Source organism: Hibiscus syriacus, unplaced genomic scaffold (genome assembly GCF_006381635.1).
Source record: "Hibiscus syriacus cultivar Baekdansim isolate YM2019G1 unplaced genomic scaffold, ASM638163v2 tig00110386_pilon, whole genome shotgun sequence".
Taxonomy (NCBI): domain Eukaryota; kingdom Viridiplantae; phylum Streptophyta; class Magnoliopsida; order Malvales; family Malvaceae; genus Hibiscus; species Hibiscus syriacus.
In genome coordinates this window covers 221970-366148 of record NW_024062716.1, presented here as the reverse complement: position 1 = coordinate 366148, position 144179 = coordinate 221970, and the positions used below count along the sequence as shown (strand labels likewise).

The window sequence follows — 144179 nt, the reverse complement described above, 5'->3', positions numbered from 1 at the left end:
GGTTAATTCCATATTCTTTGAAAGATCACGCCAGGGCAAGGCTCAATGGATTATCTTCCAGCTCGATAAGGTCTTGGGCTGACTTGTGCAAATTTTTTTTACTATGACATAATCAACCCAATATGAACAACCATATTAGAAATGCCATAGCATCTTTTCACCAAGGCGATGAAGAGTCTATGTATGAGTGCTGAGATTGATACAAAAGTTTGTTTCGCAAGTGCCCCAATCCATGATTGAGGCACTTGCCTCAAGTTGTGATGTTCTACAATGGAGTCAATGCACCCACGAGGATGATGCTAGATGCCTTGACAAATGGAACATTGCTCGATAAATAACCTGAAGAGGCTTTTAAAATTCTTGATTGAATTGCTAACCATGATTACCAATTTCCCTATTCAAGGTCAAGGATGATGCTAGATGCCTCGAAGAATGCATCCAACTCAACATGTCTATTATGTCATGGCAATCACCATGAGAGCGAGTGTCCAACTAATTAGGAGTCTATAAACTATGTAGAGAACTACAATCGAGGCAATAACAACCTCTATTCTAACAATCTTGGATTGTGTCAGTGTCCAAACTTCTCTTAGGGAAATCAAGGAACCAACAATGCTAGTCAGCCCGTTAGGCAGCAGAACTTCAATGACTCCCAGGGTTTTCAAACGAATATGCCATGGCATAATTCTAACGAGGGAGTGCCATCTTCATCCAACATAAGTTCTTTGGAGGCCACAATGTAAGATTTTATAACAACCATGAATACCATGCTGCATGACCATGCGACCTCTATAAAAAGCCAAGAAGCTTTGCTTCAAAGTCACAGCTCGTCTTTAAGGGCCTTGGAGGGTCAGGTTGGCCAAATTGTCACAGCATTACAGTCTCGCCCACATGGCAGTCTACCTAGTGATACTAAAGTCACTAAATCTCAAGACATAGAACATTATGGTACATTCACCTTAAGGAGTGGCACTAAAATCGACAAATATGCTAAGTTTGGGGGGGGAGACACTCAGAGAGCCCGGTATTGAGATTATGCACAAAGATCCGAAGGTGAAAAAAGCTTCACATTTTTCGAAAAACAATGATGAGGGTTTGAAGAGTGCAACCAATGAAGATAAGAAAAATTTTACCACGGCAAAAGAAAAGCCCCCATCAGTAGGAGTTGATGACCAAAGGAAAGCTGTAGAATTTTGCCGCAACAAATTTTTATGCACTGATAATCACTTGAAACTTGATGAAGAAGACGAAGAGGATCTCAAGGATATTCCAAAGGAGATGAGTCAGTCTAGCTCACCAATAGCTAGAACATATATGAAATTTGAACCTTTGGATTCTATTGAATTTACTCATCCCAAACCCCAAGTAACTGCCCATCTGTCTAGACTAGAAATTATAAAAGAATTAAGGAATGGAATGGAGATTAAGGAAAAATTCACTAATGAAAAATTATTATTTGTCTCGGTAATTTTGCGGTATGCTAACATTGTCAATTTTCTCGTTAGTGTTGTTTTGCTTCCTTTCTTAACTAGCCTAGGAAAGAACAAGGTCATACATGATGGTGGCTACTGGCATAGGGATGACCCCGACCTCTTCAACGAGTTTACTGCCCAAATGATTTCAAGTTGCCACAACAAAAAGGAACGAAAAGAGATCTTATTCTACTACCATTCAGCTTCATGCGGAGAGCACTTTGAAAAAGAGAGGACTACTGCAAAGGTCCTACAATTCAGATGTGAAAGACGTGAAATGCCATGACAAAATATTTTGAAGGCGGAACTATTATATGTGTGGGGCATTTTGGTCTATAATGGTGCTCTGATCGAACGCGACAAATTTGTACTCCTCTTGCACGATATTGAGACTTGCCAATCATCTTGAAGATGCCGTTACATTTTGGATTTACTCCTGTGCATAAATAAATGTTTATTTTGTTGCTGCTTTTATTCAGTTTCCTTTTAATTAAATATTTTATTTTTCTTTGCAAGGTTAGGGTCCATCCAAATTTCAACCGTACTAGCATCAGATTCTGAACACTCCAGCCCCGTATAATTTCAAAAGTGCACACGTTGCACGACCGCCGCACCACCACAAGCATTAAGTCAAAGTACCTTCATTGCATTGAATTTCATAGCATGTAGTTTAGATTTTCCTTAGTTTTTATTTAGCATTGAGGACAATGCTTCTCTCAAGTTTGGGGGAGGTAGGGTTCTTAAATCATTGCATGATAGTATTAGTAGAATGAATATGCCATGACATTAGTAAGTAGTTGAATTGGTTTTCTGGAATAAATTAAGGATTCCCGATGATGATGAATTCTTGATGGCTAGGATTGAATGTACATGACTGTTGAGGATGATAGAACCAACTCTAGACTTGTGTCTTTGAAACCTTTGAATACACGATTGTATGTTTTTCATGCTTAAGGAACTTAGAAATTTTTTATAAGAGAACTCTTGCATGTCTTGGCATAAACGATGAAAACCCCACTTTATAAAAAAAAGAAAAAATGAAGTTGTGAATAAATGCTTCGCATATCTGTAGAGGGACACTCCGCTATGCCATAGCATTTCCTGGAAACTACAAATAAATAAATGACAGCTATGGTATATGAGTGAATGAAAGTAGTCACGGGATGACTCTACCTTACTAGTTTGGGGGTGGAAGGTATGCTCCATTTCACCTAGAGTGTGATGGATGGTAGGTGTGATGGGCTAACTCCCCTCGTGGCAGTGTTAAAAAAAAGCAAAAAGGAAAAGAAAATAATGTGGGAGTAAAAATTGTAAATGTCGTGGCAAAACAAGAAAACATGCGTAGAAAATTTTTAGGTTTGTTAAGTATGGACTGGATACAAACAGGCACACACCCACATAAAGAATCTTTCCCTAGGGGAGAATACTTGATTTCTCAAACTAGTCTAGCATGTTGAAGCCAAATGTTCTGAGGGCTGAAATTCTATCCCATATAACTATTCTACTTCTGAACTTGCCATGGTATTTTTATTTTGCTTAATACTATCCATTGCTTGAGGACAAGCAATAGTTGAAGTTTAGGGGTATGATAACTCCGTAAAAAGGTCATATTTGGGACCTTTTAACTTAAGTTATTGACTGTCTAAAAGCTCATATAGGATCATATATATGCATTTAGGAGCATATAGTTGCATGCGGTGGAATTCTGTTTGCCAAGGCATTTTCATTTTGTAATCAGTGCTGCTTTATGGGGAAGGTGTTTTGTTTGATGATGTGCAAGATTTGGGAGCAATGATAAGCAAAAGGTAATTGCCATGACATGATGAGACTACTGAGCCAAATGTGATTGCCACGACAACGCGGACAACATTTCTGGGCAGAAAAAGTCAAAGAAAATATTTTTAGTAAGAGCCAGCTGTTATGGCATAAAACGTGATTTCTGCAATCAGCCATAAAGGAGGGGCCAGTTACCATCTTTGCACCGAATCTCACATAAAAGGAATGAACTTTAGGGTACTAATGTAATTTTGACACAAAACCCTAGGTTCATTCTCCCCTATAAATAGAAGATGAAGCCTGACTTTTTAAGGAGACTTAGAGACTTTTACACAGCCGCCAAGAGCCTAAAATTTCAGAGAAAAAGATCTCTCATTTTTCCGTCAATCGTTTTTGCCGTGGCATTCCTCTATTGAAAAGCTAGAGGGAGTGGCGTTCTAGGCGTCCGAGAGGAGCTAGTTTGATGGGACTGTCCGTGGTGGCCGAGGGAAGCTCCGGCAGTGCACGTCAAAGGCTTTTCCTCCTTCCCTTTGCTCTTTGCTTTCATATTTTATCGTTTGGGTTGTAAGGAATGGATTAACTTGCTTTGTCCTTGCTTATTTCGAACCCCCACCATGAACTAATCTTATTTGGCAGGAGTTTATTTTGGATATTTAAGTTTTGCTTTAATGAATGATTATTTTTCTATGTTATATTCTGTTTTGTTTATGAAGCTTAGTTCCTTAAGGTTGTAGGAGCTACGAGAGTAGTTGTTCCTTAGGAGATTACTTAGTGTTCGAGAGAATGTCTAGGTAGCACATCCTTAGTGTTCACGAGAAACAAAGGAGGAACTACATAAGCAAGGGGTTCTAGATAGTAACTAGGCCTAATCCACCTTAGAGATAAGGCTAGGATTTCATTCGACTAAAAGGAGTTGTGCATGAGCGATAGGTTAGATGTTAATGTTGCCACAAAAAGGTATTGCCGCGACATATCATGTTATCTGGACCAATAGGATCACTGCAGGGGTTTACGCCAACCGATTTTGCCAAGGCATATTCACTCTGTCGAGTCCCTTACTAGAGATAGCATAGGGCACCCTAGTAGACTCTGTCGGGCAGATTAGGCATAGAAGTAAGATCATTATGAGAAGCGACTTAGATTTTCCTTAGTGACTCCTATAACTCATTCCCATAGTAGCTTGTCATGTGAGGAAGTCTAAAGTCCTGAAAATCACATCCAGTATTTATATTTTATATTGCCTTTGCATTTTAATTTGCTTTAACTAAACACAATTTAATTTGTCACGACATCTCCATCCATTTTGCCATAATATTCTTATTTGTGAATATCATTAGCTATACTTAGTTACTTTAGAATAGTGCATAAACTTTACTCAAGATTTCTCCAATCCCTGTGGATACGATACTCACTCATCACTGTATTACTTGTTCGATTGTGTATACTTGCACATATTTCCGCACCCATATTTAGTACTCACAAATCTCGGACATGTTTATACTTCAAAAACTGAGTTTGTGTTCCCAATAATGACGAGCTGAAAAGGAAGATCTATCAAGATTTGAAAGAGCGTTTTTTGTGATCAAGCATGAAAAGAGACATTATGGAGTTTGTATCAAAGTGTCTTAATTGTCAACAAGTAAAAGTTGAACACCAAGTGCCTTCAGATTATTGCAACTAATTTTCATTCCTCAATGGAAATGGGAAAAATTACGATGGATTTCGTAACATGTTTGCCTTTATCACCAAACAAAAAGGATTCAATTTGGGTACCTGTGGACCGCCTCACAAAGACTGCACATTTCATTCATGTGCAAACGGATTTCTCAATGGAAAAACATGTTGAATTGTATATCAAATAGATAGTGTGAAACATGGTGTTCCAATTTCAATAATTTCTGATAGAGATTCCAGATTTACTTCGAGATTTTGGAAGTTTTTACAAAGAACTTTAGGTACCCGATTGAATTTTAGCACTGTTTCTCTTCCTCAAACCGATGGCCAATCAGAGCGAACCATTCATATTCTAGAAGATATGTTGAGAGCGTGCATGATCGATTTTTTGGATCATGGGAAAAGTATTTGTCACTTGCAAAATTTGCATATAATAATAGTTGCCAATCAAGCATCAAGATGGCACCGTATGAAGCATTGTATGAAAGGAAGTGCAAGATGCCACTTAATTAGTATGAATTAAAAGATCAGGAAGTTCATGACCCATACTTGATTAAAGAAGTTGAAAAAAGGTTCAGGTGATCCAAAACTACCTTAAAGTGGCATCAGATAGACAAATGTCATATGTGGATTTGAAGAGGAAATAAATTAAATTTCAAGTAGGCGACAAGGTTTTCCTAAAAATATCACCTTGTAAGAAAGTAATTCGATTTGGGCGTAAAGGAAAACTCAGTTCTAGGTTCATTGGACCCTATGAAGTTCTGAAAAGAGTTGGGCCAGTGGCATATCATTAGTGTTGCCACCATAAATGGAAAAGATCCACAATGTGTTCCATGTGTCTATGTTTTGGCGATATTGATCAGATTCCGCACACATCATTACTCTAGACGAAATAGAAGTTCAATCTGACTTGACTTACGATGAAGAACCAGCACATATTCTAGTGTATGAAATCAAGCAGTTAGGAACAAGATGATTCTACTAGTTAAGGATTTCTGGAGAAACCATAAAGTAGAAGAAGCTACGTGGGAGCGTGAAGAAGATATGAGGAAGCAATATCCCCACCTCTTTATGCAATGAAAATTCGAGGACGAATTTTCTTAAAAGAGAGATTTGTAACACCCTAAATCATCGAGTCAATGACTAAAAAATAATGTTGAGTTAATCAATCAATGAATCGGTCAAGAGGGGGTGAATTGGCAATAAAAATTTTGGTGGAAGCTTTTGCAGAAAATTGAAAATATTTGCACAACAATTTAGAGTGGTTCGACTTTCTCAACCAAAGTCTACGTCCACTACCTTAGCGATCCACACTAAGGATTTTCCAACAAATTCACTAATTTGTTCTTTCTTTTGAGGACAACGAATAACCTTACAACTCCCTCAAGTATTATACCCTAAATTCTTGAGAACACACTCTCCCAAAGAGAAAATTACAAATTTGCAAACTTTACAAAAAAACCTCACAAGGTAGATTGTTTGCACAATTCTAGAACAAGAAAAGAACACCCAAAGATGAATACAATTGAGCACAAAAGTGTTCTTGAAAGAAAATGAATATTGAAGGAAAATTGGCTTGAATTTCACAAACTTGGTGTTTAATGCTTTCTCTATTGATTCTTTTGTCAATTCTTGTTTCTTGTTGTTGATCAATGGCTCCTATGCTTGTTTAAATACACCTTGGATCACTTCTGAATGTTAGGGATCATTGGTGAAATCAATAGAGTCGTTATGGTGTAATTATCATTTAAAAAATCTATTGGTAGCGTAGGCATATCGGTACACTCTCAAGTGTATCGGTACACTTAGTGTAAAATTCAAATATTTCGACCGTTAGTTGACCTAGTGTATCGATACATCCCAGGTGTATTGGTACACTAATTACATTCGATATTTCTCGGAGCCAGTAGTGTATTGATACATTGATTGTGTATCTGTACACTAATTACATTCGATGTGGGGGTGTATCAGTACATACAAGAGTATATCGGTACATCCCTTTGTAAAAATTATTTTTGGCCTAATTAAGGTTCGAAATACTTTGTAAAAATTGTTTCAAAATATTTTAAGACTAAAACACAATTTTACACTTAAGTAAGGTTTAAAATTGACATTTGAAAACTTGGAGTAATATTTTTTATATTCCAATAATTTAATCGATTATATGATTTAAAATTGAATAAAATCTTAAAATTCAATAGTACTTAATTTGTTATATCGAAACATCAAAATTTTTCAACAATCTCCTCCTTTTTGATATAACAAAGCATTTGAGTAAGTTTAAGATTTTCTTTGAAAAATCATTTTTGAAATCAATTTTGAAAATTACTCCCCTTTACTTTATTCTCCCCTTTTTCTGAAATCAAAAAGACACTATAAAACGTTTTTAAACAAGTATTTAAAAAAATAGCTAATTGATTTATAATATAGATATAGCTTAAACTGGTAAGATCACAATCAAGAGAAAGATTAGCCATTAGTCCATAACAATATTCATATACAAATGTTTAATGGTAATTGGTCATATTCAACTAAGATGTAAATGATGCAAAATATAAACATGAAGTTCAAATTAAAAATTCAAACCATTCAAAAACATCTAAACATCCAAAACACACAAATCCAAAAATATTCAAAATGTTTTAACAATAAGTTCTAATTCAATCCAAGAAAACTAAGCAAGAAAAAGGTCTAATCATCCATAGGTGGATCGAGAGGAGGAAAGTGTGCTCGCATTGCAGCCATGTCAAGCGTAAGCACAATGAATCGTTGAGCCCCCATTGCAGTTAAATGGGACTCTATGGATGCAAACCTCAGATCAAATGTCTCCAAAAATGATTTAAAGCATGGAGGCATTTGATCCTCTTGTTGGGTCGGCTCATAATCGGGTACGTGATCATCGATATCTCGCATAAGTTCTTCAAGCTCGGGATCATCATCAGCTGCCGGTGCAGGTGGTGCTCGTGAAGAACTAGCACCCGGTGTTTTCTCGGTTGATCGAACCCATTGATCTTTTTCCCCGGACCATCCCAATTTCTTCAAGGTTGTGAAATTTATTGGGTTATTAAGAGGAATGGCTACATCAAGCTAGACCCTAAGATTGGATTTGATAAACAAATTACTAAGAAGACAATCTTAAACTAAGGTTTCTATATATTTAGAAGGGACATTTTTTACGGTTTCTACTAGTTCACAAAAAATGATTTGTGGCAAAATTATTTTCTTTTTATGTTGGGTACAATGTATCCACCATAAATCTAAAACTCTAAGGGTGGAGTACCTACCTCTGATGGTCTAAACCACCAAGAGATGATCAAATGAAGAAAGCGCTCGTGATGAGTTAACAAGGTACTTGCACTAGCCTTAGCTTTATAACGTGTAGCCACAATTTCTTTTTCGTTATCTAAACCCTCGTTATCTAAACTAAAGGTGTTAGTAATTGTGTCGGAGTCAATATAAATGAATTGACCTAAAAGATAAGATCGAATCCCTACGGTGGCAGTTCGAGACTCGTTTCGGACAAAAATCGCATTGGAATAGAAAATGCAGACTAGTTGGTGATACACGATAGGTTTGAGGTGAAAGAGTTTATCAAATTTCCAAGATTTAAGGGTAGAAAGATATTGAAATTTCCCGGATTTTATATGACTCGAATGAGTTAACAAACCTATAGTAGAAGATCTTCTCGACGACCAGTTAGTTAAAGCAAGAATTAAGGATAGTCATATCGGGAGCGTTTGGGTTTGGATTTTGAGGTGGAATAGGAGGTCGATTTTAAGGTTACCTTGACGATCGACTAGATGAAGTCCTAGGGCGTTTGGAATGAGACATGGTTTTTAATCAGAATGGGATAAAGGAATACCTGCAATTTGAAAATATATGTATGCAATAATACAATTCCTAAAACTCAATAAGAGTCTGTAATATTCAATGTTCGCTAAAACATATCCTAATGGGCAATTTTTGAAAACTATATTGAAAACAATGTTTGAAAAATCTTATTACGTATAATTTTCATGAAAGCAACATAATTAAATCAAAAACAACAATTTTAAAAGCAAAGCATTTTTTCGAAAATTTAAAAAAAATTGAAAAAATTTGTGTTTTTGATGAAATTAGTTGTAGAATCTAGTTTAGAATCATAATATAAACAATGCCCGATATCTAATTCAACCTAGAACTAATCAAAACTAGTCCTATGTTCAAAAATCAATAAATGTATTTTTAGAAAAATTACCTTGAAAATTTTAGATTGAGTGGAATGTAGTATATTTGCACGAATTTGATGATGCTAGCGGGATTCTACGTTGAAAACGAAGAGATTCAGACTTGAAACGTTGGATTTGAGCAAGATTTGAGAGTATGGTGAGAGAGAGAGAAAATGGTGAGTAAGAGTTTTTAGTTTGGGGTTTTTGGCAAAATGAAGTTTTTAGGGATTTTAAGCCTAAAACTCGACGGGTGTAGTACACTCCTGAGTGTATCAATACACATTCAAGGAATATATCGGTACACATTCATAGTGTATCGATACATATCGAGGATGTATCTATACATACGTATCGATATACTTTGCACAAAAATGTCAAAACTGTTTCTAAACACTTAGAGTGTTAAATTAATCAGCTCTAGTGGTATTGGTAACTCATATTTTGAAAATTAATAATGTTCAATCAATCAAATCTATCTTCAAATTTTATTTGAACATATAATTAATTTTCACAAAAGATCATAAACTCCCCCTAACTATTAGCAAAGAATGCAATCAAAAGTGTTATTTTTATAAGCATTTTTCAATTCTAATTAAAAGTGCTAAAATTATTTTAAACACTAAGTGAAGATAGGTCAGTTAAACCTAATTCTCTCCTAAGTGTCCAAAATCTTTCTTTATCTAAAGTTTTTGTAAAAATATCCGCTAATTGGTGCAAAGTATCAACAAATTCTAGAACTATATCTCCTTTAGAGACATGATCTCTAATGAAATGATGTCTAATTTCAATATGTTTAGTTCTAGAGTGTTGTATGGGATTTTTAGTGAGACAAATAGCACTAGTATTGTCACACTTGATAGGTATGGTACCAACTTCAATTCCATAATCAAAAAGTTGTTGTTTCATCCATAAAACTTGTGCGCAACAACTACCCGCTGAAATGTATTCCGCTTCAGAGGTAGATACGCAACACTATTTTGTTTCTTTGAAAACCATGAAATTAGCATATTTCCTAGGAATTGAAAAGTATCGGAGGTGCTTTTCCTATCTATTTTGCATCATCCATAATCCACATCATAGAAGGCATGCAAGCTAAAGTTAGATCTCTAGGATACCAAAGTCCTAAACTAGGAGTGTCTTTAAGATATCTAAAGATCCTCTTAATGGCTTTTAGATGTGATTCTTTAGGACATAATTGAAATCTAGCACATAAGCAAACACTAAACATTATGTCCGGTCTACTTGCGGTTAGATAAAGCAAAGGGCCAATCATAGACCTATATAATTTAGCATCTATACATTTACCTCCTTCATCTTTGTTAAGCTTTGTAGATGAGCTCATTGGAGTGGCTTGGGGTTTTCCATCTTCCAATCCAAACTTTTTGAGCATACCCTTGACGTATTTTGCTTGATTGATGAAGATGTCATCTTTTCTTTGCTTGATTTAGAGTCCTAAGAAAAATGAGAGCTCCCCCATCATGCTCATCTCGAATTCACTCTACATTAGCTTAGAAAATTCTTGGCAAACAACATCATTAGTAGAACCAAATATTATATCATCAACATAAATTTGAACTACTAATAAATCTTTACCTTTTCGCTTTAAAAACAATGTAGTGTCAACCTTCCCTTTTAAAAAACCTTTTTCGATTAAAAAGTTTGTCAATTTAAAAACATGATCTTTAAATTTTAAATCTTGAAAACCATGAGGTTGTTCCACTTACACTTCTTTTTTTATAAAACCATTTAAAAATGCACTTTTAACATCCATTTGATATAATTTAAATTCATTGAAACATGCAAATGCTAATAACATTATAATTGCTTCCATCCTAGCTACGGGAGCATATGTTTCATCATAGTCTATGCCATACGTTGAGTAACAACTCTAGCCTTGTTCCTCACTATATTACCACTTTCATTAAGCTTATTCCTAAATACCTATTTAGTACCTACAGTAGATTTATTACTAGGCCTTTCAACTAATGTCCACACTTTACTTCTCTCAAATTGATTTAACTCTTCTTGTATAGTCATAATCCAATTTTCATCTTTTAATGCTTCTTGGATATTCTTAGGCTCTATGCATGAGATAAATGCAAGATAATTACATTTATTTCTAAGAGAAATCGAGTTGTTACCCCTTTTGATGGATCACCTATAATTTCACCATCATTGACATAGTTGTATTCTCTTGGGTAAAAGACTTCCCTTTCTTCAATGGATGGATTCACGAGAGCATCGTCAGTTTCCTCATCATTCATTTCTTCCTTTTATGATGGTTCTCCAACGTCATGTATTTATAATATCTACATCATCATCAACACAATAATCCTTCCTCGGAAGGGGATTATCATCGAAAACAACATGTACAGACTCTTTTACCACTAAAGTTTTTTATTAAATACTCGATAAGCTTTAGAATTTAAGGATAAACGAAATAGATGCAATGTCAATTATTTTTCATTTAAAATAAGACATTGTATCTTTTGTCATTTTTCAAAAGATTAGGCTTTAACCCATTCACATATAAAACATTATGCAATGTCGATTATCGAGATTAAGAGCATATGCATAAAGTTTTAAAATTGTTATGCATTAAAAGTTGATATCAAATATTAGAAAGATATCATTAAAAATTTAAGTTTTATGCATAAACATTAAAAAATTTATGGTCAAAAATTTGTAAAACCAATTTATTTGAAAATTTGATATCAATTGTTAAGAGATATCATTTACATTAAAAACAATTTTGACCAAAAATTATTATGATGAACTAAAGTTATAAAGCATTACTGAAAAATTTAAATTGTTTATCATAAAGCATTTTTCAACATACATGAGATAATACATAATTATTTAACAATCAAAAGCTCATGTATGCATAGACTAAATGAGCAACCAAATAAAATAATAACATTAAGTTTAGAGGTTACCCATTCATTTTTCATGTGGGCTAGAGCATCTTGAATATTATCACTTTCATATCATTGCTCCCACACACCTACAAGAGACATTTAAGTAGATTTTGGTATCCAAATTGCTTTGGATCCTTAAACGTTAGTTTCAATGCCCTTGTTCCTTTTGGAACCCATACTTGTCTAATTTTAAATATTTTTCCTTTCTTTAAAGGACAAGTATGTTCCTTATGACCATGATAATGACAATGTGAGAATATTGTCATTATTGAACTAGATGAATTATTTAAAATGATCTCTTTTTCTTTTGTTAAGTGATAACTCCCTAAAAGGTCATATTTTAGGACATTTTCACTTAAGTTATTGAGTGTCTAATAGCTAATTTAAGACCATGTAGATGTATTTAGAAGCATTTAATTGCATGTGGTGGAATTCAGTTTGTCGCGGCATTTTATTTTTAAAGTTGTACTGCCTTATGGGAAATGTATTGTCTGATGATGTGATTGAAAGCAAGAGAAAAGAGGAAAGGAAATGTCGTGACATAAGGAGATGGTTGAGCAAAATGCAATTCCCAAGTTCTACCAGCATTTCGAAAATGCTTTAAGTGCGAGAAGATATTTTTGAAGCCAATTGTCTCTGACTTCCCGAGAGCTCTACCGGAGAAATCCACCTCAAAGATCTGCCTGGAGGGCTCGACACTGCAACCGCCGGTCCTGCTGATGACACCGCCTGACTCTACAGATCATGTCTGTCCTTGGGCGCCTACAATGGGATTATGCCGATCACTCAACCAGCTACCCATGTTGTATCATAGCCTGTCATACCCGACTCCCAAGCAAATTAACCATGGTTTTAGGGTTTCCTAGGAAAGTCAACACCAAGTCCTAGGATTAGTTTTCCCCAATAAATAAAGGATGAAGCCACATTGTTGAAGACTTTGGTTCCACCCAGATTTGAGCTTAAAAAGTTAGAGATAGAAGGTCTCATCTTTCTCTATCAATCCTACTTGTCGTGGCATTTCCCCTTGACAAGCCTGAGGGAGTGGCGTCCTGAGCATCCGAGAGGAGCCAATTAGCTGGGAGCAGTTCTTGGTGGTCGAGGGAAGCATTAGGCAGTGCACGTCGAAGGTTTTCTCTTATCCCCTTAGTTCTTTGCTTTCAGATTTTGTTATTAGGTTATAAGGAACGAATGAAACTTGTTTTTCTCTTGTTTATTTCGAACCCCACCATGAACTAATCCTATTTGGTGGGAGTTCGCTTGGATGTTTAAGTTTTTATTTTAATGAATGGTTGCTTTTATGTCTTTAACCTGTTTTGTTTTTGAAACTTAATGCCTTAAGGTTGTAGGAGCTACGAGAGTAGCCTTTTCTTAGGAGGTTTTTAGGGTTCGAGAGAACGCCTTAGCAAAATATCCTTAGTATTCAAGAAACTAGGGAGGAACTACATAAACAAGGGGTTCTAGGTAGTAACTACACCTAATCCACCTTAGAGATAAGGTTAGGATTTCATTCGACTAAAAGGAGTTGTGCAAGAATGATAAGTTAGATGTCAATGTTACCGTAAAAAGGTATTGCCGAGACATATCATGTTATTTGAACCAATAGGATCACTGCAGGGGTTTATGCTAATCGGTTTTGACAGGGCATCTTTAGTCTGTCGAGTCCCTTACTAGAGATAGCATAGGGCACCTTAGTAGACTCTGTCGGGTAGGCTAGGCATAGAAGAAATACCATTCAGAGAAATAAACTTAGATTTTCCCAGTGACTCCTATTACTCATTCCCATAGCAGCTTGTCGTGTGAGAAAGCTAAAGTTCTACATTTTAAATCCAGTATTTACATTTTATTTTGCCTTGACATTTTCATTTGTTTGCACTTATCACAATTGAATTTGCCACGACATTTCATCCAACTTGCCACAACATATTCAATTGCGACCACACTTCCATCATTCCATTTTCACATCAGTCATTCCATTTTACCACAACATTTTCATTTGTACATACCATCACTAACTTTACTTAGGTGACAGAGTAAAGTGCCTTAACAAACTTATTTGATTTCCCCAATTCCCTATGGAGACGATACTCAACTTATCATTGTATTACTTGTTCGATTATGTATACTTGCACATATATCTGTACCCATTTATAGTACTCATACCGAGCGGACAAGTTTTTAGTGCCGTTGCCGGGGAATTGGCAACTGGAAGTTAAATTGTTTTGTCATAGCATTTATATTTTACTTGTTTATATTTCTTTTATATAGTTTTACCCTTTATTTTTCTTATCTTCTTCAGGATTTCGTGGTGTATGACCATAAGTAACCCTGACGAGCCATTAGAACCAGTTGAACCTGAGATCGAGAGGCTCTTTAGGAGAAGAAGACGTGCTCAACGTGCAAATATGTACCAAATTGGAAATCCATGCATTGGTCATGAGGATAATCAGAATGTCGAGGCAAATCCATTTGCTGGGAATGCACCCAGGCCTCGTGCCATTCGTGATCACTTAAACCCGATTTTAGACGATTTAAATCCTGGAATTGTGGCACCAGAGATTCAGGGAGCCCACTTCGAGCTCAAACCTGTCATGTTCAATATGCTGAACTCAATAGGGCAATTTGGGGGCATGCCAAATGAAGATGCCATGCAGCATATTCGTAACTTCTTAGGTATGTGATTCTTTTCGCCAACAAGGAGTACACAAAGATATTCTGAAATTAAAGCTATTCTCATATTCTTAGTGTGACTGAGTAAGGGTTGGTTGAGTGGCGTTCCAGCGGGTTCAATAGAGTCGTGGACTGATCTGTGCAAAAAATTTGATGCGGTATAATCCTCCGAACATGAACACCCAACTGAGGAACGACATTGCTTTATTTCGTCAAGCTGATGACGAGTCGATGTATGAGTGTTGGGATCGATACAAGTCATTACTTCGCAAGTGCTCAAATCATGTTTTCAAGATTGGACACAAGTGGTGATGTTCTACAATGGAGTAAACGGGCCCACGAGGATAATGCTAGATGCCTCAGCAAATGGGACGTTGCTTGACAAATCACCAGCAGAGGCATTTGACATTCTGGATAAGATTGCCACCAACGATTATCAATTTTCATCCACAAGGCTTAGAGTTTGGCAAAAATCTCATAGAGCTTTCGAGCTAGATTCTAAAGATTCGATATCCGCCCAACTTGCTGCTATCACCAATATGTTGAAGAATTTACAAAGGACAAGTGAGGTAAGAGAAGTGAAGGCAGCTAATTCAGCATGTTTATTATGTCAGGGCAATCACAATGAGAGTGATTGCCCGACCAATCAAGAATCCATCAACTTTGTAGACAACTTCAATCGAGGCAACAACAACCCCTACTCCAACACATATAATCCTGGATGGCGTCAACATTCAAACTTTTCATGGGGAAATCAAGGAAACAACAATGCTCATCAACCAACTCAATAGCAGAATTTCAATGACTCCCAAGGATTTCAATCGAATATGCCATGGCATAATTCTAACAAGGGAGAACCATATTCATCAAACATCAGTTCTTTGCAGGCCACAATGTAAGAGTTCATAGCAACAACGAAGACAATGCTACAAGACCATGCAACCTTCATCAAAAATCAAAGGGCACTGCTTCAGAGCCATAATTCGTCGCTGAGGGCATTGGAGAGTCAGGTTGGACAAATTGTCACGACATTACAAGAACACAGACCAGGACATTTGTCGAGTGACACTGAAGTCATGAAACCTCATGGAAAAGAGCAATGCAATGTGCTAAATCTCCAAGTGGTACACAAATTAATGATGAAGACAAGTTTGGTGAAAGACCAAAAGATGATTAACCCCCTGTAATCGGGAAAGCTGGGCAAGAAGTACAAGAAGAAGCATCAGTTGAAGAGGATAAGGATAGGGTTCAACAAGTAAAGAAACTGAGGGGGCAAACAAAAATGCCAAGGCAACTTCTGTTAACACCCCATCAATACAGAAAGTTGGACCCCACCTCCTTTTCCTCAAGACTGAAAAAACATAACGAGGATATTCATTCAGAAAGTTTGTTGACATTCTGAGTTAACTTCAAATCAATATTCCTTTTCTGGAGGCTATGGAACAAATGCCTACATATGCTAAATTCATCAAGGAAATTGTTACCAAGAAGAGAAAGGTTGAGTAGTACGAGACAATTGCCACGGCAAAAGAATTTTGCTCCTCCTTAAGTAAGCTACCACCGAAGAGACATGATCCAGGCAGTTTTATCATCCCATGTTCGATAGGAGATAAGTTTGTTGGGAAGGCACTATGATGCCTAAGTCAATTTTCGTGAAGCTTGGGATAGGAAATGCGAGACCCACATCTGTCATCTTGCAATTAGCCGATCGTTCACATGGGCGTCCTGAAGGACGAATTGAAGATGTCATCATGCGGGTTGGCAAATTTGTTTTTCCTGTTATTTTTGATTTTGGACTGTGAGGTCGACGCCAAAGCACCCATCATCTTGGGGAGACCCTTCATAGCTACCGGTCGTATTCTCATCGACTGCGAGAGGGGCTAGCTGACTATGCGAGTGGCCGATCAACATGTCACTGTGAATGTCTTCTGATCTCTCAAGTACATGAATGATCTTGAAGAATGCCAGAGCATTTTAGAAGTGGATACAACAATCACGAAAGAAGCAGATCAATTTTTCCAAGATAATTTTATTCAGCTGGGACCTGATAAGGGGTTATTTGAAGACTAAGGGCTGAAGAGCCTAATAATTTTTCTACCGAGGAATAACAGGCTAGCTTCCTCAAAGCTAGCCCAGGTACTCGCTTTGAACCTTTGAATTTTGAAGAGTTTATTCCTCCCAAGCCCTCATTACAGCATGCTCCTACCCTAAACTTAAGAATTTGCCATAACATCTTAAATATGCTTCTATGGGTAGTAACGAAACTTTTCCTGCGATTATATCCTCTGCCCTTACTCCTAACCAAGAATCTAGTTTGTTAAGTGTTTTGTCACAGTATAAGAAAGCGTTAGGATGGATGATGGCATATCTAAAGGGAATAAGTCCAACTATCTACATACACAAGATCCTACTAGAAGAATGCCATGGCAAATCCATAGAGCCACGGCGAAGATTAAACCCAATCATGAAGAAAGTTGTGATGAAAGAGATTCTCAAATGGCTTGAAGCTGGAGTAATATACCCCATTTCGGATAGTTCTTGGGTGAGTCTCGTCCAATGTGTGTCGAAAAATGGAGGTACGACCGTGGTGACGAGTGAAAATAACGAGTTGTTACCTACACGCACAGTCACCTGGTGGTGAATCTGCATGGACTACTGCAAGCTTAACAAGGCCACCAAGAAGGACCATTTCCCCTTGCCGTTCATCAATCAAATGCTGGATCGACTTATTGGCAAGGCATTTTATTGTTTATTGGACGGATACTTAGGGTATAATTAAATTGCCATCGCACCAGAGGACCAGGAGAAGACAACATTCACGTGTCCCTATGGCACGTATGCTTTTCGAAGATTGCCTTTTGGACTCTGTAATGCCCCGGTAACTTTTCAGCGCTCCATTCAAGCCATATTCTCAGACATGGTTGAGGATTTTCTGGAAATTTTTATGGACAATTTTTCTGTTTCCAGAGATGACTTTCGAAAATGCCTCGCTAATTTGGAAAAGGTACTGAAGCGATGTGAGGAAGTTGATCTTGTGTTGAACTGGGAAAAAATGCCACTTCATGGTAACTGAAGGCATTGTTCTAGGCCACAAAATTTCTGCAAAGGGCATTGAGGTAGACAAGGCCAAGATCGATGTGATCGAGAAGTTATCCCCACCAACTTCTGTCAAGGGCATTCGGAGTTTCCTTGGATATGCTGGATTTTATAGACGATTCATCAAGGACTTCTCCACAATATCCAAGCCCTTGTGCACCCTACTGCAGCAGAACCAACCGTCGTGTTCGATCAGAAATGGCACGGCGTATTCAAAGAGCTGAAGAATAAACTTATCTCTTAACCGATCGTAGTTCCCTCAGACTGGACGGCACCGTTCGAATTAATGTGTGATGGAAGTGATTTTGCCGTGGGAGCTGTGCTTGGGCAGCGCAGAGGTAAAATCTTTCATGTTATATATTATACTAGTCATACCTTAAATGAGGCACAATTAAACTATACCACCACTGAGAAAGAATTACTTACCGTGGAATTTGCATTTGACAAGTTTAGGCCATACTTGATAGGCACCAAGGTCATAGTTCACCGATCATTCAGCTATAAAATACTTAGTGAACAAGAAGGATGCCAAGCCTAGACTCATTAGATAGATATTACTGCTGCAAGAGTTCGACTTAGAGGTCATTGATAGGAAAGGTACTAAGAACCAAGTTGCAGACATTTATCTAGGCTAGAAAACATTTATGAATGCCATGACATTTTTGATATTAAAGAAGAATTCCCTGACGAGAAGATTTTATATGCCACGGTAATTCCGTGGTACGCTGACCTTGATAATTTTCTTGTTAGTGGTGTTTTTCCTTATGAATGAACAGACAGAGTAAAAAGAAGTTTCTACATGATGCCAAGTTTTATTTTTGGGACGAACCGTACTTGTTCAAGCAATGTACCGATTAAATGATTCGACGGTGTGTCCCCAAAGAAAAGCAACATGATATCTTACACCAATGCCACACAACACCCCGTGGAGGGTATTTTGGAGGTGTGAGGACTGCTGCAAAAGTCTCCAATCAGGCTTCTATTGGCCATCACTATTGAAGGATGCCCACAAATTTTGCAAAGCGTGCGACAGATGCCAGCGCACTGGGAACATTTCCAGACGACACGAAATACCGCTGTAAAATATTTTGGAGAGAGAGCTCTTTGATGTTTGGGGCATTGATTTCATGAGACCATTCCCATCTTCCTTTGGAGATTTATACATCTTGCTCGTGATGGACTATGTGTCTAAGTTGGTTGAAGCGATTGCTACATCGAGGAATGACTCGAAGACGGTGCTCAAGTTTCTTCACAAGAACATCTTCACTCGATTTGGAGTACCACTGGCCATTATCAGCGACAAAGGCACCCACTTTGATAACAAGCTAATTGCCAAGACACTATAGAAATACGGAGTGCGACATAAAATTACCACAGCATATAACCCACAAACTAACGGGTAAGCTGAAGTGTCTAACCGTGAGATCAAGCAAATTTTAGAGAATGTGGTGAACCCTCGAAGGAAAGACTGGTCCCCAAAACTCGATGAAACACTATGGGCCTACAGGACGGCATTCAAAACACCTACGGAATGTCGCCCTTCAAGATGGTATATGGAAAAGCCTGCCACCTACCAGTTGAGCTAGAACACAAGGCATACTGGGCGATAAAGAAGCTGAACTTTGACACGTAACTCGCTGAGGAGAAATGATTGCTCAATCTGAATGAAATGGAAGAGTTTCAAGCGCAAACATATGAAATTGCCAAGCTCTACAAGGAAAAGGCCAAGAAGTGGCATGACAAAATGTGGTTGCCACGATATTTTCATGTGGGCCAGAAAGTATTATTGTTTAACTCTAGGCTCAAATTCTTCCCGGGCAAACTGAAGTCACGATGGTCAGACGATTCGAAGTCCACCATGTTTACCCGTACGACACTGTTGATATCAAGAACTTGGATGATGGTTCCATCTTTAAAGTCAATGGCCAGCGCCTGAAGACTTACCAGGGAGTCCCACCATTGCGTGACAAATCGGCGCTTCTCTTGCATGACGTCGATACTAGCCCAGCATTTTAAGGATGCCGAGACATTTTTAATTTACTCCTGTGCATAAATAATTTGTCTTTTGTCATTATCATAGTATTTCTTCTTTTTAATTAATTATTTTATATTATTTTTGTTGCAAGGATATAACAATTGGTGAGTACATGAGGCGTACGGTTAACACAAAGGAAATTTGGGCTGCAAACTTGAATAGTAAAAGGAGGAAACTTTTTCACTTTTCACTTTTACTTAGGATTAAAAATTTTAACTTTTTCTTTTTGTTTTCTTCTCGCCCAAACCCCACCATGTATTTAATATTTCCTCCACAAAATCTCACTTTTGTTTTTATCTTCTTTTCCTTTTAACTTTTCCTTTAACTTTATCTTATCTCATCTTCTTTGTTATCTCTCTTGCACCGACAACCTCCGTAGCCGACTCAAGCTTTAAGCTTTCTTACCCACCTTTTGTTTTCTATTTCCACCATGGTTCGATCCCGACCATCTTCTTCTGCACCACTACGGTTTATGGATGATGCCTCCCGAGACCTGCTTCAAGCCATCAAAAACCGACGGGTCTTTTTTGAGTTGAGGTTTATCTTCTCCGATGAGGAGGATGTTACCTTCAGAAGTGAGGTGCTCGATGTGGTTAAGAAGCACAAGTGGCATAAATTTGCCAAGCATCCAGCCACTGTCAACACATCCAACCACTGTCAATGCATCGATAGTGAAGGATTTTACTCAAACATCTCCAAGCCAAACCAGCATGCCGTCATGGTTCATGGCATTTCCATTCGATTTACTCCTACTGCTATTAATCGTTACTTTAAATTGCAGGTTCTGGAAGACCTCCATGCCACATTCGCGCAGGACACAGACAACGAAACATACTAAGGCATCTAGAAGACCTCTGTCTTCCCGACACCCAATGGAACGGCCAGCAACTGAGTCACAGGACCGTGGACCGGGAGAAGCTTCTCCCGCAAGTAAAGTTGTGGAACCATTTTATGAAGCACAAACTTTTGTCCACTTCCCACAATACCATGTGTCTTACCAGCATATGCTTTTACTACACTCAATCATATTCGGGAGCCCCATTGATGTAGGGAAAATCATTGTAGAACAAGCCCATTTATGACTAAAGCGATATGCAAGTGCCCTGGTATTTTCGAATCTCATCACTGCCTTATATCGTAAAAAGAAGGTTCCTAAAGAACAGTTTAATGAGATTTTACCGGGTATTAGTGGAATTACCACGGCAAAAATCCCTGTGTTGTTGAGTCTGAAGGACGCAAAAGAAAAAGAAAAGGAGGCGACCACATCTCGTGTTTCACCATCTCCACACGCCAGGGCAAACTCATATGCCCTGGACCAGGCAATCCAGCACACTCAAGAGCATGTCGGGAAGTTGTCCGACAAACTGATGACATATTTTGCCTATGCTAAGCACCGTGATGAGTTTTTCACCAACGTCTTCTAGAGTTTCTCCCGCATACAAACTTCATCGTCCCAGACTTCCCTGTAACACTAGTGCCACCAAATGAGGATGCCAAGGCATCTGCAGAAGTAACTCATCCTGCCACTACCGAAGCTAATCAATCACCCACTGTAGAAAGTCCCCAGCCTGATGAAGCAGAAGAGCCTGCTGACCCTGATCTCGTCCATACTATGTCGCTCGATGTAGATCGAGAAGCCAATCTCCAACTCGCTCATCGCCTAGAATCCCCACAATTTATTGAACCCTTGGCGGCAGAACATCATGATATGTTTCAACATGTTGCACCAATGGAAGAAGAGCACCCCGAAGTACCGCAGCCCACCAAGTTAACCGAGGAGTCCAAATCCGAGATGTCACGGTAAGCTCCTTTGAGTAGGAGCCGACGCCGCCTGAAGAAGGCATCTAAGCATGAGGATCCCCAGCTTTCCACTGTCCCAGAAGGTCTCAGTACTCTTACGGTCGCACCCGCTTCTGACTCCGAACACTCCAGCCCAGCCAAACTGAGAAAGTGCCCTCGGCGCGCGACCGCTGCACCACCACCTGCCTAGAGTCAAGGTACCTTGCATTGCATTACATTCATAGCATGTAGTTTCTTGAATTAGTTAAGGATGCCCAATGATAATGAATCTTGATGGCTAGGATAGAATGTACATGACTGGTTGAGGATGATAGAACCAACTCTAGGACTTGCTTCTTTGAAATCTTGAATACACGATTGTATGTTTTCCATGCTTGAGAAACTTAGGAATTTTTTATAAGACAATTCTTAAATGCCGTGGTATAAAACTTTAAATGATGAAAATTCTAACTTTTCTAAAAAAAATGAATGAAAAATGATGATAAAGTTGTAAATAAATGCCTCGGCATATCTGTAGAGGGATACTCCTCTATACCAGGGCATATGAGTGAATGAAAATAGTCACGGGATGACTCTACCTGACTAGCTCGGGGTGGAAGGTATGCTCCCTATCATCTAGAGTGTGGGAGGGTAGAGTGATAGGCTGACTCCCCTCATAGCAGAAGTAAAGAAAAGAAAGTTGAGAGTAAAGATTTTGTAAATGTCATGGAAAATAAAGAAAGCTTGCTTAGAAAATTTTTAAGTTTATGAAGCATGGACTGGATACAAGCACGCACACACCCACACAAAGAATCTTGCCCTAGGGGATAGTACTAGATTTCTCGACCTAGTCTAGCATGTCGAAGCCATGTGTGCTGAGGGATGAAATTTTATCCCATAAGACTATTCTGCTTCTGAACTTGTCATGGTATTTTTGTTTTCCTTATTACTATTCATTGCTTGAGGACAATCGATAGCTTAAGTTTGGGGTTTGATAACTCCATAAAATGTCACATTTTGGGACCTTTTCACTTAAGTTATTGAGTGTCTAATAGCTCATTTAGGACCATGTAGATGCATTTAGAGGCATTTATTTGCATGTGGTGGAATTCAGTTTGCCGCGGCATTTTATTTTTAAAGTTGTGTTGCCTTATGGGAAAGGTGCTTGTCTGATGATGTGCAGGAATTGAAAACAAGAGAAAATAGGAAAGGAAATGTCGTGACATAAGGAGATTGATGAGAAAAATGCAATTGCCAAGTTCTACTGGCATTTCGAAAATGCTTTAAGTGCGAGAAGATATTTTTGAAGCCAGCTGTCTCCGACTTCCCGAGAGCTCTGCCGAGAAATCCACCTTGAAGATCCACCTGGAGGATCAGCACTGTAATTCCCGGTCCTACTGATGATGCCGCTTGACCCTACAGATCATGTCTGTCCTTGGGCACCTGCAACGGGATTATGTCGTTACTTAGCCAGCTACCCAGGCTGTATCATAGCATGTCCTTCCTGACTCCTAAGCAAATTAACCATGGTTTTAGGGTTTCCTAGGAAAGTCAACACCAAGTCCTAGGATTAGTTTTCCCCTATAAATAGAGAATAAAGCCACATTGTTGAAGACTTTGGTTCCACCCAGATTTGAGCTTAAAAAGTTAGAGAGAGAAGGTCTCATCTTTCTCTGTCAATCCTACTTGTCGTGGCATTTCTCCTTCACAAGCCTGAAGGAGTGGCGTCCTGGGTGTCCGAGATGAGCCAGTTCGCTGGGAGCAGTTCTTGGTGGCCGAGGGAAGCATTGGGCAGTGCACGTAGAAGGCTTTCTCTCCTCCCCTTAGTTCTTTGCTTCCATCTTTTGTTATTGGGTTGTAAGGAACGAATGAAACTTGCTTTATGTTTGTTTATTTCGAACCCCACCATGAACTAATTCTATTTGGTGGGAGTTCGCTTGGATGTTTAAGTTTTTATTTTAATGATTGGTTGTTTTTCTATGCTTTAACCTGTTTTGTTTATGAAACTTAATGCCTTAAGGTTGTAGGAGCTATGATAGTAGCCTTTTCTTAAGAGGTTTTTAAGGTTCGAGAAAATGCCTTGGCAAAATATCCTTAGTATTCGAGAGAAACTAGGGAGGAACTACATAAACAAGGGGTTCTAGGTAGTAACTAGGCCTAATCCACCTTAGAGATAAGGTTAGGATTTCATTCGACTAAAAGAAGTTGTGCAAGAACGATAAGTTAGATGTCAATGTTTTCGCAAAAAGGTATTGCCGAGATATATCATATTATCTGAACCAATAGGATCACTACAGGGGTTTACGCCAATCGATTTTGCCAGGGTATCTTTAGTCTGTCGAGTCCCTTACTAGAGATAGCATAGGGCACCTTAGTAGACTCTGTCGGGCAGGCTAGGCATAGAAGAAATACCATTCGGAGAAATAGACTTAGATTTTCCCAGTGACTCCTATCACTCATTCCCATAGCAGCTTGTCGTGTGAGAAAGCTAAAGTCCTACATTTTAAATCCAGTATTTACATTTTATTTTGTCTTGACATTTCCATTTGTTTGCACTTATCACAATTGAATTTGCCACGACATTTCATCCAACTTGCCACAACATATTCAATTGCGACCATACTTTCACCATTCCATTTTCACATCAATCATTCCATTTTGCCACAACATTCTCATTTGTACATACCATCACTAAATTTACTTAGGTGACAAAGTAAAGTGCCTTGACAAACTTATTTGATTTCCCCAATTCCCTGTGGAGACTATACTCAACTTATCACTGTATTACTTGTTCGATTGTGTATACTTGCACATATATCCGCACCTATTTATAGTACTCATACCGAGCGGATATTAAAGCATTCAAGCTTAACTTTCAAATCAAAATTTTCTTTTTCAAAGATTTCAAATTTTATTTTTGAGAGCTCTAAATCCTTCTTCAATATCTCATTTTGATTTTCAAAATCCATTTTATTTTCTTGAAGAAGTTTGTTTAATTCAAAAATTTCTTTTTCAAAGTTTTTAGATTTCATTTTTGAAAGCTCTAAATCCTTTTTCGAAATTTTATTTTGATTTTCCAAGTCTATTTTAGCTTTCAAAATAAGATCATTTTTAGCTATAAATTTATAAATCAATTTCTTATATGCGGAGTTCATGGTCTCAAACTCCGAAAATAATTCATCATAGGCATCTTGTAACTTATTAAAAGAATATGAATCTAATTTATTTGAGTTTGAAGATACCTTTGGCTCTTCTAGAACTAATAGAGACATCACCGTTATTTGTTCTTCTTTCTCGTCTCTATAGATTTCCTCAAGCTTATCCCACAATTCCTTGGTGTTTGAACAAGAATAAACTCCTTTAAAGATATATGGATCAATTGCACAACATAACATGTGCATAACCTTTGAGTTTTGCTGAGCTTTCTTTCGTTCTTAATCACTCCACTTCTTTGCCTTCTTCGTAGGAGGAGATTATCCTTTCTTGATTATTATACATGCTTCAAGATCATGTGTTTGGATAAATACCATTATAAACCTCTTCCAACGACGATAGTTTGTTCCATTGAAGTAAGAAGGCACGCCAATTGGTCGTGAGTCTTCCATAGAGAATGAACCGGAAGTGGACGTCATCTTTATCGATTTAACTCTTCCCGAATCGACCCAAGAGGTGGTTAAACCTTCAAATGAGTGTACCTCTGATGCCAATTGTTGAGTTAATCGATCTATGAATCGGCCAAGAGGGGGTGAATTGGCAATAAAAATTTTGGTGGAAGCTTTTGCAGAAAGTTGAAAATATTTGCACAGTGATTTAGAGTGGTTCGACTTTCTCAACCAAAGTCTACGTCCACTACCTTAGCTATCCACACTAAGAATTTTCCAACAAATTCACTAATTTTTTCTTTCTTTTGAGGATAAATAGTAACCTTACAACTCCCTCAAGAATTATACCCCAAGTTCTTGAGAACACTCTCTCCCAAAGAGAAAATTACAAATTCGCAAACTTTACAAAAAAACCTCACAAGGTAGATTGTTTGCACAATTCTAGAACAAGAAAAGAACACTCAAAGATGAATACAATTGAGCACAAAATGTGTTTTTGAAAGCAAAATGAATATTGAAGGAAAATTGGCTTGAATTTCACAAACTTGGTGTTGATGCTTTCTCTCTTGATTCTTTCTCAATTCTTGTTTCTTGTTGTTGATCAATGGCTCCTAAGCTTGTTTAAATACACCTTGGATCACTTTTGAACTTTGGGGATCATTGGTGAAGTCAATAGAGTCGTTATGGTATAATTATCATTTAAAAAATCTGTTGGGAGCGTAGGTGTATCGGTACACTCTCAAGTGTATCGATATACTCAGTGTAAAATTCAAATATTTTGACCGTTAGTTGACCTAGTGTATCGGTACATCCCAGGTGTATCGGTACACTAATTACATTCGATGTTTCTCGGAGCCAGGAGTGTATCGATACATCGGTGTGTATCGGTACACTAATTACATTCGATGTAGGGGGTGTATCGGTACATCCCTTTGTAAAAATTATTTTTGGCCCGATTAAAGTTCGAAATACTTTGTAAAAATTGTTTCAAAAATATTTTAAGACTACAACACAATTTTACACTTAAGTAAGGTTTAAAATTGACATTTGAAAACTTGTAGTAATATTTTTTATATTGGAATAATTTAATCGAATATATGATTTAAAATAGAATAAATCGTAAAGTTCAATAGTATTTAATTTGTTATATCGAAACATCAAAATGTTTTCAACAAGTAAGAATTTAGAACTTAGAGGTTTAATTAGAATAGTTTGAAAAATTGAAGGATTTTTTGTGGATTTTTGTGTAGGGCTTGATAGCAAATTTGGATTAGTAGAAAGGGTATTATGGTCTTTCATTTTAAAGGATATTTTATCTCCTTTATTAAGGGATAAGCACGTGGTTGTTGGGGAAATAGTTTGGAAATCCTTTTCTTGTCTTGTTCCTCTGCCCGTGAGCTCCACTTCAAAGGTATGTTTTTGTAAATTATTGATTCCTTCAATTTCTGGTTTGGTATTGAAAGTTTGAGGGTTATAAAAGCTTAAGGAAAACTTGTAAATGATTAAAACAACAAGAGAAGTGAATTATAAATGAATTTGTAAAATGGGGTTTGAAATGAAATATTGATATGGGGTTGTTTTTGAGTTTTATTGATATATTTGACTTGTCAAGAATCTAACTAAAGAGTTAGGAGTATTAGAAATGATTAAGAACTTGTTTAAAATCATGGTATGATTGTTGAGATGTAAGAGTTTTAGTGAAATTTTGTATGTTTAAGATTAGTAAATGAAGACAAGTTGGTTTGGATGAATGAAGTTGAGTTTAAAGGTGAAGAAGGAGGTAAAAGTAGGAGATTAGATAAGTTTTTTGTTAAATTTCAAAATAAATTGGCAATTATGGGCATGGGGTATCGGTACTAGAAGAACAATACCGATACTTCAAGGCAAAATCAGTTGAATTCGAAGAGTAGTATCGGTACTGGTTGAAGAAGGTATCGATACTGAAATGGGAGTATCGATACCATTTCCAAGATAAATTTCCAGAATTTAAAATGGTATTGGTACCGTAGGGGGGTATCGATACCATTGAAGGGAAGTATAGGTACTGTAGTGGGAGTACTGATACTATTGAGCATAAAATGAGAAATTAACTGTTTCTTTCAACTTAAGTTATTATGATTGAATATAAGTGATTCAAATTCCGATATTTATTTTCGATTGTTTTGTGTAGACATTGAACAAAATCAACTTCCGGTCAACTCGACTTTATAAGTTTCGATCAAAAGTGTTAAGGACTTCATTTAGAACTTCAGTGAGGCAAAGGTGAGTGCAACTTTTCGATTTTGTATTAGAATTGAGGAAGGCTTGCGATAAGCCAACCTCAGTGTTTTCGATTGAAAACCTTTCAATTTCTTTTATGCTATATCTTTATAATAATTTATTCAATTTCTATTATGTAAGTTATGAATGATGATCATGTGTATATGATTATGGAAATGTGACATATGAACATGTGTATATGAAAATACTCAATGTGAAAGTGCCTATGTGAATAAGATATACTTCGAATAATGAATGACATATAATTATGTGGTTAAAATCCCAATGTATATGTATGATGATTAGAGGTATAGTTGGCATGCCAAGAGTCGAGGATTATATGTGGTCATTCGGGACAAACCTACGTGGTCATTCGGTACAAACCTATGTAGTCCTTCGGGACAAACTTATGTGATCCTTCGAGACAATTATGTGGCACTTCGGTGCAAATTACGAGTTGATGGTGACAACATTAGTGCACAACCTCAATGTACTCAAATACTTAAAATTCTCAGTAGTATACGTTGTACATTTGGATACAAAGTTATAAAACAAATAATGTATAACAACATACATTCTTGTTGTGGGAAAATCATTTGAAATCCTTATGAAATGTTTTTATGAAATAAATAAAGATTTTGCTTATATAACTTTAGTTGCTCGCAATTGCCTCACTAAGTCATCGACTTAACGTGTGATGGTTTCACACGTAGGTTTGAAGAAATTTGAAGAGTAAAGCTAGGCGAGGATAGTGTACTCCCTTGAAGATCAGATCAAGACAAATTGAATGTAGGTTTTCTGTAATTTTTGTAAACTGTTGGCATGTATTACAAGTTTAATTTGAAATGCTCTGATCTATTTTTGTAAACTCATACTTTTGTATTTATTTAAATTATTAAATATTTTTATTAAGTATGGATGTGAGATTTATATGTTGTTTTAAATTAAAGAGCTCACCTTGTTAAAATGAATAAAAGTTAAATTTTTCTTTATTTGTTATAAATCAATGTTTTGAGAAGTCAATGTGACACCTCGAATTTGTATCCGGGTCGGGTAAGAGTTAGGGGTGTTACAATCGACATGTCATTAAAATTTTAATATTTATTTAATAAAAATAATTTAATTAATATTATATATCGATATGAAACATTAATAATATGTTTCGATATACAATGTCGATTCTAGAAATTTTCAATGATAAATCATTATTATTAATTTAACTCAAATGATGCGTGGCATGGAGGATAAGCTATTATTAATTAAAAAATGGACAAAAAAAAGTAGGTGAGGCTGGAAGCGACAAGAGGAAGAAAAGTCAGCCCCAAATGCATTTGTTTTTATTTTTTTTTATTTTTATTTTTATAATTATTAGATTAATATGTAATGTAGGCTTCATTTGTAATTATTATTACAATTTTTTAAGGATAATTATTATTACAAGTTTACAACCAGGAGTATTACAAGGTGGTACTCGGTACTTTTATTTATATAAATAGATGGTATAATGTTTCTATTAGTCCCTCCATCATACATAGATTATACATTTGGTCCATGTATTTTAATTTGATCATTTTAATCTCTTTATTTTTAAAATTTTAAACTTTTGATCACAATTCAAGCAATAGCCATTAAACCTGACAACCTTTAATTTAATTATATTATTTCTATAATATTTAAGTCGTGATTAAATCTAATTAAAATTTATCAAATGAAAATATAAAAACTAAATATATAATCTCCACTATAAAAACTGATAATTGAAGTTAACCAAAGTTAGCATTGTAATTTTGTAATAATAATCATAAATTATTGCCCGGTGAATTTATTATTTACCCGTCTAATAATGTCTTAATTAACTTACACTACTTATCCTTCTCTTTCATTGTTCCTCACTCTCGTTTAACCCCGTCCCAAAAGATAAATAGATATATTGTTATTTTTTAAGATGAAGTTCTTAAAATATTTTGTAATAAAAAGTAATTTGTCAATTTAAAATTATGAAGGATTTACGAGGTTTTTTTTACCAAAATTCATCATGGAAAACTATGAAATATATTGTCAAAATCTCCATTTATAACTTTATCTGTCATTTTTCCACGAACCAAAAGAATTTTTTCCCTTCGAACAAAAAATATCGTTAAAGCATAAAGATTATACATAAACGGGCTTAAATAACTTACATATGTGGACCCTCCAAATTTTGAAGCCCTATAACATGTCACAAGTCACACATATAATGGACTGACCTGCTTCCATTTCTACACATTTCATTTCGTTCTCTCATTTCAAATCAATTTTCAAACTACAATATTTCGATCAAAATTGAAATTTGTAAAATTGAAAGGTATTTAGATCGAAATTGATTGAATCTTTATAATTTATACATAGTAAACGGGTAAAACATAATTTAACAAAAAATAATGATTTTAATTTTGTAATAATAATGGGAAATTATTGCCAATGAATCTATAGTTCGCCTGTTTGTAATGTCTTAGTAAACACGCACACTTTGTCCTTCCTTTCTCCCCGTTCCCCACTTCCACTTCTACTCATTTCATTGTTTTTTCCCCATTTCATATATATATTTTTAAAATTTTCAGATTATTAGGTTAGGGTCTTTTTGGGGATAAAATGTTTGCATCCATCGCCATCGGCATCATCGAGATTGGCTTTTGCGATTTTGATTATTAAGAATCGTTTAAACAGGGGTGGGTTGTAAGGTAGGGGCATGGAGAACGGTCACGATGGGAAATTAGCTGAGAACCTATCGGGGTTGGCCTTCAACAACAATAATAACAACGACGATAGCTTGTTCCAGGTCATGAAAGCTGTTGAGGTCGCCGAAGCCACCATTAAGCAACAGGTTTTCTTCTTCTTCTTCTTTAGTTGTAATGATAAAAGAAAAATATTTATTTTTTTGCATCTATTCTCAGGCGGAAGAGAACAGTCGATTGAGGTCTGAACTCCAGAAGAAACTAGAGCAGCTCAAAGAAATTGTAGGAAAATTAAGTTTTTTTTTCATTTTAGTTATTAGTGAAGTTCTATATTTTCGTTATGCTTTATTCATGCTCGATTTTACATGTATTTCATGGAAAGCAGAAAGGGGAAAGTGTTAGCAATCAAAATGTTTCTGCAAACGAAGCTACCGATACCATCCTAAATGGCACTTTGAATGCATTTTCTTCTGCTGCTGCTGCTTCTGATAATAACAGGGGTCCAGCTCTTTCTGGACTCTCCTCGCCCTCCACGGCTACCTCTTTTTCACAAACTAGGTTCTTCTTATATTGCATTACTCCTTACGTTGCATGAACATCAACCATGGAATTTTTCTTATTCATTTGTTTTTAAATGGTAGGTATCAGTTAAAAGGAGAATGCAGTTCACGATTGTCACAGGGTCTCATGCCAATGGCTCAACTAAATAATTCCAATTCCATTTGGAAACAGGTTCCTTCATGCCTTTTTGTACTATGCCGTTGGATTTTTCTTTTAGATTTTTTATGGACTGCTAGCTTCTATTTTTCTCCAGGATGCTTCTGTCAAAGCCTGGGAACATGAAGAAGAGATTTTGTTGCGTAAACAACTTGCTGAATTTTCTGTCAAGGTTGTGTCTTGCTTCTCCCCCCCCCCTTTATTCATGTTAATTCTGGATTTATAATTATTCATGGTTACACTTGCAGGTAGCACAAATTCGCAATGAAAAATATGTTCTTGAAAAGCGCATTGCCTATATGCGTCTGGTAGGCACTAGCCTAGTGTTTCCTTCCATTTGCACAATGGCTCTGTTTTTATTCTTCTTTGTTCAGCTCCTTGTTCATGAACTAAATATGATTAATACAATTTTTTGAGTTTCTGTCACCAGGCCTTTGATCAGCAACAACAGGACCTTGTTGATGCTGCCTCAAAAGCTCTCTCTTATAGGCAAGACATAATTGAGGAAAATATTCGTCTAACATATCAATTACAGGTATTTTTCATTTCTTAATGTTATTTAATTTTCACCTTCAGGGCTAATGTTTTCTTTTCCTTTTCACATTGCTATTTTCCCCTCAATTTCTGTAGGTTGGAATGTTCCTGGATTCTGTTTGGGTGTTAAACTTAATGCTCAAACTATTTCAGCTGTGAACTCATTTTTTCTTTCCTCACTCCAATTCATGTAACAAAGAACTTTTGTTGTGATGATGAATTTATGCATGCTTGCAATATATTGTAATATTTTATATGGTTATGATAATTACAGTCATAGTTGTTATTAAAGATGTACATTTCAGTGTTCTATATCTCATCCTTTTTTTCAGGCTGCACAGCAAGAAAGAACAACTTTTGTGTCATCTTTGCTTCCTCTATTGACAGAGTATTCCCTGCAGCCACCAGTTCCTGATGCTCAATCTATTGTAAGCAACGTCAAGGTCAGTTTCTAAATTCTGTATCTGTTTTTTATGCAAACCCTTTATCAAGTTGCAAGAAAATCAGGATGTTGTCTGTATTATGTGTCTATATTGATATGATTTTTTCCCCATAACTCAAATGAAACTATGAAAGTATACCGTTCAATCCTATCAACAATAATTTCATAGTGCAAGTTAGATACTTCAATGCTATTTATGGGTGTAGATATTCCTTGCCAGATATTGAAAATTATCATAATTGATATGAGCATCTTATCTATCTAAATAACTAATTCAGTAGTTTTTGGTTTGATACCTCTGTTCTATTAATTTTTTGAATATGATGCATGTAATTTGATTGAGTCATATTGGCAGTGGTTAGGCTAATTTCTGATGAATATGATAAAATAGAAAAAAAATAGGTAGGACTCTTAAAATGTTAAATTTAAAAACATGCATGTCTTATGAATTTCATTTCCATTGTAATCATGAGACAAACAGGATATCATTTTTGTTTGCCTACATTCTTTTTATCTCTCCTTTTTGGAACTGCCTTTTGTGTGTGTGTTCGTTACTTGTAGCACGGTATATAATGTATCCGTATCTATCCACTTTTATCCTAGATATATCTGAAGAGAGTTTATGTAGAAGAACACATATATTAGACAAGAACAAAAAATCTCAAAGTGAAGAATTGTTTTGAATGAGTCGAAACATATCTGCTTCTATTTAAATCAGAGGTATAAAGTTTCTACTGGATTCGTGCAGGTTCTATTTAAACATCTGCAAGAGAAGCTTCTTATCACTGAGGTATTTTACGTGGAACAAGTTGTTTATAATAACTGGAGGCATTTTTCTTTTCCAGTTCTGATGGAGTTAGCCTGTGCTAATTATGATGGTTTGAGATTTTAAGCATCATGTTGATCTTGTAAATACTTAATTCTGTTTATGTTTTCTTTTCCTGGCCTCAGTCAAAGCTAAAAGAATCACAGTATCAATTGGCACCTTGGCGGTCGGATGTCAATCATTCCAATTTTGCCCCCCAATCTCCATCTCATTCCCTTGGTGCAACACTGACAGCTTCAGTATGCTTATAATGTTTTTTTTTACCTGTAATTTTATACCAGTATGGTATTCTTATCTTATTCTTATACATTCTCACAGAGCAAAAATGGTCTTGAATTGGTGCCGAGGCCGGTTTATTCCCAAGGAAAGACAGAGATAATCTCTGATGCTCAAACAGACTCAAATTGGGATCTTCCTGGTCAGCACCATGGTGGCTTGGGTGGTGGTGTTGCTTCGACAAATTTGGAACCTGATGATTTGGGGAGGTATTCACACATAGCAAGCAGGTGAGCCTGGTCAAATGGAGAGTGCTATTGTGAACTGAATGTACAAATTACAACCATCTGCATTTGTTGGTGGGTTCTGTTTTCATTGAATTCCTTTTGGTGCCTTGTATGCATAAAACATTTCAAAAGCTAGATTTTCAGGATGAGCCCATATGAACCTTTTGTTGTGACATTATACTGCATCTGCATTTTGCAAAAATAGTCCAATGAGGATACTGTAGTTGATAGTCTATATGGATAGTTTTTTCGAGTGGCAAAAATTTCACTTATAATCTCGTCTATTTTGTTTTAAGAAATACACATAAATTCCTAATAAGGACAGATGCCGAGTGTTTTTGTTTGGCAAGGCATGACAACATTCATGTGTGTTAAACTAAAAACAAAAGTTTTATTTTAAATGGTTGCCAGGACTTCTACTGCTATTGAGGTACCGATGCAGCTAGAAGGAGCTCAGGGTGACACAAATACCATGCGATATGGTGAAGAGACTATTAATAAACAAGTTAAATTTCGTGACCCTGTCAGCAATAGTGAGATGGATTATCCTGATACTGAGGGACCTCAAATTGAAAGAGAACCTCCCTCCAATTGGGGTTCAGGAAACTCACCTTATACTGCACATGATGACCCCAGTTCCTCTTATCCTCCTTTTCCGCCACCAGTTCTTGAAGAGCCTTCATCTTCTTTTTCTGAGGGTAAGCTGTTACGTGTCCATTATTGACTGTAAGCATTAAGATGGGCTGCCATATATTGTGTATTGCATTGTGCAGCTGCAGAAGATGATCCACTTCCAGCTATAGAAAGTCTCCAAATTTCAGGCGAAGCTTATCCAGGAAGGGAACTTCAGGCGTGCGGATATTCTATTAATGGAACAACCAGCTGTAATTTCGAGGTTCTTTTTCAGGATTTTTTCTCCCCTCTATTTTTAACATTTAGGATTTTGGGTATTGTTATTTCTTGGATCTGTTTGAAGATGCGTTGTATTAGTTAGCATTTCTCTTGATTTGAAAATATGTATATTAAATGCTGTAATGTGCTTGCAATGACAGTGGGCGCGCCATATGGAAGATGGATCTGTTAATTACATTGAAGGTAGTTTCTTGTCTTTCATCTTCTTGAGGTTCTCTAACTTCTCTTTAAAATGTAATCCCATTATTTATTGATTATGTTTCTAAAAGGGTTCTGAATAACAGGAGCAAAGCAACCAAACTATCCTGTTACTGCTGATGATGTTGATACATACCTTGCTATTGAAGTTCAGCCTTTAGATAACAGGAAACGCAAGGTATTGACTTTACCATGCAATTTCCCATATTTGGAAGCTTGTGCGTTCACATGTAATTTATTGTCCTTTGCTTTTTTTTTTTTACTTTGTCTATGAATGGGAAAGAAAAAATGTTTCATGTTGTACTATTTAACAGTAGACAAACATGTTTGCATTTCAAACATGAACCTTCAAATGGAAAGAGTGAGCATATTACAATGGCAATTGAAGGCATGTATTTTGCGAATTGAGACTTGGTCGTATAATCACTTTGTGTCTATCTTGCAAGAAATCTTTGCAGATTTGCATGTTGTTAAGGTCACAAGTTATGGATTGAGGTCACCCGGCTATTCAGGGGAAAACTTGCTTCCATTGATAAAGCTTTAATCTTGTTCCAATTTCCTGTCTTGGGAAAACCCTATGATTAAAAATATATAGAACTCGTTGTAGGGAGCTCCCAACCTTAAAAGTCATTGGAAGGAGCTCCTAACCTTAGACTCTTTAGGTAGAGAGTCTCAGACCTCTGTAATTTGGAATAATTTGTCTTATTTTTGTACTAGGAAATGGGGTTTTATTCTTTTATTACAAGAAACTAAAATTAACTAGTAGAATAAGAAACTATAATTAAAGAAACTAAAATTAAGGACTTATATTCAATACGATACTTGCTAAAATATTTTTTCTAATCAAGAATATTAATAAGATAAAACATATTTGTTCTCTTTCTATTTTTGGTGCTTTGACTTCCTGTCTGTCCCTAAAAGGCAACCGTCAAATATGTGCTTTCTTTTATTCCTCGCCTCATAGGACTTCTTAGCCCACCATTTATCTTGGTCTAAATCTTCAAGTTCCCCATGCTCGTACAATATCAGGAGGTGCCAACTGTTGGAGAGTAATTGGTGTCCTAAAGATGAATATGATGATTATCTGCTGTAAACTTTGCAATTACTTTTTTGGGTAATACTGTACTCAGCAGTTTTCGAATATGCTCAAGGCACCACTTGCTTTGCACTAGGGAGACTATCTGCTTATTGTTGCCAATTTGAATAACTTGTTTTATGTTTCAATTCAGGGAGAGCTGGTGAAGGTCTTTGCCAATGATCACAAGAAGATCACATGTGGTAAGTGTATTTATACTTTATGTTTATGTAGCATTCCTTTTTATTTGTAATGAATGTAAATGAGTTTTTCTGAAATCAGAGAAAAAACTTAGTAAACCTCTAGCTGATTGTATCAACAATTATTGTTCTTGGGTTATGTGCTTTGAATGTGAAGAGTGCTAAATAAACAAAGATATTTGTCGACTCTTTTGTCAGATGGATGGTTGGTTTATAACAATATCCATAGTTTGCTATCCCTCCATTACTCTTTTTGTCCAATCTTTCTATGGGGTACATGACTATCCATATTGATAACAGAGTCTCACAGAAAAAAATGGTGATAATGGGTGTGTTGGAAATTAATGACAGAGGGGTCTCTACCTGTATCCCCATTATATTTACCAGATAGTTAGAATCTCTGTCCAATCCCTTGTTAACTGCTTTTCTCACCCCATTTTCCCTTTACTTTTAACAGATCCGGAGATGCAAGCCCACATAGAGAAGACTCTTCATAGTGGTCAAGCTTCATATAAAGTTTCATATGCGGTATGACTTCCGCACTTGTATAGTTGTTTATATTGCCCTATTGGGTGAAAATGCTTCCATTTAGTTTTCTAGTGCTTATTAATTTTATTTAATCACAATGTCATAACTCTGAAGTTTTTTTATGTTATAGACAGGATATCTTGATATATGGGAACTGGCTACATTGACTATCAAAAGAGATGGTTACAGTATCAAGTGTAGTGGACTCAATGGTCCTGTGGTTACCGAAAAGTTTTACCCAACCACTCAGGTATGGCTAATAACTTGATTATTCTTTTGAAATCTTGTAAGAGTGATATAAGACAGCTAGGACGTTAAGATTGATATCAATTTTTAGATCTAAATTGATTGTGGTCCTTGAGAAAAATAGGGATATTGATTGGTGAAATGAAAAGACAAAACCCCCTAAAGCTTCACACTTGTTTCTTTATTTAATAGCTAGCCTTCGTAATATTAAGTTTTACATCTAGATGCTCTGTTTCTGCACAAGACTTGTGCTCTGCTCATTTTCTTCTTGTGATCACATTCACTCCAGTCAATTTGGACAAGAAAAGTTCATGATCAGGGAACTTTCAGAGATTTCCTCTTTGGTGAGGAGTTGCTCAAGCAATTTTCAGATCTAAATTGATTGTGGTTCTTGAGAAAAATAGAGATTGATTGATGAAACGAGAAGACGAAAAACCCCTTTATAACACTAAGCTTTACATCTAGATGCTCTGTTTCTGCACAAGGCTTATGCTCTATAGTCCTTTTATTCCTATTATCACTCCAATCAATTCGGACAAGCAAAGTTCATGATCAGGGAACTTTCAAAGGCTTTCCACTTTGGTGAGAAGTTTCTCTAACCACTATGTGCAATAACATTTAAGTAAGGTTGTATAATGCAGATAAGCATAGACTAAATACCTCATTTTACAATGTTCTCCTTTGTTCACTTTATGAACCAAAGAAAAGTGCTGGCTTTCCCTGGTTTCTCTTCTTAATTACATTTTGAGAGGAGAGCTAACCTGAGTTAAACATGTTTTTAAGATGTTTGCAATAAATGGATCTAGCACTGTAAAGTTGTATCATTTCAGGAAATCAGATCTCACAACAGATCTTACTTTTATAATGATGGGGATCCAGGGTTATTCATACTATCTGTATTATAATTAATATTATATTTATGAAGTATAACATCATACTATCTGTCTTGTCCTTTAATTACAGTAATGCTTTCATGCAGTATCGAAATGTCTAAATATATTTGTGCCCATGTATTGATTTCTGATGGAAATAATTTAATATAGTTCCTATTTTGACTGCATTTGATATATTATTTCTCCTGAGGCATTAGACGGCTAGTGCTCGCATATTTTCATTCTTCTTTATTTATGTTGGTATCTATTTTGTGTATTTATTATTTCTCTAGATTAAAATTACATTTGAAGAGCCTTTGGAGTTTATGATTATTGGATCGAATGGTGTCCAGCGTGTGTTACGAGCAGATAGCAGCTCACAAGATTTTAGCTGGTAAGTTAAAAGTTTCTCGTGGATAAATAAAAATTTGTCGATTACGCATCCATAAGCATAGTACATTTGAGAATAACGTCTGGAAAGTTAACAAAATAAACACTATTCTAGTAAAAGCAGGAAAAAACTTTCATAGGGGACACCTTGATGTTTAGGACTTGATGTTTTATCCTGAGTCTTTATGCACTGGCTTTTGGGGTGGAGGGGATTACCACCCTTTTGCAACCCAAAGCCCAATGCGCCTCAATTTCTCATTGTACCTTTGATATTTTCACTTTATGTTGGAGATTTGCATCAGAGACTAACAACTTCAATAAATCTGGAAATATTTGTATATTGATGTCACGAATGAAGGAGAAGAACAAAACGAAGGGTTCATAAGTGAAGCGAAGGAATTGGAAAAATCAAAGAAATGGTTAGGGATTTTGAAAAAGAGAAAAGATGAATTAGGGATTTTGATTTTAGAAATTGGGGCAGAAAGGATTAACACGGGATTAGAATCACGTAAGGCACAGATGGACTCTGGAGAAAAAGAGAGCAAGCCCCAACGGTGAATCCTGTGGGGAGCCCACCAGAGATGTCTGCCTTATTTGTAACAGGAGAATGAAGTTGTTACAATTAATTATAGAATGTACATCTGTCGAGAATCTATTAGCCATAGTACATTGTAATTATATAAAACTATGTGCTGAATGAGAGAAATCTTATCTGATGAATGAATGAAGAAATCCTTCTGTATTCTCTATTCTTCTCTCCTAAATCCTCTCATTTTCTTCGATCTCAACTTCTCTATTTCTCGAGGTTCATAACAATTGACTGATACATTAGGGTAAACTTTGATATACACTATCAATAAAGGCTCAAATGGCACTGATAGGATCAATTTCAAGTGAACTGATCCCATGTCTGACTCTATCATCCTCAGCTGCTTTGAAATATGAACTGAAAATGTGTGTTATTACCCAGTTCTGGAAGGTTCTCTGATTCTCTTCTGGCATCACTTTTCTCTTTTGTGTCCGTTTGTGTGCATGCATGCAAATTCAAATCCCCTATTTAAGCTACTCCTGTTTACCATTTTTCTCTTTGGTATTTTGCATTCCAAGTTCACCGAGTATAACCCTCGACCTTTTCCTTCTGAACTGAATGATACCAAATAATCACTGCAGTTGATTACTTATTAAATTTATCTCCACGTGTCATCATTATGTTAATTGTTTCACAGGTAAGATCTGTCATTTATACCTAATTATAAAATAAAATAAAAAATTCTACTAAATTGATTATGGAATTGGCTTTATTAAGTAGCTATAGTGGACTAATCTTTGGCAGTCTGCTGCTCATATGTAGTTGAGTTAATATGAATAGATGAGGAGAGGGTTTTTAATGAGACCTCACATTCCTATAAAAAAAATGAATAGATGAGGAGAGAGTTAAAGGGGTAGAGGAGTAAGATCATAGTGGAAGAAAATGAAATTTAAATGGAGATCATGGTCTGGAAATTTGAAGTTAATATTGGTAGGACAGCACTGAATAGGTTATCTTGGAGGCTTTCAGAATGTGCCTAATTTCCATTGTAAAGATAGATTATCTATAGATAGGACTTATTTGTGCACTACCAACTACAATGATTCTTTAAATCAACCCGAAACTGAACCGAACCGTTTTACTCGGGTAATGTCGGTTTTTCGGTTTTCTTGGTTTCGTTGCTCAGCCCTACCAACTAGTGAAGCTCTTAACTACTTTACATTTTATAAATGTGCCTAATTAAATCCTTGGAGTAAGATCATAGTGGAAGAAAATGAAATTTAAATGGAGATCATGGTCTGGAAATTTGAAGTTAATATTGGTAGGACAGCACTGAATAGGTTATCTTGGAGGCTTTCAGAATGTGCCTAATTTCCATTGTAAAGATAGATTATCTATAGATAGGACTTATTTGTGCACTACCAACTACAATGATTCTTTAAATCAACCCGAAACCGAACCGAACCGTTTTACTCGGGTAATGTCGGTTTTTCGGTTTTCTTGGTTTCGTTGCTCAGCCCTACCAACTAGTGAAGCTCTTAACTACTTTACATTTTATAAATGTGCCTAATTAAATCCTTGGAGTAAGATCATAGTGGAAGAAAATGAAATTTAAATGGAGATCATGGTCTGGAAATTTGAAGTTAATATTGGTAGGACAGCACTGAATAGGTTATCTTGGAGGCTTTCAGAATGTGCCTAATTTCCATTGTAAAGATAGATTATCTATAGATAGGACTTATTTGTGCACTACCAACTACAATGATTCTTTAAATCAACCCGAAACCGAACCGAACCGTTTTACTCGGGTAATGTCGGTTTTTCGGTTTTCTTGGTTTCGTTGCTCAGCCCTACCAACTAGTGAAGCTCTTAACTACATTACATTTTATAAATGTGCCTAATTAAATCCTTGGACCAAGAGCAAGCTTTGGCAAACCTTTGAAAGGCCCTTGGAAACCTGCTTCTGCATACCTCTTCATATTTTATTTAAAGATTAAGGAGAGGGTTATATGTCCAAAAGTACTGTATGTATATCTGTTGTCACTGTCAAGAATAAAAATCTACAAAAGTGTTTTATGCGATTCTGGACATTGTTTCGGATGACTGAGCTTCAGTTCTAATATAATATACAATGCCAAATTTTGAAATTGGTGTATGCCAACTTGGTGTCCATCTTATTTTAATTTTCAAGATTGTTTTCATCTATAGATTTAAGACAAGTTATACTGTATAAAACTAATTTATATCTGCATTTCATATGTGCAGCTCAAGAGATACAATTGTTCTCACCTTGAGATTATTTATCATACGGGTATTGGTCTCCACTTTCTATACTTCTTTTCTTTACACGCTGAGGGGTGTGACTTTGTTATGCCACATGCACACACCTATTATAGAAACTCAATCCTGATTAGTAGCTTCAAACTATTTGTTTTTTGGCATGCTGGATCTGTGAATCTACTTTTAGACCTTCAAGTGTGAAAATCCTTTTCTTTTTGTTACTGAATTATAGTTTGATACTTCAATTTTTAAATAAAAGCTTCTGATATCTATTTCACATCATCAGAAAGAGTCATATTGATACCGACAGGTTCTTGGTGATCCAAGGATGATTTTCCTATTTTTTTTTTATAAAAAAATTAACATAGAATTTCTTAACTTCTGCTTTGCTTTCATACATATGTTCTTGAAAAGTGCTTTGTCCTTTATCTAATTTTTGTGGCTATTACCTTGGTTACATACTTTTTCATTCTGGACTGGTTGACCGTTATTCTTTTCTTAAATTGAAGATTGAAAGCATCTAAAGTCCGTTCCTGTAAAAAATGCACAGGTTTCAATCATGTATTATTGTTTTTCTGTTTCCCTGTGGAAGGACGATACTTCCCCTTTTTCTTTCTCCTTAATTTTTGGCTCAATTTTGACCGGTAATAGCTTCTATCATTGGTTTTAGCTCCGAAAGTAGTCATATGGAGCTCAGACCAAAAAACATCTTATTTTATTTATCGGTGCATTAATGTAACTTTTTTCAAAATGAAGGGAATCAATTTTGCAATCTTAGTATGGTTTTGTCATGCATGCATCTAACCAAGTTTACTTCGTCAACATCTTTACATTCGCTGCATTATTACAATCCAAGATTTGGGCATGTATAATCTTGAGAGTTTCACTCCATGTTACACAAAATCAATAGGAATGGGTGTTTTTTCCTTATGTTTTTTGCACTTGGGTCATAAATTCGGTTGTGGTTGAAGGTCGAGTTGTGGGCTCCCTTGCATGTTTGCTAGCTTTCAAAAGAATATAAAGATAGTGTTTTGATAGGTTTTGTTGGCTGAAATTTCTCTTATTAGCTTTTGCAGGCTGGTGAGAGAAGAAAAGGGAAGAAGAGAGGTTTATTCTTTAACAAATAAGGTATACATGGTTCATTCACTGTGCAGCTGAGTTAGAAACCTTGCTATTGAGATCGTGTAGAATATATATTTGAGAAATGCCCCTCTTGCTTTTAACTAGTTAACTTGTTGGGTAGTTAGCTTTGGTGGTCTAATATTCTTTACAGGCAGCAATGTTGAGTTGTAATTGCATTTTGTATCGAAAAATTCGGTCTCGTTGCTGTCTTAGCTCGCTTAATCACAAGACGGTGACAGGGATTCTGTTTGTACTACTTTCCGACCCGTTAGAGGTCATTGTATTTACAGGAATGGTTGGGTCATTTTTGTGACAAACGCCGTGAGGGATTTCTTTCTCATTCGTCCTCAGAGAACAGGTGACTTGGGTCAAATTTGCAGTTTGTCATGAAATCAACTGAAATTCACGATATGTTGGCGTTTTGTTGCTTCCTTTTGGGGCTAAAAATCAATGTAGAAAAATATATTTCTTTTTTAATCCAAACACAAACTAAAAGTTCAATTTTTTGTGTTTGAAGAGTTTAAGCTATCAGTTTTAACTTTTATTTGAGGGTATGTTCATAATTTATAAATTATAATTTTTATTAAGAAGTTCAATTTTTTGTGTTCGAAAATTTCAAGCTATCAGTTTTATCTTTCATTTGAGGGTATGGTCATAATATATAAATTATAATTTTTATTAAGACATGATTATATGGTTAGTAAATTATTTGAGTTTGAAAATTCTAGGTCTCGTTATATTAATTTTTAAAATAAACTTTAAATGATATTTATAAAAGTTCAATCACTCTTATATCTCCATTTTACTACTAAGATTGATGGATTCTACTACTAAAAATTTAGATGTATATTTTTAATTTATAATATCATGTTAAGATTAACTTTTTTAAAGTAATTTTTATTGTAATATTAAATGCTTCAATTTTAAATTATATAATTCAAAAGTATCTTTTAATGCATTTCAAAAACATTATTAATCTAGTCTTTATGAGTTGGTGGCCGTTGAGGTTAGAGTTGTAAATGAGTCGAATCAAGCTCAAGTGATTTTGAGTTTGTTTTGACTCGAAAAATATAAAACTGAATTTGATTCAATTGAAAAATCCATGAGTTTAAAATTATAAAGTTGGACTCAGACTCGAAATAAATAATTAAAGTTGGACTTGATTCAAAAGATTGTGAGCTTAAAATTTTCAAGTTGAACTCGAAATAAAAAATTGAAGTTTGACAAAAAAATTAGAACTTGAAAAATTCGTAGATTTAACAATTAAACTCAAACTTGATCTTTTAGTACATAAAAATCATATATTATATTTTAAAAAAGAATAACATATAAATATTAATATTATTAATAATTCAATTTAAAAATCTAAATTTTTAGTTCATTATTTTTATTGCGAGCTTCTCGAGTCATCCTCTTTTTCCTCTTATTCACTTGAATTATTTTCTTTTCGTGTAAAGGTTCTTAAAGCAACACCAACTTGCCTTTTATCTTCTTTATTTTCTTCTTGTTCATCATCTTTTACTATCAATTCATGAGTGAGGAAGGAACCAATAAACTCATCAAGAGTGAGAGACTTTAGGGTTTTTGCTTCGATGATTATTGTACTATTTTATTACCAAGACTTAATAGACAATAAACCATCTTCATCCATTGCTTTTCCAACAAGGATGAATTCTCTATAATATTTAAGACCATTGACGATTACAAAGAATCTATATGTCATGGTCTTGACATATTCATGCGATTTCATCTTGAAATTTTTATAATTATGATTAAGAATATCAATTTTTATTTGTTTTGCTTCATCGGTTCTTTTATGAGTGATTTGTACTCTCTTTCATCTTTCTTTTTTCATTTTTCAATTAAAATAATTCACTCAAAATCAATAGACCCAATGTTCTATAATAAAGATGGAAATCTTCATCAAATTCTAATGACTAATATAGGTTGCTTAGACAAGCTTTTATAATTTTTTTAGTAAAATATTAGTAAAGAATCCAATTTTTTTTTTCATGCATAATTCTTTTCTTTCAATTTAATCCTAAATCTTCCATACACTCAATTTCTAAGAATTAACCCCTTTATTCAAAAATCTAATTTAATTCAATAACTCATGAACATTTACTCAACTAGTCCTCAAGATAATCAAATTTATCGATTTAGTCTTCAAAGAAAATTTTAGGGTCGTACAACTTTATATCAAAAAATAATAATAAAAATGTTTATTTACAACCCTTTTCTTTATGATTCAAAAAATATTTCTATAATTGTTCGTAGAAATATTTAATTATATTTTCATGAATATATTGACAAACATATTCATTTAATATTTAATCATGATTGATTAGTATCTGCAAACATGTTAAACGAACATTTATGTGGTCACTAAACAAACAAAATACAAATATACACAATTTTGAACACACAAACACAACTTTAAAATTAAACACAAACAAAACATTAAAAAACACAAACATAAAATTCAAATTCAAATATACGAACGAATATGAATCAAACACAAACAAAATTAATAATAACAAACAAATATGAATACAAACTTTCCGTTCAAACCTGATTTATTTATAGTTCTATTTTTTTTTATAAATAATAAGTATCAATTTGAATAAAAACCAAAACTAAAATAACTAATTATATTAAAAAATTAGGTACCTAATTGAAAAAAAAACTATATTATAAAGAGAAACGATTGGCCTACAAGGCGAAACCATCTTACCCTTTGCTTCGCTACCGTCGAAGTTAAAGATCCCAATAAGCTCCAAGCTGCGGAGCTTAAACCCCCAAAACCCAAGAAAAACCCTTGGTTTTTGGACGGAGGAAGCTGGGATCAGAAAATGGAAGGTCCTATTCTCCTTCGTTCTCTCTTGTCCTCAACCTCTAGGAAATCCCTTTCCTCTCACTTGGCCCCACTCCCCCGCCTCTACCGCCGCTTCTCCTCCGGCCCTGCCGCCGCCGCCGCCTCAACAGACCCGAGTGCATATTTGGATCCTGGTAGACTTCGGAACGTGGCAGTGATTGCACACGTCGACCACGGGAAAACCACGCTCATGGACCGATTCCTGAGGCAGTGTGGAGCAGACATCCCCCACGAGCGAGCCATGGACTCCATCAGCCTCGAGCGTGAGCGTGGTATTACCATTGCGTCCAAGGTCTATCTCTTCTTCGTACTCTTTACATAATTCCAAATGCAGCTAACGTTGAGTAGCATTTTTTTTTGGTTCATTCAATGATAGAGTTGAACAATTGCAGGTCACTAGTATTTCATGGAAAGAAAACGAGTTAAACATGGTTGATACACCTGGACATGCTGATTTTGGTGGTGAGGTAAGCTGCAAGTTACATATTTAGGTACAAAAAGTTTGTAATTTGATTCGTTGTTATACTAATAACCTAGACAAGCAGTTTTTTCTGTTCTTTATATTATCATTCAATGGTGATTTACCGGAAGGCAACACAGTTTTGATTGAAAATGCAAATAGTGGGCATAATTTGCACTCTTTTGATACTTAAAGCATGCAACTTACTGGGTTTTGCTTGCTGAATCTTCAGGTTGAACGTGTTGTTGGCATGGTTGAAGGAGCAGTATTAGTTGTTGATGCTGGTGAGGGGCCACTTGCACAAACAAAATTTGTTCTTGCCAAAGCCTTGAAGTATGGGCTGCGCCCTCTTCTTCTATTGAACAAAGTAGATCGACCTTCTGGTATAAAATTAATTGTTATTTTTGCTTCATCTTTCAATTTACTGAAACTGAAATGTTATTTCATGATTCTTTATTTTTGTAAGAATGTTTACCTGTTGTTGTGGAATTACTTACTAGCTTGATATTTTTATCCCCTTTTCTTTCTTCTTTTTTGTTATGCAAATGGAAGAATCTTTAGACCTTACGTCATTTTGTTAATGATGCAGTATCAGAGGAGAGATGCAATGAAGTTGATAGTCTAGTATTCGATCTTTTTGCAAATCTCGGTGCTACAGGTGAAACAATGTAGAAATATTAAAAGTTCTATGATTAACCTGTTTCAGATTTGTTGCATTTGGCCCTATTCCTAACCTGGATAATTGTATAATATTAATAAATTTTCTCATATTTTCATTTCAGAGGAACAGCTTGACTTTCCAGTCCTCTATGCTTCTGCTAAAGAAGGTTGGGCATCTTCAACTTATACTAAAGATCCTCCTGCTGGTGCAAAGAATATGTCACAGTTGCTTGATGCCATTGTAAGGCATGTTCCTCCACCAAAAGCAAACCTTGATGGACCTTTCCAAATGCTGGTTGGTATTCGTTACCGATTGACCATTTTTTTTTTTGATAGAATATTAGACCTCATTACAAACCGTCATATTACCCTCCATAGTACTATAGTAACATGAAGGACAATGGAAGAGGGAAAAGAGTGCCTATTACTTTTATTAATCAGGAGAATAATACACTGCCATCCCTTACAACATACTTTAAAAGCCTTAACACTAATTACATAAGACTTAAACACCTCATACTGATTGACCACTTCACAATGTGTCTATGTTTTCAATAGGAGAAAAGGAGATTTTTTTTGGGGGGGGTTGTGCACCCACCTGGGTGTTCTACATTTGTACCTGGGGTCCTTTTTTTCCTTCCTCATTTCTTTCATTGCTGTAAACTTATTATTACATGATAACCATTTCAGGTTTCCATGATGGAAAAAGACTTTTATCTTGGGCGAATTTTGACTGGGCGTGTCTCATCTGGAATAGTTCGTGTTGGTGATAAAATACATGGTTTGCGAAGCAATGGGTCTGGAATTGAGAAAATTGAAAAAGGAAAGGTTTGTCTCTCTATGTAGCCTGGCTTTTGTTGGAAGTAGAGGAATTGTTTGACAATCATCATCTAAATAAAACTCTTGAATTTATGTTTTTGTGGTTAATGATGCAACCCAGTGCTCATTGTCTACCTGAATTCTGGTATGCGCATTATAGTTAGAATATGCCAATAATTTTTTACTTCTGTAATATGTTAAAATTTACTAGAAATAATTGTTGTGTTATATCAACACTTTTTTATACTTTTCTATCACTTTGCTATATTATTTTGATAGAAATAGGGCCTCATTAAAAAACCCCTCATAACCATTAAGCTCCTAGAAACTCAATGATCATAGGAAGGAGGAAAAGAGTGCCCAAAGATTTATTACTATAGCAATAGATACAACTAGTTCAGAACATAAAATACAACATAAAACCCCTTTAAACTAACCCCAAAGACAACCACCAAATACAAACAAAACACAAACCCTTGTGCTATCCTATGCCTGATTTAGCTAAACGATTAGCTTCCACATTTATATATCTGTTAACAAGCCTAGTAGTTACATTGAACTAACTAACTTGGCTATAACTCTGACCACTTGAACATAAAGATATGGACATGTCTCTGGATTGGAAATCCACTTTAGTGCATTGTAAGAATCACTCTCTAGAATTAGACTTCATTTATCCCTCCAAACCGATTTCAAAAACAAATCTAACCCAGCATGAATTGCTTTTAACTTAGCAAGGATCGGGGGGCCTGGTCCAGTCAATCTTGAGAAAAACTCCAACCTTTTACAATCAGCATCTCTTAGCACACCACCAACACCACTGCATCTCCAGTCAAAATTAACTGCCCCATCAACATTAAGTTTTAAGAAACCCGGGGGTGGGGGACACCACTTAGACTTGAACAAAACAAACCTCGAAGGAATATGATGCTGATCAGCCAAAGTTAAGTCTGCTACTAGGTAGTTCAGAGGGATAGAAATATAAGAATCTTAGCCAAGAACCATGAAGCCACCCTATACTTGACCAGAAAAAAGAGCTTAACTTTATCCAAACTATCCTTCTCGAACACAACGTCATTTCTACATTTCCACACAGTCCACAAAACAGCACCCGACACAAATTTCCAAATTTTCGATTGAGTAACTAAATCCAACCAGAAAAACAGGAAACTTTCGGGAGTATTAGGTAAAACAGAATATAAATTCCACATTTGAAGAAATCTCACCCAAATCCCCCAAACAACTTTACATTCAAAGAACAAATGGCTCACCAACTTAGTATCCTCGCCACAAACTGAACAGGAAGAATCCTCAATACCTCTAATTCCCCGCCTCAATAAACACCTCTATTTTTGGAGGCATTAAACTAGTCCAAACTATCTTAGTATCTTACAACTCCGGAGTTGACAAGGTAGAGATTAAATTAGTAAAAGATTTAACCGAATAAATACCTTCCCCGTTACCCTTCCAAGTGTAGCAATCATCCACCTCTGAGTCAATACGAACATTTTCCAGCAGAAGAAACAATTCATACCATAAAGAAAACTCACTCTCCATCAAATTTCTTCTCAATTGAATATCCTAAACCCACTTCTCATTGCTAAAACTTCCGTAGTTCGCAATTACCCCATCCTTTTTGACTGACAAAGCGAACAACCTTAGATATTTAGACTTCAACGGTGAATTACATAACCAACTATCATACCAAAACAAAAGTGATTCTCCCTTCCCCGCTTGTAAAATAAGATGATTACGAAAACACAAACCAAAAGCATCATTCAACCGATAGTTGTTAATGACTCCTTTCCAAAGCCAAGACGCAAGGGAGGATGTATAATTGTCCATCGCAATAGATCTTCTATCTAAATTATACTTACAACAAACCAACCTCTTCCACCAAGACTCCTCACTACTAAACTTACACACCCATTTTCCCAAAAGAGCCCTATTCCTCAAATTTAAATTGGTGATACCCAAACCCCCAAAATCTTTCTTTTTACAAAACTGTCGACCATTTTACCCAGTGTATCCGATTTTTCTAAGCAGTACAACCCCACAAAAAATTTTCCATTAGATCTTCCAACTTTCTCCGAACTCCAATCGGCATTTTAAATAAGGACATATAATAGTTTGGTAGCGAATTCAAGATTGATTTAACTAGAACAACCCTTTCCGTTAGGGATAAAGTTCTTGTTTTCCACCCAGCCAGCTTGTGAAAAAAGTTCTTGATAATTGGTTCCCAAAGGGTAACCGAATTTCTACTTGCACCCAAAGGAAGCCCCAGATACTCCGTCGGAAAGACGCCAAAACTACACCCAATAGAGCTTGCCCACTCTTTGACTATATGATCATCCACATTTATGCCATAAATCTTACTCTTCCAGTGCACAATTCAAAGATAACCAAAATTCTCTTTAATTCTTTAATTGAGCTTCTGAAGCTTTGCAAAAAATTATCAAATCATCAGCAAATTGCAAATGAGATAGTGAGAAAGAATTATTGTCACATCCAATCTGAAAACCATCAAACAACTCAACTGCTTTTGAAAGCAACAAATTAAGAAATTCAGCCCCTAAATTGAACAAAAGCGATGATAATGAACACCCTTGGCGTAAAACCCGTGAAACTTTAAAACTTTTTGTGGGAGAGCCATTCACTAAAACTGGAATGGAAGTTGAAGATAAACACTCTAGAACCCAAGACCACCATTTCTGACCAAACCCCATGTACTCCATAATTTTGAGTAAGATCTCCCAATCCAAAGTATCATAGGCTTTACTAAAATCCACTTTGAACACTAAACCTTTCCTCTTCCTATAGTCAATGCCTTCATTAGCAATGAAGGAACAATCACAAATTTGTCTACCAGGAATGAATACAAACTGTGAATGGCCAATCAATATGTCTATGTACAACCTTAATCTTTTTTAAAGAACTTTAGACAGAATCTTCTACAAACCCCTACCAAACTAATAGGCCTATAATCCTTTATTCCAACCGGGTTCGATTTCTTCAGAATTAACGTAATAAAAGAGTGATTCACACCTTTGCTAAGTTTCTTCCCCTTATAGAACCCTTTAAAAAACTTCATAATTTCATCTTTCAAAACCGGCCAAAATCTCTTAAAGAATCCCATATTCAACCCATCCGGCCCCGGAGCCTTATTACTATCCGAAGAGGCGATTGCCTCCCAAATTTCATCTTCCGAAAAATTCCTTACCAAACCATCTCTCTGCTCCTCGGAAAGTCTTATGAAATTAAGCTCCAAATATTCCACCTCCAAAGTAGGCTTACAATTATATGCTTTCTTGAAATAAAGAAAGATATGGGATTTTATTAAATTTGGATCCAAAGTCTGAGTACCATCCACTTCCAGCGACTTTAAAGCGTTAATTCTACCTCTGTTCGATGCACACTGGTGGAAATATATTTTGTGTTTCGATCACCAACCCGTATCCAAATCGCCCTCAATTTTTAAAACCAAATAAGTTCATCTTTTTTGTACAAAGACCAAAGTTCTCTCTTATCTCTTACAATGTCCTCCATCGAAACCATTGGATTCCCACTTTGAACTTCTGCTTACCGAACAGAAATTGACTTCTCTAAATTCTCAATGAATTTCGGTAATTGCAAATGGCTATTTTTTTACCAGCTTTTTATCACCTCATTTGATTCCGTTAATAATCTTTTGATACTCCTTTTCCCCACCTTCATCTCATTGATCTTTCCTTCTAACATTCTCTGAAATCCAACTTCATCCATAATATAATTAAAGAGTTTGAAATGTTTCGAACCCCAGTTAATCTTACTCGAATCCAATGCCACTGCATTATGATCCGAAAGAGATTTTGGCAGTAGAACCTGAACACTATCTGGGAACATCAATAAAAAATTGTCATTCACTAGAAACCGATCCAATCAATATGTCTATGTACAACCTTAATCATTCCTTTAATTGCTATTAATCTAAACAATATATGCTGTAATTGAGGATTGAAACAATTTTCATCCCATAGACTTAAGAGACCACCTGATGCTCCTTCTGATGAAGACTCTGCATACCCACCAAGATACTTGCCTTCTAACTTTCTTAACAAAGAAGGTCTCACCCTCTCTAATTTTGTTTCTTGCATAAAAAGAAATGAAAGCTTCCGATTGATAACCATCTTCCTAATTGCCTCACCTTTTCTTTCCTTCCTAATCCCTTGATATTCTAAGTAACACACGAGAATCCAACCATTTCAACTAAAAATTACACCTACCCCATGCTGAGGGATTAATTCCCACCCTCCTCCCCTTTGTTATGATTCAATTCTGAAAATTTCTTTGCAAAAGCACTCTTTCCTCCTCTAAAATTGACACCCAGCAAGTTTGTGTGATAAAAAGTTTCATCAACATGAGTGAGAAAGTTAGTGAGAGAGTGAGCGTGGCGAATGGTATTGGTTCTTCAGACAGAGGCGGAGCACTGCCTGGCGAAGGAGTATGGGTAGCGTTCATTGATAATCTTAGCAGGAGAGTTCATAGAAGTGTTTTATGGGAGCGTTTTAGTTATTTCGGCAAGGTGATTAAAGTATTCATTCCGTTTGTTAATAGAAGGCCAAAGTACAAGAACTACACATTCGCCTTTGTGCATTTTGCAAGTGAGGAGGATCTGTTCAATGCAAAGGATAGGATGAATAACGCTTTGGTAGACGGCAGGAGAATATCGGTGTCGATTGCAAAATATCAGAAGAGAGGCGTTCAGAGAGGCCGTGAGCAAGTTCCTAGAGTGGGGTCAGGAGTGGAAAGAGAAAAGGAGTCGAGTGGGAAGAGATCAATAAGCCTTGTTGAGACTAGGAAGAGGGAGCTGCTTAGTAAATTTCATGATGGAAGATCTTACAAGGAGGCGGTAGTGGGAAGGGATATTATGGAGAATCAGCAGAGGAATAGTGGTTGTGATGTGAAGGGGGGTAAGAGGACTTTGGATGTGCATATTCCATTGGAAGAAAGAACTTGGTTAAGATCATCTCTAACTGGTATATGTAAGCATATTTTCGAGGTGGAGCTTGTGCAAAGAAGTTTAAGGACTGAGGGCTTCAATGTTAAGGTGGTAAGGTGGGGTTTTGCGAAAAATGCCTGTCTGATTGTCTTTCAGTCGGTGGAAGAGAAAACCGCAGCGGTGAAGGATAAATGAGAGGCACTGTCTTTTTGGTTCGAAAGGCTCGAGCCTGTTATGGAGAAGGGTGTTCCTTTATCTTTTTGTGCAGTTTCATTGATGGGTGTCCCTCTGAACTGTTGGTCAGTTTCCTTTTTTTCTAGCTTGGCAGAGAGATGGGGCAAGTTAGTAAAGATTCAAGATCAAACTGCTCAAAGAATGGATTGCAGGGTGGCTCAATTGCTGTTAAGAGTGGAAAGTCCATTTGATATTCCGTCCCAGGTAGTCATAAATACATATGGCAGATCATTTATTATTAAAATCAAAGTGGAAGGATGCGATGAGTTTTTATGTGGAAGGACGAGTCGGCCCGGGGGAAGAAACTCAATCGGAAGGGAACAAAGGAGATGATAGAGAAGAGTTGCAAGGACAGTTGAATTTTCAGTCGATGTCAGGCGCCTTTCATGGGGTTGACAAGCTGTTTGAGGGCAATTTGAATTTAAACGTGGAAGTCAATGATATTATAGGGACTGTCCAGACTGAGCAGGGGACAGTACTAGGTGAGGCTAAAAGTATGAAGAACGTGTCAGAAACCCTTTCTGCTGAGAGAAATAGGTTGTGTAGTTTGGGAGGTGGATCCTCGGGGCAAGATAAAGGTGTTAAAGACTGGGGGATGAACCCTAAAACAGGCAGATATGTGGAGATTGGGCCTGAGCAGAATGGGTATATTTCTTCAGCCCAAGGTTGTCCTGTGGGTAATGAAAATATTTTCCAGGACCAAACTCTTTTCCAAACATATGTGGATAATAATAGTTTCATGGGGGAGGAGGTGAAGGAAAACAGCAAGGAATTGGAAGAGTGGGCTAAGGGTGGTAAAGAACGTAGATCTAAAAAGGCTGTTAGCAATCCAATGGGGGAGAAGTGTAAGAGATGGAGAGTGGGATATCAGGTTTCGAAAGGATTGTCAATTAGTAATAATTCTGAAGGTGTGAGGGGTTGTGGACGTATTGATAGGGTGTACAGAAGGTCGAAAACAAGAAGAGTATGGCTGTGTTCAGAAAATAGCCATAAGCACAGTCACAACAGGCTGGTTCTTCATAATTTTAAGCAATTTTCTTCAGTTTCAAAGGATAGCGGCCAAGTCAAGGAGTTAACAGGTTCTGGGCAAATTCAGAATACTTCTACGGGGCATGTGAAGAGCAGTTCTTCTCCAACCAGGGGGGGCAGACCCGTCTATTATTGCTAAGAGTCGAAGATTGTACAAAAAGAAGAGAAGAGGCTTAATTGCAGATGCTTTGGCAAGTGCAGAAATGTCTACAGTCTATTCTCGATCCTTCTCTAAAGTTTTGGAGGAAGCATTGACTACTTGGGAAGTTTGTCAGAGTTTAGGCATTTCTTTTAAGGAAGGGAAAGAGGCTTTCATGGATAGAATTAGAATGATGGAGGAAGGAGCAGGGGTGGTTAATGAAGCAGGTCAGTGAGCCAGTTTCTGTGTCCTGCAGGTTTCGGTAGGAAGTGCATATGATGGAGTGCAATCTTATTTTGTGGAATGTTAGAGGATTAGGTAGGAAGGAAAAAATTAGAGGGGTGTCGAGACTTGTTAATAAGATTAAGCCGGTTATATTGTTTTTACAGGAGACTAAATTAAATAAAAGTCAGAAGGGATTGCAGAGGAAGTTAGGAGGAAAGCTATTAAAGGGAGCAAGTTTCAGCCAGCGGATGGGTCCGCTGGTGGACTGATGTGTTTGTGGAATGATGAAGTTTTTGAGGTAAATGAGGTGGTCAACCATAGTAGATTCCAGATGTTAAAAGGAAGGTTTAAGGTGTCTAAGACGGAGTGTGTTTTTATCAATGTATATGGCCCATCGGTTGAGGAAGAAAAGGAGGAGTTTTTTAGTCAGCTGTTGAGTTTTGTGCAGTCGGTTGATCTGCCTCTCTGCATTGGGGAGATTTCAATGCTTATCTCGAAATAGAGGAGAAGATGGTGCCTATCAAAACTGGCATTCAATGGCCTGCTAAGGAATTTCCTACAAAATTCAAATCTAATTGACCTCCCTTGGTAGGTGGCACCTTTACATGGGTAGTAATAGAGAGGTTACCACATGGGTTAGGCTGGATCGTTTCTTGTTGACAGCAGCTTCTTAAGTTGCTTTCCCAAGGTGGTTCAGAAAACTTCTCCCTAGATCTCTTTCTGATCACAACCCGATTCTATTGGCGGAAGATGGGAAGAATGGGGACCGAAACCATTTCGGTTTTTCAACTATTTGATGGAGGAGGACGGCTTTGTAGATATGGTTCAAAATGTTGTGTCAGATCAGGCCAACGATAGAGGGGGAAGCAGAATGTTTAATTTATTAAAAGGAACCAAAAAACGTATCAAGGAATGGCCAACCAGAAGTAAGCAGGGGATATCGGAGGCTATTACTGGGTTAGAGAGTATAATTTATGATCTGGAAATTAAGGCACAAAGTAGTGGACTATCTTCTTTGGACTGGGAACAGCTTCTATCCTCCAGAAATGAGCTATGGAAATTGTACAGAATTGAGGAAAGTATTTGGTTCCAATTGTCGAGACAGAAATGGATTAAAGACGGAGACAGAAACACTAGGTTCTTCCACTTATGTGCTGTCAACAGAAACAGATTTAACTCTATTTCGGAATTGAAAGTGGATGGGGAGGTGTTGACAGACCCAGAGGCAATAAAAGGTGATGTCTCTCAGTTCTTCAAGAAAGCATATAATTCCAGAGATTTTCTAGAGGTAGACAACTTGAACCTGATTTTGACACATTGAGAGAAGAGCAAAGGAATGGCCTCGAGGTTATTTTTCAGAAGAGGAAGTAAAGGAGGCCATTTTTCTTCGGACAGCTCTAAAGCCCCAGGCCCTGATGGTTTTACAATGGGGTTTTATAAGAAAGTTGGCCAATTATAAAGGGGAATCTTATGAAGTTTATGGAGGATTTTTACTATGGAAGAAAATGGGATCATGGAGTCAATCATGCGTTCATTTCTCTGATTCCAAAGAAAGGCAATCCGGAATGTATTGAAGATTACAGACCTATAAGTCTAGTCGGCAGTCTCTATAAAATCGTCTCCAAGGTTTTAGCAAGGAGACTAGTTTCGGTGATCCAAGATATTGTGAGCCCTTCACAGTTTGCATTCATTCCGGGGAGACAATTACAAGATTGTGCTTTTATTGCAAACGAAAGTATAGATAGTTGGCGGAAGCGAGGGCTGAAAGGGGTGGTTTTCAAAGCTGATTTTCAGAGGGCTTATGACACGGTTGAATGGCCAATTATTTTTAGATTACTGAGAGCCATGGGTTTCGGGGAGAGATGGGTTTCCTGGATAAAATGTTGCCTCTCTACGGCGTCGATATCGGTATTAGTGAACGGTTCCCCTACAGAGAAGTTCTCGATGGCCAAAGGACTGAGACAAGGATGTAGTTTGTCTCCTCTATTGTTTAACTTAGTGGGGGAACTGTTAAATCGTATGTTGATGAAAGCGGCGGATGTGGATTTTTCAGGGATTTACTTTTGGAAGGTCGGGTGCCCTCAGTCTAACTCACCTATAGTTTGCGGATGACCTGATTGTGTTTTGCCGAGACTCAACTACCTACATCCTCAATATTAAAAGAGTCCTGAGAACTTTTAGCATAATGACTGGCCTCCATTTGAATATGTCGAAGAGTAGTCTGTATGGAATCAATGTGGAGGGCGAGGTATTAAATGAATGGGCTAAGGAGATTGGTTGTGCTGTTGGGGTTTTTCCAGTAGTGTATTTAGGGTTACCAGTAGGTGCAAAAAGGAACTCAGAGGCTCTTTGGGAGCCAGTCATACACAGTTTCAACAAGAAACTAGCCGGATGGAAAGCTTCCTCACTTTCTATGGCGGGGAGATTAGTGTTGATCAAATCAGTTTTATTCTCCCTGCCAATTTTTTTCCTTTCTATTTTCAGAATTCCGAGTAAGGTCTATAGGAAACTAAATTCTATTATGGCAAACTTTCTGTGGGGGGAGGGTTCTTCAAAAAGCAGAATTCACTGGGTGAACTGGAAAATGGTTTGTCTTTCCGTAGAGGAGGGAGGGCTGGGAGTCTTGGATTTGAATTTTGCTAACAGAGTACTACTAGGCAAATGGGTATGGAAATTCGCTAATGAGAAAGACTCACTATGGAAGAACATGATTTGCAGTATTCACAATGCGAGTACTATGTCTTTAGACCTTAACAAGGTAATCTCTCATTCGGATTCTTGGATATGGAAGGGGATTACAAGAAATTACTTGGCAGAGGACGCAATTGGAAATGGTTTAAGATCTCACTCGAAGATACAAGTAGGTAATGGAAAGTCGATTGTATTTTGGCATGATGTGTGGCTAAATGAGGACTCCTTAAAAAGTCAATTTCCGAGAATATATGCTCTATCCAACAATAAGTGGGAAAAGTTTCAGAGTTTGGAAGTACAATAGGCAATAAGTGGATTTGGAACATTCATATGAGAAGGAATATCTGTGACTGGGAGATGGAGCACTGGATTCGACTGATGACACTATTGGAGAATGTTGGGCTATCGGAATCGGTGGATGATTTTTTGGCATGGTCGGGAAAGGTCAGGATTGTTTACGGCTAAAGCCTGCAGGTTGACACTTTCTTCTAACTCAGGGGGCAGTCTCATTGGAAGAAATTCGTTTGGTCAGGTTTGGCCCCACCGAGAGTTGAAACATTCCTATGGCAGGTTTCCCATCGAAGACTGGCAGTCAGATCGGAGCTGATAAAAAGGGGTGTTACGTTGGAGGAGGTGTCTTGCCCGTTATGTGCTAAGCAAGAGGAAACAGTTCAGCATTTGTTTATCTCGTTCAGGTTGCTGGGATTTATGGAGCAGTTTCTGGAGGTTATGGGGAGTCTCGGCAGTTTTACCTAATGATCCAGCATCTTTGTTGTGTTCCTGGTCGGATTTAAGGCCAAAGTCATTAATATGGGCCTTTATACCGGGGGTAGTTCTTTGGTCACTATGGAAGGCTAGAAATTCGGTGGTTTTTGATGATGGGAAACTGGACAAACCTAATCTTTTCTTCATTTGTAGATTTAGGTTGGTTAAGTGGTTCCTTGCTAAATACCCAAATGATTCATTCAGGTTGATTCTCTTGTTGGAGACCGTCGCTTGCAGACAAGCACCAGACAAGGCACCATAAAAGGGTGAAGGTCCAGGAATGGCTTCCTCCTCCCCTACATTTTTTAAGGTTAATGTTGATGGGGCGGTTAGTGGGGATGGCCTGTTAGGGGGAATGAGGGGTATTTTAAGGGACTCGGAAAGCAAAATCCTTGGGTCTTTCTCACTTGTTGTTGGTCCAGGTCCTCCTCCACTAGCTGAGATGAAAGCAATAGAGAAAGGCATTGAATTTTTTCTATCGTCGGAATGAGCGACTCAAGGAAGGTTAATTATTGAGAGTGATTGTAAGACAGTGGTGGATTGGATCTTACAACCGATTTCTTCTCCTCCTTTCCTTAGGTTACTGGTTCTAAAAATTGCGTCCTTAATCTCGGAGAGGGCGTTCATTATTAGACATATTCCGAGGAATTGTAACTGTGAGGCTGATACCTTAGCGAAACAGGGGATTGGCTGATCACACTTCATAGTTTTAGAGGTCATTCAGTGGGGTTTTGGGTTATTGTGGTTGTAGGGGATGTGGTAGTTTCGCTATTGTATAGGGGCGGACTGGTTGTGATAATTGGTCTGTATTTTTTATGGTGATTAGTCAGTCTGTGGGGTGTTTCTTATGTACTATGTTCTCTTGAGAAATAAAATCCTAAGGCACTCTTTTCCTCCCTTCACTGATTAAGGAACTTTCTCAAAAGTTCCATTAGTCAAGAAGGGGGTTTTTAATGAGGCCTATAATTCTTATCAAAAAAAAAATTGACACCCAGCATTCTGCTCAACTGCCAAGTAGAGACAAGCTCCTTATCCTCTATAGGGAAATCAGCCGCAGAACAACCCCTCTCTGACTCCACTGAATTAAACTTATTTGATCTAATGGTCAATTTGGTGTTCTACATTTTTTTACAGTAATAGTGAATGGATCTAGTACCAAATTTTCATTGAAGTCTGTAATCCATTTTGCAAAGGACTCACTTCTAACCTAATATCCAACACCAATAGGGATCTTGAAAAACATGCTTTCTTAAAGTGTTTTTCATCAGATGCATGGAATGAATTAAACTGGATATTAAAAAATTTGTTTCCCAATTAATATTTCTAGTGCATATTTTTTATAGGAATTGAAGGTCTCGTTAAAAACCCCCTTCTTGATTAAAGGAGCTTGAAGAGAAGCTCCTTAATCAGAGGAAGGAAGAAAATAGTGCCTTAAGATTTCATTAAACATAAGAAATTACAAAAGATACAATCCTAGAGCCACCCCCAACTTAGACAAAACACCAAAACCAACCAAATACAACCTTCTGCCACAACACTAACAGCCTAATCATCTCAACTACAACATCAACTTTTTTTTTATAAGAATGCTAGGCCTCGTTAAAAATCCCCTTGATTAATGGATCTTGTATGAAAGCTCCTTAATCAGCGGAACGGGGAAAAGAGTGCCTATATATTATTTATCATAATAAATTACAACGAAAACAACAATAGTAATCCCCTTACAAAACACAGAAAATCAAGAAACAACCCTAAACAACCATCAACAACTTTACTAACTCAGCCTATGCCTTCTTTAGCTAAGGCATCAGCCTCTAAATTGGTTGTCCTATTAACCCATCTAACAACACCTTCAAAGGCATTAAGCCTATGAACAATATCTTTAATCAAGAAGGCATATACAACAACTTTCAAATGACTAACCAGACTAAAAGCTAAACTTGGCCCGAAATACAACATAACACAATACAACTATAATAAAGGCCAAATATACCATCTGACACAATCCATAGAAGCCTAATAAACTTCGAAGCTATGAGCTTCCACACGATAAGAGTTGAACAAAACAGACTTCGAAAAAACTCAATTCGCCCTTCTGCCACTAATTGCTCGACTTCACATCAATACCCTCCGAACCTCCAACTCCATAATCAAAAATCATAATCTAGTCCCCTAAAAACTATTCAGTACTTAATGATTCTGTCAATACTTCCACTGCTATAATGTTCCGAAATAAAAAAACACTTGTTTTGTTTAGCCAGTCCATCCCACTTAATTTTAACAGCAGGCCCAGCCGGAATTAGTTTAGAGACTGGTGAAGATGATTCCCCATCAGATTGGGTTGAATGTAACTGATCCACTTTCTTTCGCAACCCAAGCCCCGCATAATCTCTATAAGACTTAGCCTCAAATTCAAATTCAAAATTATCTGACAGCCCATTAATGATAGGTTTCGTGTGGGACTTATGTTTCAGAGATTGTTCCCCGCCACCTTCTAACCTCCCACTTTCTTGACCCTGTTGTAACCACGTGTCCACCTTTGACCCTACTTCCTCTACTGACTTCTCCCACTTGTCTTCTTCCTTCTCTGAGTTAACTCCTTCATCCTCCTTCGAAAAATCATCACTACTCCCATCATCAAAATACTTCTACAGCTCATCTCCGATTCCAGCTTGGAAATTGTTACACTTCGATCCCGTATTGATTATGACTTTAAAAGATCTTCCATATGATCCTACAGAAGTATATTCGGGTATATCAAAAGGACTTGCTACCCTTAACAGTAATTGCGCTGATGAAAGATCATCTCTATTCTTTGTCTCCTCCATGATACTCACAAGCTCTCCCCACATTCCTGCAAGTTTCTCCAGAAAAGGTGCAGACCAACTAAGAAATAGTAGCCCCACCAACTCTACCATGCAGTACGCCAATGAAACTCCTTCTTCGTTTAACAATGGAGATAACCATTTAAACCAGAGGAACAACTTCTCTCTAATGTTCGACCAAGCCTTTACGAAATCTTCATTAGAACTGAATATAACGATACAAGCATTCTTAACATAACCCCAGCTTACTATTTTGACCTCATAATCCTCCTTCGCCAGGGCCTTTTTCACCATATCAGACTGAAGGGGATATTTCAAAACCCCTGTTAAAGAATTCTTCACCCAGCTTGAATCTTCAAAAGGAATGTGCATTTCCCATACATTCCTTATCCCATTTACTTTCAAATTTTGTCCTCCCTTAATTCCCACTCTATCATTCTCCTCTCTTTCCTCCACATTCACCACCTCCTTATACGTTCTGCCGTCCCTCGGGCTGCTCGGCTTTCTCATTACCACCTGCTGCCTACCTTCCTCCCCTCGCACATGCTTATTTCCTTCCACCTGGAACTTTTTGTCATCAGTTGCTCTTCTCCTTTCCTTCTTATACTTTGCAACCCCCATTGAGACTCTCTTCCCATCTATCAACGTTCCATTGACGTTCTGAATCGCTCTTCTACAACCTTCCTCCATCGCATATTGCACAAAGGCAAACACTGATGACTTATAGTTTGGTTTCACCATAAAACTTGGAATATAGACCCTTAAAACACGACCATAAATATCGAAGATCTCTCTTAACTCTCTTCTAGTAACTCTCTTACTAAGATTGTCTACGAAAACAGTCCAATCCTTATCGGAAGATGAACGACATGTCACAAGCTCTCTATTTCTCTCTCTTCCTTTCTCACTCATGATGATACAATTTCTGCCTATTGTTGTTTCACCTAGTTGGTGTTTCCATGTCCATTGCATCTTGTTGTATCTGGAAGCTGAATCTTTTGGTTGTTTGGAAATAGAGATTATTTGTTCCCTGGTTTTGGTCCATTAATGATAACATAATGAATAAGCATGTCCTTTCTCTATTTAAGGGTTTGTATTGTAAAAAAAATAAAGAAAGAAAGAAAAGGCTTCATCTGTATGCCGTGGTTCAGATAATGTTAAATTTTTTAGACTGCTTATCTTAAGTTACGGCCTTTATTCCTCAATATAGAATGGTGGTGGATTTTAAAACTCACAAGTGGAAATTAGATGGTTTTCATATTGTAAAAAAGAATAAAGAAATAAAGAAAAGGCTTTAACCTACATGCCATGATTCACATAATGTTGTTAAATTTTTTTGAGACTGCTTATTTTAAGGTACGGGCTTTTTATTCTACAATATAGAATGGTGGTGGATTTTAAAACTCACAAGTGGAAATTAGATGAATTTCATATATCTATTTAATGTTTAATTAATTTATTAATTTTCATAAATGTATTCTAATGGGGCACATGTCAACCCTTTCAAGTTACTTGTCGAGTTTAACACACCATTGGCTATGAATATGGTAATTTTCTGAGTTGACTTCTATTGTATATATCGACGGTGGAATTTTCAAACATGAGATGGATTAGATGGGTTTTATACACCCATTTAGTGCTTTATTACTTATAAATATACCTAATGAGACAATTATCAATTATCAACTCGTTTAGGAGTTCGTAATCTAAACTTGATGAATAGAGCGCTTTTAGGGAAATGGACTTGGAGGTTTGCCAATGATAGGGATTCAATTTGGAGGGAAGTTGTTTGTGCCAAATATAGATTGGATTCTTCAGTTTTACTTCCTGACAGTAAGTTTCCACCTAAGGTATCATGGATTTGGAGATCAGTGCTACATAATTATTTTAAAGAAGACTTTTTTGGCAATAAATTTAGAAGTTTGTGTAGTTATCATGTTGGTGATGGTACAACTATTTGGTTTTCGCAAGATATTTGGGCTTTGGATCATCCACTTTATGTCATTTTCCCAATACTATTTTTTATTTCCACAAATAAGTATGGGAAATTATCTGATTTTGGGGAGTATATCTCTTTCGTATGGGTGTGGGATTGAGAAGTTTAGAAGAAATCTGAATGACTGGGAACTTGAACAGTGGTCTAACTTGTTGACAGTTATCACAATTTTCATTATCATCGGAACTTTCTAATCGTTTGATTTGGAAAGGTACTGGGGATGGGATTTTTACTATTAGATCAGTTGTTAATCTATGTTCATCAGAGACCTTGGGATCGGAGGTTTTTTTTCTGGAAGAAGTTTATTTGGAGAGATCTACTGCCCCCAAGAGTAGTGTTTTCTTTGGCAGATTGTTCATGGGAAGCTGGCTGTTAGGACAGAACTTGTCAAAAGAGGAGTTCAAGGAATAAAAGATGTGTTGTGTCCCCTATGCAAGATGTCGGAAGAGTCTCCCTCTCATTTGTTTTTCTCTTGTTCGGTGGTGTGGTTTCTTTGGAATAAATTTTTAAATTTTTGGAGGATTTGCTTTGTTTTACCAGCGGATGCTAAAAGCTTTTTTCTAGCTTAGGATGGTTTGAAGTCTAACTCTACGATATGGCCTTTTATTCTAGGGGTCGTTCTTTGGACCACTTGGAAAATAAGGAATTTTGTTGTGTTTGAAGGGAGAAAGTTTGACAAGGCAGAATACTTCTTTTTAGTAAGGTTTAGGCTTGCTTCTTGGTTCTTAGCAAAGCATAAAGAAATGACTATTCCTAAGGACTCACTCATTTCAGACCCTTCTTTAGGGGACTTTGTTTCTCTCCACTCTAATCAGATTGCAACTATTTTACCTTGGTCTCCTCCTCCTATGGGTTTTGTTAAGTTAAATGTTGATGCTGCCATTACAAGGGATTGGAAGAAAAGCGGGTTAGGAGGAGTTTTAAAAGATTCATCAGGTTCTACTTTAGGCTCTTTCAAGGAACCTGTTGGTCCGGGACCTCCTACTTTGATGGAATTAAAGGCTATTCTTAAGGGGTCGTCTTTCTATGCAAATTTTTGAGAGAGGATCAAGGACCGTTTGATTATTGAGAGTGAATAGTAAGGTGGTTGTGGATTGGATTAAGGGGGTTGAATTATGTCCTGTTGTGTATGCCTTCTTGATTAAAGATATTGTTTAATGCCTTTCAAGGTGTTGTTAGATGGGTTAATAGGACATCCAATTTAGAGGCTGATTCCTTAGCTAAAGAACGCATAGGCTGAGATAGTGGTGGTGTTTAGGGTTGTTTCTTCGTTTCCTGTGTTTTGTAAGGGGATTACTATTGTTGTTTCGTTGTAATTTATTATGATGAATAATATATTTAGGCACTCTTTTCCCCCTTCCACTGATTAAGGAGCTTTCTTACAAGATCCATTAATCAAGAAGGGGGTTTTTAACAAGGCTTAGCATTCTTATAAAAAAAAATCAACTCGTTTAGACTGCTAATGGAGCTTTTAACTCGGTATTAGTTTACGAGATAATTTACTCGGAAAGTGTCGATCCTCAAACACCGATTGTGAAGTTTAAAATCTCAGAGTCAGTTTACCAGATACTTTTCCTAGTATTGTTAACTCTTTTCGGTATCTGTTTCTCTTTGCAGCATATGAAAAATATCGAGGTCCTCTTGGAAATGTCAGGAAAGGAGTATTGGTATGTTTGCCTAATGCTTTCTTATGACTTAATTACCATGTTATTTTGTGTGTGTAATATAATTATTATCCTTTGCTTTTTGTTTATACACATTAACCAAGAGATTCTTTAAAAGATGTTACTTTTACTGACAATACTAGAAAAAGGGCGAGTAGTCATTGAAAATTTAATAGGCATATGAAATTGTTTGGCTTTCACTATACCCTATTAATGCTGTGAGAATATTAGTTTTTAAGATATTTAACAATTGTTATTGATCTTAATATTTATACACCAAAGCGTATATATTTTGGGCTGAATCTTTGCCAAGTTATGCTTATTGTTTACTCGAACAGGTATCAATGGGTTATGGTACAATCACAGCTTATGCATTGATGAGTTTGGAACCTCGTGGAACCCTTTTCGTGACCCCTGGGATGGAGGTTGTTTCCTTGTTAAAATTAATATATTTTTATTTTCTTATGCATGCTCCTATTTCATAAGTTATGGGCATTCCAGTGGGTTATTTGATCGTTATTATCATGTAAAAAATGATTTGGTAGGATTATGCAACTGATGATGTTAATTTTCAGTACCCTCCCCCTCTGTAACCACTCTCAAACCCATGACCATGGACTTATTTTGAGAAGGTGATAAATGTTGGGCTACATGCTATTTTATTCTGAAAGAAATCTAGCGGAGTTAAGAATCTTCAACTCCAAAAGTCCATAGCACACTTAAATTAGCTGTATGAGACAATTATAACCAAACAATAGTTACCTTGGTGGTGATGCCTCTAGGTAAAAATAGGACTTACCTTCGTTTGTGTTTAAGGATGCTGTGACAGGCTTTGTCTCTATTTCATAGCCAGCAATTCATGAAAAACTTCTAGGCTCGGTACTCATGCACCAAGGAAGTTCAGTCATATTTTTAACGAAAGACATCAGCGACAAAAGTATCTATTTTTTGGTTAATTAAATGGTTGATGCACACTTTATCAGCCAAACCATCTGGTATGGTTGCATCCGTATGGAGGAATTAGGCGTATTAGATTCGGTATGAATTTGATTTCATGTTTAGGGTCACTTCAGGTACGAGTCATTTTAGGTTATCAAATTTTAAAATTAATTCAAATGAATTTTAGCTCTTTTTAAAATAATAATTTATACAATTGCATTGTTTATTTATTATTTACATTGAAGTGTAAAATAAGCAAGTGTTGTATTTTTGGCTTAAGCTTAAGTTCTGGATTTGGGTTGTTAACTTTTAGATCGAAAACAGGTTGCATCGAGTTCTTGTTGTGCAAGTTGGCCGGTTTCTTTCAGGTTAAAGGCATCTCTACTTTAAAAATATAATTTTTTGTTTATTTTGTTGGCTCACAGGCATATGATGGCAATATAGTTGGTGAGCATTCACGTGATACAGATCTTGAAGTAAGAAAAGATCTAGTTCCCCTTCAGCAGGCCTTGTTCTCTTCATGGATGGCTGACACTTTTGCAATGGCTCACTTATTGCAGGTGAATCCAGTAAGGAGTAAAGAACTGTCAAATATACGTGCGGCTGGCAAGGATGGGAATGTGAAACTCTCTCCTCCAAGACTTGTACGTCTTCGTATTTCCCCCTTTTAAGTTTGTTATAACATGACCCTGTATTATATTTGCGAGGTAGATGTTATTTTATTTCCATGTGAAATATGGGTTGTTCTTTCTTACTTTAGTTGAAATTAATGAGGGTAGAGGGTAAAGAACACAAATGATCTCCCGACTATAGGATATTGCTTTTGTAACACCCCTAACCCGTACCCGACCCGGATACAAGTCCGAGGTGTCACATTGACTTTTCAAACTTTGATTCTTGACAAAATTCAAAGAAAATTTAAAACTTTCATTAAAGTAAAAGCAGTTTAGTTACATAATTTGACCACAATAATCAAAATCGATCAGAGCATATTTAACTCAATCAATTAGTACATGCCAACTATATTCAAAATAACAAAAATCATTTAACTCATCTATTTTTTGATCTGAAATCTTGTAAGGGAGATGCTGACCTGTATTGCCCCTCACAGCTTTTATATTCACTTTCTGTAACCTGCGTGTGAAACACTCACACGCTAAGTCGATGACTTAATGAGACATAAAGAAAAACACATCTAATGGAATTCATACCCACTAATCATGCATTACTGTTTTATGCTATCAAATTATACAACTCATTTACATATACATCAACATATATTCATGTATATTATGTAACAGATTTCATAACCTCTATCACACATATATCATATCATACAATTCATATCACACATCATATACATATATCACATACATTGTTCTCATATCACCAACCTGTTTATCCTTACTAATTTCCTTGTCATTACTTCAATTCCGTCATATGAGCATATAATGAATATAAACATATTATATATATTTTAATATGCCACAATACATTATGGATTTCTATAATCATATAATACATAAACGCATAGCATCTCATATCACCATGACATATATATACTTCTACCATGTCATGAGAAATATACATATCATTATATCAAATTATGTTCTCTTTTCAAAGCCCATGTACACATATGAGAACTATAGATATGTGAGTCTATAGAGGTTGTGCACTATGCTGTCACCACAGCTCGTATAATTGCACCGAAGTGCCACGTAGAATTGCACCGGAGTGCCACGTAGAATTACACCGGAGTGCCGCGTAGAATTGCACCGTAGTGCCATATAATAATGTCCATAAGGACCACATATCATTCCTTAAGAATCATATACATATATTAGGGATCAAGTATGTATCTTATCAGACTTCACACATATTCCAAAGAATACATATATGTCTCGAAGGACCACATATCATTCCTTGAGAATCATATACATATGCCAAAGATCAAGTATCTGTCTCACCAGACTTCACACATGTTCCAAAGAATACATATATGTCCCGAAGGACCGCGTAGACCCTCTACTCTTGGCATGCCAACTATACCCCTAGCTCTCATGACACATAACATGGGCATTAATATTTATGTTAACATACATTCACATATACACATAGTCATGTAATTCTTTCACATACCTCATCGTCATATAAATCACATATCTCATATACATATGAACCCATGGTTCACTTACGCGTAGAACATTTCCATATAATCGCATAGTCATATAATATTTCATATAACATATATTTTCTCTTTCATATATCTCATATCATGTATCATATCTTGTGATCATATAATCATGTTACTTATAATCACATAACTTCTACTCATAGAGTTCAACATCATTAAACTTAGTTCCCTTTTTCATATCATCATACATTTATATATTCTTATATGTCCTATCAATAACCTATAAACTTACTCATATTCTCATATGTCATATTTTAATATAATTTGTATAGTAATACTCTATGATTGTATCATATAATGATTTTACACAAGTACTCTTTTATAAAGTTTATATTACAGGTTCAATTAGTCTCATTCTATCTTATAAATAATTTCCACTTATTTAATATCCTTTTCCTTTTCCACTCACATAAACCATCTATTTATTTAATTAAATTTCTCATGACTTCCACAATACTTTTTAATAAAACTTTGTAGCTCTTCACTATAATACATAAACCATAGTTTCCTTTAATTTATCAATCTTCCCTATATAACTTATATATCTTTATTTATGCCCTCGAATTTATACTATTCTCTTAGAGTCTCTTAACATTTCTCGTATAATCACTTATATCATATCATATGACTTATACTTGATTATCTTATTCTCTCGTGTTCATTTCCTTTTTTATGACTCTATCATATAACTTATTCTATGTTTTTCCGTTATTACATAATAAAGTTTTACATAAATCATATAGCATATACAAAGCATATCATTATCTTTAGTCATGCATACATACAATCAATGTAATACAGATAATCACATATAATTATAACAACACATAATCATGTCCATGACTTCATGCATATTACTCTAGGAAATAGACTCATCGCAAGTCTTATTTCCATTAAACACTACATATCACTAGTATGCACTCACCTTGGCCTCACTAGTCAATTCCAATCTCTTATCTTTCCCTTGATCGATCTTACTTGCCAAATGTTCCGGAATTGCTTTACGTCAGAATCTACATAAATGTACATTTTGAGGCAATCATTAGATACATACACCTTGTAATTGGATACTAGCAACTTAAACGAACTTATTAAACCAATATTCACATTTTTCCTTTAGGGGGAATCGATTCCCTCCTGTGGGGGAATTGGTTCCCCTATGAGATTTTGGAATTTCTAGTTCGCTTGAGGGGTATCGATTCCCCATTGAATGGGTACCGATTCCCTTGAATGGGTACCGGTTCCCCTTACCCATAAATCATATTTTCAGCACGAAATTTTCTTCATTTTATCTTAAACACTTCATATTTCAACCTCTCCTATATACTAAACTCAAACACACATACTTAAGCCCATTTGTACTCATTTAATCCATCTTAATTCTCAAAATCCTCTCCTCTTAATGAAATTCAAGAATTATACTCAATTTTCAACATGTTCTAAATTCCTTTCTATCACTCCAAATCTCTTAATTCAACTATTGACAAGTCAAATTCAACTTATCAATTTTATTTCAAGATTTTATTCAAAAACTCAAAATCTTTAATCTCTCCTATACCTTTCATCTTGTTGTTTTATAACCAATTAAGCTTTCCTTAAGCTTAATTACTATCCAATGAATAACACCCAACCTTTAGTTGAACAAATAATCAACTAATGAAGAACTTACCTTTGCCCTTGAGCTCTTACGGGAGGAGAAAGAAGAAAGGAAGAAGAGATGAAATGTTTTCATCTTCCACGTTTCAATCTCCTATTAAAGGGGATAAAAAATATCTTTATTGTCAAATGACCATTTTGCCGTTTATTACTTTGGATAATTACTAAAAACTTCCAGGGATTATCTCCACATAAATCATTGAACTTTCCAACTTTTTCACTTTAATCATCAAATTCTGAAATTTTACAATTTAGTCACTAACCTATAATTTGGGATGTTACAAATCTCTCCTCCTTTAAAGAAAATTCGTCCTCGAATTTTCACTGCACACCTTGATAAGAACATGCCTGTTAATGTTCTCATGTTGTTTCCTTTACTTAATCTTTCTTTCCCTTAGTTCTTCAACTACCTTTTTTTTATACATCCTTATCATGTCACTTATCATATAACCAATAGCATCAGTTCTTATCACTCAAAATCATTAATCAATCAAATTCTTTATCAATCTTTAATTACCTTGCAGTAATAACCAACCTTTATTCCATCATCGCTTAATTACTTCTTAAAGTTCCTTAATACATATAAATTATTCTTTATTCCTCTGACTAAATCTGCTTGACCAAGAAACATAACCTTTATTTATTCAAAATCAAAATCTCCTTATACATAAATCATATATTTTCTTTCATGCTCACATACTCTTTTCCTCTCACTTGTGCTCATCTCGGATTACTAATCTTTATCATCTCTTCATCACTTTGATAATCAACGCTCCTTGCAAATACCTTATTCTTCGTAAAGTCCTTATTCAAATCATAATACACATATACTTGACTTTCTTCAAACATATTAATCCTTTACTCTTTCAAGTCGAAACTAACTCAACATTAATTTATTTGACTCATTCAACTCACATTCTTACTCATTCACAATGCAATTTTCCTGGGTTCAAACTCAGGCATTACAATTTCCTTTATCTTATAAATCAATCATCAATGCACCTATTCTTAAACCCTTGCAAAATAGTACCTATATCACTTGATCCTTTTAAAATAATTTTGCTTTACCTATTTTCTAGCAGAACTTTTAATCAAATCCATTACTTTCCCTTCTAACTTAACTTCATATTCATTCTTAATTCCTTATTTAATCTTCCAGTACCAGACTCTACTATTCAAGCGTATCTGTCTTTCATCAAGTTTTGATCATTTGCTATGGAATACAACTAATTCAAATCAAGTCTGTAATTGACAATCATAATCTATGTCTCTCTTCGATAATGTCGATTTTTATGAGATATGAATTCTCTTAATTCTTCTGAGATCTCTCTAGATCTTTAATACAATTCATCATCATTTCTTGAAAAGAACAATTTTTAACATCAATAATATTATTTTCGTCTAGGTACATACCCTCCATACCTCACTTACATACATCATTTTTCCTTCAAATAACTTAACAACAATTTCTTCGACTTATCAAACTATATTCATATCCCTACACGTTACGATTCCTCTGTTTTCAAAATCAAGCATTCTAACTTTCTCTGTCTTATAAACTGATTGTTGATATATTGATTCTTAAACTTTTCTATTACTTTATAACTTTCCTTAACCATATGAATCCTTATCTCCTTCACTACATCATATTTACATGGTCGAGATACACAACTATATCCATATTCGTTTCATATTTTGGTTAACTTATCCTAATAATATCTTTAAATCCTTTAATCTCAATACACTTTTCGTCACATAAACTGGTTAGCCAACGCTAACTCTTTTCATCTAGAATGCAAACCCTTATAATATCCACATTTTGCTTATACACAGTACTATCTCTTTGTTTCAAATTCATCACACTGATTGCATTTATCTTATAAACTTGTCACCGATTCACTTATTCTTGAACTCTTCTACAATTCTAGCCACATCCTCAGATCTTTTAACTTTCTTATGGTGACACTTGTTCACCATATTCAATCGTATCCATGAAATAATAAGAATACTTCATATCACTTTTTCGATTCAGACCTGTGAAAACTTTCTATCACTATTCTAATATGATTTCAACTTAATGAAATCAGTCTTTGATCTTATGAGGCATTTCCTGAGGTGTCCGCTCTTCATCCTGTCTGGCCAGGGCATGTGAATAGCTATCACAGTCAGGAATATCACCTTCACTTACTTCGAAATTATCACGATCGAATTTATACTATATTAAACTATTCTTATTCTATTAGCAAGACAGCATACTTCTTACACTATCAGATCAGAAATTTTTCACCTTAGTTAACATGTACACGTTTTATGACACTTTGGACTTCGGTTTATGCCGAGAATCGACTAAACCTTAGCTCTGATACCATTAAATGTAACACCCTAACCCGTACCCGACCCGTATACGAGTCTGAGGTGTCACATTGACTTTTCAAACTTTGACTCTTGACAAAATTCAAAGAAAATTTAAAGCTTTCATTAAAGTAAAAGCAGTTTAGTTACATAATTTGACCATAATAATCAAAATCGATCAGAGCATATTTAACTCAATCAATTAGTACATGCCAACTATATTCAAAATAACAAAAATCATTTAACTCATCTATTTTCTGATCTGAAATCTTGTAAGAGAGATGTTGACCTATATTGCTCCTCACAGCTTCTATATTCACTTTCTATAACCTGCGTGTGAAACACTCACACGCTAAGTCGATGACTTAGTGAGGCATAAAGAAAAACACATCTAATGGAATTCATACCCACTAATCATATATGATTGTTTTATGCTATCAAATTATACAACTCATTTACAGATACATCAACATATATTCATGTATATTATGTAACAGATACCATAACCCCTATCACACATATATCATATCATGCAATTCATATCACACATCATATACATATATCACATACATTGTTCTCATATCACCAACCTGTTTATCCTTACTAATTCCCTTGTCATTACTTCAATTCCGTCATATGAGCATATAATGAATATAAACATATTAAATATATTTTAATATGCCATAATACATTACGGATTTCTATAATCATATAATACATAAACGCATAGCATCTCATATCACCATGACATATATGCACTTCTACCATGTCATGAGAAATACACATATCATTATATCAAATTATGTTCTCTTTTCAAAGCCCATGTACACATATGAGAACTATAGATATGTGAGTCTATAGAGGTTGTGCACTATGCTGTCACCACAGCTTGTAAAATTGCACCGAAGTGGCACATAGAATTGCACCGGAGTGCCACGTAGAATTGCACCGGAGTGCCGCGTAGAATTGCACCGGAGTGCCGCGTAGAATTGCACCGTAGTGCCATATAATAATGTCCATAAGGACCACATATCATTCCTTAAGAATCATATACATATACTAGGGATCAAGTATGTGTCTCACCAGACTTCACACATGTTCCAAAGAATATATATATGTTCCGAAGGACTACATATCATTCCTTAAGAATCATATACATATGCCAAGGATCAAGTATGTGTCTCACCAGACTTCACACATGTTCCAAAGAATACATATATGTCCCGAAAGACCGCGTAGACCCTCTACTCTTGGCATGCCAACTATACCCCTAGCTCTCATGACACATAACATGGGCATTAATATTTATGTTAACATACATTCACATATACACATAGTTATGTAGTTCTTTCACATAGCTCATCGTCATATAAATCACATATCTCATATACATATGAACCCATGGTTCACTTACGCGTAGAACATTTCCATATAATCGCATAGTCATATAATATTTCATATAACATATATTTTCTCATTCATATATCTCATATCATGTATCATATCTTGTGATCATATAATCATGTTACTTATAATCACATAACTTCTACTCATAGAGTTCAACATCATTAAACTAAGTTCCCTTTTTCATATCATCATACATTTATATATTCTTATATGTCCTATCAATAACCTATAAACTTACTCATATTCTCATATGTCATATTTTAATATAATTTGTATAGTAATACTCTATGATTGTATCATATAATGATTTTACACAAGTACTCTTTTTTTAAAGTTTATATTACAGGTTCAATTAGTCTCATTCTATCTTATAAATAATTTCCACTTATTTAATATCATTTTCCTTTTCCACTCACATAAACCATCTATTTATTTAGTTAAATTTCTCATGACTTCCACAATACTCTTTAATAAAACTTTGTAGCTCTTCACTATAATACATAAACCATAGTTTCCTTTAATTTATCAATCTTCCCTATATAACTTATATATCTTTATTTATTCCCTAAAATTTATACTATTCTCTTAGAGTCTCCTAACATTTCTCGTATAATCACTTATACCATATCATATGACTTATACTTGATTATCTTATTCTCTCGTGTTCAGTTCCTTTCTTATGACTCTATCATATAACTTATTCCATGTTTTTCCATTATTACATAATAAAGTTTTACATAAATCATATAGCATATACAAAGCATATCATTATCTTTAGTCATGCATACATACAATCAATGTAATACAGATAATCACATATAATTATAACAACACATAATCATGTCCATGACTTCATGCATATTACTCTAGGAAATAGACTCATCGCAAGTCTTGTTTCCATTAAACAGTACATATCACTAGTATGCACTCACCTTGGCCTCACTAGTCAATTTCAATCTCTTATCTTTCCCTTGATCGATCTTACTTGCCAAATGTTCCGGAATTGCTTTACGCGCAGAATCTACATAAATGTACATTTTGAGGCAATCATTAGATACCTACACCTTGTAATTGAATACTAGCAACTTAAACGAACTTATTAAACCAATATTCACATTTTTCCTTTAGGTGGAATCGATTCCCTCCTGTGGGGGAATCGGTTCCCCTATGAGATTCTGGAATTTCTGGTTCGCTTGAGGGGTATCGATTCCCCATTGAATAGGTACCGATTCCCTTGAATGGGTACCGATTCCCCTTACCCAAAAATCATATTTTCAGCACGAAATTTACTTCATTTCATCCTAAACACTTCATATTTCAACCTCTCATATATACTAAACTCAAACACACATACTTAAGCCCATTTGTACTCATTTAATCCATCTTAATTCTCAAAATACTCTCCTCTTAATGAAATTCAAGAATTATACTCAATTTTCAACATGTTCTAAATTCCTTTCTATCACTCCAAATCTCTTAATTCAACTATTGACAAGTCAAATTCAACTTAAAATTCAACTTATCAACTTTATTTCAAGATTTCATTCAAAAACTCAAAATCTTTAATCTCTCTTATACCTTTCATCTTGTTGTTTTATAACCAATTAAGCTTTCCTTAAGCTTAATTACTATCCAATGAACAACACCCTACCTTTAGTTGAACAAATAATCAACTAATGAAGAACTTACATTTGCCCTTGAGCTCTTACGGGAGGAGAAAGAAGAAAGGAAGAAGAGATGAAATGTTTTCATCTTCCACGTTTCAATCTCCTATTAAAGGGGATAAAAAATATCTTTATTGTCAAATGACCATTTTGCCCTTTACTACTTTGGATAATTACTAAAAACTTCCAAGGATTATCTCCACATAAATCATTAAACTTTCCAACTTTACAACTTTAATCACCAAATTATAAAATTTTACAATTTAGTCACTAACCTATAATTTAGGATGTTACAGTTTTATTGAGTGCCCTAAATATTAAAAGTTACAAAATGGTCTCTTGACTATGATAAGTTACTTTGTTGAGTCATTCGACTATTAAAAGTTACAAAATAATCACCTGACTGTTTAGTATGATTCAAACTCGTCTTTTCCGTTAAAAAATTAACGACAGTCTGAGATGGACGTTAATCTGCTGATTGAGATATGATAAAATTTGATCTTATAATCTCAAACGATTATCATATCTCAGTCAAATTGCTAACGTCTAGCTCAGACGACCGTTAATCTTTTAATAAAAAATAATGAGTTTGGAACATAATGAATAATAGGGTGACCGTTTTATAACTTTTAATAGTCGAGACTAAACAAAGCAACTTCTTATAATTCGAGACCATTTTGTAACTTTTAATAGTTGGTGACTCAACAAAGCAGTATCTTATAGTCTGGGAACCATTTGTGTAGTTTACCCTAAAATAAAATATGATTTGAGCTTTGCATTTTTTCTTGATTGTACCTTGTGTCCAGATGACTCTTGAAGAAGCTATTGGTTATGTTGCTTCTGATGAGCTTATAGAGGTGTGTTAATTTTAGAGTCGTTTTTCCTGGAGTAAGAGGATGAAAGACTAAGTGAGACTTTTCCCAAAATATAATTTTGTTGAATATATAGAAAAAACAATTTATTCTTGTTTTCACAAAATAACAAGGGACGGGAACTTCAGGTTTTGCCAATTATTTAATACATCTGTACTGAAGCATGGAAAATTGTACGAGTTAGTTATCAAATAAATTTTATTTGGTCATTTTCAGTAACATGGTTTGGTTTGAACACAAATATTTTGTTTTTGAAAGTCGTTCTTTTAATTAGAAGTTTTAAGTTTATATTTGTACCATTTGTTAGAAAAAAATATTAATCCGAGATAAAAAATAATATTAATAAAATTATTATATAATTGAACGAAACAAAATAATTATAAAGAGTTAAAATAGAAGAATGAAACTTGTTACTCATGTGTAGACACGGAATCAGATGAATAGAGTAAGATAAACCGAAGAAGGATTTTTGTTGAGGCATGTATGAACAATTTCCTTAAGGCAGATGCATCCTTAGGTGCTATGAGTAATGTTGGACGTCGGTCTCCCATGATACAACAATAAACGATCATAACAGTAAGCACAATTGTAGTAATCAGTCGAACACAATCTTGCATTTCTCTATCATCAGAAAGAACGAATTTGGAAGGAATTTTCTAAGTGTTTTTCCTATTCCAAAGTTCTAAACTTGTCTCATTGTGCCTAAACTAGTCTATATATAGGGAGAGGAAATTGACTAAAATGTTAAGACATTTTGATGAAAGGATTTAACATTTTGATTAAAAGATTTCTCCTTTTGATAAAAGGGTTTAACCTTTTCATAAAATGATTTAACATGAAGAGAATTGTTGAATAGGTATGATTGAATGGATGCAACTTTAAACCAAAAATTAAGTTCATTCATAATTAATTAGTTATATATAGCATCAATTCATTCAATTTTTCCAACAATCCCCCACATGAATGAACTTGATGATTCAAACACTAACTCGATATGTTGATAGATTATACATTCGATATTTGAATAGGATAATAGATGTCCCCCTTTTAACATTCCTTGTGAAAATATGTTTACCTTACTGGCTGTCTAGTAGTCGTGATGTCCTTGAAATGTCCTTCCGTTAGTGTAAGCGATGACATACCTCACACAAATATCTCACTGACAAGAATTTGGTTCTCATGGTTATGTCCATATAGCCATGGACATATCCTGGTTCTGCAAGAGTTTAGAGAACCATGCCCCAATAGTCTCTTTGAAGCGGCTCCACTTCACTCTCACATAGGTGACTTATGTTGTTCGGCTCACCGAAACACATAGTGGTCATTAAAAGCATTGCATTTTCTACATTTTATTCACTGTTTTCATCATAGGAATGGACTTGGGGATAACAACCCCCACAGTGACCTCACAAGGTCTATGCAATTAGGTTGTCCCATTGAACCTAGATCTTGGGATCTCCAGTCAACTAGGTTGGGTTTTCCTTCACATAGTGCCTTAAATATTAATGGGCTTTAGTCACATTCATTTCGATGCTTATCAACTTGATCTCAATTCAACTCATTGTTTAGTGGATCCACAATGTTATCTTTTGATCTTACAAAATCAATATAGATAACTCTAGTTGAGATCAATTGTTTAATTATGTTATGTCGACGACGTATGTGTCTCGACTTACCATTATACTTATACAAGACACCCCCACACTTTGATGTAGTTATAGGAAAGTTTTTTACATTTTCATAACTCATATGGTGTTTCACCTATTTTCTTGTAAGTTATCTTATTTAAAGGTAATTTACTGACAACTCATAACATGACCAAATGTCATTCATAATTCTTTAGCAATCTTATGGATATTATACATTTCATATGGTGTATTTGACAATCTATTCGAGATGTAATTCCGATATAGAAACTTAGAATGCTTTCAAGCTTTAATGACAACAATGTTTATCTCATCCTCTCTATGAATAGGAGGATCATCCTATATTTGACCATATTCAACATGATTAAATATAACATCTTATGTCTCTATGTCTTGAAATTCTCTCCATGAATTTCACATGCTTCTCGTTATGGCTCACAACCACTAACATCGTTGAATTTTATTCGAAGTTTGAATAGGAATCAATATTTCAAATCACAAGTTAGGTGAATCAGTGGGGTTATCATTGTTTCGTTTAAAAACACGTGACCAGAATTTGTAAATATTCCAACAATAAATTGAAAGTTAATTCAATTTGTTTTACCATTTGTTTATGTTGAACAACCAAAATTAATTAGAAATTAAAATTCTAAAACAAAATTTGTAACAATGTTGTTACCTCCAAACGATTTCTGTTATCAACAGTAAATCAAATAAATTTTGTTGAACAACATGATTAAAATCTTGAAACAAAATTATAGGGCCGCTTTTAGTTCACGGGCATATCATAATTTCGTTCGATACCTTATTTATTGCAACGAATGTTAGTCAAAACTAAAATCCAACAATTGAGTAATTTCTGTTAAACGACAGGAATTTAGTAAAATTAAAACACGAAACAGAAATGTACAATCAACACTATTTTGTTGAATCTGTTAAATGTCAAGATTTAAAACTAAAATCCAAAAAAAAACCAACTTATGTTGAACAACATGATTAAAACCCAAAACAGAACCAATTTCTGTTGAACGATGAGAATTTAATAAATTAAATCTCGAAACAAAACTAACTTCTGTTGAACGGTGAAAATTTAATAAAACTGAAAACAGTAGTATAATCTCAATGTATAAATATTATACAAGAAATATTGAATGGTTACACATTCCTTTTTTATTTCTTGATCAATATTATAAATTCGTTGTCAACCAATCTCGGACCATCAACATGTGGGTTCAAGGCGTTCCTTCATAAAGGATAAAGGTATGCTCCGATGCGGTTCAAGTTGCGCAACATAGGGTGTAACCACAAAATACAAAACTTGGTGGACAACAAATCATTGTGTTCCATGCCACCAATTTTCGAACAATCATTTGATAGAACAATTTCTATCTTTGATAGAAATTTACCAAGTCGTCGTTAGTTAAAAGAAAATTTCATTCGGTGAGAATATTATATGGCACTTACATCACAGTGTTAAAAGTTAACGCTCTTGGAAAACAATTATGATTTTCATGCAAGTAGGGTTGCGTACTTTGCTCCACTTGAGAATTTCAATGATATGTCGATAGCAAATTTCCACAAAAGAGTAATGAGCAACACATATAGATTACACTTCATCTCGGATTAGAATTGTAAAATTAAATATAGAATATGTCTTAAGATTGTTAGAAAAAATGTTAATCCGAGATAAAATAATAATAAAAATAAATATTATTATATATAATCGAACGAAGCAAAATAAATAAAACTTAATGTAAAGGAACGTGATTTGTTTACTCGTATTTAGACACTGAATCGGATGAGCAGAGTAAGATAAACCGTAGAAGAATTTTTGTTGAGTCATGTATAAACAATTTCCTTAAGACTGATTTGTCCTCTCATAGGTGCTTTCAGTAACGTTGGACGTCGGTCTCCCAGGATACAACAACAAACGTTCACAACAGTAAGCAAAGCTGTTGAAAACATTTTGATGTTTCGATATAACAAATTAAGTGTTATTGAATTTTAAGATTTTATAACTATTTTTAAAATATATTCGAATATCACAAATATTACTCCAAGTTTTTATAAGGTCAATTTCAATCCTTACTAAAGTGTAAAATTGTGTTTTAAACTTAAATTATTTTTGAAACAATTTTTACAAAGTATTTTGAACCTTAATCGAGCAAAAAAATCAATTTTATGAAGGGATGTATCGATGCACTCCATGATGCATCAATGCACACCCATTTCGAATGCATTTTGTGTACCGATGCACAAGCCATGCATCGATGCACTCTTGAATATTTTGAAACATCGAATGCATTTTGTGTACCGATGCACAGATCATACATCGATGCACTCCTGGCTCTTTTGAAACATCGAATGTAATTTGTGTACCAATGCACCCATAGTGTACCGATGTACTACGTCTTATAACGGTCGAAATATTTGAATTTTACACATAGTGTATCGATGCACCTTGAGTATGCATCGATGTACACACGCTCCCAACTGTTTTATTTAATTGTTTTCACACAATAATAGCTCTATTAACTTCACCAATGATCCCTAACGTTCAGAAGTGATTCAAGGTGTATTTAAACAAGCTTAAAAGCCATTGATCAACAACAATTAAGAAGATAAGCTAGAGAGAAACAAAGAGAAAGCTTTAAACATCATGTTTGACCAATTCAATCCAATTTTCATTCAAATATTCATTTTTGCTTTTAAGAACACTATTTGTACTCAATTGTATTCATTCTTGAGTATCTTATCTTTGTTCTAGAATTATGCAAACATATTGTCTTGTGAGATTTTTCTGTAAGTTTGCGAAATTTGTATTGTTCTCTTTGGGAGAGAGTGTTCTCAAGAATTTGGGTATAATTCTTGAGGGGTTGCAAAGTTACTCTTTGTCCTCAAAAGAAAGATAAATTAGTAAATTTGTGGAAAATCCTTAGTGTGAATAGCTAAGGTAGTGGACGTAGACTTGGTTGAGAAAGTCGAACCACTCTAAATCGCTGTGAAATTATTTTTTATTTTCTGCAAAAGCTTTCACCAAAATTTTTATTGTCAATTCACCCCCTCTTGGCTATTCCGTCTATCGATTAACTCAACAATTGGTATCAGAGCCTCACTCATTTGAAGGTTTAATCGCCTCTTGAGTTGATTCGAGAAGAGTTATATCGATATTCAAGTCATTAATGGCCTCCACTTCAAACTCCGACCTTGTCTTGATTCAATGCATGTCAACAAGCCTCATTTCTTCAATGTAGCGAATTATGCTTATTGAAATAATAGAATGAGGTACTTCATTCAAGCAAGTGACATGGGAGCATGGAATATCATAAAAGACGGATACTTCATTCCTTCAACTCATTTAAGATTGTGGAGTGAAGCAGAGACAAGAATGTTCCAACTCAACTAAAAGACTATCCATATTTTTTGTGCTCTTGGACCAGATGAATACGGGAGAGTTTCATATTGTACAACCGCCAATGACATATGGGATAAACTACAAGTCACTCATGAAGGCACAGACGAGGTAAAAGAATCTAAAATTAGTCTTCTAACTCATAATTGTAAAAAATTTTAGGATGAAACCGGATGAAGATATCAAAGCTATGGAGGATAGATTTTCCACGATTGCCAATGGTCTCAAATCATATGGAGAGATCATTCCAAACGAAAAACTTGTGAGGAAGTTAGTTTACTCTCTTCCAAAATATTGGCAATCAAAGAAGACAACAATCATCGAGGCTAAAAACTTGTCTTTAACTCTCGAAAAGTTAATTGGTTCTCTCCTCACTCATGAAATGATGCTTCAAGATGAGGTAGACCTCGAGAAGATTGACGAGACAAAGAAGGAGAAGAAGAAAAAGAAGAACGTGGGAGTTGCTCTCAAATCCACAAAAGATGAGAGTGATTCGGATGAAGATGTCGATGACGAGGAAATGACATTATTTGCCAAACGGTTCAGAAAATTGATGAAACCCAACCGAGGAAGAAAATTCAAACGAAATGAAGGCTTCAAAAATGAACAGAAGGATAAAGACCATATTATTTGCTACGAGTGCAAAAAGCCGGGTCATGTCAAATACGATTGCCCACAATTGAAGAAGAAGGGTCAATCAAAGAAAAAGCACAAGGCTCACGTGGCTACATGGAGTGATGATGAAGGTTCCGATGAAGAGGAACAAAAAGTAGCAAAATTGTGCTTGATGACCATCGGGAAAAACTCTCAGGTAACCTTTAGCTCATTTAATTTCGAAGATTATTCTTTTGATGAGTTGTTAGAGGAATATATTGGGTTGGCTTCGGCTTATGAGAAATTATTTTTGAAATACAAAAGTGATAATTCAAAATTGAAAACTGAAAATAATCTCATATCCAAAACCAACAATGATCTTGAAAGTAAAATCAAATATTTGCAAATCAAACTAGATGAGTTTGAAAAGAAAAATATTGATTTGCATAATTTACTTTCAAGAGTAAATGATGATCATCAAAAGAAAATTGATGATCATAAAGCTTCTTTTAATAAAGTTGGATCAAAACGTTTTGAAAATGAAGAAAGTTCAAAAACCAACTTTGTTAGAAAAAGTATTAAAAACTACAATCATAGAGGTCTCCAAAGAACCTCTAATGGAAAAATCGTTAGAAGTATATGGGTTTCTAAATAACTCATTACTACTAAAGATAAGGATATCCTACATAAATAGATACCTAAAGGAACTAGAATTTTGGAGACTAATGAATATGGACCCAAAAAAAATTGGGTACCAAAAATAAAAAATTAATCTATGTTTGTAGGAAAAAGGGTATTGGTACAAGGTACGGAAAACAAATTCAAACTCATGGTACCTTGATAGTGGATGCTCAAGACACATGACCGGAGACAATAGTTGGTTTATAGAGCTTAACGACAAAAAACAGAGGAGATGTGACTTTTGGTTATAATTCAAAAGGTTACATTGAATGTATACGTACAATAGGTAATACCTCTTCCATACAAATTAAAAATTTGTTATATGTGAATGGATTAAAGCATAATCTATTGAGTATTAGTCAATATGTGATAAGGGATACAATGTCATGTTTGAAGCTAATGGTTATAAAGGCATTGACATTGCATCTAATCGGATTATGCTTGTTGGTCATAGAATAGGAAACATTTACATGGTGCATTTAGATTCAATAAATATGACTAACTTATGCCTAGTTGCCAAGGATGAACATGATAGTTGGTTATGGCATAGGAGACTAGGACATACTAGTATGAGTGTTTTACAAAGACTAATTCAAGGAGATTTAGTAAGAGGGTTGCTAAAGCTAAAATTTGATAAAGATAAAATCCGTGAAGCTTGTGCTAAAGGAAAACATCAAAGAGCTTCATTTAAGTCCATTAATGATGTATCAACTAGTAGAGTATTACAATTGATTCATATATATCTTTTTAGGCCAATTAGAACTGTTAGCTTGGGTGGAAAACAATATTGCTTTGTATTGGTAGATGATTATTCTAGATATACTTGGGGTTCTATTCTTATGTACTAAAGATAAAGCATTAGAAAAGTTCATCACGTTTTCAAAAGTAATCCAAAACGAAAAAGGTTACTCCATAACTAGCATTAGGAGTGATCATGGTACTGAATTTGAAAATCTTGGATTTACTGATTTTTGTAATTCTAATGGTATTAGCCATAATTTTTCAGCACCAAGAATCCCTCAACAAAATGGAGTTGTTGAGAGGAAAAAGCAAACTTTAGAAGAAAACTCCATATGAACCTTCAAAAATAAAAAGCCTAACATTAGTTATTTTCATCCTTTTTGATGTAAATGTTTTGTTTTAAACAACGGTAAAGAAAATCTTGGTAAATTTGATGCTAAAAGTGATGAAAGAATTTTTCTGGGTTATTCCTTAAATTCTAAACTTATCGGGTTTTTAATAAAAGAACTTTAGTTTTAAAAGAATCTATACATGTTATTTTCAATGATACTCCCCGTTCGAGGAATGATTCTTGTGTAAATGATTATGTAGGTATTGTAAAATCAAATGACGTTAGACATGACGTTAGAGAATCATCATCAAAGAAATAAACGAAAGATGAGGAAACTCATGATGTTCTCAAGAATCCAACCATTGAAGAAAGGGAAGTATCTTACCCAAGAGAATACAACTATGTCAATGATGGTGAGATAATAGGTGATACATCCAAAGAGGTAACAACTCGATCTTCTCTTAGAAATATATGTAATTATGTTGTATTTATCTCATGCATAGAGCCCAAGAATATTAAAGAAGCATTAAATGATGAACATTGGATTACAGCTATACAAGAAGAGTTAAATCAATTTAAGAAAAGTAAAGTATGAACATTAGTTGAAAGGCCTAGTAATAAATCTAATGTAGGTACTAGATGGGTATTTAGGAATAAGCTTGATGAAAGTGGTAATATAGTGAGAAACAAGACTAGACTTGTTGCTCAAGGCTATACTCAAGAAGAGGGCATAGACTACGATGAAACATACGCTCCCGTAGCTAGGATGGAAGCAATTAGAATGTTATTAGCATTTGCATGTTTCAATGAATTTAGATTCTATCAAATGAATGTTAAAAGTGCATTTTTAAATGGTTTTATAAAAGAAGAAGTGTATGTGCAACAACCTTCTAGTTTTGAAGATTCAAAATTTCCAGATCATATTTTTAAATTGACAAAAGCGTTTTTATGGTTTTAAACAAGCTCCTAGAGCTTGGTATGAAAGATTGTCAAATTTTTTAATTGAAAAAGGTTTTTCAAAAGGGAAGGTTGACACTACATTGTTTTTAAAGCATAAAGGTAAAGATTTATTAGTAGTTCAAATTTATGTTGATGGTATAATATTTGGTTCTACTAATGATGTTCTTTGCCAAGAATTTTCTAAGCTAATGCAGAGTAAATTCGAGATGAGCATGATGGGGGAGCTCTCATTTTTCTTGGGACTCCAAATCAAGCAAAGGAAATATGGCATCTTCATCAATCAAGCAAAATACATCAAGGATATGCTCAAGAAATTTCGATTGGAAAATGGGAAACCTCATGCCATTCCAATGAGCTCATCAACAAAGCTTGACAAAGATGAATGAGATAAATGTGTGGATGTTAAATTATATAGGTCAATGATTAGCTCTTTGCTTTATATAACCGTAAGTAAACCGAACATTATGTTTAGTGTTTGTTTATGTGTTATATTTCAATCATGCCCTAAGGAATCACATTTACTAGCTGTTAAAAGGATCTTTAGATACCTTAAGGACACTCCTAGTTTAGGACTTTGGTATCCTAGAGACTCTAGCTTTAGCTTGCATGCCTTCTCTGATGTGAATTATGGAGGATGCAAAAATAGATAGGAAAATCACCTCCGGTACTTTTTAATTCCTAGGAAATATGTCGATTTCATGGTTTTCAAAGAAGCAAAATTGTGTTGCAATATCTACCACTGAAGCGGAATACATTTCAGCCGGTAGCTGTTGTGCACAAGTTTTATGGATGAAACAACAACTTTTAGATTATGGAATTGAAGAAGCTACCATGCCTATCAAGTGTGACAATACTAGTGTTATTTGTCTCACTAAAAATCTCATCCAACACACTAGAACTATGCATATTGAAATTAGACATTGTTTCATTAGAGATCATGTCGCTAAAGAAGATGTAGTTCTAGAATTTATTGATACTTTGCATCAATTAGCGGATATTTTTACAAAACCTTTAGATAAAGAAAGATTTTGGACACTTAGGAGAGAATTAGGTTTAACTGACCTATCTTCACTTAGTGTTTAAAATAATTTTTAGCACTTTTAATTAAAAAATTGAAAAATGCTTATAAAAATAATATTTTTGATTGCATTCTTTGCTATTAGTTAGGGGGTTATGATCTTGAGTGAAAATTAGTTGTATGTTCAAATAATGTTTAAGGATATATTTGATTGATTGAACATATTTAATTTTCATTCTATGAGTTGCCAATACCACTAGAGCTAATTAATTTAGCATTTTAAGTGTTTAAAACGGATTTTTGACATTTTTGTGCAACATGCATCGATACACTAAAGAGTGTACCGATGCATCCCTTGAATGTGCATCGATACATCATGAAGGTGCATCGATGCATTCCTTGAATGTGCATCGATGCACTATGTTATACATCGATATACCCATTGGGTTTTAGGCTTAAATCCCTAAAAATCTCTTATTTCCTCAAAACCCAAAATATAACATTCTTGTCGTTGTTCTATTCTCTCAACCCTAAATCTCCATTTGCTCAAAACCTTCGATTTTTAGTCAAAATTCAATAGTTCTTCAACTTCTAAACCTGTTGGAATCATCAAACTCGTGCAAAGATCATCACATTCTCACAAAATCTGAATTTTTCAAGGTAATATTTCAAAAACCTCTGTTTTATTGATTTTTGAACTTAAGACTAGTTTTGATTAGTTCTAGGTTGAACTAAGTATCGGGCATTGATTGTTTAATGTTTAGAAACTAGTTTTTACAATCAATTTTATCAAAAACACACAATTTTTCAAAAATCTTTTAAATTTTTGAAATAAAAAAATCGAAAATCATTGATTTAATTTTAAAATTTGATTTTTTATTTAATTATGTTGTTTTCAAAATTACATATTATTATTGAAACATTGTTTTCAAAAATAATTTTCAAACAATTGCCCATTAGGATTCAGTTTAGAGAACCTTGAATATTACAGACTCAATTGAGTTTTGGGATTGATTATATTGCATACATGTGTTTTAAATTTGCAGGTTATTTATCCTATTCCAATTTCTTGAACTATGTCTAAAACTAAATGCCTTAGGTCGTCATCGAGTCGTTCGAGTCAAAACCGACCTCTTATTCCACCTCTACCTCAAAATTCAAACCCAAACGAACCCAAAATAACCATTCTTAATTATTGCTTCAACCAACCTGGTCGTTGTCGAGAAGAACTCTATCATAGGTTCGTTAATTCTTTCCAATCATACAAAATCCGGGAAGAACGTATTCCCTCTATTCAAGCAATGGTCGATATGAACTTCAAATATCTTCCTATCATCCATTCCTGAAAGTTTGATAAAATGTGTCAAATTCAGCCCATTTTTTATCACCAATTAGTTCGCATTTTCTACTCCAATGCGGTCTGTGTCCAAAATGAACGTCAAATCGAAATTGTAGGAATTTGATCATATCTCTTAGGTGAATTCATTTATATCGACTCAGACACAATTGTTAATGCCTTTGGTTTAGACAATGACGGTATAGATAATGAAAGAGATATTGTGGCTACACCCTATAAATCTAAGGATAGTGTAAGTACCTTAAGAACTCATCACGAGCGATTCCTTCATTTGATGATCTCTTGGTGGTTTAGACCATCCGGATGAAGGTACTCCTCTCTTAGGGTTATAGATTTATGGTGGATACATTGTATCCAACATAACAAGAAAATAAATTTGCCATAGATTATTTTTGGTGAGCTAGTAGATACCGTAAACGTTGTCCCATCCAAAAATGTAGAAACTTTAGTTTACGACTGTCTCCTCAGTTATCTGTTTATCAAACTCGGGCTTAAGGTTTCGGTTGATATTCTCATCCCTCTCCAAAACTAAATAAATCTCACATCTTTAAAGAAATCGGGATGGAAAAAGGAATGTGACCAATGGGTTCAAATCACTGAGAAAACACCGAGAGCTAGCTCTTCACAAGCTCCTCCGGCACCGGCAGTGGACGATGATCCAGAACTTCAAGAGCTATTTCAAGATATCGATGATCAAATACCTGAGGATGAGCCGGCACGGAAAGAGGATCCAATGCCTCCGTACTTTAGCTTACTCGTGGAGACATTGGATATGAGGTTTGCATCATTAGAGTCCCACTTGATTGCTATGGGGACTCAACTTTTGGAGAATCAACAAGAGATTCGAGCTACCAGCGAAGCAATGAATAATCGATTCAATGTTGTGGATGATAGACTCGATGCGCTTACACGAGATGTGGCTAATATATGGGCACATCTATCTCCTCCCGATCCTCCTACGGATGCTTGAACTTTGCTTGCTTTGTTTTCTTGGATCGAACTTAAGACTTATTATTAAAACATTTTGAATGTTTTTGGACTGATATGTTTGGATGTTTGAATATTTGAATTTGTTTTGGATGTTGGATGTTTAAACTTGAAAACTTATATACTTGGTTTGGTTGAATTTCTAATTTGAACTTATTGTTTATTATTTTTTGCATCATTTACATCATTTAGAATATGACCAATTTACCATTACACATTGTTCATGAATATTGAATTATGGAATTAATGGCTAACATTTCTCTTGATTGTGATCTTAGCAACTTAAGCTATATTTATTTAAAATCAATTGGCTAAATTTTCAAAGTCTTGTTTTGAACAAAAAGTTTTATAGAGTCTTTTTTGATTTAACAAAAAGGGGGAGAATATGGTAAGGGGGAGTGGGAGTAATTTCAAAAATTATTTTCAAAAATGATTTTCCAAGAAAATCTTAAAATTACTCAAATGTTTTGTTATATCAAAAAGGGGAAGATTGTTGAAAACATTTTGATGTTTCGATATAACAAATTAAGTGTTATTGAATTTTAATATTTTATAAATATTTTTAAGTATATTTGATTAAATTATTCGAATATCACAAATATTACTCCAAGTTTTTCTAAGGTCAATTTCAATCCTTACTAAAGTGTAAAATTGTGTTTTAAACTTAAATTATTTTTGAAGCAATTTTTACAAAGTATTTTGAACCTTAATCGAGCCAAAAAAATCAATTTTATGAAGGGATGTACCGATGCACTCTATGATGCATCGATGCACACCCATTTCGAATGCATTTTGTGTACCGATGCACAAGCCATGCATCGATGCACTCTTGAATATTTTGAAACATCGAATGCATTTTGTGTACCGATGCATAAATCATGCATAATTGCACTCCTGGCTCTTTTGAAACATCAAATGTATTAGTGTACCGATGCACCCCTAGTGTACCGATGCACTAAGTCCTATAACGGTCGAAATATTTGAATTTCACACATAGTGTACCGATGCACCTTGAGTATGCATCGATGAACACATGCTCCCAACTGTTTTATTTAATTATTTTCACATAATAACTGCTCTATTGACTTCACCAATGATCTCCAACGTTCAGAAGTGATTCAAGGTGCATTTAAACAAGCTTAGGAGCCATTGATCAATAACAATTAAGAAGAGAAGCTAGAGAGAAACAAAGAGAGAGCTTTAAACATCAAGTTTGAGCAATTCAAGCCAATTTTCATTAAATATTTATTTTTGCTTTCAAGAACACCATTTTTACTCAATTGTATTCATTCTTGAGTGTTCTTTCTTTGTTCTAGAATGGTGCAAACATATTGTCTTGTGAGGTTTTTCTGTAAGTTTGCGAAATTTGTATTGTTCTCTTTGGGAGAGAGTGTTCTCAAGAATTTGGGATATAATTCTTGAGGGAGTTGTAAGGTTACTCTTTGTCCTCAAAAGAAACACAAATTAGTGAATTTGTGGAAAATCCTTAGCGTGGATAGCTAAGGTAGTGGACGTAGACTTTGGTTGAGAAAGTCGAACCACTCTAAGTCGTTGTGCAATTATTTTCTATTTTCTGCAAAAGCTTCCACCAAAATTTTTATTGACAATTCACCCCCTCTTGGCTATTTCATCGATCAATTAACTCAACAACAACCGTAGTGAACAGTCAAACACAATCTTGCATTTCTCTATCACGGGAAAGAACGAATTTGGAAGAAATTTTCTAAGTGTTTTTTCATATTCCAAAGTTCTAAACTTGTGTCTCATTGTGCCTAAACTAGCCTATATATAGGGAGGGGAAATTGACTGAAAGGTTAAGACCTTTCGATGAAAGGACTTAATCTTTTGATTAAAAGACTTCTCCTTTTTATGAAAGGGCTTAACCTTTTCATAAAATGATTTAATATTTTCATGAAGAGAATTGTTGAATAGGTATGATTGAATGGATGCAACTTTAAACAAAAATTTAAGTTCATTCACCAAGTGACATGACTTATAATTAATTAGTTATAAATAGCATCAATTCATTCAATTTTTCCAACACCATTTTCTTTTATGTTATGATAAATTATTTTAGTTCTTGTATCCTAATTCAATCATGTATGTGGGAAAAAGATAATACTCACTGAGACAACTTACAAAAACATTTGTCTTGAGATTGGAAGTGAATTATGTGCCTAGGGGTTTGTTTATTCAAATTTATTTTAGAGATATAAAGAATAGGATTTGAAAAAAAAAGTTTTTATAATAAAAAAATGCATTTCAAACCAACTTTTCAACAAGATAAAAGAATAGCTTTTGTTTTTGTTTTTTTATTTAAAATTATTAAGATACTATTGAATTTAATTTTGAGTTGATTGCAACATACATATCCAAAAGTTTGAGGATTAATTCAAATTCATCCTTAAACTATAACTTTTATTCTAAATCAGTTCCCAAACTTTTGTACATTCCAATAATATCCCCTATATCATTCAAAACTTTAAAGTTGAAATTAGATTATTTAAAAGTTTGGAGACCAATATAGAATAAGGGCTATAGTTTAGGGATGAATTTGGTATGTTTCAAAAGTTTGAGGATTAATTTAAAATGAGAGCATAATTTGATGATGAAATTAGAATGTTCAAAAAATTTTGGACCTAATTTAAATTGAGGATCATAGTATGATGCAATTAACTCTTTATTTATTTATTTTGTAACGTTATGTCTGTATGAAGATTAGGATTTTACCTTTGTACAACACTCTTTAATAACAAATTTTAAAATTTTAAATTAACATATTATATCTTTTTTAATACATTTTTCTCGTACTTTTCGAGAGTATTTTTTTTTTTTTTTAAAGTTCAAAGTGATTAAAAAAAATGGGCCAAAGATGTCCTATTTGGTCGTGTTGCATAAATTAACATTCTTTCATTGATTGTTATGTGTGAGAATAAATGTGCATAATGAATTGTCGATGATTCTCTTATTTGTGCTTTTAGCCTTTTATCTTCTGTAATGCTCATCTCAAGTAAAGCAGTGTGCGATGCACACAGAAGACTTGCCCCGTTGAAATTCACAAGCGCAAATAACATGAGTAAACAGCCATAAGTGAACAAATTAATGATAAGCACTTAATAAATGAACCGAAATGCGTGTCAAAACAATTACCAATTTTGTTTATTTATAAGCACAAGGCAAATTCTTCTGCTCTACCGCAGCATATACAAAAAAATTGGCCGTGCAGTGCGATGGGGAACGCTTCTTTCACACTTTTACTTGTATGTACCTTATGTCTGTTCTCAGGAGTATGGTGCCAACACAGCTGCTCTGTAGAATACAATGCGGACGACATGCTAGAAAGATACCAACAATGGCTGATCCGACATGGCCAAAAGTACAAGAACAAGAATGAATGGTCGTTGCGGTTCGAGATTTATAAATCCAATGCTCAGTTCATTGACTGCATCAATTCTCGAAACCTATCATTCAAGTTGATTGACAATAAATTTGCAGACATGTTCAACGATGAGTTCAGAGCTGTCTATTTGGGTTACCAGAGGATAAGATTTCCAAATGAGACCAAGAGCTTCCAACAAGACAAATATCATGGCTTGCCAGAGAGCATAGACTGGCGAAGAAAGGTGCCGTGACCGGAGTCAAGGATCAAGGCAACTGTGGTATGACTTATTGCTTAGTTAATGAATTGCTATAATCAAAACAAATTCAAGTTAATGTGTGGCATTGATGTCGAGAATGATTTAACATCACCTACCTTGTGATGATACAGGGAGCTGTTGGGCGTTCTCAGCGGTGGCAGCCATAGAAGGGATCAATCAAATTAAGACGGGAAAGTTGACATCTCTTTCAGAACAAGAGCTTGTCGATTGTGACACCAACTCATTTAACAAAGGCTGCAACGGTGGGCACATGATCAAAGCATTCGAATTCATTATAAAGAAGGGCGGAATCGCAGCCGATAAAAGCTATCCATACACAGGAAAAGGTGACAGCTGCAAGGATAAAGAATCTATAAATAATGCAGCTACGATTAGTGGATACAAAATATTACCTGCAAACATGGAGAAGAGTCTGCAAGTCGCGGTTGCTGAACAACCTGTATCAGTTGCCATTGATGCAGGAGGGTATGAATTTCAATTCTACCATAGCGGCATCTTCACCGGAACCTGTGGATATCAACTCAACCATGGAGCTGCAGTAGTTGGGTATGGAGAAGATCGACATAACAAGTACTGGTTGGTGAAGAATTCATGGGGTACTTCCTGGGGTGAATCCGGCTATATAAGGATGCAACGTCAAGTCTCTGATGAAAAGGCCTTGCGGTATTGCTATGGATATTAGTTCCCTGTTAAGAATTGAACAGCTTTTCAGGGGAACTGGAATAGTAATTATGTATGCTTATTTCATTTTTTTATATATTATATAATTATAATTTAAGAATACATTAATAATACATGTGACTATGCACTAATGTAACATAGATGTAGAACTTATTTCTGTCTTATTTAATTTATTTATATTACTTTAATTGGTTATTCTCATAATAGTACCATAATATATCTATATCTATATCTATATCTATATCTATATAAATTATTCCAGCCAAAGATGCTCGATGAAAAGATTCAAACTACATTAAATCAGATATGAAGAGTTTCACATTTAACTAGTTGATATATCAAGCATTACAAACTTAACAAAAGGCAACACACGAGCCAATCTAAAATTCGTTTGTAAAATATTGTTTAGATCACCTAGCTGATGACAACTAATTTCCCAACACATACTTTGAAGCTTTGAAGTTGGTGCTTTGAACTCAAGGAAGCAAGCAAGAACACAATCCATATAATACAATAAAAATAATAATGCAAATTCAAAATTGGGACTTGTCAAGGCTGTCAAAATAAGGATGGTCCATTGCTGCTTTTGCTGATATTCTCTCTGCAGGATCATATTTAAGGATCTTCTGCAATAACCAAAAAGCAGCAAGCTAATTAACCTAAAAAATGTTCAAGTAATGCCGAGATAAATCAATAAATCAAGAGCATGAAGATTTTATTTGTTATATTGTTACAATATTATTTGGTGATGATCATGGTGCATGACTTGAAATTGAACTACTTGCAAACGGCTAAGGAAATAGAAATTAAACAAGTAAAAGGCAGGCACCAATATGACTGTATTCAGTTCCTTCTTTTTCTGTGCATATACCTATTCTAATGGTTCGTTTCTATTCTTTAAATAGTTTTGACTAGTGAAAATACATAGATTAGCAGGCTTTTATTGACTTGAATCACTCAAACTATTGCTATAATCCTACAGTAACATGCAACGAAATTCCAAGTGGATTCTACTTTACTTCAATGCTTTTTCTATCCATATTCTGTACCCTTTTGGTTTTATTCACAGGGCCGAAATGTTGATATTATGCTAGACTTCATTTTTCACCCTCAACATACTTCCCCGTTGCAAAACTGCAACTTTGAGTTGAAGACCCTTTAGGCCTCCTAAGAATATAGACCTATACATAAGTATCGTCCAGTATGAGTATGCTTGATTTTCTATAAACTTATAAAGAAATATAAAGAATCCAAGTAACATACATTCTAATGTACCTATTTTATCAGGATTAGCAAACTAACAAGCGTTTTGACAATTATGTCAGATATTAATTTATAAATTCATTACATGAATATATAAATGATCTCCATCGAATTTTGCTTGTTAGCAGGTTAATAGAAGTATCAAAAAAGAACTTTTATAAGGAATACTATCATATACATTTGTTTTGAAAAGAAAATAGTTTCATTATTAGCATTCAGATGATGTTACGTGTCATTATTTATTTTTAAATTTTAAATTCTACTAAAAAAGAATACTTGTAATCATCTAAACACTATGCATGAAAACATTTTTCTTATCAAATAATAACCCTTTTAATCTTAAACTATAATATGTAGCATTGTTGATGCTGAAATGAAACTACAACATCAAGTAGGATTTGTTTGAAATAATGGGAGGGAAACAATTCTATAGTAGAAAAACATGAGTATAATATGATGGTTTGTTAATTATAGTAAAAGAATGAGGACATACAGAGAGAAGATCAACCCCATCGGGAGATAGGGAAGGAACCGCGCGGTCCAAGTTCTGAGGCTCCCACCGTGGGTACACATGCCAATCCTTTAAAGAGGTGACCCCAGGCCATTGGTTCTCAGTTGGGGTGCCCAGCAACCTTTTCAATTTTGACCAATGAAAAACAAAACAAAAAGTGAGTAAAAGGGCAGCTGCTTGCTAGGGAGATTGAGTGAAGAAACAAAGTGAAGAAACAAATGTACCTGAAAATGTGGAGCAATTGCTGGTGTAACCCCCTAGACCCGGCCTATGCGTTTCGACTAAGTCTAGTGGATCACATTATGATTATTAAAGACATTTTTTGCAACCGTTATTCCATCAATATAAAATCACATTATAAATAACATGAAATTATAAACAAATTATACTATCAAAATCCAACTCGTAAATATAGTACAAATAAATAATAATTTAATTTAAAACATGTCTTCAAATTCAAAATCACAATAAACCGAGCAGTATTAGCAAAAGAGTTATCATTATAAAATCCGATATTTTAAAATAAGGTCCATGTCACCAAAATAAAATCAACTTGCCAGATAAAAACATTACAATCTGATTTACTTCAAGAGATATGTTGATCCTCCAAGTGCTCGAACCAAGGTATCTAACCAACAGTATCTGAAAGGGGGAAAACATTTTCAAAAGGTGAGCTAGGCTCAGTGTGTCCCAACATTTCCATAAAATCACAATAGGTACAAATCATAGTCCAGTAATCTCACAAATTCGTAAAAGAGTTTAACTTTTTGAAAATCATAGTTTAAACCCTTTTCTGGTACACCATCAGTAGTTCCCAAAATTATTTTCATATAGCTTACTTTATGCACATAGCAAAAAGAAAGCCGACTTAAGGATAGGCTCTGAAGCTTGTATCCTTAAGCCCAAGTCAATAAGTCCATATAGCTTACCCTAAGCACACAGCAAAGGAAAGCCGACCTAATGAAACATCTTGGGGCCCTCAAGAGTCACATTAGGCCCAGTTAGCTTGATCAGAGCTATTCCATCGTAATTCAATTCCAAAATTCATTGCACCGTGACATAAATTCCATAAATCCAAAAACATGGTAATCATATACCATTTCAAAACAAAAATTTGATAGCAGCCATATTCCATAAATTGTCACATTAAATTGGTGCATCCATAAAACAATAACCAATGAATTCGGTGTACCACATATTAAAACCAATAAAACAGTTCAATAATAAGTAGGGAACACACCTCGACAATAGATTCAAATAACAAATCTACTGATTGCTGGTTTCACCACGCTCTGCTACAGTTTTCGAACGGGTGAATACTGGTACACGTGGTTTAACTGATCTAGAAGAGCTGGGTCGAGCTGTCGAACGATCCGGAGAGTCTCTTGTACCTTCAAACAATAATATTTATCAGTCCCAAATCCTATTTAATTGTTCAAAGCTAAACTTCTTAAGTATATAAGCATTTTTCGGGTTTGACTATCAATTTGAGGTATTTCGAGTCTGAATTTGGCCAAACGGATTGCGGAATCGGAATCAGGGCGTCGAAAAACATAAAGTATGACTTTTCAAAAATTCAAAATCTTGGTCAAAGTCAAAGTCAACCACTTTGACCGTAGATTTGGAGACCTTCGGATTTGAATTTGACAAAACGGACCACGGAAACGAATTCGGCACGTCGAAAACTATCAGGATAGGTATACTCGGAAAAGATTAACGGTCGTTTAATGCTCGGTCAAAGCCATTTTAAGTTTTGGTCAAAGAAAGTCAACGGTCAACGGTCGGGTCGGGTCAACGGTCGGGTCGGGTCGGGTCAACGGTCGGGTCGGGTCAACGGTCGGGTCGGGTCAGACCGGTCAAACCGGTTCGAACCGGTTGAAACCGGTCAGAACCGGTTGAAAACCGGTTAAACCGGTTTCCAGCAGCCACTCGCCCTGCGGCAGCGCGTATGGCGCGTGAGGCGTCCTCCGGGGCCCTAAAAATCCTGAAAAAATTTCTAAAAATTATTTTGAGCGATTTCAAGATACTTACAACGATCGGTTCAAATTTTTGAACGGCGGAGAGCTCGATTTCAAATCGGCCGAATCTTTGACTGCGCCACCTCCTCACGCGCCGCCGTCTACGGCGGACAAGGTTGACACCGGTGAACTCGGAACGGCACAAAGGAACACGATGGTGCGGGAGGTGTCGTAAACGGAGCAACGATCAGCGGTGAATTTAAGATTTCCTCGGCGATAGAGCTAACAAAACCGTCGCTACTTTGACTGGAAATTCCTGACGTTTGGTCGCGTTTCGCTTCAATTAATTTGAAAGGTTTGTTCCTTGCTCGATGATGAACACAACGGTGGTTTTAAAACGATGATCGGAATTTGGACGGCGTCGGAATCGGAGTTGGAAACTGTGTATGGGAAAGGAAAATTGGGAGCATTTTGGTTCTGAAAATCAGAACCAAATGTACGCTTATAATCAAAGCTGCCGACAGTTTTAGGGTAAATTCAAGGCTTGGTCCTTGGATTTCCTTCACTTCTAAAATGGCCTATAAACTCTCATAAATTTTGATTCAGTCATTAAATTTCACCAATTTTTCACAATTAACGTCCAATTTCAATTAAATATTATTTTGTAAATATTCGGGTTGTTACAATTCTCCCCCTCTACAAGAAATTTCGTCCTCGAAATTTACCTTATGAGAATAGTTGAGGAAACTGAGCCTCCATTGACTCCAATGTCTCCCAAGTAGCTTCTGAGGGGCCTCGATTACTCCACTGAACTTTGACCATTGGAATTCGCCTATTCCGAAGAACTCTTTCATCTCTTTCTAAAATCTGAATGGGCTCCTCTTCATATGACAAATCAGGTCTCAACTCTACTTCTTCAACCTGAATAATGTGACCTGGATCTGGACGGTATCTCCTCAACATTGATACATGAAAGACATCATGAATACGACTTAGCTCAGAAGGCAACTCAAGCTGATATGCAACAGGTCCTACCCTCTTCAAGATACGAAATGGTCCAATAAATCTTGGACTCAATTTACCCTTACGCCCGAATCTCAATACTTTCTTCCAGGGTGAAACTTTCAAAAAGACCCGATCTCCCACTTCAAACTATATATCCTTCCTTCTTTGATCTGCATAAGATTTCTGCCTATCAAATGCCTCTTTCAGACGGTCACGGATTAATCTGACTGTGTCCTCCGTCTCTCGTACTAACTCAGGTCCCAACGTTTTCCTATCACACAACTCAGTCCAACAGATCGGAGTGCGACATTTACGCCCATAGAGCGCTTCATAGGGTGCCATACGAATGCTGGTCTGATAACTGTTATTGTAAGCAAATTCAGCCAACGGCAAAAAGTTCTCCCAACTACCATGAAAATCGATTACGCAACCCCGCAACATATCCTCCAGAATCTGAATTACTCTCTCAGATTGACCATCAGTTTGTGGATGAAAGGATGTACTATAATCCAATCTTGTTCCCAAAGCCGTATGTAACGCCTTCCAAAATCTCGAAGTAAATCTCGGATCTCGATCAGAAATAATAGACAATGGAACACCATGCAATCTGACAATCTCTGAAATATACAATCTTGCCAGCTTATCCAAAGTATAATTTACTCGCACAGGAATGAAGTGAGATGACTTTGTAAGTCTGTCAACAATCACCCAAACTGAATCTTTTTTCGAAAGAGTCATAGGTAAGCCAGTAACAAAATCCATAGTAATACGCTCCCATTTCCATTCAGGAATCTTGATAGGCTGTAACAAACCCGATGGATGTTGATGTTCTGCCTTAACTTGCTGACAAGTCAAACACCTAGCCACAAAGTCAGATATGTCTTTCTTTATACCAATCCAATAATACCTCTCTCTCAAATTCCGGTACATCTTATCTCCTCCGGGGTGCATAGCATATGGACTACTATGAGCCTCAGTAAGGATAGTCTGCCTCAACTCAGCAACATCAGGCACACAATATCTACCTTTAAAGCATAAAACTTCATCCTGATCAATTGTGTAATCTGAGTTTGTCCCCTGCTCTACTTGCTCAAAGATGGAAAGCAAGGAGCTATCAAGGGGCTGCTTAGCTTTGATATCATCAACCAAGGTCGGCTTAACTTGCAATTCTGCTAACAAAGTGCCATCATCATATAAATTCATCTTGGCCATTAAAGACCTCAACTCCAATACCGTCTTTCGACTCAAAGCATCTGCTACAATGTTAGCTTTACCAGGGTGGTAATCAATCACGCAATCATAATCCTTTAGAAGCTCTAACCAGCGACGCTGTCTCAAATTAAGTTCCTTCTGGGTCATAAGATACTTTAAGCTCTTATGATCTGTGAAAATATAACACTTCTCTCCATAAAGATAGTGTCTCCAAATCTTCAAGGCAAAAATTACTGCTGCCAACTCTAAATCATGAGTAGGATAGTTACTCTCATGCGGCCGCAGCTGACGGGATGCAAAAGCCACCACCTTACTTTCCTGCATTAAAACACAACCAAGTCCTGAATGTGAAGCATCACTATACACTGTAAAATCCTTCCCGGACTCTGGTTGAATCAACACCGGTGCTTGAGTCAAAACCGCCTTTAATTTCCCAAAGCTCTCCTGTTGTGCCTCGCCCCAGTCAAACAACACATTCTTCCTTAACAACTTTGTCAAAGGAGAAGCAATGATCGATAAGCCCTCAACAAAACGTCGATAATAACCAGCCAAGCCCAAGAAACTGCGGATTTCAAATACGTTCTTTGGTCGTTTCTAATTCATAATAGCCTCTATCTTGCTGGGATCCACCTGAACACCTCGCGCAGAAATAATATGCCCCAGAAATGACACTTCTTGAAGCCAAAATTCACACTTGCTTAGTTTGGCATATAGACGATGCTCTCTCAAAGTCCGCAGAACGATCTTCAAATGCTCGTCATGCTCTGCCTCAGTACGAGAATAGATCAGAATATCGTCAATGAAGACCACCACAAATTGATCCAATATGGTCGGAACCCGATTCATCAAATCCATAAAAGCTGCAGGAGCGTTCGTCAAACCAAAAGGCATCACTAAAAATTCATAATGACCATATCTAGTGCGAATGGCTGTTTTTGCAACATCAGATCCTTTAACTTTCAATTGATAATACCCCGAACGAAGATCAATCTTAGAGAATACAGTAGCTCCTCACAATTGATCAAATAAGTCATCAATCCTGGGTAATGGGTATTTATTCTTGACTGTCATCTTGTTCAATTTCTGATAGTCAATACATAATCTTAGCGACCCATCCTTCTTTTTCACGAATAAAACTGGAGCTCCCCATGGTGAAGTACTATGTCGGATAAATCCTCGATCGAATAATTCTTGCAATTGGACTTTCAACTCCTTAAGTTCCTTTGGAGCCATACGATAAGGTGCCATAGAAATAGGTGAAGATCCCGGATAAGTCTCAATCTCGAACTCTACCTCTCTATCAGGAGGTAACCCAGGCAACTCCTCCGGAAAAACATCAGGAAACTCGCTAACTGTACGAATCTCCTCGATCGTGGACAATGCACCTTTGGTGTTCAAAATACAAGCAATGAAGGTCTCATATCCCTTCCGGATCATATGATCAATTTCCATCGCTGAAACTATATTAGAGAGATAACCACGCCGTTCACACATTAACACAACAGTCCGACCATCTGAAGTCTTCAGAGTAGCCCGCTTGTATTCGCAATCCAGCTTTACCTTGTGTTTATTCAACCAATCCATTCCAAGAATTAGATCGAACTCCCCTAAAGGAAGTTCCATAAGATCAGCGAGAAAAATTTCTCCCTGAACCTCGAGAGGACAACGCCGAAATACTTTATTCACTAATACCGCTTGTCCTACTGGACTTGTAACTGTAACAGTATTTTTAGTGTTCTCGATCGGAATCTGAAGGTTTCGAGATACTGAGCTCGATACATAGGAATGAGTGGAGCCATTGTCCAATAATGCAAAGTATGGGGTAGAATAAATAGTAAATGTACCTGCAATAACCTCAGGCTCATCTCTGTCATCACGACGTCTAGTTGCATAAACTAAAGCTGGCTGTCTAGCCTCAGAAGCTGTTGGCCCTCTATTTTGCTGAGGTCGGGCTCTACTGTCTGTCCTGGACGCTGATCCTCGAGTCTTTCCTTGACTACGATCTCTAATTGGGGTCTGTACTGTAGTCTGCGAACGCACAGGAGTTTGGGTAGTGGTCTGCTCAAACGAAACTAACTGAGGACAATCCCTCCGATAATGACCACTAGATCCACACTGATAGCAAAGACCCATCTTCTTACGACACTCTCCTGAGTGCTGTTTACCACAATACTCACAAAGGGGCCCATTATAATACGACGAGGAACCGCCTCGACTGACAGCTAAAGGTGAGGATGCTGCAGGCCTGAAACGTGTATTGCTTCTTTGAGGGGCTGAAGTACGAGTCCTCTTTCCGGACTGTGCTGATGACTCCATCGGGCCTGAAAATTTCTTAGATCGATCTTGATCAACACGCTCTCTACCAGAAGCTAAAACCTCCACCTCTTTCGCATCTTTGGCTCTGCCCACCAGCACATCAAATATCTCATCCTGATGGGTTACAACTTGCCTACGCAGCTCGTATCTGAGTCCAAGGGCAAATTTACGACATCGATCTCTCTCCGTAGGTACCATACTGAATCCATACTGAATCCATACTTCAGCAACTTCAGGAACTCGATCTCATATTCAGAAACAGTCATGTCTCCCTGAACCAGATCTTGAAACTGTTGTCGTCTCTGAGCTAAGTAGCGCTCTCCCAGAAAACGGCTCCGAAAGCGATCCTTAAAGAAATTCCAGGTCAAACGATCGGTAGGAACACTACTGGTCACTGACTCCCACCAAGTGTAGGCATTGCCATCTAACATCGCCACAGTACCCTGATATCTCTTAGTTGAGTCCAAACCCAACTGATCCATGCGTCTCTCTGTATTCTGGAGCCAATCCTCAGCTTCAGTAGGAGCTCCACCTATTTGTCCCCCAAAAGTTCTAACTCCATTGGCAATCAAAGTCTGCGAAATAGGAACCTCAGCTACAACACCAGTAGCTCTGACTGCTCCCTATATTAACTGTAGAAATTGTCTACCAAAATTCTCATCCAAAGCAACTCTGGTAGACTCTGACTCAATATCGGTCGCTCCTATTATCGGTGTAGTCATGCCAATACCAGCGGCAGGAGGCAGATCCGTTGGGGTCGTAGGAGCATGATCACCTATCGGAGGTGGGGGATCTACCCGTATCTCATCGATCGGATCTGCGAATCTAGCCACTCGACCTCGTCCACGGCTAGTTCGACGACTACATCTAGCACTCATTTTGATAGATCTCAAGTTTACTACAGAAGATAAAACTTAGGGTTAGATAAGCACTTGGAGTCTCAAACATAGTTAAAATCTTAATAACTTTGTGACATGGCCTTAGTAACTCGTTTTGTAAAATATTTCAAAACCGTATTTTCAATGTGGACTCATACACAGTCCGAGGGTTAAAAACCAAAAGCTCTGATACCAATAAATGTAACCCCCTAGACCCGGCCTATGCGTTTCGACTAAGTCTAGTGGATCACATTATGATTATTAAAGACATTTTTTGCAACCGTTATTCCATCAATATAAAATCACATTATAAATAACATGAAATTATAAACAAATTATACTATCAAAATCCAACTCGTAAATATAGTACAAATAAATAATAATTTAATTTAAAACATGTCTTCAAATTCAAATCACAATAAACCGAGCAGTATTAGCAAAAGAGTTATCATTATAAAATCTGATATTTTAAAATAAGGTCCATGTCACCAAAATAAAATCAACTTGCCAGATAAAAACATTACAATCTGATTTACTTCAAGAGATATGTTGATCCTCCAAGTGCTCGAACCAAGGTATCTAACCAACAGTATCTGAAAGGGGGGAAACATTTTCAAAAGGTGAGCTAGGCTCAGTGTGTCTCAACATTTCCATAAAATCACAATAGGTACAAATCATAGTCCAGTAATCTCACAAATTCGTAAAAGAGTTAACTTTTTGAAAATCATAGTTTAAACCCTTTCTGGTACACCATCAGTAGTTCCCAAAATTATTTTCCATATAGCTTACTTTATGCACATAGCAAAAAGAAAGCCGACTTAAGGATAGGCTCTGAAGCTTGTATCCTTAAGCCCAAGTCAATAAGTCTATATAGCTTACCCTAAGCACACAGCAAAGGAAAGCCGACCTAATGAAACATCTTGGGGCCCTCAAGAGTCACATTAGGCCCAGTTAGCTTGATCAGAGCTATTCCATCGTAATTCAATTCCAAAATTCAATTGCACCGTGACATAAATTCCATAAATCCAAAAACATGGTAATCATATACCATTTCAAAACAAAAATTTGATAGCAGCCATATTCCATAAATTGTCACATTAAATTGGTGCATCCATAAAACAATAACCAATGAATTCGGTGTACCACATATTAAAACCAATAAAACAGTTCAATAATAAGTAGGGAACACACCTCGACAATAGATTCAAATAACAAATCTACTGATTGCTGGTTTCACCACGCTCTGCTACAGTTTTCGAACGGGTGAATACTGGTACACGTGGTTTAACTGATCTAGAAGAGCTGGGTCGAGCTGTCGAACGATCCGGAGAGTCTCTTGTACCTTCAAACAATAATATTTATCAGTCTCAAATCCTATTTAATTGTTCAAAAGCTAAACTTCTTAAATATATAAGCATTTTTCGGGTTTGACTATCAATTTGAGGTATTTCGAGTCTGAATTTGGCCAAACGGATTGCGGAATCGGAATTAGGGCGTCGAAAAACATAAAGTATGACTTTTCAAAAATTCAAAATCTTGGTCAAAGTCAAAGTCAACCACTTTGACCGTAGATTTGGAGACCTTCGGATTCGAATTTGACAAAACGGACCACGGAAACGGATTCGGCACGTCGAAAAATATCAGGATAGGTATACTCGGAAAAGATTAACGGTAGTTTAATGCTCGGTCAAAGCCATTTTAAGTTTTAGTCAAAGAAAGTCAACGGTCAACGGTCAACGGTCGGGTCGGGTCAACGGTCGGATCGGGTCAACGGTCGGGTCGGGTCAACGGTCGGGTCGGGTCAGACCGATCAAACCGGTTCAGACCGGTCAAACCGGTCAGAACCCGGTTGAAAACCGGTTGAAACCGGTCAAACCGGTCAGAACCGGTTGAAAACCGGTTAAACCGGTTTCCAGCAGCCACTCGCCCTGCGGCGGCGCGTGTGGCGCGTGAGGCGTCCTCCGGGGCCCTAAAAATCCCGGAAAAATTTCTAAAAATTATTTTGAGGGATTTCAAGATACTTACAACGATCGGTTCAAATTTTTGAACGGCGGAGAGCTCGATTTCAAATCGGCCGAATCTTTGACTGCACCACCTCCTCACGCGCCGCCGTCTACGGCGGACAAGGTTGACACCGGTGAATTCGGAACGGCACAAGGAACACGATGGTGCGGGAGGTGTCGTAAACGGAGCAACGATCAGCGGTGAATTTAAGATTTCTTCGGCGATAGAGCTAACAAAACCGTCGCTACTTTGACTGGAAATTCCCGACGTTTGGTCGCGTTTCGCTTCAATTAATTTGAAGGGTTTGTTCCTCGCTCGATGATGAACACAACGGTGGTTTTAAAACGATGATCGGAATTTGGACGACGTCGAAATCGGAGTTGGAAACTGCGTATGGGAAAGGAAAATTGGGAGCATTTTGGTTCTGAAAATCAGAACCAAATGTACGCTTATAATCAAAGCTGCCGACAGTTTTAGGGTAAATTCAAGGCTTGGTCCTTGGATTTCCTTCACTTCTAAAATGGCCTATAAACTCTCATAAATGTTGATTCAGTCATTAAATTTCACCAATTTTTTACAATTAACGTCCAATTTCAATTAAATATTATTTTGCAAATATTCGGGTTGTTACAGTTGAAACTCAGAATCCCCAGGGAACAGTGCTTGCCTTCTAACCATTTCAGCGAAGATGCATCCGACGGACCACATGTCGAGAGTAGTGGGTGGAGCCCAGTAGAACCTCAGGGGCCCTATACCAGAGCGTTACGATCTCATGAGTGTAGCTCTTGAGAGGAACAGTGAAAGCACGGTCAAGACCCAGATCTGCAATTTTGAGGATCCCCTTTTCCTTGTCGAGGAGTAGATTATGAGGCTTGAGATCGCGGTGGAGGACGCCGTGGCTGTGGCTGTGGCAGTGGGCAACACCTTTGCAAAGCTAAAAGGGGAAGGACTGGATGAGGGAGGGAGGGAGGGAGGGGCCTGGGGTTGGGACCCTTGCGATGGGAATCGATGAACTTCTTGAGGTCGGTGTCGAGGTACTCGAAGACCAAATAAAGATTGGCCTTAGACCCACCGTTCTTGTTGGTGTCCACGTGCTCGACGCAAAGGAGACGGACAATGTAGAGGGACTGGGAGAGCATTTGGAGGAGGGAGAACTCTCGGAGGGCGGTGGGATGGACGCCTTCCTCGTCCATCTCAAGACGGGTCTTCTTGAGGGCCACCAATTGGCCGGTTGCTTTGTCTTTCGCCTTGTATACCTTGCCGTACGTACCCTCCCCTACCTTCTCCAGCTTCTCATACTTTTCCATTTTCAATTTCTTTTGTAAAATCAATCCAGGAATATATTATTTTGAGAGAGAAAAGAGAGATGAGTTACAAAATGAGATGTTGTGCTTCTTCTTTTTTTCTTTTTTGAATTTCAAACTTTACAAAAGCAGGGAGTCGTTCTTTTGAATTTCGAAATGTACAACCCTATATGCTGCCCATCAGCCATGTGTGGGTGCAAAACAATAAGAATAGATTACACCAAAGATCACTTAATTATACTCATCGGAGGTTAAAAAAATCAAATTTAATATAAATTAAATTAAAAAATTCCCCAATTATGTTGTGACTCGTGTCATGATATATATAACTATTGACATGTGTCATCGTATGAATGAAAGACTAAACATACTAAATTAATTTAAAATTATGACTAATTTATTAGAATGTGTAAGTAATGATGATTAAATGTTTAATTATATCATTTTATTAAATATCACGTCAATACTTCTGTTATACATTAATGATAAATGGTTTTATTAAATGTGTTTAAATAGTTAGGTAACATCAATGGTAAATGAATTATTTTTATTCCTTGAGATCCCGAGTTCGAGTACAAGATATGTCGGGGATATGAGCGTTCAACGTCATATGGTAGAGAATTATCTTTAAACATATATTGTCTCTTCTACTAACCCCATATTAATCAAAAAGAAGTAGGTTGGTATAGTTTACCCCATTGATTATACTGAATACTTATACATGAAAACAAATAAAAATTTACGCTTGAACAAGAATGACAACAATAGAAATTTTCTAGTGCATGAACAAGAGAGATCCCTTTGTCATGATTTTTTTTATTTTAAGTCATTATATCTTTTTTCATTTTAAATAAATTTACTACTTAAATTATTATTTTTATTTCATTTTGGTATCTCGATTTTATTTTAAAAAGATTATGTTTAACATTTATTATCTGTCATTAAAAATTTAACAAAGTTGTTGACGTGATATTTTTTTTCAATGAAAACCTGACATTACCTTATGGAGTTATGGTGACACATCAACATTATCGTTAAGTTTTTAACGAAGGGGTACCAAAATGAAACCTAAACTGAATGTTATGTATTGTTTTGAAAAAAAATAAAGTTTAAGTACCAAAATGGAACAAAAGTAATAGTTTAGATACTAAACATATAATTTACCCTTTAAATTATTACTATCATGAATACATCGTAAAACATGACATAACCCTTTATAAAAGACTTTCATTTCTTGTAAAATGATACGGTTTAATTTCTCAATTAAATTTCAAACTCGAAATGTTTCTTTCTTTCTTATGTATTAGATAATTTTCCTATATATAAAGGACACCTTATAACCTAACTAATGACATATGTAATATTTTTTTTTATAAAAACATATGTAAAAAATATGTGAACTTAACTATTTTCCATATATATATATATATAGTTTTAAAATTTGATTGGGTTGATATCATCATCTAATAATTAATATTTAATATAATTATAGAAATATTGTTATATTTTCATACTTTATATATCATTAAATAAAAGAATTAAAAATAATTACATAAGAATCAAACGCATAACTATACGTTTATATATAAGTTCTTTATTATTTCACCTATAATAATTTATGGGTAAACTATACATGTGGTCCTTATGTTTTTGTTCTGTTTGATTTTAGTCACCGATTCAAAAAAAGAGTAGTTTTGGTCCCTAAAATTATCGGTCCATTCAGTCATTAGAAGAAGAATAAGAAGACACTTGATTTTATTTTATTTTTTTATTGCCAACTTAACGAGAATTAACGATAGAGTATGCCTATAAATGACACTTGATTTTTTTATTTTTTAATTGTCACTCAGACTCCCGTTAATCCATTAACGAGAATTAACGATCGAGTACGTCTAAAAACGAACCGAACGAACACAAATGAGAATATGTTCATGTTCGTTCGTTTAACTTCAGTTGAACAAACGAACGAACACGAACAACTAAACGAATGAAATTTCTTGTTCGTGTTCATTCATGTTCGTTCGTTAAAATGACAAACGAATGAACATAAAATTATTTAAGTTTGTATTTAAGAAAAAAAGTTTTCAAAAACCTTTAGGGTTTATATTTGCTTTAATTGATTTAGATATTTTTTATTTGGACTTAAAATTAGTTGTGTTTTAAAATATTAATGGTTTTAAAGTTAAAATTTATTAGGCTTTGATATTTTAAACATGGAGATTGGGTTAAATATAAACGAACGAAAATAAATGAACATAAACAAACATATTGCAAAACGTTCATGAACGTAAATGATCGTACAAGTCATTTGTTCGTGTTCGTTCATTTAAATAAGTGAACATAAAATCTTGTTCATGTTCGTTTGTTTAATAAATAAACGAACTTCCTGCCGAACAGTTCGTAAATAGTTCAGGGAACATTCAGTTTGTTTACAGGCCTACGATCGAGGGATTGAAATTAAACGAATTGATAACGTTAGGGACCAAAATCACTTTTTTTGAGTCGGAGGTCAAAATTGGACAAACAGTAGACATAAGAGATTACTCGTATAGTTTACCCATGATTTATTTATTAAATCTTAATAATTATTTTTTTACTTATCATAAGATTTGATAAAATCTAATTAATATATATATATATATATATATATATATATATATATATATATCATATCATGATAATTTCCATAATTTCAATACAATATAATTTGATGAATTCTAAAATTTTAGGAATCTCTTCTATTTTTAAATCCAAACTATCGGATTACAACAGTTGATTATGATTTTTTATACATTTTTTTAAATAATTAGGTACTTATAATATGTAGCTATCCAAAATCTTTTTTATTAGAACAATTTTCTATAATCATTGAAACAAAATTAGTAATTTAAAATCACACAATGATCATACAATGAAAGATTAAAATCTAACCAAGAAAACTCGAACATAGATAGATATAAACAGATCTGATCGCATCGGCAAATGAACCACAAAAAGATATCAAGCTACTAAAAGACCACCGACAAACCGTAAATCTAGTCCGAGGGAACAAAGCAGAGAAAATTAGTAATATGACATATAAACGCCATCTTGATCAGTCGTGACAATGTCTAATAAGCCTTTAGAAAAAGATAAATAAAAACAATGACCAAACGGTTGAAAAATGTGTTAAAAGATAGAAGAAAACGTGTCATAAAGACAGAGAAAAATGTGTTATATATGTAAATTTATTGAAAATAAAAAACAAGAGAAAATAAAATTGAAAATAAAGAATACTGACGATCGGCAACCAACATTAAAGTTTATGCCGTCATCGATCAATAAAGACAAAAAAGGAAAAAAGATATCGGCTTAGGAATGAGGAAAAATTAGAAGAGAAAACTTTTCATTTCCTTGTAAGTGCAATAAACTAGAAATTAGATATAATAGAATGAAGTTGTGAATTGTATGGTAAATTTTGTTTAAAATATTTTTTTGGGAGAAAAAAACGAGATTAAACTGTTCCTACAAACTAATCTATCTATTGCCTTTTCTTTTGGAGGATTGCCATAATTCCTGCTGGTGGTGCCTCACAGATTTGGCGGCTACCATCTCCTTCCCATGCTAATTTCGTCATGCCGTCCGCAGCCTGGTTACCTTCTCTATAAATTTGTTCTATCTTTACCTCCTAGTTTCTTTGGAGTAGTCTGCGTATATGTTGATGTAGCTTGGATACTACGTGTCGAGTGCTCCTATCTTATAGTATCTGCTTCACTTCTCCGATGTCGGTTTCCAATATAACCTTTCGTGCACCTTGATTCCATACTTCATCTAATCCTTCTAGTGTTCCCCAGAGTTCAGCTTCCAACGCTGTGCAGGTGCCGATGAACTTGAAGATTCCTGTTATCCACTTGCCTTCGTCATTCCTCACTACTCCCCCACATGTTGCATTCCCAGCCATAATATTCCTAGCACCATCAATATTAAGCTTCAGCCAACCTTTTGGGGGTGGTTTCCATCTAGTTTCTTTCCTTTCTTGTTGTCTGATGGGCGCTTGTGTCCCTCTTCTGTAACACCCTCAACCCGTATCCGACCCGGATACGAGTCTGAGGTGTCACATTGTCTTTTCAAACATTTATTCATATAAAATAGTGAGTAATTTAAAAACTTTTATAACATTGAACTTATTTAAAACGTTTACAAAACTATTCAGAGCTTATACAATATATTCTTTTGATTACATGCCAACTAAAACTTTATTTATTAAAATATGTATTATTCACCTCTTTTCTGATCTGACATTTGGTAAGGAGAACTGACATGTATTGCTCCTTATTGCTCTTTACTCTTCTCGAAACCTACGTGTGAAACAATCACACGCTAAGTCGTTGACTTAGTGAGGCATATAAACATATAATAAAAACCATAGAACATTTCATATAACAAAACACATACCTGTACAAATACTATCATTATCATTAACATATCTATCATATAATATCATACATTTTTCCAATCAATACCCATTTCATCCGATGAATATGTATTCTAAACATTTGATCATGACATTTCAATATGCATGTATCTATTACACGATAACATATATAATCATATCATGCACATACGAAACTTACCTTCTTGTACCACTTTCACTTTAAAGTTTGTATTTCAATTGCCCATGTATATTATTGAGAATAGAGGTATGTGAGTACATTGAGGTTGTGCACTAATGCTGTCACCACAGCTCGTATCAATTCCCTCATAGGGCACCGAACCTTAGTTCAGTATTCGTCCCGTAGGACCACTATGTCCCGAAGGACCACTGTATATATCCCGTAGGACCACTATGTCCCGAAGGACTACTCCTTAAGAACCACATACATAATACAATGGCTCCAATAAGTGTACCAAAGTACTACATATAGGTTCCACATAATTACATACATGTTCCGAAAGACCACGTAGAACCCTCGACTCTTAGCATGCCAACTATACCACTAGCTCTCATATCACATAACATGGGCATTATCATTTATAACAGTTCATATCACTTGTTCCTTTTCTTCTGTCACATACCATCTGTATGTGTAAACATATTTCTCATATCATATAACATTTATCACAAGTGCAGGTAATCACGTATCACATAGCTTCTTTTCATATTATCACATAGTCACATAGTTCACTTACACGTAGATCATTTCCATATAATTCACATGTCACATATCTCATGTTCTTGTATTCATATAACATATAATCACATAGATTACTTTCACATCACATAATTCATAGTTATGATTTCATATATTTACCTAATTACAAAGCTAATTCACATATACATGTTTTCATATATTTCTATCATTTCTCACCCAATCACATTTATTCATGTAAACATACTTATCATATCTTGTTCACATATGATCATATACTTCATATAACATATAGAAACACCTAGAACACTTCCACATAGCTTATATCGTATTTCTAAATATATATCATTTAATAGTATTTTTATTTAGGTAATAATTTAATCTATTTACTTAATTCAATTTCATAATTTCATTATAATCTTTTCATATAGCTCCATAGATATTTAGCATATAACTTATCTTGTATATTCGTATCGTCCCTTTATATTCAAGTTTCCTAATTGATATACTATTCCCATTTCATTCTATAATTCAATCTTATTTAGTTCCCTTAACTCTCATTAAATCAAAAAGCTCTATTACACTAATTCCCATAATGGATCATACCACTATGTACTTGTCCAACTCATGTTTACCTAGTTCATATCACTTCTCATGAACTCACTCTCATCATCTTTTCCTATTCTTACATATTTTATCTCATAGCCATGTATTCACATAGCCTTATATTTCATTATCATATTACTTATATTTGTTCTCCTATGACTCTTTATAAACATCTATTTTCATTTCCCTACATCTCTTGACTTATCTTCTATATTCATATAATTTCATAACTTATTTTATATTCTCTCATTAACACTTAACCGTATTTTTACATAAATCACATAGCACATACAAAACAAAACATATCAATTCATATAATCAAACATACATACACTTCATATCGTTAACATACTTATAATCAAGACTTAATGAGCTATTACTATAAGAATAGACTTATCACAAGTCCAAATTTCCATATAATCTTATACAATAAGATGCACTCACCTGGGCCTCGTTGTTTTGAATCAATCCTAATCCTTAGTTTGTTCCGGAACAAGCTTTCATTCTATATCTACATAATAATACATTAATACTTATCAGTATACTGATTGATATATTCGAAACTATCACTCCTTAGGCTCAGAGAAAAGCCAATTTCATCTTTTAATGAAGGTATGCATCGATGCACTACTGATGCATCGGTGCATAAAATGCATTCGATGTTGTATTATTACTGGGATGCATCGATGCATGCCTTATGCATCGATGCACTAATTGCATTCGATGTTTCTATTTTAAAAGAGTGTATCGATGCATTACCAATGCATCGATACACCTTCAAATAATTTCTGAGTTTTAACCTTGATGCATCGATGCACTATGAATGTGCATCGATGCACTCTGCCCAGAATCCTCTTTTATGCCCGAAAATCCACTCTTTTCAGCTTAATACTTTATATATCATCCCCTTTCTTATTTTTAACTTACATACTCATATTCAAACTCATTCCTATTCATTAATCACCTCTTTAACATCAAAATCCTATTCTCCATATGAAATTCAAGAATTACACTAAATTTTCAACATGTTCCAAATTCAATTCTATTGCTTCTAGCTTCTTAATTATACCCTTGACAAGTCAAATCCATCTTTAGAACTTCAAAAACCTTTCTATAACAAAATTTCATTTCTACACCCTTCATATCATTTCCTTTCTAATTCTCTATTCTTGATGTTTAAAGCTTATATAAGCTTTCCTTAAGCTTATATAATACTCCAAGAATCAAAATCAACTTATAAATCCAAGAATTAAACAGCTGAAATTAAACTCACCTTTAAATGATGCTTACGGGGAGAAGAAGAAGCTGGAGAAGAAGACTCTGGATAATACTCTCCTTTCCCACGTGTTTTATAACCCTAAAAGAATGATAAAAATCTTTCTGGTCAAATGACCAATTTACCCTTTATTTTCTTTAATAATTACTGAATAACCTTCATCATATTTCCAATAAATCATTGAACTATTCAATTATCCTACTTTAATCACCAATTTCTGAAACTTTATAATTTGGTCACTAACCCGGTATTGAGGATGTTACATCTTCTATCCTTAGCGTTCTTCATCTCCCTGGCCAACCTTTTATTACATTTCAGAACTGAGTCTCTAATGATGCTCTCAGGGTCGAAGGTTAGTTTATTTATGTGATTCCATGATTCCATAAAATCGTTTCGAATAAAATGTCCCAGTCTTCCGTGTTCTTTGTGTACTGTTTTTTGTTCTCTATGTTGCTCAGTATCCACTCCTTCATATGCATCGACATGAATTCCTGTAACAGCTCTTCTTTAATCAACGATTTCCAGATTTCGGTTGCATTAATGCATTTGCGCAGTACATGGTCAGTATCTTCCCATGCATCACCACATATTCCGCTTCGAGCTTTCGAGGCCAAATGTCGTTTGAATCTTTCACTATTTGTTAGGAGAGCTTCTCGACCAGTCAGCCATAGAAAGGTTCGTATACGGTGTATGCCTCGGTACTTTGCTATCAAATTCCATATTGCTTCATCTTCCCCTCTGGTCTCCTGTAACCTCGTATTATACGCTGCTTTTACCGTGAACTTCTTATCTGGTTGCCCATTCCATCCAATTGAGTCTTCTTGGAACGATATATTTGGAGGTTTAACTGCTGCTATCCTTAAGAGTATCTCATGGGGCAGTTGGTTATCAAAATTTTCCCATTTCCATTCCCCATTTTGTCCGACCATTTCAGCAACTGGGTAGTTTTCAATTGTTTTTGCGTCTGTGTTCTGTACGTGAAGATTAGTTCACCAATGTCGGCAAGCCATGGGTCTTTCCAAGAATCGATGCTCTTCCCGTTACCAACGTTCCAGACGACACCTTTTTTTATATCTTCCCAAACCTTGTTTAGTTCTCTCCATAAGTATGAATAATTTTGATGGTTAAATGATTCTGGGATTGTTCCTTTCCATTTGTATTTTGATCGTATCATTTGTACCCAGAGTTGGTCTTTTTTCGTTATGAGATTAAAGGCAACTTTCATTAATAAAGCTTCGTTCTGGTGTGCTAGCTTCTTAATCGCCATGCCACCTTTCGACACAGGTTTGCTCATGTCCTCCCAATTGACAAGGTGCATTCTCTTTTTTTTTTTTTCTTTGATTGTCCCCAAATAAAGCTTCTGATAATTCTTTCAATTTCATCACATACACCTTTCGGTAACACCATAGCCTGCATGGTGTAAAACGGCATGGCTGCCAGGACGGCTTTGGCTAATGTTATCCTGCCCGCCAGCGATAAATGTTTAGCCCTCCATCCTGAAAGCTTCATGTTTACTTTCTGCACTATGTCCCTGTACGAGTTTCGCGTTACTTTTCCATGAATCGCCGGTCCTCCCATATTTTCCCTTCACTTCTTTAAATCCAAAGGCATTGCTTACTTGTTTCAGTGACTCCGAGACATTCTTCGAAAAGAATATTTGTCTTTGCATTGCCTACTTTTTGTCCCGAGGCTTGGCAAAACTTCTCTAGTACGTTGCAGATGACTTCTAGTTGTTCCATGACGCTTCAGTAAACAAGATCAAGTCGTCCGTAAAGAAGAGATATGAGATATCGGTGCTATCTTTTGATGTTCTGAATGGTTTCCATGCACCTTTCGACGTTTCTCGTCTTATTGCCTGTGAGAGCCGTTCCATGCACATGACGAATAAGTAAGGGGAGATAGATCTCCTTGCCTAGTGCCTCTGGATGGTTTAAAGTCATGGATCCATTCCAAAGTATTTGGGTCGAGATGAGATACAGTGCACAATCATGTTCTTCATATCTTCCGGTAGTCTAAGGTCCTGTAGCGTGTCTTCAATGGACAGTCTGTCGTACACTTTTTCTAAGTTTATCTTGATCGCCATCTACCCTTTCTTTCCTTGTTTCTTCCGCAACGAGTGTACGATTTCCTATGTGATGATTACGTTGTCTGTTATTGCACGCCCCGGGACGAAGCTGGTTTGGTTATGTGAGATCCAATCGGGTAAGAACGGCTTTAATCTATTCACTATAACCTTTGTTATTACCTTACATAAGACCGAACATAGCTTATAGGTCGAAATTGACTTAATTGCTCCGGTGTGTCCATTTTAGGAAGTAGAACCAGCAAGGTTCGATTCAAGGTTTCATCGATGGGTGCTCCATTGAATGTGTTCTTGACGTAACGACACACTTTCGCCTACTTGCTGCCAATTTCTTTGATAGAATATGGTGTGCATCCCGTCCACTCCTAGGGCCTTCCAAGGGTTCGTCTCGAAGATTACTTGTTTGATTTCCTCATCCGTAATTGGTCTACATAGTTCCTCTCGGTTTACTTGGCTTATTTCTGGAAATTCTCCTTTCACTTCATAGGTACTTCCATTCTTGTGCGGGCTGGTGAATAAATTGCGGTAGAACTCTACTGCCATCTTTGGTTCATGTTGTCCTGTGTGTTTGATGGAATTATTGCATATAATTTTTGTTGCACCGTCTCCACCCAGTTGTCATGCACAAGAGAAAAGGCAGAGAAGAAGAAGTTAGACTCGAAGAAAGGAATTTGGGACCCAGTTGTCATGCACAAGAGAAAAGGCAGAGAAGAAGAAGTTAGACTCGAAGAAAGGAATTTGGGAATTACTAAGGAAGGGTTAGGGATTGCAAGTAAATCAATTGGGAATTTGGGGATTAGAAGACAGAGGAGAGTGCACGTGGGAAACAAGTGATTATTAAAACAATAGATACAAAAGGGAAGTCCATTACCTATGCAGCAAGAACAGGCCTGCAATCCTCCAGCCCAAAGGAAATAGATGACACCAGAATTTGTTATGACCAGGACAGCCAGCTGGCTTAGATAGATTCCCTAGTACTATTGTAAACAAATAAAACGGGTACCTGTAATGGGATCATTATGCATATATTTGAATGAATTCTGATTTCTTCATCTCTTTCTCTACTTCTTCCTCCTACGTTCTCTTCTCTCTACTTCTCTAATCTCTCGTAACCATAACAATTGGTATTCAGAGCCATCATTTCCTGGCAGCTTGAAGCAAAGAACCAAGGCATGACAGACTTCATTAATCTTTCTGCGATTCAGAGGCAGCTTGACGATCTCACCAAGATGATAAAGCATACAACGGCTAAATCAACTCCTCCAAAATGGTGGGAAGCACAGAATGCTCGCATAACTGATTTGGAGACGAAATGAATGCAACCCAGAAATTGATGGAGCGATCTTCCAGATTCTGGCTAGTACAATGAGTGAGCAAAAACAAAAACAGAAGGGATGTGTTAATGTGTCTCAGGTGTTCGATAAAATGCAAGCAAAAGAAGATGAGCCATTCATCATTGAATCATCCAGCCTCTGTGCTGGTCAAGATCCTGCAGAAACAGAAGCTAAGCAGAAACATGCAATGGAAAACGATATAAAGGCTACTATAATGGATGATGCTTACGGTAAGAACATTTACCCTGTCTATACACTTGAAGAAGCTTGCTTTATACCCAAAACTAAGCTAGAAAGCATTGAACCACCACTTAAATGTTATGCTAAAACTGCAAAGAGTGACCCCAACAATGGTGTTATGATACTTCATTGCAAAGGGTATAAAATGTTTGAGAAAATGTTAGAGCTTCAGCATTGCATAAACCATAGCAGTGGTGACAAACTTCTCAGTCGTGGTGCTGAAAAATTCAGCAAATGTGAGTCAAAGGGGTACGCATCCACTGGTTAAATCAATACCAAAGTCTGAAATCTTACCTCAACATGGATAAAACCAAAATTTGGGAGGAGCTGAATCTGAATCTGAAACAGAGACTTCTCCAAAATCGAATGCAGATTCCAGATGAACTGAGAAAGAGAACCACCATTTATTATGATACGGGATGGAGGGTGGACCAATATCAATTGAGGAATATTGGAAATCTATACCAAAGTCTTCTTCCACTGTCACGCGTGTCGTCTTTGAGGACAAAACTTCTGCAGTTTTTGTTAGAGGTCTCTGATGGACAGGAAAAAGAATCAGCTTCAACTTTGGCTTTTGAAGATGCAAATGTGGAAGCCAAAAAGGGGAAAGAATTGTTGGCTGACTCGGAAAAGGTGTGGGTTCAGAAAAACATCGACATGCTTTTACCACTTGACTAGTAAAAGAGTCAACATGAGCAAATGAATCCAAAAAATGACCAGCAAAACAGTAACCAACTGATTATGCAAGAAACTCTCAAAGTAGAGCCCTTTGACATTACGAGGACAACCTTATCACTTGAACTTACTGCCTTTATACATAAGACAAATCAACGAAGAGCTTCCCTTTCTGTTGGAAGTCCATGCGAGATGGTTGACAGCAGACAAATCTTTTTGGATGGATTAGCGGTAGTTGTAACATCAAAGACAGTCCCATCAAAGAAAGCACAATCAATTTTGATGTCTCGTACTTATTCATTTGCTGGAAATTTTGAGAGCTCGATCAATCAACCCATGAAGCTTGCTGAAAATTTTGTTGCTGCTAAACATGCTTTGAAGCAAACAAGTTCAAATCCTGAATGGCAGAAAGCTTTGCTTGAGTTATTGGATGGGGATCCTGATGCAGGTGGTCTGAAGATTGAAGAATCGCCTTCATTTGAGATGAAAACATACGGAAGTGCTGCTCACAGTTCCACTAATACAACATACTCTGTCGATGCTAGCAAGAATGATAATCAAGACTTTGAGCAGCAGAGTTTCTTCAATGATGCAATAGAAATTTTAGATTGGACTAGAGACGTGACATCAATTCTCAGAATTCCTATTTGTGCTATTGATGATAGGCTTGCTATGGGGTCATCTTCAAGGGGCCTATGGAACAAGATATTACAGACAAATTGTGGACAAGAGCTCCAACTTGAATTTGGAATATCAACTCACCAAATCTATGACACGAATATAGCCTTGCATTTCACCAATTATGTCCATGTGAGCACACGTGTTGCTGATCCATGCAATGATAGTACCTTGCCTTTGCATGTAACAATACTTTCTCAAGTGAATGCCACATTAAATGTTAGTGAAGCTTGGCTTAATCTTCAAGATGGGTTTGTTCATATTGGACAAAGTGATGGAATATCAATTTACGCTTTTCTTCCAGTCAAAATATCTCTAAATTCAGGAGCAAGACTTACATTCCATGTAGGCTTCGGGAGGGGAACTACTAAGGATGAAAATAAACTACAACCTAAAAGTCTGTTAAACATTACATGTAGAAATTATGGAGATATGAACAGTGGGGCACACTCACATTCAAATGATAGCGAGGGTACTATTCAGAATTTCATCTTTCGAAGTGCTATAATCTGGCAGCAGCAAATCCTCGATCTATGTATGGCTGTTGGGTTTCTACCTCTTCCTTCTAAGGGTCTTAGAGTTGGACAACTAGCTACCTTGAAATGGAGAGTTAAGAGATTAGGAGGCGTCGGGGAGAGTAAAATTCCACAAAACAATGATGAGGGGTTGTCCGAAGTGAAGGTGAAGTCCGATAAACCACCTACTATGTTATGGTATTTAGAATTTATAGTGCAGATTGTTCAAGATATGTTACAATACAAAGAGCAATGGAGGCAGATTACTAAAGTGCAACTACAACAGACACAGAACATAATGAAACAACATGCTGATACAAGTTACAGTCAAGGACATTTTCAAATGGAAAAAGAATACCTACAAATGCAACCTTATAGGCAGGCAACCCTGGCATTCAAAAGAAATCTTCAATTAGCAGCATGTTTTTATAGGCATCTTAAGATTACTGAAAAGATTGGAGAAGTGACTTCCAAACTTGACTTACTAGATCATGTACAAATCCATCTCTTCTTTCGGGAGAACTAGCTAAAGAGGAAATTTGGCGAAAGGGCAGTGGCGGTTACTGAACCTTCTCAGGTGATAAATGATGGACAATGGAAAGTGTTTCTTGAGATGTTTTTGGATAAATGGATCGTTAAGAAATGCGTTTGCACAATTACTCAACTAATCGTGAGATGGACGAACTTCAACTTCGGTCACAATAATTGGGAAATTTGTATAGTTTTCAGGGCTCGGGTTCCTAATTTCGATCCTTGGAGACAAGGATCTACTCATGGAGGGGGTAATGTCATGCACAAGAGAAAAGGCAGAGAAGAAGAAGTTAGACTCGAAGAAAGGAATTTGGGAATTACTAAGGAATGGTTAGGGATTGCAAGTAAATCAATTGGGAATTTAGGGATTAGAAGACAGAGGAGAGTGCACGTGGGAAACAAGTTATTATTAAAACAATAGATACAAAAGGGAAGTCCATTACCTATGCAGCAAGAACAGGCCTGCAATCCTCCAGCCCAAAGGAAATAGATGACACCAGAATTTGTTATGACTAGGACAACCAGCTGGCTTAGATAGTTCCCTAGTACTATTGTAAACAAATAAAACGGGTACCTGTAATGGGATCATTATGCATATTTTGAATGAATTCTGATTTCTTCATCTCTTTCTCTACTTCTTCCTCCTACGTTCTCTTCTCTCTACTTCTCTAATCTCTCGTAACCATAACAACAGTCCTTTGTTTTTGCTTTTCCATGCGTTTTAATTTCATACTGTTTCCTTGTCCTGATTCTTTTCTTACATGCACTTTTGTTTGATCGTATCGGACCTCCGGCTCCCCCTTATTTTTGTTCCTAAAGTCTTCCTTTGGTGTCCTTTCTCCTTCTATTATGGATATGGCAGTGTAGTTCCCATTGAGCATGTTTGTGTTGTGTCTGGTGATTTCCATGTTCTGTCATTCATTTATTTGCACGACTTCTACTGCTGCCCTGGTGTTGCTTATAGGTTCTTTGTTTTTGCTTTTCCCATTGGTTTTGGTAATTCGCTGTTCTCCTTCCTCCATTGCGACATCTTTATTTTTTGCCTGGTTTGATCTTTCTATACCTTCATTGCTCCTCTTCCCTTCCTTGTTTAATTGTTTATTTGTTGTTTGCTGTTCAACTCGTGTAATTTCCAGATCCTCCCATTGTAGTATACGGAATCTTGAACCCCCTTGGTGCTTCCCGTTCTTGATGTTTCCATAGTTTCCTTCTTTTCTAGGACGTCGCTTCCTGAGTTCGGCTACCATCCATGGGTCATAACCGTCTTCCTTCTCCTTTGTGTTTGTGGTATCCACATGATGGTTCAAGCTAGGAGCTATCAACACGTTGGATCCTTCCTTATTTTCCACATTCAGGTTCGTTTGTTTGGGGGGAACAATTTACAGAAACTGTTTTCCCTGTTTTCCCTTGTTTGGTTCATGTAAAAGGGTTGGTCAAAGGAAAATATTTTCCCGGTCAAAGGAAAATGACCCCCTTATCCCGTAAAATAACTTAGGTGGTGTTTGGTTCGCTGAAATGTTTATGAGAGAATTGGAATCTGTGAAGGAACTGAAATCTGTCAGGAATTGGAATCCAATTCCATATTCTGTTTGGTTGGCAGGAAATTGAATTGGAATACAATTCTATATTCTGTTTAGTTCGTAGACATGACAGATGAATTTGATTTCAGTAATGTAAAATGGCAGGATTGCCCTTTCTTGTTTTTTTTTTGCTTAATTTTAGTTTGTTTTATAAATTACATGTAATAATATATTATAAAAATTTTAAAAAATTAAAATTTAATTTTATTGATTGATTATTCATTTCAATAAATTATAAAAATCATGCTAATAAACATCATAAGTTAAAATCATCATAATTAGGGATGGTCATGGGTCGAGTTGGGTCGGGTTTTTGCTATACCAGACTCGACCCGAGAACAAGGGAACCTCCATCCGAGACCCGACCTGACCAAAATAAAGTTTCACCCGACCCGACCCGAATATATGAATTAGAAACCGACCCGACCCGAAATAATAAAAAATTATTTTTATTCAATTAAAACAATGACTTAATTGGAAAAAAAATATAGAGAGTGATATTATTATAATTATTCATAAATATATAAGGTAAAATTATATATTTTTTGGGTCGGGTTTGGTATTTTCACCTTAAACCCGAACCCGACCCAAATATCACACTTAAAAAAACCCGACCCGACCCAAATATATGAATTAGAAACCGACCCGACCCGAAATAATAAAAAATTATTTTTATTCAATAAAAACAGCGACTTAATTGAAAAAAAATATAGAGAGGAGTATTATTATAATTATTCATAAATATATAAGGTAAAATTATATATATTTTTGGGTCGAGTCGGGTATTTTTCACCTTAAACCCGAACCCGATCCGAATATCACACTTAAAAAAAACCGACCCGACCCGAATATATGAATTAGAAATCCGACCTGACCTGAAATAATAAAAAAAATTATTTTTATTCAATAAAAACAATGACTTAATTGAAAAAAATTATATATAGAGAGATATTATTGTAATTATTCCTAAATATATAAGGTAAAATTATATATATTTTTAGGTCGGATATTTTTCACCCTAAACCTAAACTCGACCCGACCCGAATATCACACTTTAAAAAATTAACCCGACCCGACCAAAATAAAATTTTACCCGACCCGACCCGAAATAATAAAAAAATATTTCTATTTAATATATGAATAAATTATCAAAAAATTAATGAGAGTAATATGATCAAATTTCAATTCCTTGTTGAATTCCATTATTGGAAAGTTGAACGCACTATAGATTCCAATTCCCCCTCGTTCAAAGGATTCATGCGATCAAGCGTCACCTTACGGTATGTAAAAGGGTAAGTGATTTTCCAGCTTCACCTTCAAAGTTGATACCCAAAATTGTCTGATCAAACACCACCATCGACTGCTCACCGACGATGTTTATTGAGGCCAACGGTCATCTTCTTAGGTAACCAAAAATATTTATTACTCATTTTGTAATTTCAGATTCTTCTGCTTCCTTGTTTTCGTCCCAACCGATTCTTTTGTCTAGCTTCTCGTCCCTCTCGTTTCACAGCCTTCTAATACTCTATCAGTCGATGTCTTTGGAGCTCTCTCCATCCCTTAGCCGAAAGCTTTCCCGATTGAGTCAGAAGCTACCTTTTCCTCGTTCGATTTCCTTGGGTACCCTCTCGCTCCTTCAAAGCTCTCCACACCCTAACGCTCATTCAAAGCTCTCCACACCCAAAATCCTTCGATAAAATAACGCGGTCTCCTTCTCACCGGCAATGGTCACACAAAATATTTATTACCCTTATAATAATTTCATATCTGCTTCCCTGTTCTTATCCCAAAATTTTACTTCTGTCAAGCCTATGTTTTTTTTGGATTTGCAGAAAATTATAGTTTGCAAGAGTAAATAACTCTTACACCTACCTTTTTTGTTTGATTTAATTGTTTTGCTGAAGTGTTAGATAATGTTTTATTTCGTAGGAATTAGGTTGGATTTGGACAAATTGACGGAGACCTCGTTTTTGCCATTGAGAAGCTTCAAGAGATCCAAGACGAGCTTGAGAAGGTCCGTTTTTCTAATTCGCATTTCACTTTCAGTTATATACCCGTTCATGTTGTTCTCTCTTTCTCCTGTGCTTAACCAGATTAGAATACTTTGCAAGTGTGGTTTATGCATTCAGTATCTCAAAACTTCACCTAGAGATGGTATTATGTTTAGGAAGAATATAATCAAATTGTTGAAGCCTATATAGATACGGATTAGGAAATTTCTATCACTAATAAGAGATTAACTACCAAGTATTATATTCTTTTTTGGGAACTTAGTGGCATGAAAGAGTAAGAAACAGAAAGTGGTGGCAGAATCAAGTGAAGAGGCAAAGTTTAGCACTATGTCCCAAGGTATTTTTGAACTCTTGCGGATAAAGATTATCTTGGATGATCTTAAGGTTAAATGGAATGGGCCAATGAAGTTGTATTGTGACAACAAGTTGACTATTAATATCACCCACATTCCAATTTAGCATGGTAGAACCAAACATACTGAAAAAGACTGATACGTTATATAGAACTTAGAAAGTGAATTAATTCGCATAGCCTATGTCCCTACACATAGGCAGATGGAAGACATACTAAGGGGTTAACTAATGCTTCATTCCAAGAGAATATCAGCAAGCTAGGAATGGAGAACATCTTTCACCAGCTTGATGGGGAGTGGTGGAGAATCTCATGAGTTCTTTAGCCGTAAATATCCTAATATTTAGTTCATTACAGTAAAATTGTTCTATAACGGTGTTTTTAGCGGCGTTTTGGGAGTAAAAGTTACTAATTTTAAACATATAGCAGCGTTTACATAACAAACGCCACAAAATGGAAACTTTAGCAGCGTTTTTATAAAACCGGCGCAATAGGTTCATCCATAGTGGTGTCTTTTAAACAAACGCCGCAACAGAGTAGTATTTTAGTGGCGTTTTTATACAAACGTTGCTAAAGACTTGTACTTTAGTGGTGTTTTTATACAAATGCAGTTATAGACTTGTACTTTAGTGGCGTTTTTATACAAATGCAGCTATACACTTGTACTTTAGTGGCGTTTATATACAAACGCTGCTATACACTTGTACTTTAGTGGCGTTTTTATACAAACGCCGCTATACGCTTGTACTTTAGTATCGTTTATATACTTACGCCGCTATAGACTCGTACTTTAGTGGTGTTTGTTTTTACAAACGCCGCCGTAAGTTTACAATTTTTAAGTCCTGTGCCCTTTAACCCTTTTTCATTTTTCCCCTTCACGTATTTTTCAATCCCACCGTTTACCCAAACCCATCTGCTTCACTACTAAACCCTAAACCCGTCTACTTCACTGCCATTTGTACGCTATCTCTGATTTTGATTCCCTTATCCACATTTTTAGAAGAACTCATCGCTGGAATTGAAGAGCGAGGAATCCGAAGTTGAACTACCGAGATCCAAATAATGGATCTGAACCTGAATCTACAAGAATCGGGTTGGGAGGAATTGAGGAAAGAAGCTCGAAAGATCGAAGATGCTAGGTTCAACCCAGGAGGGTTGCTCATTTTCCTCCTTTTTATTGTTATTTTTTGGAATATGTGTTGCTTTTTTTCCCGGTAGATTATTGAAATTAGGAACAAATCTGTTGAAGAACTGAACATATTCTAAAAGCTGAATAAATAAGATTTGTTTAATGAGATTTTTTTCTGTTTTAGGAATCCAAAGCCTTAGGAGTCTGGTGCTCTTTTGTTTTTTCTTCTTCTTTGTGATAATATTTACTTACCTTTAGATTATGTAGATACTGGGTCGCCACCAGCCGGGTCAAGCAGTTCATGGAAGTCTATGGAAATTGAAATTCAATCATTGCTTGAGAAACTGCTAGACTGATGGTATGGGTAGATGTGATGCATATTTTACATCGACTACTTCGGTAACCCAGAAACTTGCAAGACATAGAGACATACTACATGAGTTTACTCAGATTTAATACGCTGACTCGGTTTACTACACTTGTTTTCTTAAGTAAGATTTTCATGTTTAGTTATAAGGTATTAAGACCTCTAAGGGAATATGTGCATTTCATGACATCTTGTCCTACATTGCATCTAATAAGTAAATTGTGAGTGTATTATAATAGTCATGTTTCTTTGAGAACTTATCTGCATTTTTACTAGAATGTTTATTGGATAAAGGTTTAAATTTTGAATTTATCACCTTACTTAAATATTTCACCATGAAGTTGTTTTTCTTCTGTAGAGACAAGCTCTTATATGCTTATATCATGTTTTTCAGGACTTATCTGCATTTTTACTAGAATGTTTATTGGACAAAGGTTTAAATTTTGAATTTATCATCTTACTAAAATATTTCACAATGAAGCTGCTTTTCTTCTGCAGGGACAAGCTCTGGTATGCTTATATCATGTTTTTCTGGTTGGTTTTAACAGTCCTTACTAGGGTATATGTACCTTCATTTGGAGTAGAATATAAATCTCCTATTCTATTTTTAAATTTTTTATTTCAAATTACCAATGTAAGAGTTCATGGTCCTTGATTGTTACTAGCCTTCCAATTACTTCAATTGGAGAAGAAATTCAGTATAAGCAATGAGTAGCTTTTGGTGCAAATACTTAAAAGAGAATTTTCTTTTGTTTATAGCAAAACAACTTCATGGTGAAGGTTCTAGTAAGATGATCAATTCAAACTTTAAACCCGTGGCCAGTAAACATGCTAGTAACAAATACAGGTAAGTCTTTGAATATATTATTCTTTTTATTTTTTCTTTTTGTTTGTATTATATAGTATTGAGGTCAAGCTTTCATTGGCCATGAAAGAATAAAATATAACCAAACTCTCGAAAGTTTTCTGGTCCATGTTTTTCTTTGAAAGCTTCACTCTAATAATTTGATACTTTTCTAGGAGCTACGGAGCTCAAACTCATATATAATATTTTCTTTGTTATCGGTCTGTTTTCTGTATATGTACAGTCCTTATAGGTTTGAAGTAATGGTATAATTCTTCGTTTTAAGGAATTCAGAAGAATCAAGCAATGAGGAAACATGCTTGTTAGCATAGTGTTCGGGGACTTAGAGAACTTGGCTTGACACCAAATATTCTTGCTTGTCGCAGTACAATGGTTCTACCCTGATTTCTCTTTTTCAACTGTATTTACCAGTGCTAATTTGACATTTCTTATTCGTTCACTTGCCCTTTTTTTACAATAGGCACTTGATGATAATGTCAAGTTAAAGCTCTCTCAGTTTTGCCATGTTCCGGTAATGAAACATGAATTCTATTTGTCTGCTTCTCTTTCATCTCCTAAATCAGTAACTACTGTTATTAAGAAATATGACTTCTTTCCAGGCCGAAAATATTGTCACTCTCTATGACGTTCCAAATATGCTTATGCTTGTTTTATATCTTATTATTAAATCATCCATTGAACTTTGCCTGTCAAGCTCACTATATGTATTTTCGTAAATGTCCAGGACTCATCATGGCATCATGTGGGCAATTGGAATTGTTTTTAAACAAGTCTGATCATGTAAGCAACGGAGTGGCAAACGGGGTAAATACCGAAAAAGCTTGACCGGAAAAGCAACGAAGTGCCTACAGCAGGTTAAGAGAATATGGAGCAAGATGGTGTCCAAAACGTTCAATTTAATATCATGTGTGCTATGATATCGGCTTTAATTCATTTAGATTGCAAGAAGAGAATGCACTATCAACAATACAAGACTTGGCATTCCTTTGCAACTATACCCATCTACAGCAGAAGTGGGGAAATTGGTGAATAGTTTCTGCTTTTCTCTTTTATTCTTATTATATTGATAATCTAATATTTTCCATAGAATACTCCACTGTAAATATTTCCTAATTTTCCTTATAATTTATTATTGAAGCCTATAAAAGCTTGACATGAATTACTTATCATTTCTGATTTTTTGATTTGAAAACTTATTTTGAATGCAGTGTTAGAATCAGAAATGTTTTGAAATCTAGTATTCGATATTAATGGTTCTTTTTTCCTATCATTAGCCTTTTTGCGGCGTTTGTATCTAAAAACGTCGTTATAGATCTAACCTTTTGCGGCGTTTGTATCCAAAAAACGTCGTTATATATCTGACATTTTGTGGCGTTTATTCCGAAAACGCCGCTATAGATCTGACTTTTTGTAGAGTTTTTTTCCAAAAATGTCGTTTTAGATATCAACCTTTTGCTGCGTTTGCTCCAAAAATGTCGCAATAGATCTTGACCTATTGTGACGTTTTTTTGTTCTCAAACGCCGCTAACTTTAGCGGCGCTGGTATAGTCGACGCTTCTTGCGACGTTTTTCCTATCGTCGTAAATGCTTTTAGCCGCGCTTAAAAACGCCGTTATAGGACTAAAAAATGTCACTAAAACTCTATTTTGCTGTAGTGGTTATAATTGTTTCAGATTAATAAGGATAAACATATTTGTAGACACAAACTGATTTGTGGGATAAGGGATTGGATCCTAATTTATATTTTATCTAGCATAAATAGAGACACAACTATCATTTGGAATAAGAAACAGCAAAGGTATCTTCAATAAGATATGATAAGTTAGTTTCAACACCATATCCATGCCTTGGGAAAACACCAAATATTTTGTGTTTAAGGAACAAGAATGATGCTCAAGATGTTGTGACATAATCTCACATGCGACAATGCAGGTAAACACCATAACAAGTTCCATTAAAATGCATGGGTCTAGACAAACATCACAGTACATGTGGTTTAGCTATTAAATATCTTCTCTGAATAATAGTTTATAAGCTGCAGTTCTAGCATCAAAGACTGAAGCCAAAAGGAAAATTGAATGTCACTTACCCCGTGCAGTTCCTTGGTTCAATATGTTTCCTAAATAGAGAATTTTCTTCATGATTTCCTTCAATTTATCCGAATTGCGTACCTAAATAACCAATACAAAAGTAGCAATATAAGAACAAAAAAAACATTGTAGTCATCAGAAATGTTTGCGATATACCTTAATTAACAATAGAGCCTTGCCTTGGTGAAGAATGAATTGTTTACCAAAAACCAACAACAACATAAAATTTAGGGCTTGTTACAGTGATGGCTCTAGGCATTGAAACCCAAATAACCAAAACCACCTATGAGATTAACAATAGTTTAATATCTACCTTAATTAATAATAGAGCCATGGCCTGGTGAATAAGGAACTATTTACCAAAAATATGCCAACAACAGCATAAAATCTAGGATTTTAACACAGGTGCCAACAATATAATTCAAGAAAATATGATTAGAGATGAACCCTTTAGAAAGTATATTGACTTTGGCACTTTAGGTAGCTAACAAATCCTAAGAACGTAGCAACAAGGAGAAAAATATCAAAGCATCATGCTGCCTCTAGACAAGTTCTACTAAATAGGGAAATTGAAATGAAACCTTACTCTAATTGCCTTTATCAAGTAATGATAAGAAGAGTTAATAGTTTGGTGTTATGATTAGCACTAAATCATGAAGGGCTAATAGTTTGGTGTTATGATGACATTTTATATTATAGGAGTAAAGCATGCCTATGTAGTTTTCTATTCAATGCTAGCTTTGCATAGGTTATTTATATCAAAAGTTTTCTTTAAAGCTGAAAAGATGGAATTTAGCTACTAAGGTTATTTATACGCTTCTTTGATTTCTTTGGTTTAGTTTTCTGCTCGAATATTGTGACACATTTGAGAAATCTTGGTGTTGCCTATGCATTGTGATTATGAGATAAAATAAAAAATATACTAAAAACATTAACAAATCAATGGAACGCAATAATATGAATGTAGATTGTCCATTTAATTTAACAATTATTATTATTGTAAAGTTCAAGTATTCATAAATTATTATTTCATTTCTTTGTAGATGAAACATAATTCTATTCATAAAACAATATTGGGATTTGTTGCTTTAGCATTGGCTTTTGGGGCTCTTTGGATTTAAAGAATAAAATCTAGAAAGCAAATAACTCGTGAATGTCATGTGAATCGAGATGATGAAAAAGAAAATTACATCAATAATATCTTATATAAAGGTGATCAGAATTGTATCGACATAATACGAATGCGACCAATTGCCTTTTTTAATTTGTGTGACATCCTTACTAGGAACAATTTGTTACAGTCAACAAGATCGGTAAATGTTAAGGAGCAAGTTAACATATTTTTACATATAATTGGTCATAATGTAAGATTTCAAGTGATTGGATCAAGATATTATAGATCAATTGAGACAATTCACTGTTACTTTAGGATTGTGTTGAGGGCTATTTTGAAATTATATAAATTACCTATTAGGTTATCCGATGAGTCAACTCCTCTTGAAATATAACAATTCAAGGTTTACCCATATTTAAAGATTGTGTGGGAGCATTAGATGGAACTCATATTCGTGCATCTGTTCCACCTAACATTCAAGCAAGATTTTGTAGTCGTAAAAGGGGAACGACAGATAATGTATTGGATGCCATTACTTTTTATTTGAAATTTGCTTATGTTCTAGCTAGTTAGGAAGGCAGTGCACATGATTCTCGTATTTTAACTGATGCACTTACACGCCCAAGAGGATTTAGTATTCCAGAAGGTAATACTTAGCTTTAATAATAAAAATAATAAAATTAAATTCATAATATATTAAGTAATAATAACATTTTGTTAAATTGTAGGTAAATGTTATCTTGCTGATGCTGTATATGGCATCCGAAATGGAATTATCTCTCTATATCGTGGTGTTTGATATCATTTAAAAGAGTTCAACAATCATCGTCCAGAAAATGCAAAGGAACTCTTTAATTTTCGTCATTTATCATTGCGAACCATTGTTGAGCGAGTCTTTAGAATTTTAAAGAAACGTTTTCGTGTGTTAAATGTTGAACCATTTTGGGATTTTCAAACAAAAATAGATGTAGTGTTGGCTTGTACTATCATTGATAATCATATAATGGGGGTTGATCCTAATGATATAATTAATGAAGGATTGTATGAAGAACATGAGACTTATTCGATAACATTAATTCTTACACAAAGAGAAGAGAGAGAAGAAGCTAGAGAATGGGATACTAAAAGAGATGAAATTGCATAAGCTATGTGGAGTGATTATATAAATAGAAATATTTAATTTTGTTGAATTTTTTGTTGAGTATTTCTATGTTTCGCATGATGGATATTGTTGTTTTTAGTTTGTTGGATATTGAAATTACTAATGTTTTAAATTCGTTGGACATTGAAATTTAATTTGTTGGATGTTGACATTTTATTTTTAGGTTGTTGGTATTATAAATGTTATGTTTTAAGATTGTTGGACAATGAAATTTATAATGTTGCAAGTTTGTTGGATATTGAGATTATTATGATTAAAGAAATTATTATAGTATTTAAGTTTTTCCAATTATGTTTGATATTGCAAATTGTTATAGAATTTAGTTTTGTATTTTTTAGTTTGTTATAAATTGAATATTTTTCCAGATATAATAATTATTATTGCATTAAGTTTTTTAATTTTTTGTTACTCGTCTAACTTCTTTCTTTTTATATGATTATTAATGTAGCAATGAGAACATAAAAAAAATTTTAGGTGGACAAAATCAATGGAACATCTGTAACACCCCCAACCCATACCCGACCCGGATATGAGTCAGAGATACTACATTGACTTTAAAACACAACTCTTAATAAATAATAGTAAAATATTTGAACTTGTATTAAGAAAATACAATAATATACATACTGTAATATAAGTTTACCAAAATATTCAGAGCATACACAACTTAACCCTTTAATTACATGCCAACTGCTATTTACATCACAAAATGACCTACTGATTAAGTTGCTTCTGATCTGATGATTGCAGGAGTAATACTGTCAAGCTGCTTCACCTGTCTCGTCTAATTCCTCGAATCCTACGTGTGAAAACACTCACACGCTAAGTCATCGACTTAGTGAGGCAATAATAATAAAGCACATGTAATGAAGATATCATGATCATATGAGATGAGATGCAAACATGTACTTAATCCATGTAGTATACATCATTCATATCCATACCTGTAAGCGTATGACTGTAACATTCATGAATCTGTATTAATAAGTTTAATGGCCCATGATAGCATATTGAGAACCTAAGGTATCTGAGTAATGTGAGGTTGTGCACTATGCTGTCACCACAGCTCGTATAAATGCACCGAAGTGCCCCGTAGAATTGCACCGAAGTGCCCGTAGAATTGCACCGTAGTGCCATATAATGATGTCCATAAGGACCACATAGAATTCCTTAAGAATCATATACATATACTATGGATCAAGTATGTGTCTTTCAAGACTTCACACAGGTTCCAAAGGATATACATATGTCCTAAAGAACCGAGTATACCCTCTACCCTTGGCATGCCAACTATACCTATAGTTCTCATCTACATAACATGGGCTTATACATTTCCCGTAGTTCATATCACGTAGTCATATTATTTCCATACCTTTATCACATAGTCATATCATTTACATACCTTTATCACATAGCTCATATAACTTTTCTGCATATTCATGCCATGCAATACATATCATATGAATTCATGTCATGTAATACATTTAATATAAATTCATGTCATGTATCATAATATGGAATGTGATCATATGTCAAAATATGGAATCTAGACTTATCACAAGTCTAGAACTGAATATAATACTATATTCATGCTATGCATATGCACTCACCTATACTTCTTTGTTTTTTCCTCGATCGATCCTACTTGTAGATTGTTCCCGAACTCGAGTAGGCTCGGTATCTACATAAACATAATTTTTAAGATGATCATCAGATGTCTATGTCTTGAAATTAAGCTTTAATAGCTTACTAATTTAAGAAATTTATAGCTTAGTCTATCTTTCTTTCTTTCTTCTTTTTTTCTCATGGGGGAATCGGTTCCCCCCCTGGGGGTATCGATTCCCCTCAAGCAATCTGGAATTTCATATACGATGAGGGGGTATCGGTTCCCCCCTGGGGGTATCGATTCCCCTCTAGCATTCTGGAAATCATATTCGTTGAGGGGGTATCGGTTCCCCTTGAATGGGTACCGATTCCCCTAACCCAGAAATCCTAATTTGAGCCCGGAAATCATCTCATTTCAGCTCAAACATACATATTTCACTCCCTTTAATACTCTTAGCTCTCATACACTTACTTAAACTAATGATTATCCATTCAATACCTCTAAAACTAAGAAAACTACTCATCCATATAGAATTGAAGAATCTTACTCAAATTCCAACTTGTTCTAATTTTAATTCTATTACTTCATACTTCTTAATTAGCTTATTGACAAGTCAAAAATCTTATTCAAACATCAAAAACTCATCCATATCAAAATTTCATCTAAAAACTCATTTTCCAAATCTATCTCTAAAACACTTATCTTGTAGTTTTAATGTCATATAAGCTTTCCTTTAGCTTATATAACATTCAAACTTTCATTTCCAATCTTAAAAATCAAAGAAACTACCAAGGTTTAGATTCTCACCTTTACTTGCAAGCTTCACGCGGTTGGAGAAGGAAGAGAAGAAGAGAAAAGTCTGGAAGGCTTATCTCAAATGCCCACGTGATTTATAATCTCACCCTAAGGAATATTTAATTATTTCCTTTACTCAATTACTCTTTTGCCCTCTTAATTCTCCTTCTTTATGATTCAATCCTACACCCAATAACCCAAATAGATCATTAAACTCTTCCATCATTATACTTAAATTACCAAATGTTGAAACTTTGCAAATTAATCACTAACCCGGCATGGAGGATGTTACAACATCATTTTCTCGAAATACTTGTAGAGGATGCACAAAAAGGTAATAAGTCATCTAATACATTCAAATCAGTTTCTATAAAACGAGTTGCAACATCTATTTCCGAAAAATTTCAAGTCCAATGTGACACTAAACAAGTGAAAAATCATTTGAGGACTGTCAAAAATACATGGAAAACTATATGTATAATTCATGAAGAAAGTGGATTAGGATGGGACGACAACATGAAAATGATAACTTGTGACGAAGTGATATATGATGCTATAGTGACAGTAACTTTTATATACTCTTATTTCAATATATGAAAGTTAAATTTTACTTGTTATTCTAATTGTGTATAATATTTAACAGGCACACCCGAAATTTGGACAATTTTTTAACAAAAAAATTGATTATTATGATGAGATGACTCTTGTTGTCGGTCAAGATATGGCAACATGGTGTCTTGCTAGAACTTTTGCCGATATAGACTTGGATGATGTTAATGAATGTTCAATGCCGTTAAATTTTGACACTCAAGATGCCGATGAGGAAAAATCAAAATTATCTTCATATGGTACATCAAAACGTAAAAGGAAGAATGTCCAACAAAATGTCGAGGATGATCATATTCAGTTTGTAGGTGAGAAACTTGGTGAGATTGCTGAAGCACTGAAAAAATTTTCAGAGGATAAGATACCATATCTTTACGAAGAAGTTATGTCAATGGAGAAAGAAAGATTTTGGTGACGACTTTCTTTGTGAGGTGTTCGGTTTTCTAGCGAAGAATGAGCTAGAGACCAAAACTTTCTTGGCTAAAAAAACAAAGCATAGGAAAATTTGGCTTCAAAAGTTTACCCAAAGATAAGATGTGAACTTTTAATGTGGTGTAATATTATTTATGACTTAGACAATATTTTAGCTTTAATGTGTTGTAGTACTAATTATAGACTTCAACAGTATTGTTGGTTTGATGTGTTGTAGCACTAATTATGAATTAGACTTTGTATTATTACAATTGGATAATATTGTTGTTTTAATGTGATGTATTAATTATACAGTTTGACACTATTATTATTATTACAATGTTATGTACTATTATTATTTTAATGTGGTGTACTATTAATTATAAACTTTGATAATATTTTTAATAAATTATTAAGATTATATCAATTAAATCTACATAATATAAATTATACATTGAAATTCAATTCTAAAAATACCAATGCATAAGCATCATGAATATTTTAAACCTAAAATAGTGTATTTATAACACAATCAACATAAATTATTAATATTATCTAAAAAAATTAGTTTGACGTACTTATAAAAATAAAAAATTTAAATTCAAAGTTTTATAAAATATAATTATATAAAAGTAAAATTAACTTAATAAAACTAAAAGATAAAGAATAAAAAATATAAAATATGTATGCTTGTTTATTAAAAACAAATTTTGAAAATAGTTTTCAGAAAAATTAACTGTAAAACATTTTACAATGTAGCATCCAAACAATGAAAAATATTTTTTGAAAATATTTTTCGTAAATGTAATTCATTTTCCAGATTTCATTTTTCGGAAACTGTTTTCAATGAAACAAACGGACCCTCAATTTGCACTGATCATTGGCGTGCCCATATACTCCACATTCGAAGCATATTTTTTGTAACCCTTCATACTCTATTCTTTGGGTAATCCATCGATTCCAAGACATAGTAGTAGGGGTAGATTGAGATCGATCATAACGACAAGCCTTGAAAATCATCCTCTCTCTCCTTTGCTTGTGTTATAATCTATCTTGACCACTCTCCCTATAACCGATGCAATCTTTCAAAATAGGGTCCTTGTGTAGTACTTATATGGTAACCCTAGAAGTCTAACCCAAACTACAACATGCGAGGGGTGTTTCTATGAGGTTGAGAATGATCTATTCCATGGTTGTACCGTTAGATAGCTGTCATAGATTGCCCACAGTCCTTCTGTTAGTACTTTGGTATAGTCTTCTTAGTTTTCAAATTTAACTATGTAGTAGTTATTCTCCAGATCCACGAGTTGGATATCTCCAAGCAGTCTCCATAATGCTTGTATTCTTGTAAAGTTTTGTATCCCATCGTTCTACCCAAAATATTTAATATTATCATTGATTGTTGCATGCTTTGGTCTATTGCTTGATGCACCCGTTCTGAAAATTTGATTTGAGGGTAAATACCGAATTTGTCTACTATGAAGGCTTTCATTCTTTTTAGTACTCTCCTCTAACAGTATCTCCCAAGATTTCAGTTTTCTCTTTCTCGGTTTCCTACTCCTCCATGTTGGTGTCCTGGTTGTATCTACGTTGACTATTTCGAGGCGATTTATTGCTCTTCTAACGTATCCATGCATAGCCTTTGTTTCTAGAACCCTAGCTGGGCTTTTTTCCTTCGTTGTTTCTCCAAAAATCTTAGTGTTATCTTATGTGAATATTATTGAGATTCCTTTTGGAATCGATCTGTCTGTCGGCTTACCTCCATCTTTCTCGTCTAGAAAGTCTTCTTGACTAGTCATGAGAGAGAACATTTTTTTTATAAAAGAATTCAGTTTACTCTATTCATAAATATCAAAATTCGAACATTTGATATTAGTTAAAGAAACTAGTACATCATCTCACTATAACAACTTGTTGGTATTTTCCTTGAGTATATATTCACTTATAAAACATATAATACTAGGAATGGGTATTGGACCCGAATACGACGAGTTTCGACCCGACACGACACGATTGGGTCGGTTTTTATTTTTAATTTCAAGTTCAGGTCGGGTTAAATTTTTTTAGAAGGTGATGTTTGGGTCGGATTCAGGTTTAGGGTGAAAAATACTCGATCTGACCCTATCCAAAAAATAATTTTACCTTATATATTTATGAATAATTATAATAATACTACTCTATATATTATTTTTTAATTAAATCATTTTTTTATTAAATAAAAATAATTTTTTATTATTTCAAGTCACGTCAGATCAGGTTAAGATTTTATCTCAAAAAATCGAATTAGATTCAGGTCGGGTGGAGGATATGTATATTTTTATTCAAATTAAATCGAATAAATGATATAAAATTTTCGAATCGAATCAAATTAACCGAAATCCAACCTAAACCCAATCCAACCCAAAGTAAAACCTTTACCAATCAAACATTTAGGGTGTGTTTGGTTCACGGAATGGAAGATTATCAGTGGGAATGTAATATTACCAGGGAATAGGATTACTGGAATGTTGTATTTTGTGTTTGGTTGGCTTAGCAAGAATGTAAGATTACCGTGTTTGGTTAAAAGAATATAAGATTATTGGAATGTATATTTGACCAAATTATCTTTATTATATATTTGTTGTTTTAACAAGTTGAAAAATATTTATATATTTTCTTTAAAAAATTAAGTTCATAAAATTTATATATTTTTTTTACAAAATTAAAAATATAAAAAAGTTTAATGAAAGGGTAAAATTTTATTTTAACCCCTAAACTTCATATAAAATTTTAATTATACTTTTTTTGTAAATCTAAAATAGTTTAAGGATAAATCTGTAATTTAACATTCGTAGAATTTTTATTATTCAATGACAGAAAAATTATATTTAAAAAATTTTTAAGGGCATTTTAGTCCAAAACGCCGGGAATTCAACAATACCTAAGGAAATGGAGGTAATGACATTCCCGGTAATATACCCCAAAAATTCCACTATTGGTAATCTTACATTACCGGGAATGATATTCCCGAGCTAACCAAACGGGGGAATGTGGATTCTATTCCCATTGGAATCCCACATTCCCCCATCCAAACACCCCCTTATGGAACTTACTAAACCACACGCTCTCTACTAAACCTACAAGCTCAGATTCACGTTGGTCTCACTCTCCCAAAAATCCAATTATCAAGCGGTATGTGCTTGACACGCCAAGCAGTAGAGCGTTGGTAAAACACTCTACATCTCCTAATGATCTTCAGGAGCACGGTATGCACCCACACGCTTCTTATCAGTCGTTTATAACCACGCGCACATTCTCCGTCGTACACCTGTAACTTAAGATACAGCGCGAAAAAAGTTAATTGAAAAAAATATCAGAAATTAAGAGAGAGAGAGAGAGAGAGAGAGAGAGCGTTGTTGGAGTCGAACAATCCGTGGTAAGGAGGTGAGAAATCTACCTTTGTTATCTTCCTCTTTTCATTGTTATCTTTAAATTCATTGAAGAGTTTATATAGGTGGTGGTTGTTTTAGTTTTGTAGATCGACGTATGTTCGTATCCTCTAGATTTGTTGTGTTTTTTTTGGATCTGGTGGTTGAAAATTTGGGAGAACTGTCAAGTTTGGGGTATGAAATTAGGGTTTTTGGTTCAGAGGTAGTTAAACCCTATTTTGGATTGATTGCAGAAGTAGAATTGTTTTCTTGGAGACTGTAAATAAGGAATTAGGGTTTTAAAACCCTAATATATGTGCATGGCTTCGGGGACAGTAGATGGAGAAGGAAAAGACGGTGAAAGAGAGAAACAAAGGTACAGTGAGAACAAGGTGTATACCAGGAAAGTGTTTAAGGATTCCAAGAAAAACAATCTTCTCAACGCCAGCGTCAACAATATCGACCCCAGCCACGACAACAATAATAACAATAACATTGACATCGATGCTGTTAAGGACACTGCTGTCACCGCAACAGCTGCTGACCCTAACGGCAACGGCAATGGCAACAACGATGACAATAATAGGAACCAATTTGTTCAAATACCTGCTCAACCTTTTCCTTTGGAGTTTTGGGATTCAGTTCAGCAACAGCCTGGTTCGTGCGTAGATACCGCTATTTCTGATGATTGTTCAAGTCTTAAAAAGCAGCCATATGTGGCTGGAGCGGTGAAGCCCAGTTCAGAGAACCAGGTGAAGATCAATTTGGCTTCAAGGTCAAAGCAGGAGGTGGGGGAACTGAGGAGGAAGCTGGTGAGTGAGCTTGACTTGGTGAGGAATTTGGTGAAGAGGATTGAAGCCAAGGAACAGGAAATAAGCGATTTTGGCAATTCCCTTGTTCCTTTGGATAATGCTGTTGATTATGGTTTCAATAGGGTTAAACCAGAGATGGCTTCAGTGGGCATTTTGCAGGAGTCTGTTAAGAAATCAAGGCCTTTGAATCGGTTGAATATTTATTCCTTGGAGAATAGTCAGGGCGCAATTGAATATACGGAGAAGGAGAAGAGAACACCCAAGGCAAATCAGTTTTATCGAAATTCTGAGTTTTTGCTTGCTAAAGATAAGTTTCCGCCAGCTGAGAGTAACAAGAAGTTGAAATTAAATGGGAAGAAGCAAGGAGGAGGTGAATTCACAAATGGATTTTTCATGGGTAACAAGTTCTTTAAGAGCTGTAGTTCTTTGCTTGAAAGACTAATGAAGCACAAGCATGGTTGGGTCTTTAATAATCCTGTTGATGTCGAAGGTTTGGGTTTGCATGATTATTATAGTGTCATTAAACATCCCATGGATTTGGGGCACTGTGAAATCGAGGCTTAGCAAGAACTGGTACAAGTCACCTAGAGAGTTTGCAGAGGATGTTAGACTGACATTTCAGAATGCTATGACATATAATCCTAAGGGACAAGATGTTCATGTAATGGCAGAACAGTTATCAAAAATATTTGAGGGTAAATGGGCTTCTATAGAGGCAGATTATATTCGAGATATGAGGCTTGCAATAGAGTATGAAGTGAGTCTCCGTATGCCAGCACCAAGAAAGGCACATTCAATGCTACCACCTCCAATTGACACGAGAGGGATCTTGGATAGATCTATGACATTCCCTGTTAATCCATCACCAAAACTAATAGCTACTACTCCTTTGGGTTGGACTCCAGCCCCAAAAAAGCCTAAGGCAAAGGATCCTTATAAAAGGGATATGACTTATGAGGAGAAGCAGAAGCTTAGCACTAACCTTCAGAGTTTGCCTTTAGAGAAGCTGGATAACATTGTACAGATTATTAAGAAAAGGAATGCAGCTTTCCTTCAACATGATGATGAAATTGAAGTAGACATTGATAGTGTGGATTCCGAGACTCTTTGGGAACTAGATAGATTTGTTACCAACTACAAGAAAAGTTTGAGCAAAAACAAGAGAAAGGCTGAACTTTTCATTCAAGCCAGAGCAGAAGCTGAGCAGAGTCTACTCGAAAAAGTAAGTTTTTTGTCATAGTTTCTTATGGAAGAATCTTTTCCTGAGAATTTCTAATTTCATGCATTTATTGTATTTAGTTGCAGATAGTAGCTCCTGTTTCGGTGGAAGTGCCCAAGGAAACTACAACTAGTAAGCTTTTAGGTTAAGAATACTGATCCATTGTTTGCTACTTGCATGGTTGGACTGACATCTAAATGATAATATATCTACCTGCAGATGAGCAGAATGTGTCCATATCACTTGCTGAAGGAAAACAAGGTGATGCTACTAGTAGGTTGAGTAGTTCAAGTAGTTCTAGCAGTGATTCTGGGTCTTCTTCAAGTGGTATGAGGATTTATTTCTTATTAGATTTTTAGAGGGAGTAAACTATGTTTTTTTGTTTTAACATATACAAATGTTTGTTGTAGACTCTGATAGTGAAAGTTCCTCGGCATCTGGATCCGATGCTGGACATTCACCTGGATCTTGAGCCCATTCAGGTATGATGAAAGGTTCATGTGTGTTATAGGTACTCATCATTTGATTTCTTCTAAGTTGCTCGATATATATATGCTTATTTTAAAATTACCTGTATGGCTGTAGAACCATTTACAGTTTTATTTTTGTCGTGCTTCTTTCGAGTAGTGTGATTGGTGTTTAGTGATGTGGTAAATGGTGGTGAAAATACTTGTCTTGTAGTCTCACTAAGTAAGTGAGCGCATGATAACTTCTGTTAAAAGTTGGCTTTGTAAACAATTCTTGATTTGTAACTCAAGTGAAAATTTGGATCGAAAGATTTATTTATGTTACAATTGAAAAATTGGATAGACTTATGTTACAAGATAAGCTCTTATTTCGATTGAAAGGTTGATTTATGTTGAGGGTTTATTTAGTTGTAGCTTAAAGATTAGGGTTTATATTAGTACAATTAAGTTAAGGGGATTTATTTAGATAAAGTGGCAAAACAAATTAAATTCTAGGAGCTTTATTTATTATTTTAGCTTTGTTGGAGCAAGAATTTTTTAAGATCCTATTAGTTAATGAAAATCAAGCTAAATTTCTATCTTTTTGACCCCATTTTTAGATAACATATTTTTGTGTTAATTTTCTGTTGCATCTGTATAATGGAGCTAAAAATTTTCCTAGTTGGTAAACTAATATTTGGGCCAGTGCTTGTTATCAAATAGAAAGCTGACTGTTAAGAAACACCGGGAGCTTAAATCTATAACACTGGAATAATAATGTTTGTTATAATTATTATTGTAAACCGAGTAGGAAAGCTGGTTTAAGATAAAAATATGCAACAAACATATCGTCCATATAACTAAAACATGTATGATTATCGTGTGATTTAGTTGTGCTACAGCCATTTTTGATGTTATGGTTGACAATATTTACTTTTTTTTTTTATAAAAAAAAGTTGGTGGTGCAGTAATCTAAAGTAGTTGCTGATCAATTTTGATGCTGAAGTTTTGCAGATTTTTATGAGTGTGATGTAGCATTTGGGTGTATAGTGGATAAATGGACTAGAAGGCCCCCCTCCACTGCAGAATGGAAGAGTGGGGAGGCTTCAGCAGCACAATTTGTGGGCTAATCTGTATAACTGTATCTTAAGATGTGGGTAGGAATAGGATTAGGTTAAATTGAAAGCACGTGTACATTGCTAATTTAACAAGTGCCTATCAACTCAACTCATCCTAGTTTCCGAGGGGACTTGGTTTTTCTGTGTTTATGCTTTTCTGCTGGTGGGCAGATTCTTTGATTTGATGTTATGTAATGGAAAGAAACAAGCATTGTAATTTTAAGTAGCAAGTATGGTTCACGTGAAATGATTACCAATAATAATTAACTAGTGTGAAGCCCTTGTTTCGCAAAGGGCAACCTTACTTTAGGGCTGTTTTACCCAAGTATCATCATAAAAAAGGGTAAACCACATGAATGGTATTGAAATAAGTTTCTTTTTTCAGCACTGATGTTTTATAAGTAATGAAATAATTATTAGTGGTATCGTTTTATAATAATTTGGTCACTTGATCTTTTACGGCCGTTATGTCAATAATTGAAGGTTGATGTGACAAGTTGAACCATCTTGTAACTCTTTCTCTATTTCGCCTTCCTTTTTTTTTCTATGAAGATTTTCATAAAGCTAAAAGAACAGCATTTTAATGCCCCCAACAATCGCCTTTAAGCTCCCTTTCCTCAACTAATGAAGGAAATGGGAAAAGCTCAAAAAGGAGAAAGGATGATAAAGATGAAACCAAGGATGGAGCTAATATAGAATCACTTGCGGGTAGAGGTGCACAAAAAATTCGAATATCCGATTTTGTGCAAAAAAATATCTGAAATCGGATTTGAAGAAAACCGGTTTTTTTTAACCGGATCGGATTTTTTTTAACCGGTTATTTTAACCGGTTTGGAAAAAAAACCTATACCGGTTTTTTTACCGGATAAAAAACCGGTTTGAAAAAAAACAGGTTAAAAAACCGGTTTTTATCCGAAAAAACCGGTCTGGGTTTAAAAAACTAGCCGTTAATATAGCCGTTGGGAGGGGTTTTGTGACCGTTTTTTTCTTAAAAAATTACCATTTTACCACCCTAAACATGTATAAATAGGTTTGGGATGTATTTGGTTGATTACAACTTTCTCAAATCTTATTACACAACACCTAAACATCTCTCAAATCTTATTTTTGTAATTTTTTGTTCATCACGAGTAACACGGCTGAATCTTCCGTCGGGAGAAACCTTGAAGTCGTGAGAGTGATCGAACACACTCGAAACAAAGATATTTGGGATCACTACGATTTATGTGAGATGTCAAATGGCTCGAGGAGGGCGCGTTGTAAACTTTGTCTAAAGTTGCTTGCACCGGAAGGAAACACAATGTTGAAGAACCATTTGACAAAATCATGCAAGGCACTTCGCTCAATATCGGATCCAAGTCAATCGAATCTTACACCACAAGGTGGTGTTTTTTGTTTACGACAACGAAAAATTACGAGAAGCGTTTACAAAGTTCGTGATTACAAAAGCATTGCCATTCGACCACTTTGATGATGAAGATTTCACGGCAACAATTCAACAACTAATGCAACCACGTTATACTCAAGTAAGTCGTACTACCCTTAGAAGAGATGCTATAAAAATGTGGCGTACGGCGAGGGAAAAAATGATTTTAGGATTCCAAGAATACCGTTATGGTGTGTCGTTTACATGTGACGTTTGGAGTTCCCCTCATAATACCGGAAATTCTTTTTTAGTCGTTACGACACATTGGTTAAATCAAGATAATTGGCAAATGATGAAAAGAACAATCGCGTTTGAATTATTCGGTGAGCCGCATATCGGTGCTAATTTATTTACACTTTTAAAAAGGGTAATTTGTCTTTATAAATTAGAAAATAAAGTTTTTTCTATATCGTTTTATAATGCATCGAATAATACAAATGCGGTTCCAAGATTGAAAATATTACTTTCACTGATTTTAGACGGTGCGTTTTTTCATACCCGTTGCGTTGCACACATAATTAATTTATCCGTGCAAGCCGGTTTAGAGGTTATTGAGCCGATTAGATTAGAATTTAAAACAATGATAAAATCGGTTCTTTGTAACAACAACAAAAGACTAAATGATTATAAACGATTTTGTAAGTCGGTTAATAAGCTTTGGGTCCTAATTTGGATTGTCAAACTCGTTGGAACTCAACTTGGATGATGATGCATACCGCCTTAAGGCAAAGAGAAACATTGCAAACATTTCACGATCGGCTTTTCGAGAGGGGTCATGTCCCAAACATTTATCCGGATTCGAGTTGGGAAACTATAGCCAAAATAACCGATTTGCTTGGGGTTTTTAAAAATGCAACAACTTTTTTATCCGGTGTTTATTACCCTACTAGCCCGTTGGTTCTTAATCAAATATTTTTGTTGGCTACCCGACTAAATGACTTTGAATTTGAAATCGAAGTTTTTCAAGAAATTGGCTTTGCAATGAAGGAAAAACTTTTAAAAATATTTTAAGGAGATCCCCCCATTTTTATTTGTGCCGTCGCTTTAAACCCAACGTTAAATGTTGGCGGGGTTGAAACACTAATTGAACAAATTGTGTTTGCTTTTAATCTAACCGATGATGAGCCCAACTTTGTCCAAAACCAAATAAATTATTTTAACAAATGTTTTCGAGACATGTTTGCAATTTATTTAACTAAATACGGATCAAGTAGTGTAATACACGATCAAATGAGAACGAATGCGGAATCATCTAGTAGACGTCCAAGTAACATAAATTTGAATCTTTTTAACACTCTTGTAAATTCCCAATCCAAACGATCACGTACTACCACCCCAAGTAGCGAGTTGAGAAATTACATGTCATGCGATTTTCTATCAAAAATGACATTTGAAGAGTTTGAAAGTTTGTATATTTTGGCTTGGTGGAAAGAAAAGGAAGCACAATTTCCGATTCTAGCCGCCATGTCCCGTGATTTACTAACCGTCCAAGCTTCTACGGTAGCTTCGGAATCCGCTTTTTTTGTTAGTGGCAGGGTTATATTGCAACGGAGATCAAGACTAAGTCCCGAGTCGGTGGAAATATGCATTTGTTTGAAGGATTATTTGGATGGAGCGCCTGGGAAGCAACATATCACCACCCTAGAAGATGCAATTGATGCCGATTTGGAAGCAAACTTACACATTGAAGAAGTCGAACTTGGAATATCCCCTCCAAACGAAGAAGGCGAAGATGATGAAGAAGAGATGACAATGTAGTTTATTTTTAAACTTTATTTCAATTATCGTAAACTTTGTTTCAATTATCGAACTTGAAAGTTTTTAAGTATTTGAATTTATCGAACTTGGAAGTTTTTAAGTATTTGAATTTATCGAACTTGGAAGTATTTAAGTATTTCAATTATCGTAAACTTTGTTGCAATTGATGACGATGTAATTTTAATAATATTATAATCGGTTTTTTATAACCGGTTTTTTTTAAAAAACCGGTTTTTTTAAAACCGAAACCGGTTATACCGGTTAGGATATCCGGCCCTCCAAACCGGTTAGAATCCGAACCGGTTATTGTATAAACCGGTTTGTTGTATATGGGAAAAAATCGGATCGAATAAAAACCGATCCGGATCGGATTGAAATCCGTCTTCTGTGCATGTCTACTTGCTGGTTCGGATAACCAGGGAATTGCTAGTGATCCTTCAATACTTGATAAAGAGGAGCGGATGATTCCATCTATGTGAGGTCAAGGTTGAGAAACTGATTATTACTATAGTCATGAAGGTGATACCCCTATCCCAAAACACCGATCATCCGTTCTAGAGGTGACATTTAAATATGACATGCCCATCCTTCATAAATTTTATTTGATATATGAGTAAGCTATATAAATGATAATTAATGTTCATGTAAGTTTTCATTTTTTTACTAAAGTTTCAAAAATAATGAATCGATTACTAATATTATCGATTTGTTATAAATTGATCATATGACGGTTGGAGTGTTAACTACTTACCTGGACCCTCACAGTGGAGAGTCAAATGTCTTCAACGGTCACCTTTTCACCTTAACATAAAAAGCCAATCCCCATAAACCTAATTTACCTTATTTTTCTTCTTGATCTCTTTTGTTTGAAATTTCTCAGAAAATTTCTAAGAAAAAACTCATCTAAGGTGAAGATGGAAGACTTCATGTGTTCCACTTTGCAACTGTGAACATCCAGCTAAAGTGGACACTGCTTGGATGAATGAAAATTGTGGAAGGATGTTCTTTGATTACCGGAATTATGGAAGGAAAATGACCCAAAAAAATATTTTTTTGTTTGAATGGATTCTCTCATGATGCCTCAGAGTTATTTGTGTTTCTTACCATTCTTAAATTTTTCTCAAGTTTTTGAAGTGTCTAATGCTTGGAAAGATATTGGAGGCCTTGAGAATGTTAAAAGGGAGCATTAAGAGGCAATACTCCAAACTGATTTTCATTTCTTATTTGTTTCTCATAAAAAAACCTTCACCAACTAGTTACGTTGATGTGCAGACTGTTCAATATCTAGTGAAGCATCCTGAGATGTTTTAGAAGTTTGGGATGTCACCCTCAAAGGAAGTACTATTATATGGCCCTCCAGGATGTGGCAAAACACTTTTGGCCAAAGTTATTGCCATTGCCAGTGAATGCCAGGCAAACTTTACTAGTGTCAAAGGTCCAGAGTTACTTACAATGTGGTTTGGAGAGAGTGAGGCTAATGTCCGTGAAATTTTTGACAAGGCACGACAGTCTACACCTTGTGTCCTCTTCTTCGATGAACTTGACTCGATTGCTAGCCAGGTAAGCTCAGAGCCTTCAAATTCTATCTTTACAGAATAAGTAGAGCTATAGTAATATGGGTTTCAATTCATGGATTGTTTCTATCAAGGAAAACATGCTTGTCTTTGTACCCGGTTGGAGTTGTTTACCTTTCTCTTCCATCTTTACCTTGGTTGGTTTTAGGGATTGGGTTTTATTTAAATGTAAAGAGGTGATCGTTAAAGACATTTGACTTTTCACCGTAGTGATCTAAGTTAGCAGTTAACGCTCCAATTATACTTTCTGTCATGTCGTTAACGGTCGTTAAAGTCGAATGACCAATTTGTAACAAATCGATAATATTAGTGATCGATTTATTACTTTTGAAACTTCAATAAGAAAAACGAAAACTTAAACATTACTGATCATTGTATAATTTACCCTTATATATTTACCTCTAATTATCTTGAACTCCAAATCTCTTTCAAATTCTATTTCACTCAATATTTATAAATATAATTAAATAATATTATAAATTCTTATAAAATAAAATTTAAAAGTTATGAAATTAAAATTTAATTATAAAATATACTATAATTAAAAAATAAAAATAATTGTATAATTAAGATGAGCATTTTAGTGAATATACATGACGGAGAGAAGTAAATGTCACCTAAATTTATAAAAAAATTAATAGAAAGATCGACCAACACTGTCAATTTCTATAATTCTATAAGTCAAGGACTCAAGGTGGATATGGACTTAATGTGTTTGAAAGTTTTTCCACCCCCAATATTTATTTATTTTTTAAAAATTTTCAAGGAATGTCAAATTTGTCTTCACAAAGTAACTCACATTAGAATTGATATGTACAAACATAACAATATAATTATACTACTAAATAAAATAAAATTCATATTATAATTCACCTCTAAATTCAATGAATCCTTAAACAATAAAATTTTTAGTTACTCTCATTAATATATATTTTTAAATTTTAGAAATATAATTTTTATTTTTAGTATTTTTATATTTTATATTTTGAATATTTTTATATTTTAGTTTTAAAACAATTTTTTATTAAAAAATAGGCCAATAAACTTAAAATACAATTTGACCCTCGAACTCGACAAAAAATATCAATTTAGTCTATTTGCCACATCACTAGCCATCATAGATCATCACATCTGTATCATGAAATGATACTTCAACGTCATAACGGTTAACGACAAAAATCGATTGTCAAAGAGTCACATTGATTTCTTTTTCTTCTAAGTTTGAGGGTCACATTGAGTATAAAAAAACCGAGGGTTAGATTAGCTTTTTTAGAAAAGTTTGTGGCCCTCAATACTATTACACCTATATATTTATGGGTAAATTATATCTATGACCACTTAACTTATTGCCTATTTTTATTTTGACTACCGATCTTTCAATTTTGTTAATCAAACCTCGTAATTATTCAAGTGTTTCAATCAAGTAGTCACTAACATTTAACAAAGAAGATGACATGGTTGTTAAAAATATTGGTATAATTATATATTTAACCCTTAATATTTATACATCAAATAATTTGATTTTATTTAGTTAAAAAAATTAACCCTCCAATAATAGTAATACTTAAGCGCCCATTCAATAATAATATAATTGGTCAACTGATTATAGTGTGTTTTCTCTGTATTCAATAATAGTAATACTGTAAGGAATTATCATTTTAACTTTTCATAAGAGACATTGTGTTTTTAATAGAAAAAGGGAAAAGTAAATAAATGATCCATCAACTATATGATGTTGCTTTGTTGAATCATTCAACTATTAAAAGTTATAAAATAGTCCTCCAACTATAAGGCGTTGCTTTGTTGAGTCCCTCAACTATTAAAAATTACAAAATGATCACTCGACTATTCATATGTTCTAAACTTGTCTTTTTTTTTGTTTGTTAAAAAATACGATCATTTGAATTGGACATTAACTTACTGACTACGATATGATAAAATCTGATCACAAAATCTCAAATGACTACATATCTCAATCAGTAGGTTATCGTGAAACTCAAACAACCGTCAATTTTGTAACGGAAAAGAACAAATTGAAACATATAAATAATTGAGTGACCATTTTGTAATTTTTAATTGTCAAATGATTCAACAAAACAATGACTATAATCAAAAAGATCATTTTATTATTATTAATAGTTGGGGGAATTAACAAAAGAATACCCTATAATCGAATATCATTTTTGTACTTTACACAATAAAAAAATGGTGAATGCAAGATTATTTTCACCAGTTGGGGCATGCAAGACTTTAAATCCTCTAGGAGAAAATATGCAGAGGTTCATGGTGCTTTGCATTTCATAATTTCTTCCGGAAATGGGATATCGAGATCAGAAGAAAACATTTCATCAATTTTTTTTGGGTCATGGGCCACATCCCAACCTATAAAAATGAAAAGGAAAAGACATTTTTCCAACATAAAATCTCAAGAAAATGTTGTTATTAAAATGATTGGGAAAATTATAAAGTATTATACAACCTGAAAATCCGACAACACTGTTAATACCTTACCAGGTTTTCCTACAAACAGAATCAGCATAGAGAGTACTCGCAATCCAGCAACCGCGTTAGTATTTCCCCGCAACTTGGCCGCTCTTCCGCTTCTGCACAACAATCTGTGCTCCACCGATATCAAATTAGCTTTACCCCCAAATGTGGTCAATTTATTTTTAGGGTAAAGTATATAAATAGTCCCCCGATTAGAGTGTTGCTTTGTTGAATTTCCCG

At 35.3% G+C, this 144179-nt stretch overlaps 4 protein-coding genes, 2 long non-coding RNA genes and 3 pseudogenes across 11 annotated transcripts; 8 read left to right on the top strand and 1 right to left on the bottom strand.

Moving 5' to 3' along the window:
• The first annotated feature begins 29993 nt into the window (after positions 1 to 29993).
• On the top strand, positions 29994 to 41910 carry LOC120122300. 5 transcript variants are annotated; one of them, XM_039141451.1, is made up of 21 exons: positions 29994 to 30349; positions 30420 to 30482; positions 30586 to 30758; positions 30842 to 30932; positions 31015 to 31089; positions 31166 to 31225; positions 31348 to 31452; positions 31784 to 31894; positions 32642 to 32683; positions 32845 to 32958; positions 33038 to 33225; positions 33634 to 33920; positions 33996 to 34117; positions 34275 to 34317; positions 34419 to 34510; positions 35562 to 35610; positions 36065 to 36135; positions 36266 to 36385; positions 37547 to 37647; positions 40438 to 40545; positions 40578 to 41162. In XM_039141451.1, exons 1-21 carry the CDS (start codon positions 30215 to 30217, stop codon positions 40651 to 40653), a joined length of 2226 nt encoding a protein of 741 aa, XP_038997382.1. In that variant the 5' UTR covers positions 29994 to 30214; the 3' UTR covers positions 40654 to 41162. The 5 variants fall into 5 exon arrangements, with proteins under 5 accessions (XP_038997382.1, XP_038997383.1, XP_038997386.1 ...); XM_039141452.1 differs by lacking the exon at positions 40578 to 41162 and adding an exon at positions 41529 to 41910 and having other exon boundaries at positions 29995 to 30349; positions 40438 to 40483; XM_039141455.1 differs by lacking the exons at positions 37547 to 37647; positions 40578 to 41162 and adding an exon at positions 41529 to 41910 and having other exon boundaries at positions 29995 to 30349; positions 40438 to 40483.
• Positions 41911 to 44332: 2422 nt separating this feature from the next.
• On the top strand, positions 44333 to 46415 carry LOC120122315 (50S ribosomal subunit assembly factor BipA-like). The gene is made up of 6 exons (XM_039141463.1): positions 44333 to 44741; positions 44842 to 44916; positions 45142 to 45292; positions 45499 to 45567; positions 45692 to 45864; positions 46260 to 46415. Exons 1-6 carry the CDS (start codon positions 44427 to 44429, stop codon positions 46413 to 46415), a joined length of 939 nt encoding a protein of 312 aa, XP_038997394.1. The 5' UTR covers positions 44333 to 44426.
• Positions 46416 to 62756: 16341 nt separating this feature from the next.
• On the top strand, positions 62757 to 74012 carry LOC120122332 (50S ribosomal subunit assembly factor BipA-like). The gene is made up of 5 exons (XM_039141473.1): positions 62757 to 62937; positions 63273 to 63359; positions 64299 to 64349; positions 64434 to 64517; positions 73953 to 74012. The coding sequence occupies exons 2-5, from the start codon at positions 63279 to 63281 to the stop codon at positions 74010 to 74012; spliced, it is 276 nt and encodes a 91-aa protein (XP_038997404.1). The 5' UTR covers positions 62757 to 62937; positions 63273 to 63278.
• Positions 74013 to 88975: 14963 nt separating this feature from the next.
• Positions 88976 to 90148, top strand: LOC120122326 (annotated as a pseudogene).
• A 228-nt stretch (positions 90149 to 90376) lies between these two features.
• On the bottom strand, positions 90377 to 102543 carry LOC120122331 (annotated as a pseudogene).
• A 15936-nt stretch (positions 102544 to 118479) lies between these two features.
• On the top strand, positions 118480 to 121312 carry LOC120122325. The gene is made up of 3 exons (XR_005516075.1): positions 118480 to 118588; positions 119113 to 119197; positions 120548 to 121312. It is a non-coding gene; the product is annotated as an uncharacterized LOC120122325 (long non-coding RNA).
• A 166-nt stretch (positions 121313 to 121478) lies between these two features.
• Positions 121479 to 122998, top strand: LOC120122320. 2 transcript variants are annotated; one of them, XR_005516073.1, is made up of 5 exons: positions 121479 to 121577; positions 121803 to 121890; positions 122174 to 122280; positions 122369 to 122419; positions 122508 to 122998. It is a non-coding gene; the product is annotated as an uncharacterized LOC120122320 (long non-coding RNA). The 2 variants fall into 2 exon arrangements; XR_005516072.1 differs by lacking the exon at positions 121479 to 121577 and having other exon boundaries at positions 121596 to 121890.
• Positions 122999 to 133047: 10049 nt separating this feature from the next.
• LOC120122299 lies at positions 133048 to 136828 on the top strand (annotated as a pseudogene).
• A 4370-nt stretch (positions 136829 to 141198) lies between these two features.
• Positions 141199 to 141649, top strand: LOC120122330 (cell division cycle protein 48 homolog). The gene is made up of 2 exons (XM_039141472.1): positions 141199 to 141438; positions 141527 to 141649. Exons 1-2 carry the CDS (start codon positions 141199 to 141201, stop codon positions 141647 to 141649), a joined length of 363 nt encoding a protein of 120 aa, XP_038997403.1.
• Positions 141650 to 144179: the final 2530 nt, after the last annotated feature.

Coding starts and splice junctions, on each gene's coding strand:
- LOC120122315 (XM_039141463.1), top strand. CDS start 44,427: ATGGAAGGTCCTATTCTCCTTCGTTCTCTCTTGTCCTCAACCTCTAGG. Junction 45,568..45,691: donor TGCAAATCTCGGTGCTACAG/GTGAAACAATGT, acceptor TTTTCATTTCAG/AGGAACAGCTTGACTTTCCA. Junction 45,865..46,259: donor ATGGACCTTTCCAAATGCTG/GTTGGTATTCGT, acceptor TAACCATTTCAG/GTTTCCATGATGGAAAAAGA.
- LOC120122332 (XM_039141473.1), top strand. CDS start 63,279: ATGGGTTATGGTACAATCACAGCTTATGCATTGATGAGTTTGGAACCT. Junction 63,360..64,298: donor TCGTGACCCCTGGGATGGAG/GTTGTTTCCTTG, acceptor GTTGGCTCACAG/GCATATGATGGCAATATAGT. Junction 64,518..73,952: donor AACTCTCTCCTCCAAGACTT/GTACGTCTTCGT, acceptor CCTTGTGTCCAG/ATGACTCTTGAAGAAGCTAT.
- LOC120122300 (XM_039141451.1), top strand. CDS start 30,215: ATGGAGAACGGTCACGATGGGAAATTAGCTGAGAACCTATCGGGGTTG. Junction 32,959..33,037: donor GTGCAACACTGACAGCTTCA/GTATGCTTATAA, acceptor ACATTCTCACAG/AGCAAAAATGGTCTTGAATT. Junction 37,648..40,437: donor AGCTCACAAGATTTTAGCTG/GTAAGTTAAAAG, acceptor TCATATGTGCAG/CTCAAGAGATACAATTGTTC.
- LOC120122330 (XM_039141472.1), top strand. CDS start 141,199: ATGTCACCCTCAAAGGAAGTACTATTATATGGCCCTCCAGGATGTGGC. Junction 141,439..141,526: donor TTGACTCGATTGCTAGCCAG/GTAAGCTCAGAG, acceptor GTTTCTATCAAG/GAAAACATGCTTGTCTTTGT.